General features: G+C 44.9%; 4 protein-coding genes, 1 long non-coding RNA gene and 1 pseudogene across 6 annotated transcripts in view; 3 read left to right on the plus strand and 3 right to left on the minus strand.

Moving 5' to 3' along the window:
- Positions 1–1,199: 1,199 nt before the first annotated feature.
- On the plus strand, positions 1,200–2,480 carry LOC118377781 (NADH dehydrogenase [ubiquinone] 1 beta subcomplex subunit 2, mitochondrial-like). Its single transcript, XM_035764738.2, has 4 exons — positions 1,200–1,368; positions 1,669–1,813; positions 1,937–2,037; positions 2,369–2,480. Exons 1-3 carry the CDS (start codon positions 1,283–1,285, stop codon positions 2,009–2,011), a joined length of 306 nt encoding a protein of 101 aa, XP_035620631.1. The 5' UTR covers positions 1,200–1,282; the 3' UTR covers positions 2,012–2,037; positions 2,369–2,480.
- Positions 2,481–2,547: 67 nt separating this feature from the next.
- Positions 2,548–27,042, minus strand: LOC118377780 (lysine-specific demethylase 7B-like). Its single transcript, XM_035764737.2, has 16 exons — positions 26,853–27,042; positions 15,300–15,385; positions 14,566–14,683; positions 13,924–14,084; positions 12,040–12,181; positions 11,522–11,708; positions 10,697–10,859; positions 8,411–8,605; positions 8,213–8,304; positions 7,836–7,922; positions 7,335–7,577; positions 6,663–6,948; positions 6,288–6,382; positions 6,036–6,181; positions 5,341–5,720; positions 2,548–5,202 (listed from the first exon to the last, which is right to left on the minus strand). The coding sequence occupies exons 1-16, from the start codon at positions 26,948–26,950 to the stop codon at positions 5,114–5,116; spliced, it is 2,568 nt and encodes an 855-aa protein (XP_035620630.1). The 5' UTR covers positions 26,951–27,042; the 3' UTR covers positions 2,548–5,113.
- Positions 27,043–28,569: 1,527 nt separating this feature from the next.
- Positions 28,570–30,840, plus strand: LOC118377782 (uncharacterized). Of its 2 annotated transcripts, XR_004824319.2 has the most exons (6): positions 28,588–28,719; positions 29,300–29,427; positions 29,970–30,096; positions 30,199–30,305; positions 30,421–30,467; positions 30,612–30,840. It is a non-coding gene; the product is annotated as an uncharacterized LOC118377782 (long non-coding RNA). The 2 variants fall into 2 exon arrangements; XR_008089190.1 differs by lacking the exon at positions 29,300–29,427 and having other exon boundaries at positions 28,570–28,719.
- Positions 30,841–31,116: 276 nt separating this feature from the next.
- On the plus strand, positions 31,117–40,122 carry LOC118377778 (endoplasmic reticulum-Golgi intermediate compartment protein 2-like; annotated as a pseudogene).
- Positions 36,310–106,043, minus strand: LOC118377784 (fatty acyl-CoA reductase 1-like). The gene is made up of 12 exons (XM_052492438.1): positions 105,441–106,043; positions 84,316–84,586; positions 52,732–52,907; positions 49,372–49,551; positions 47,859–48,036; positions 44,449–44,493; positions 44,204–44,322; positions 43,854–43,921; positions 40,365–40,536; positions 39,969–40,098; positions 39,404–39,531; positions 36,310–39,305 (listed from the first exon to the last, which is right to left on the minus strand). Exons 1-12 carry the CDS (start codon positions 105,491–105,493, stop codon positions 39,143–39,145), a joined length of 1,683 nt encoding a protein of 560 aa, XP_052348398.1. The 5' UTR covers positions 105,494–106,043; the 3' UTR covers positions 36,310–39,142.
- Positions 106,044–111,694: 5,651 nt separating this feature from the next.
- The window catches only part of LOC118366373 (membrane-associated guanylate kinase, WW and PDZ domain-containing protein 2-like), a 237,559-nt gene continuing 205,074 nt past the window's right edge, over positions 111,695–144,179 (minus strand). Inside the window, 12 exon segments of the mRNA XM_052491622.1 lie at positions 111,695–115,683; positions 120,194–120,332; positions 122,927–123,070; positions 125,194–125,440; positions 128,146–128,380; positions 128,865–129,050; positions 129,765–130,034; positions 130,847–131,039; positions 131,411–131,526; positions 132,193–132,234; positions 139,606–139,828; positions 143,306–143,337. Of these exon segments, the coding sequence (XP_052347582.1) occupies positions 114,866–115,683; positions 120,194–120,332; positions 122,927–123,070; positions 125,194–125,440; positions 128,146–128,380; positions 128,865–129,050; positions 129,765–130,034; positions 130,847–131,039; positions 131,411–131,526; positions 132,193–132,234; positions 139,606–139,828; positions 143,306–143,337 (2,645 nt within the window). The 3' untranslated portion in view covers positions 111,695–114,865.

Consider the following 144,179-nt stretch of genomic DNA (forward strand, 5'->3'; position numbering starts at 1 on the left):
GAAAGCTATAGATCACTTTCCGTATTTTTGTTAAATTGCAACAACGTAGCTGGTAGCAAATAAGATGGCGCCTGCTGTTAGCGATCATGCACGTGCATAAAGCGCACTGACTAGGCGGCGGCACCGCGCGCACTCTCGAGAGGAGCGCGGAACCATACTATAATGTCTTGGCGTAAGTCTTATTATAGTTTGTACTGTATTTATGCATTTCCTATTTTGCTATTTAAACCGAGATGCAGACTGATGAGCCAACTTATCTTTAACTACATAAGTCGAAACATGGATGGATGGATTTACGGTCATTGTCTATGAAAATGTAAAAGTATCCAACAAAAGCTGAACTGAACACTGGCATGAAAGGGAAGAAACTTCACATTTTTGCAGGACTTTAAAGTAACAATTCGATTACAGCTGGATACATTACAACTGATGGAACGCGAAGTTAATTGCAAATTTGATATTTTAGTAATATTTTCCCCAAGGACAAAAGCAACTGTCAAACCGCTTAGCTGTTGATAGGGAGCATATAGCGCTTTCCGCCATGTTGTCCCACTCGGTACTCAGATTCATTAATCAGTAAATGGCGAATAGACTCTTCACAATTATCCCAGAGAGGAATTGCTCTCGTAATTTAAATGCTCATTAACCATGTGTATCTGTCTTTTGCCACTTGATTTTTCATTTAACCTGACTGCCGTCTTATAATTTCCCTCCACCTGAATTTACTGTACTGGATACAAAACAAATGGACTGCATTTTCTGCTACTGCGCACCATTCACCCATGTCCTTGGAAGACATGTAAACAAAGGAAGGAGGTGTATGACGTTCCAACATAAAACCTGTAATGAAGAGGAAGGGAATTGGAGGGACTGCCATGGCCACCAACCGTCCTTGCTCAGTTGTCAGTTTCTGAACGTTTTGCACAGAAGCACGCATGCATTAATTCACCATGTCACAACACAATCTTCCAGCATTACATTTTCATATGAAAAATTAAATACACGTTTCCCCCAATATTTCCTATACGATTCCCTTTTAAAGTTTCATACATGCATAAAAAAATACTCTTCTGTAACTACCTAATATACATATACACGTATACGTATATAAAGGGCTTTGTCTCCATCTAGTGTGCAAAAGTGGAAACGGCAGGAGTCGATCCATTTTCTGAACAACCCTCCATCTCGACCAATCATAGCGCTCGTTGTTTCTCGGTCGCCTTCTGTGTCAAGGTGGAACGACATTTTGAGAAAACAACACCGGGGGAAGAGATAAACAACTATGTCTTCTTTAGGAAGGGCTATGGGTGTCCTTAGGGCCGGGATGCAGCTTCTTACACGTGGACCTCAGAAAATAGTAACCCGAAAGTAAGTAGCTTAACGTGTTATAATGTAAACGTTAGATAACAGCTAACTAGCGACGAAAGGTCAATATCGTCCTTTATAATTAAAGAAACTATCAAGCACACGTCAGCTGTACACATACATCACTGTCTTACAACTAGCTAGCAGTCTGACAGTAGGCATACCAAACAAGTCTCCAGAGGTAGGCGCCATGATCAGATGTTAACCGATTGGGTTGTTGGGTTTCATCAAATGTGTAGAGCGTAGCTACATTATACTGGTATACGGTGATACCCCCAGTGCTCTGGTTTTGTTTCCTTTCAGAGCTGGTGGTGGACCACACATAGAGGCCCAGTACAGGCAATTCCCACAACTCACCAAGAGCCAGACGTTCCAAGCTGAGCTCCTTAGCAGTGCCATGTGGTTCTGGATCCTGTGGCACTGCTGGCATGACCCAGATGCAGTGATGGTGAATTAAATGTAGATTAGGCTCCAGTTATAGTTATGCCCTGTGCAATCTAGTTTTGCCAGTTCATAGAGGAAAATATGGAGAGAAAGCCGGTGTCCAACCCCATGATGCCTCTTCTCTCAGGGTCACTTCCCATGGCCTGATGCATCCGCATGGACAGACGAGGAACTGGGGATCCCAGCTGACGATGAGGAATGAGGTGCCCTCTACCCCACTGACCCCAGGTGTGCCTTTTGTCCTGACCAGTACTGTACTGCTGCATCCGTTTTCTTCACAGGATCTGTGACACATCCCCAAGGGATGTTTGTCAATGAGAATGTCTTGTCCTCTGATGACAGATTGTGTCCATCACACCAGATAAGTCATAAGTTGTTGGTTTTATACATATTTGCATTAGGATGGGAAATGGAATGCCTATTCTGTAAGTACAGTAATGATTGTTCATGCACTATAGCCCTTCTGTGTTAATATGCCCATTTCAATTAGGTTCTTTACTGTGGCATTGTTTGAAACCATAGGTGTAATTATATTCTAATCGTATTTTTCTATTTCTAGACCTTGTGTGTGTGCCCGGTCGCTACCCGAGTACCTGGTGGTCACAACGGTGTCCCGAGAGGCTTTGTTGTACATAGACCAATAAATAAAATTCAATTTATTCTGAAACATCTTTGGGGTGTGTCCATAAGGAAATCATTGACTGTATAATAACTCAGTTTCCTGTAAAAAAACAACAATTTAACAGAATCAGTTCATTTTTATATTTACAGGTCATTTTTTAAATGCTGAAACATATTCAATGCATCAAGTCACAGTAAGCCAGTGTTTGTATGGTTCAAATCATGATAAATCAAACCATCTGAAGGACTAATGCACAGAGAAGAAACATGACCATTGATAGAAAAAACACAAATGCAAATAAGAGTTTACGGTAAATACTATACAATGAAAGAGAACTGCTGCTAATAACAAACCCTGCCTGCAGGCTAGTTCTTGTGCTTATTACTACACAGACGAGTGGTGAGGACTTCAACATGCAATAAGAGTTAAAAAGTGAACGTGCAGAGTTCATGGAAATGTCTGGCAATAGGATCAAACACTGTATTCCATGGAGGGGAAGACAAAAGTGTGATATGTGTCATTAGGTAAAATCTCATTAAGGGCTAAGCGATAGACCACAATTATGCCAAGGTCAGGTGCACTGCAAGTTGAACTCATAGCACAGCTTTCAAGTCAGATACTGTTCAAAGGGTGCTATTAAAGTTACTTGGTGACTGAGTAAGTCTGGATGTCATTCAGTGAAATACTCTAGACGAGAGCGAGGGTGTTTAAGGATATTGGGACAAGTAGTGTTTTTTTGGGGGGTTGTCAGTCTGCTCTGTCAGAAGGTAGATGCTGGAAGATTGGATTTCTTGGATATTGAGTTACATATTGAAATTGATACAATGGAGTTAAACATTTTTAGTAGCTAGGCAGAGCTCGAGTATCATCTCTAAATAGAGATGACCATGTTGATTTCTTCAACTTGGTCAATTCCAATGCACAACTGCTTAGTTAAAGAAGGAAGTAGAACAAGAGTCTGGTTGGAAGAACTTGCCTTACAGTGTACATGATGTAGTTGGTGATTAAGGTAATCACCAGCTACATATCTGTGGTCATAGCTGTGGTCATATCTGTGGCATCATTCCCTGAGAGTGAAGAACTACAAATACAAATCACACACCTCACTTCAGCACCATATCATAGGACCCCCCCTTAAAAAAACACCCTATTTAAATTGTTCAAAATGTATTTTTCGTTAGACAACGTCAAGTGGGCTATAGGTGTAGCAACCTTTTGGAGTCACAATATGACCCATTCTCTTAACACAGAACCCCACTAACCCCTGGAAACAGAGGAAACCAGAAGAGACCGTTTCAAATCAAGTTAAGAAAGTCCACTTGGACAGAAGTGGAGAAAAAAAAGATTGAAATTCTTACTGACCTGCACAATATCATAACCACATGAAGTCTAAAATGTCCACATATACAATAAGCATAAGAGAGGAAAAAAACAAACTCTTGAGGAGAGAATTCCCAGAATAGCCGAGGTTTAGGGCCAAAATATAATAAAATCAATATTCACCTCTTTCAATTAATAAATACATAACTCAGAATCCATAAAGAAATGACATTAAAATCAAGTAACAACTTGAAATAAATTAAGCAAGATATTATACAAGTTGTTTTTCAACCAAGAAAACAACTGACACTATAAAACATTTCTTATTGAGGCAGCACTCTCTGTGTTAGTCTCCTTTGACCATCAGAGGGCAGCAAAATCATAAATTCTATATCGAGGAGTATGGCTTTCATATGATCGATCAAAGTATTAAAACGTGAAATTCAAATAGAGAGACTTATAATGAACTAATGCAGACAGGTTAAAATGTAATTGTTTTAGACCTGATGGGGTTTTACCTTCCCAAAAAACAGTGCAATGATAAATTAGGCAATTTTCTTTAAATAGATGAATGACACAGTGTGTCAGGGAAGACTAACCAAGAGTGCTGCCTCTCAAAACTTCTCTCTTCTCTACTTCAACGTCATTATTGCTGGTGTGATTGAGATAAGGGGAGTTGGGAGCATGGAGGACGTACAAACATTAAGCACCATTTAGAAAAATTAGATTAGCACCTTTTTTTCTCAGGGACAAAAAGGACCCTGCTAGAGAGCCCAGACACAGAGCCAGGTGGGTCAATGCCAGTCTGTATATCCAAACTTCCATCTTGTCCTGGGTCTCATCCAGTTCATAGTGCTGCAGATATTCAAGGAAGGCAGCACTGGGAGATGCAGATGGTGGGACATCAAGCAGCCTTCATTGGCTTACGTGCGTCATTAACATTGGCTGAAGAATTGTCTTCAATGTTGCGATGTACTGTAGACCTCATTCCTACCTCATCCGGACATCAAACATTTCCCCATGGCTCGTTGATGCCCACTGGAACAATTAAGTTTCCCTGAAGTTGAGTAATCAACATGCTTTTTTCCCCTTCTTCTCCATTACGTTTTAGAGTGCTTGCAGTGAAGCTGTGCGCTTGATTGGTAGCTTGCTCATGTGAATCCAATACCCTGTGGTCCTAAGCATGCACAGTAAGCCTGTTCGTTTGTGTGTCTGACAACAACAAGTCTCTCAGATGGGCCCTTTCCCCAGGCAGTGGATTTCTCCAGGACAAAAAGGTGTCGACTAAATGTACAGAATAAACTGGATGTGAGGACAGGGGTCTGTTCCCCTCCTTTAGCTTTGCCTGTGGCCCTCAGAGCTCTATACAAAGACGCCATTGTGTCGGTTCATCTTCAGGATCTTCCCCAGTCTCTGCTTGGCCGTGGCCATTCCTTTCTTGGGCCGCTTGCCTGAAAAACAAAACCCAAACCCCACATGAATGGCTGACGTGCTGAATAAAGAGAGAGTTGTGTCACAGTAGCATCCAATCCCTGAGAACATCATATAATTACTAGACAAATGGAGAGAATCAATAGTTGGTTGCATACCTTTCGTGGCCTGGTTGCTGATGGGAGGGGAGTTGGAGGCGTGTCTTTTGGAGGGGTGGAGAGGGGGAGACATTGAGGGATCACAGTACTGGTAGTTGTCGGCCTCTGGGCTGGCATCGTGGCTCAGGGCCCCAAGGGAGAGGGGCCCCTGATTGTCCCAGGCCTCGCTGCTGCTGTTGCCCTGGCTGTCCATGGGGCTCTTGTCCCCCGCCACACGACGCTGGTGCTGCTCTCGGCGCTCCGGCAAGCCTCGGCTCGGGCTGGACCACCACAGCTCCTGGGAAGTGGTGACCTCGTCTGGCTTGGAGGGGCACAGCAGGCCAGCCATGGACAGCATGCCTTGAATGGCCTCCTCTGTGCTGGGTGAAGTAGGACGTTCTCTGCAGGGACACAGAAGAGACACACTCAGTCATTTACAGCCCACCGCAAGACTCCACAAAAGCCAACTGTGCTCATCTTTACCAGTCAAAAGGGAAGTTATGAATATAATCATTGTATGCATAATATTGGCACATGCTTCTGTTTCAAATCCAATTCCATCGTCATGAGATTACTAAACCGATGGCGTGAACTTATAGACACTTCTACAAGAAATTATCCCTTAATAAATAACTCAATTGCTAAAATATGTTTGTGATTCCAATAACAGGAGCTGTGTTTTAGCTCACCCACGCACAACAGGTCAGACCACCCACCTTTTGAGTGGCTTGTGTTTGTGCCGGAGGTTCAGGTCTGTCTGGTCTAGTTCTATGGTGTGCCCCGCGGCCCTCTGGGATGAGCCCCTCTCCTCATCATCATCACTCTGGGAGCTTCCTGAATCTTCCTCAGAAGAGGTGTTTTGCTGCAGAGTGAGAGAGACAAGAAACTAGTTCAGGGTTGATACACAACAGAGTTAAGTTCTCACTGACAAAACCACAGTGGGGGTAGACCATGTTAATATCAGGTACCTGTGTGTTGGAATCACTGTCCGAGTCCATGTCCGACACGTCGGAGTGTCCTGAGGCTTCTTCCCTGAGTTCAGTCTTAACCCTCTCAATACCCCCTGAGAAGGCAAACAGACATCATTAACCACAGATAATGGTAGGAACCATTCCCTCTCCGTGTCCAAGTCAACAGGTTACTAGACCTAGTCTGTGTCAACAATATGACCCTTTAGAAAGCATGGTGTGTCTGGTACAATGAGGTCAATAAACTGACAAAGTTGAGTCAGATTATAAATCATACAATGTACTATATATATATATATATATATATATATATATATATATATATATCTCTCTCTCTCTCTCTCTCTCGTGAAATGCTTCAGCATCATGACTTACTGAGGTGGCCTGGTTTCTCCTCTCCTCCCATAGTGCTGTGCTGCTGTTCCTGGTCTGACTCAGTCGTCATCTCCTCTCTGCTCTTCAGTTGGCCCACGGACGGCCTCTCACTCTCCGCCTTCACCGGGCTGCTAGCCGTGCTACTACCTGGTCTCCTCGCGTCTCGGATGATCTGTCCGTTGTGCAGCGTGAGACGCAGGTGTGTGTCTGGGTTCTCAGCAGCAGCGGCAGAGGCGGTGGACACCATGTTGAACTTCCCATGCACCGGGGGACAGAAGGTAGGGTCCTGTGGTAGAGACAGAGTTATAGGACTCATTCAACACAGGTATCATACGTATCTATTGAATTGTATGACTCTTTATTTACATTTACATTTAAGTAATTTAGCAGACGCTCTTATCCAGAGCGACTTACAAATTGGTGCATTCACCTTATGACATCCAGTGGAACAGCCACTTTACAATAGTGCATCTAAATCTTTTAAGGGGGGTTCTTTATAACATGGGAACAGTATTGCTTTCAGTAGGAGTAATGCACAGAAAATACTAATGTGGTTTATTGATTGATCTAATGATTATTTCCAATAATAACAAGGCATTTAAATATGACGTATGCCAGAGAGCGTGTGACATTCTAGTTTAACGTTGTGGGAGTTTCACATGTTCCTCTCACCTCCTCCAGAGGGCCCACTTCCAGCCTCCTGAGCACCTCTCTGGTGTGCAGCTCCAGGATCTCCAGGTTAGAGGGAACCTTAGGGCCCTGCTCCTGCTGCTCCCGGAGCCTCCGGGCTGCCCGCCGTGCCTGACGGGCCGGGCACACCCTCTCCAGCGTGGAGCGCGTGGCCGGACACTGGCCTCCACCGCTTCCCTGAGATTTCACTGGCTTGTTGGTGCCACCACTGCTGGTCTGGTCTTCCTGTTGGAACACACATATAACACCATTAGAGGAGGGAGGGGTTTGAACACAACCTCAATATTTAAATCTAATCTACGTCTATAAACAAGGAAGTCGCAAGGGAATGATTGCCAGTTACAAATAAGGCGCAACAAATCCATCACATCAGTAACAGATTAATTAGAAGCACTTCTCATACAGCCCCTCAGATCGAGTGCTCTTCCACCTACACAAAGGTGATGCTCCTCAGGCCCTTCCCCCTGTGACCCCAGCCCTTACCTCCAGGTATCGGATTTCCTTGGTCAGCTCTTTAATGAGACGGTTGGGCCTGATATGGTCCGGGACCTCGCTGGTGGGCTCCGTAACCTGCAGTCACAATTTTCCACACACACACACACACACACACACACACACAATTAGGGTGGAGTTGAACAAAGAGGCTCTGTTTCCACCACTGGCACAGTGTCATCAGATCCAGGGGAAACCACTATGACCCCCACCCCCTTTCCATCAGAGCTCAGCTGGGAGATAAACCAATCAGTCTAGATATTCATCAGCCAACATTGTAGAGTCAGGTGCAGTACAGAGAAGGTGAAGCCAGGACCTTCACCCATAGATACAATGGAAAAATAACACAAATATTCAGTGCCCCTCACCTCTCTCTTCAGCCAGGTTTTCAGTGGACTGATTAAAGATTTCACTCCCTCCACTAGGTAGGTCTGGGGTGGGCAGTTGTCTTCTCGCAGCTCTGAGAAAGAGAACAAAGGCATTATATTTGTGATGATGCTTGTGAAATAAAATAAAAATACTACAATAAATGTATTGGGTTAGGTGGATTTTACAGCTTCACTCACCTTTCAGGGTCTCCAGCAGGTTCTTGGCCACATACCAGCAGATAGCCTCAAAGTAGGGAAACTTGAAGAGGTCTGGAGTCTTCAGACGACGCTCCATCTCATAACACCTGAGCTGCATGCCAATGTTGAGGTTGTGGAGGAAGTTGCCTCCGAACGCCATGCAATCCTGAGAGGTGAGGACGGCATGGATCCATCCTGCAGAGGGCAGCACACACAAACACAGTCAATGTTTGACTCACTGACTGTGGGAATACCAAGGACACTGGCCAGGTGTTGTATTTGTCAAATCGGTAGCAAAGCATCGATCATCATGTCACCAGAATAAGACCCTCGATATTCATTGGAAAAATGCATCAAGTTCATTACCTTGCACTTTCACCACCCTGGGAAGTTCATCGCAACTTATTTAATCTGTAGCCTAATAAACTGCATGCTTTCATAAGAGTAGTGGGAGGACCACACACCACATCATCGCGTGACTCCAAGTTTACTTCGATATGATGGTTATTATATCAATATTAAAAAGGCAGTTCTATTACATTATTCATTTTATCGACACAAAAAGATCCCACCTTGTCCAGCGTATTTTGTTTTGACAACAATTGGAAGGTTTACAGGCAAATGTTTCCATCGGTTCTGTCATCACATTCCCTCTCAGACATCTACTTTACTGGCATAAAAGGGTTGGATGTAAACCTGGTATGTGGCACACAAACTGACCTGACAACACAAACATACAGGGTCATATCAGGTCTGCCTGACCTGGTCAAGATAAAGCAGTGCTCTTTATACCTCCGGAGAGAACAGAAAGCAGAGACGGCGGTGACGCAGCACTGATACTGCAGGCACTGACGCGGTTACGGGGTTACTGCGGTTGAGCGGCCAAGTATGTTGTGCTCTACCCCCTCCTCAAATCTCTATCCCACCTCTCCACACCCCCTGAACCCCCTGGAGAAAACACAGCTGCAGTCCTTAACCTTTACTCAAGGTATACAACTTTGGGGGCATTTTAAAACGTGTGAGTTTTCTTGTTCCTATGGGAGTATTGACACAGAAATGTATGGATACTCTGAACTTGTGAAAAGTCTGTTGAGTTGCACCCGATTGCTCTTCTGAACCGATTGCATATCCTGTATAGTTTTACATCGTCCTCAGGTGATCTCCATGGGCAAAAAAACATGAAACCCTGTGATCTACAAATGAAATACGACCCCCCCATCAGGTAAGCTTATGGAAGGATCCTTGTGGTGATAACAGAGATGGTGAGATGGGGTTAAATCACTAAAGGACATGAGTGAAACCCCTCTAAAAGCCATCTGGAGTTAATGAGGAGAACAAGGAGCATGTGTTAACCATGAGGTTCTGCTTACTGCGGTCGCCCGTTCACAGCTCTCTAGACGTGTTACGTCATCAAGACATGGGGTGGAATGTGAGAGGTGAATTACAAGTCACATGCTATAGCAGAGGCTTGGCTGAGGATAAAGTAGGCCCAAGAGCTGCTAATATGGGCTTTCATAACATTACTGGTGCTGTTGTTCCATTAGGGAACTTCCATTACTGGTGTCTGTTGTGCATTAGTTGGGAACTTCCTATTGTGATTCCCGGGACCACAATAGAATAGACATGACTGTAAGTCGGATAAAAGCGTGCTAAATGGCTAGTGTCTAGGCTGTTGCTGAGCAAAGATTTATTTTCCAAATTCTCTTGGCAATGACATGTCAGTGTTTTAAAAAAAAAGGGAGTCAGTTTCCAGGCAGGCACCCTGGGAAACAAGACTTTTGTTTCTGTCTACTTTGAGGATATAGACATGTTTCTCTACGGAGGGGCAGACAAGACTACCAGATAGTCTATTTATACATCACCAAAAGCAGGCGTGTGAGGTATTTAAGGACACCGTGGAAAAGGTATTTTAAGGACACTGTCTAATTCCAGAGGGGTTTCTGTGTCACACTCACAGGGCCAGTCTCCATCGTCAGTAGTAACCCCTCTTCATCTACACTATGGTTCCATTAACACAAGCCTAATGGAAGCGGTTTAGCTCTTTTCAGGAAAACTAAATACATGGCATGTTACAAGAGAAAGCAAATAAAGACCAAATGCTTACACACACACTCTGCAGTGGAGGCTGCTGAGGGGAGGACTGCTAATAATAATGGCTGGAAATAGGATGGTATCAAACACAGTTTCCATGTATTTGATACCATTCCACCTATTCCGCTCCAGCCATTACCACGAGCCCGGACTCCCCAATTAAAAGGTACCACCTTCCGCCTGTGACACACACACCTGTGGGGATGAGCAGCGTGGTTCCTTGCTGCACGACACACTTGTAGCACTTGTCCACCTTGTCCCCGAAGAACACCTCACTCTGGTTGGGGGAGGAGCTCCACGCCTCATATAGTGCAAGGTTGGCCTGGGTCGGCTTGATCATGTAGAATATCTTTTCACCCTGGAAACACAGAGAGAGTAGAGGGAGTTAACGAGAGTTCATAAAAAAATAAAGCATTTTAACCCAAGAGACATCACAATGTGACTAGAAAATGAGGAGCACTCAGATGCCTGCAAAGATGTTTCCTTTCAGAGACACACAGATGTGTTTGACTTTCACACCAGGGGATTTTTTTCTTCCATTTATGGTGCATTTCCCAGCCCTGTTTTTCACAAGCTGAGCTGCACATTGCTTCTATAGCGAAGGAGAGTGCTTGCCTGCCAGCCTGGTGATGTCACCATGAACACAAAGCACAGTTTGTGATTAGCAGCGGTTGGTTACTTTGTTGCCGTTGAAGGGATCATTTATTACCACGGCGGGGACACAATTCCCCCTGGAGCTTGCCAACAACGAAATGTACTGCTGAGGTGAACTTCCGCCAGGGTACCAATCAGCCTAGATTGCTCTAAATAGCTCCCCCATGTACAAACATACTTGATTAAATGTCAGCGCGCATTACAAGTGGTGAGAGGAATGCCAAAGAGCGAGCCAGGCCAGCGATTTATCACCAAATAATGTTGTGGACACAGTTGATTTTATTGACTTGCCAAACTGCACTCAGCTCACTGCTATGATTTGATAGCCTAGTGTCCATGTAGGACATGTAACTAACACCCACTCACCCAGAGAACGTGGTACCACACAGAGGTGCCGCCGAAGTCGATGTGGAAGTCAGTGTAGCTGTTCTTAACCCCCATGAGGCAGTACTTCTGGACAAAGGGCTTGGGGAAGAAGGAGTCATCTGGCCAGTAGTTCTCCACCCAGGACATGTTCTGAGCTATGTCAGGTACCACCACCTGATCTGCCATTCTGGGGGGGAGAGAGTGAGCGGTAAGAGGGGTATGGCTACTTAAGAGGGTCAAAAATCACAGTAAAAAGTGCTGAAATTGACTAAATAATGAGATCATTGATAATACGTAGTTTGATCACTTTTGTCATGAGCTGAACATCATGTATTGTTGAATGTTTGTGTTCATTCTTGTTTTTCTCTTGTGAATCATGAAGAACTTGACAGCAGTCTGTGGATGCTCTTGTTTTCTGTTTGCATGTCTTGTAAATAGCATTCATTTAAAATGTATCCATTTGAATGGAGAGAGAGTCTGCAATGGATTATTAGAAGTAGGACCAAATTACAGCATACCTGGTATCAGAGAACTCCAGGCTGATAACGTTGAGCACCTTGGGCCGATGAGGCTTGTAGTAATACTTAATAAACTCTTTCAGCTTCATCTTGCTGTCGGCTTGCCTGGCCACGTCGATGACGTCAATGACTTTGTCACCGCCTGTGGACGACAAGAGAATGATGGCCAAGCCGTCATATAGTGGAGCAGACAGCAAAACGTGGTATCAGTCTGCCCATGGAATCATCATCATTTTGTGTCTACAGTCTAACAGTTGCACCATTCAGCCAGATATATAATACATCTGGTTAAGAGAAAGGATCATTCCTACTGAAGTGACAGACAACAGGGATAGACATTTTAAATGGGAGTCAGTGGGCGAGGGGATCTGAACTCTGAAGCTCTCTGGCATTTCCATGTCTCTGTACAACTCCTAAGGGAGAGACTGGCACAGCCAATACACCATAGGAGTGGATGGAGTGGGGGGCAGGTGGTGAGGGCCAGACAATCTGTCCAGTCCATATGAGTCCCAGAGGTGGAGACTGGGGAAGGGGCCACTGTCTTTAATGGGTGTGAGGGTAAAAACCCACCAGCACTCACACAGCTGGGAGGCAGTGAATCAAACAACACAGTGAACGCCGGGGAGAGAGAGGGCCGGAAACGGGGGCCTGTCGGCAGTGTGGGGACAGGACAGCTGGTGCTTGTGTGATCCTCCCACCACCAACCCACACACCCCTAATGTTCCCCAACCCCCTACACACCACACACAGCGGGTCCAGCTGGACAGCGTCTGATGACAGTGAACAGCTGGAGTTAGGGTAGCTAGCCAAACAGAGAGAGCAGAACAGAGAGTGTTCAGTCTACCAGCCAACAAGCCCAAAACAGACCATAGTAAATACTCCACACTACACCTTTATATTGGCTGGTAGCACATGGTCAAACTATTCCTGTGTTTTAAGCAATGCACCGACACCTGGCATTCACTCCAGCTAGACCCTGTAGGGTCCTTCCAGACACCAACCTTTCACATGATATTTAGACTGAAAACTTAATCTACCTCCAACGAGGAACAACAACATTAAGTACTGGGAGGTGACAAATGCCAGGAGGTTTATCCTAAGCTGTCCGACCATAGTCTAGGCTTGGGTAACCCCAGGAGACAGCAGGTTCCAGGCCTGTCCCCCATTGTGTCCCAACTGTAAGGAGGTAGGTAACCTGATCCTGCTTGTGTTCTGTCTCCACCCAGTCACAACACCTGTGCTGCTTCCTATCAGAGCAGCTTAATGCTCAACGGAGCATGGCAGAGGGTGGAATATGAACTCCCATGATAAAACACAAGCAGCTTTGGGTTGCGTTGGGCATCCAGTCGGTCCAGATAGCTGTGGGTTAGTAATGGGCTTGTAATAGGAGCCTTGTGGTACCAGGCCTTTCTATTCTATAGAGAGCAGAGGTGGTCCTGTTGGGGGCTGAGGAAGACCTGCCCTCCCCTCCTGTAGGGCTTATTCAGCCATTGGGAGATGATTGATAAAGGGGCTAAATACCCTCTGAACCTGGCAACGCTCTGAACCTGGCACCTGTTTGTTTGACGGACAGATGGCGTCCGCTCAATGTTAGGTGCTCATTATCTGACAGGGAATGCATTCATTAGCTTTTAATTATATTCTATTTCAAAGCAATAGGTGTAGGTAACATATGTCCTATCAAATGGGCATCCCGTGCAGTAGACAGGCAGTGGATGGGTTGGTGATCAGTCTTAGCTGTGCTACATGCTAAATGTAGCACAGACACATTTACTACCCCACTTATTTACTTTGAGGATGTTTGAAAATAGACAGATAAAATCTAGCCCAGGGTGCTTGAGCATGCCCCGCCACACACACAGGACACTCTCTCTATGTCCTTACCGACAACTTGCTCCACATCTTTGACAGAGAAGGATGGTTGAGGCAGCCTGAGTCCTAGTCCCTCTATGTTGGACACAGCGATGGGGTACTGCCAGCCGTGGCTTTCCAGGTACCTCTGGGTCACCTGCTCCCCAGCCATCCACTGCAGGATCTCATCCCCACTGCGAGACAGACAGACAGACAGACAGACAGACGGACGGACGGACGGACAGACGGACGGACGGACAGACGGACAGACGGACAGACGGACAGACGGACAGACGGACAGACGGACAGACAAGACAGACAGGACAGACAAGACAGACAAGACAGACAAGACAGACAAGACAGACAAGACAGACAAGACAGACAAGACAGACAAGACAGACAGGACAGACAAGACAGACAGGACAGGACAGGACAGGACAGGACAGGACAGACAATGGTTAATGGCTAATTCCTGTTGATATGTTCAACTCTATGTAAATACCCAATGAGAGAAATTAAGAACATAATACATGTTAAGTATTGTGACTAAAACAAAGATCACAGTCTTGTTCATAGAAACACGACTGCTGAGGAAACGTGCGTTTTCTGTGCAGGTGTGAGAGTGGGTCTAGCTTGGCATTAGAGTCCTCGGTGGTAGGTGTTCTGGGCTCCTACCTGGCAAAGGTCCTGTTCTGGAGCTCCTTGACAAACACAGAGGTGCCAGCCTGCACTGGCTTGGTGCCATCGTCCTGCTCGGTGTAGTCATGCCTGTGCCAGTTGTTGCGCTTTTTCACTGCAAGAAGAGAAACGCAGAACATCAGACTCACAAAACGCCACAGCCTTCACTGGCCATGAAAACGATCACTATAGCCAGTGACAGACCTGAGACAAATTATTACTGTATTCAATTTTCTTCCCTTAAACCAACGGAGGCTTGTGAATTATGGATAATAGTCATTAGTCTTGATAATATATTTTCCCTGTTCCTCCCCTAGCAGAGGCCAAGGTGAGGGCTAGGACCAATTTAAGTCGAAGGATTACAGCCCCATTCAATTAGCTTGTTAATGTCTGGCCCCGGGCTCTGAGGTCAGGCTCCTAAATCAGACTGGAGACTGACGCTCTCCTGGGGACAGTCCATCAACCATGGAGGGGGAGAAAGTGGGAGGGATGGAGAAAGGGAGGGAGAGTGAACAGGCACGGGGGATGGAACAAATAGACAGAGAAAAGAGATGGAGAGAGAGACCGACTGAGCAAGAGAAGACAGAGAAAAGAGATGGAGAGAGAGACCGACTGAGCAAGAGAAGACAGACAAAAGAGATGGAGAGAGAGACCGACTGAGCAAGAGAAGACAGAGAAAAGACAGAACGGACAGACAAAGAGAGACACAAAAAACAGACTGGAATACTGACTCAAGGAGGGTCCGTGTTGGGGTTCACAGTTAGGACAGTGGTAAACGTCAATGTCCACTGCATGGTGCTCCTCCACCTGGACACAGCTGTGGGGAGACAGGAGACATCACTGTCAGTATAAAGAGACAGACAGGACCATGATAGCCTGGTCCCAATATGTGGTATCAAATTGACCATAGCGGTTGGCAAGTCAGTACAAACAAATCTGGGACCAGGCTTGCGCCATGGTGTTTCCAATAAATCAACAGGAGGACAGGAGACTGTTCTCTCCGGGATCATAACACCAGAGAAGATGTTGTGGAAACAGGCTCTCTCTCACTGATATCCCCATCCATGGTTCCAGGGCCCATGCTCTGGACAGCTTGAGGGATTGTGAGAGGGTGTTGTACACAAGGGAGTCAGTCCTACTTACATGATTTAAAGCCTTTGGGAAAAGGGGTCACATACAAGTTTCTCTCACTGGGTCATCCTTTGGGCCATACTTGAGACTTACGAGAGACAGAAAAGATATCATGGTTTTTCTAAACTGACAGCCTGTTCTGACAGTCTGTGTGGCTATGGATAGTGATTTATAGGAGGAGCAGAGAGAGGCAATAGAGAGGTTGAGGGTAAACACAGATCCAGAAACACTACAGAGTGGTGATGTATAGGAGGAGCAGGGAGAGGTTGAGGTAAACACAGATCCAGAAACACTACAGAGTGGTGATGTATAGGAGGAGCAGAGAGAGGCAATAGAGAGGTTGAGGGTAAACACAGAGCCAGACTACAGAGTGGTGATGTATAGGAGGAGCAGAGAGAGATTGAGGTAAACACAGAGCCAGACTACAGAGTGGTTATGTATAGGAGGAGCAGAGAGAGGTTGAGGTAAACACAGAGCCAGACTACAGAGTGGTGATGTATAGGAGGAGCAGAGAGAGGTTGAGGTAAACACAGATCCAGAAACACTACAGAGTGGTGATGTATAGGAGGAGCAGAGAGAGGCAATAGAGAGGTTGAGGGTAAACACAGAGCCAGACTACAGAGTGGTAATGTATAGGAGGAGCAGAGAGAGGTTGAGGTAAACACAGAGCCAGACTACAGAGTGGTGATGTATAGGAGGAGCAGAGAGAGGTTGAGGTAAACACAGAGCCAGACTACAGAGTGGTGATGTATAGGAGGAGCAGAGAGAGGTTGAGGTAAACACAGAGCCAGACTACAGAGTGGTGATGTATAGGAGGAGCAGGGAGAGGTTGAGGTAAACACAGAGCCAGACGACAGAGTGGTGATGTATAGGAGGAGCAGGGAGAGGTTGAGGTAAACACAGAGCCAGACTACAGAGTGGTGATGTATAGGAGGAGCAGAGAGAGGTTGAGGTAAACACAGATCCAGAAACACTACAGAGTGGTGATGTATAGGAGGAGCAGAGAGAGGTTGAGGTAAACACAGATCCAGAAACACTACAGAGTGGTGATGTATAGGAGGAGCAGGGAGAGGTTGAGGTAAACACAGAGCCAGACTACAGAGTGGTGATGTATAGGAGGAGCAGAGAGAGGTTGAGGTAAACACAGATCCAGAAACACTACAGAGTGGTGATGTATAGGAGGAGCAGAGAGAGGTTGAGGTAAACACAGATCCAGAAACACTACAGAGTGGTGATGTATAGGAGGAGCAGGGAGAGGTTGAGGTAAACACAGATCCAGACTACAGAGTGGTGATGTATAGGAGGAGCAGAGAGAGGTTGAGGTAAACACAGATCCAGAAACACTACAGAGTGGTGATGTATAGGAGGAGCAGGGAGAGGTTGAGGTAAACACAGATCCAGACTACAGAGTGGTGATGTATAGGAGGAGCAGAGAGAGGTTGAGGTAAACACAGAGCCAGACTACAGAGTGGTGATGTATAGGAGGAGCAGAGAGAGGTTGAGGTAAACACAGAGCCAGACTACAGAGTGGTGATGTATAGGAGGAGCAGGGAGAGGTTGAGGTAAACACAGAGCCAGACTACAGAGTAGTGATGTATAGGAGGTGCAGGGAGAGGTTGAGGTAAACACAGAGCCAGAAACACTACAGAGTGGTGATGTATAGGAGGAGCAGAGAGAGGTTGAGGTAAACACAGAGCCAGACTACAGAGTGGTTTTAGTGGTGATGTATAGGAGGAGCAGAGAGAGGTTGAGGTAAACACAGAGCCAGACTACAGAGTGGTGATGTATAGGAGGAGCAGGGAGAGGTTGAGGTAAACACAGATCCAGAAACACTACAGAGTGGTGATGTATTGGAGGAGCAGAGAGAGGTTGAGGTAAACACAGATCCAGACTACAGAGTGGTGATGTATGGTTGATAAACACAGAGCCAGACTACAGAGTGGTGATGTATAGGAGGAGCAGAGAGAGGTTGAGGTAAACACAGAGCCAGACTACAGAGTGGTGATGTATAGGAGGAGCAGAGAGAGGTTCAGGTAAACACAGATCCAGAAACACTACAGAGTGGTGATGTATAGGAGGAGCAGGGAGAGGTTGAGGTAAACACAGATCCAGAAACACTACAGAGTGGTGATGTATAGGAGGAGCAGAGAGAGGCAATAGAGAGGTTGAGGGTAAACACAGAGCCAGACTACAGAGTGGTGATGTATAGGAGGAGCAGAGAGAGGTTGAGGTAAACACAGAGCCAGACTACAGAGTGGTGATGTATAGGAGGAGCAGAGAGAGGTTGAGGTAAACACAGAGCCAGACTACAGAGTGGTGATGTATAGGAGGAGCAGAGAGAGGTTGAGGTAAACACAGATCCAGAAACACTACAGAGTGGTGATGTATAGGAGGTGCAGGGAGAGGTTGAGGTAAACACAGAGCCAGACTACAGAGTGGTGATGTATAGGAGGAGCAGAGAGAGGTTGAGGTAAACACAGAGCCAGACTACAGAGTGGTGATGTATAGGAGGAGCAGAGAGAGGTTGAGGTAAACACAGATCCAGAAACACTACAGAGTGGTGATGTATAGGAGGTGCAGGGAGAGGTTGAGGTAAACACAGAGCCAGACTACAGAGTGGTGATGTATAGGAGGAGCAGAGAGAGGTTGAGGTAAACACAGAGCCAGACTACAGAGTGGTGATGTATAGGAGGAGCAGAGAGAGGTTGAGGTAAACACAGATCCATAAACACTACAGAGTGGTGATGTATAGGAGGAGCAGGGAGAGGTTGAGGTAAAACAGAGCCAGACTACAGAGTGGTGATGTATTGGAGGAGCAGGTTGAGGTAAACACAGATCCAGAAACACTACAGAGTGGTGATGTATAGGAGGAGCAGGGAGAGGTTGAGGTAAACACAGATCCAGAAACACTACAGAGTGGTGATGTATTGGAGGAGCAGAGAGAGGTTGAGGTAAACACAGATCCAGACTACAGAGTGGTGATGTATAGGAGGAGCAGAGAGAGGTTGAGGTAAACACAGAGCCAGACTACAGAGTGGTGATGTATAGGAGGTGCAGGGAGAGGTTGAGGTAAACACAGAGCCAGACTACAGAGTGGTGATGTATAGGAGGAGCAGAGAGAGGTTGAGGTAAACACAGAGCCAGACTACAGAGTGGTGATGTATAGGAGGAGCAGAGAGAGGTTGAGGTAAACACAGATCCAGAAACACTACAGAGTGGTGATGTATAGGAGGAGCAGGGAGAGGTTGAGGTAAACACAGAGCCAGACTACAGAGTGGTGATGTATAGGAGGAGCAGGGAGAGGTTGAGGTAAACACAGATCCAGAAACACTACAGAGTGGTGATGTATTGGAGGAGCAGAGAGAGGTTGAGGTAAACACAGATCCAGACTACAGAGTGGTGATGTATAGGAGGAGCAGGGAGAGGTTGAGGTAAACACAGAGCCAGACCACAGAGTGGTGATGTATAGGAGGAGCAGAGAGAGGTTGAGGTAAACACAGAGCCAGACTACAGAGTAGTGTATGTGGGAGACGACCTTTTGGTCCCTCATTTTTTAAAGGAGGTACGAAGTCAAGCAACCTTGAAGTTGGGAGGCGATCGGTTTCATTTGTCTGGAAGACAGGGGTGTTAGGGCAAGGAATTAGTTAGTTAGGGCAAGAAGTTGTACCCTAGGCCCTAACAACCTCTAGACCATTCTGGGCCAGATCTTTCCTATTGGCTATTTACAGACTGGGAATCACAACCATGCGTTTGTCTCAGTATCTCACTGAACTGCGACAGTGTTGACGTCACTCAAACCCCTACACCAGCAAACCTCTGACCGCCCCACAACAGCCAGACCACAGGCAGCAACACACACATTCCTCTGGTGCATACCAACGCTTTGTTCCATAAGAGAACGCTGAATAACACACAGAATCCTGTGAATAGGCTCTGAGTGTTGCCATTATGGCTGGATGCCCACCGATGCATGGAGAAGGGGAGAAAAACAGCAGGCAACATTTGTGTCACTAGGGTATGGGAGGAATCTAAGACAGCACTTTAAAGAGCTTCTTCTCAAGTAAACAGAAAGATAGCCGATTTAAGCTCAACTTTAGTTTCAGCTGACAAGAGCATAAAGAGAAATGTGGACTAATATATTTTGCTGCTCTGACATGGAAGACTACGTAGCAGAAAACACAAAGTTCCTATTTCTTCATAGCGACAATCTGTTTCATTGTTAAAATACAAACAAACGGAGTTTCCCTAGTAGCTCGTTTCAGAGGCTTGAGAGTTCATAATGATGGCAACAACTTAGCGAATCTCAAGCAATTCCACCTTCTTCCTGCTCTGCAGTCTTCCTCTCATTCAAATCTCCCTGCTCTGTGACTGGTCTTCAGTGGGTACATTTAAATGAGTTCCTGCTCCCTGAAGTTGGGAGTGAACAAGTGGAATTCCTTTCAGTGTGAAAGCAGAAAACACTGGGGGACTTGCTCAGGGCGGTAAATTACAGCCATTAAAGTTCCAGCTCCCTCCCTCAGGGTCCTATAGTTAGCCTGGGGGCTATGAGCTGTGTGAAGATGTAGTAAAGGTTTCAATAGCAGGAAATACAACTATTTTCACAGAGGGCCTGTCTAGGAGTGGACACAGTTCTCACCAGCCACTATCAGCGTTGATCAGAGTGGAAATTGTAAAGGGAATCAAAGGCCAGCAGGAAGCGGCATCACACCTGAACTTTCTCTGGTGGTGCATTGCTGCTGGTTAAGTCTCCTTAGCAATGGTGTTGTTGTTCAGCAGCTCACACTCTCACTAACTGCAGAGCCAGGCTGAAGCCGTAACAGGTTGGGACTGGGAGTAATAAGAGGTAAGCAAGAGAACCTTGCCTGATTTTAGGTAGGAATAAGACTTTTAAATGTATTATACATTTTGTATTATACATTTTTTGGGGTACTTTATACCCCTTTTTCTCCCTAATTTTGTGGTATCCAATTGGTAGTTACAGTCTTGTCCCATCGCTGCAACTCCCGTACGGACTCGGGAGAGGTGAAGGTCGAGAGCCAAACACAACCCCGCCAAGCCGCACTGCTTCCAGACACACTGCTCGCTTAACCCGGAAGCCAGTCGCACCAATGTGTCGGAGGAAACACCGTCCAACTGGCGACAGTGTCAGCGTGCATGTTCCCAGCCAGCCACAGGAGTCGCGAGAGCGCGATGGGACAAGGACTAGCTGGCCCGGCCAAACCCTCCCCTAACCTGGACAATTGTGTGCCGTCTCACGGGTCTCAGTACGGGGCCGGCTGCAACACAGCCCGGGATTGAACCCGGATCTAGCACTGCGATGCAGTGCCTTAGACCGCTGCAACACTCGGTAGGCCGCTAAGAGTTTTTCCTGGTCAAGTAAAGTCATCGGAAAAAACACAGGGCCCCATTTATAGAAGATCCAATGCTATAAACACCTTCAGTGTCCCAACCCTACAGAGTGACCTCAACAGTCCACCTCCACTCACTTCCTACGTCAGCAGCCAAGACAGAGTACAATGCAGCAGTGGGCTGGAATCTGGTCTCCTGAGGTTGCTCAGTGGCCTTGCTTGGGAGACTAGAATGAGTCACAGTGCCAATTATGTCACCCCGGGCCTGACATGAATTCTCCTGCCTCTCTGTCAGGGTGGGACATGCGAGAACGAGCGCGACAGAGTGAGCGTGTGGCTGAGGGATTGAGGTGAGCCAAGTTGACCTCCCAACACCTCCTCCTCTGCCTGGTCATCATGTGTAACACCAGCGCAGCGCGGGCCGGCACGGGGGGAAGCAGGGCACTGTGCCACCAGACTGATGCGGTTTCTTCCCTTGCGCAGTTATGACGGGTTGGGTGAGTCACTTGGAAACTGGAGGGCTGGGGAGTGTTGATGATGATGATGCAACTTGTGAAGCTACTTATCCTTGACTCCTCGAACTCAAATCAATCTCACTCTTTAAAAACTACTGAGGCTGCCCCATCGAAGACAACAAAACTATACATCTGGCTTATTTAAGAGCTGTGTGGAAGACAAAACATTGGTATTTAGTGTATAGTAATAAATCAAGTGACATCAGCCCTGGGGGAAATAAAGCCCAATATGGGCATGTGTTGGTCTGTCACTGTCTCACCACTCTCCCAGAAACAATGCCAGCCCCCTGCCAATGGTGAGCAGACACCAGCATAGCAGCATGAGGTCAAACCAAAGAGAAAGATTGAGGACTCAACTTTCTATCTGTGCCATTAAAGCATCTGTAACAGCGTGGGCATCACCAGAGGCTATTTTCTTCTTCATTGGCTGATTGCTCCCAACTCATAGGAATTCATACCCAGTTGACTGCTTTATTATTTATTATTATTATTTATTAAATTGTGGAAGCCCTCAATGGCAAAGTCCATGCTAAAATGGGTTATATCTCCATCCATCTCTATGGGTCAAACATCCTGTCCTGAATCAGGAGAGCTGTCAACTCTCCTACCGCCATCAGCTCCTATCCCTCTATATCCTCTGTTGTGGAGCTGCCTGCCTTCCTGTGTGACTGGGGTTATTCATTAGTCTATGTACTGTGAGGGGTTCATTGTGTCTCAATGATCAACCGAGACACACAAAGGGTTGTAGGCGGGCTCAGCCATTACGTTAAGCACTTAATAACCCCCCTGCATAGGGCTCCAACCCGCCTACATTAGAGAACTGGCAGATAGCTAATGGGGGAGAGGATGGGAGATGGAGAGGGCAGTTAAACACACCTGCTTGGGTTCATTTAGACCCAAAGGGCACCTGACTCCTGCCTTTCCAAAGACTAAATGGGCATAAAAATTTGAACCCTCACAGAGAAAGGGAAAGGATACCCATCATATCAATAGGGTACAATGCATTGATGAAGGGCCTTCGTACACAACAACCTCTCTCCACCATTAACTCACATCACTAAGCTTCTACAGACAGCTTAGGGTAGAAGGACTTCTCTGTTGGCAGCTGGAAAACAAAAGAGGATTGCTGCTTTGTTGTTTATGGGGCATAGCAGTCCCCCGGGGAGGGAGTGGAACAACTTCATTGTTCATGGTGCAGGTTGCATTGCCTTGAGGTTCTCATGTTGAACTGAGTAGTTTCTTCTAAGGTGGTGGGGGACTGGGTTTGTGTCTTCTCACACATGCTCTCAACATAGGCCTATGTCTTTTAGTGAGCCTCATACACATGGGCCATACACAGTCTTTGCCTCTCCCACTAGATCTGTCAACACATGATTACACTGCCTGACAAACTGGATTGGTCCTTAGTGCAGCAGAGCTTACTCTAACATTCAAGCATGATACAGTTGAAGTCGGAAGTTTACATACACCGTAGCCAACTACATTTAAACTCTGTTTTTCACAATTCCTGACATTTAATCCTAGTAACAATTCCCTGTCTTAGGTCAATTAGGATCACCACTTTATTTTAAGAATGTGAAATGTCAGAATAATAGTACAGAGAATGATTTATTTCAGCTTTTATTTCTTTCATCACATTCCCAGAAGTTAACATACACTCAATTAGTATTTGGTAGCATTGCCTTCAAATTGTTTAACTTGTGCCAAGGGAGGGTTTGGCCGGTAGGGATATCCTTGTCTCATCTCGCACTAGCGACTCCTGTGGCGTGCCGACTCCTGTGGCGCATTGCACGCTAACCAGGTCGCCAGGTGCACGGGGTTTCCTCCAACACATTGGTGCGGCTGGCTTCCGGGTTGGATGCGCGCTGTGTTAAGAAGCAGTGCGGCTTGGTTGGGTTGTGTATCGGAGGACGCATGACTTTCAACCTTCGTCTCTCCCGAGCCCGTACGGGAGTTGTTGCGATGAGACAAGATAGTAACTACTAACAATTGGATAACACGAAATTGGGGAGAAAAAGGGGTCAAATTCAACAAAAAGAAATAAAAAGAAAATGGGTCTTCCAAATGGACAATGACCCCAATCAGACTTCCAAAGTTGTGGCAAAATGGCTTAAGGACCACAAAGTCACGGTATTGGAGTGGCCATCACAAAGCCCTGACCTCAATCCCGTAGAAAATGTGTGAACAGAACTGAAAAATCAGGTGCGAGCAAGGAGGCCTACAAACCTGACTCAGTTACACCAGCTCTGTCAGGAGGAATGGGCCAAAATTCACCCACCTTATTGTGGGAAGCTTGTGGAAAGCTACCCAAAACATTTGACCCAAGTTAAACAAGCAATGCTACCAAATACTAACTAAAGTGTAATGTAAACTTCTGACCCACTTGGAATGTGATAAAATAATAAAAGCTGAAATAAATAATTCTCTCTACTATTTTTCTGACATTTCACATTCTTAAAATAAAGTGGTGATCCTAACTGACCTAAAACAGGGATGTTTTACTTGGATTATATGTCAGGAATTGTGAAAAACGAGTTTAAATGTATTTGGCTAAGGTGTATGTAAACTTCCGACTTCAACTGTTCATCCACAGCTACACCTCCAATAGGCTAATTTACATAATTTGAGTCAATCAGAAGCTTCTAAAACCATGACACCATTTTCTGGAATTTTCAAAGCTGTTTAAAAACACAGTCAACTTAGTGTATGTAAACTTCTGACCCACTGGAATTGTGATACAGTGAATTATAAGTGAAATAATCTGTCTAAACAATTGTTGGAAAAATGACTTGCACAAAGTAGATGTCCTAACCGACTTTCCAAAACTATAGTTTGTTAACAGGACATTTGTGGAGTGGTTGAAAAACAAGTTAAATGACTCCAACCTAAGTGTATGTAAACTTCCGACTTCAACTGTATGTAGGCAAAGTAGGTGTCATCATCATTAGCAGACCGACTAATATCCTGTGACTCTAAACGACTGGAAATCAATACATGATGCTGTTGACCTCCTAATCAGCATTGATCAATCTGAGAGTAATGTCATTAGCATACCCCAGAGACAAGACCCCACAGAGTCCCACTAATGAATGTAAACATGACACTAACCATCATCTGAGGTCTGAGTCACACACACTAAAAACACAAGCTCTCCCACAAATTCAAATTCTCTCACAACATTGAGGAGGAGGACAGGGGGAGAGCATCCATCTCTCTTCAGTCTTTTCCCCTGGCTGAGAGTGTAGGGCATAATGATGGATGATACATTGAAGTTGCCTCTGTGGAGCTACCATCAATCATTCCCCTGTGTCCCATCCGGTCTATGCTGTCTCACCACTACCACACACTCTACCAGAACCAGACATGAACTGGGAGTCACACCCACGCAGCCTGGAGAGAGACACAGGTCTGTGGGCTGCAACGTGAGCCACTGACGTCATACGGGGTTTGTTGTCGTAATGCAATGTCTCAGCAGAGTGCCATCTCCATAGTCTCAGCAGAGTGCCATCTCCATAGTCTCAGCAGAGTGCCATCTCCATAGTCTCAGCAGAGTGCCATCTCCATAGTCTCAGCAGAGTGCCATCTCCATAGTCTCAGCAGAAGCATCCGCAGCACACGCCTGCTCAGTGGATGTCAGGCTCTTTTACTGCACAGGCCCTATGCACATGCCTGTAGTGTAGTGTGTTAGGCCATTAGGAAACTAGCAGGGCACTATTTCTGTCTTATCCCCCTTACCTGGTCCATAGTCTACAACTTATAAACAACACAGAGCACTCTGGTTGGCTCCTCTGCCTAGTTCCATTTGGGAGCCGTAAACCATACTTGTGTATACGAGTATCCAGGGTTCAGTCACTGGTGAGAGAAAGCAGATTCCTTCCCGGCCAGGCAGCTAGTCACAACCCCGGCTCACACTTGTGGAAGTATGGTGGTGTGCCGACAAGCGGGCACCAGGATTCTGGTGCAGGCATGGCAGCTTCTCTGCTTTCCACTACGTTTGCATACCATCCACAGCCAGAGGCATGCCACTTCCTTCTGGCGAGCCTGATGGGAAAGATTGGTAGAGAACCCCCTGGTTTTGGAGCAGAGCAGTGTGTACATGTGTTATTAGTCAATGTGGAAGCTCCAAAGTTTGTTCCTCTTCTTTTGGCACATGACAGACTGAGTTCCCTGGCTCAGGCATCCCATTATTCTGGGCGTTGAGTTCTTGGCAGTCTACAGAGTGTAGTTACGCAATAGCTTTGTAATATCCACACAAGCCAAACTGTTATTGTATTCATATTAGTTGTCTTTAATTTTCTCCTCAAAACTCCTTTCTTCCACTAGGGGTATAACACATGTGCCTATTTTCGGTGAGAGGGGGGATTTAAATACCCAACCTCGAGCTGTCAATCAAAAGCTCAAAAACAATCATATTTTCTCATCTTAGGTTTTTGGCCACTAAATAGTTAGGGATAAAAATAAACAAGGTCAAATGAGGACACTCACTCAAATAGTAGGATTTGTGTAGTTTACCCCTAAAAATGTTGATCATGCAAGAGGTCACTTGGCTAGTGGAGGTCACTTGGCTAGTGAAGTGATGTCACCAAGAATGTGCCAGAGATTGATGTTACATTTCAATCGAATTCACAAAAGCGCGTGGCCTAAATTCTCAACTAGGAAAGTCTATTAGGGTCAGGTCAGGTTGTCACATGCACCAACATAGACTGATTAATCAGGCTGTAATACACAATTATTGTATATTAGAGGCCGATTAAGCAGACTAGCATTAACCCAACTCAATAGTAAAGGATGACAAGCTGGATTAAAATCAGAACCCACGCCTTTAATCGATAACTAGGCAACTTTGTTCTCAACTCAATTGGATAGGCTAAGCCTATAGGCTTCTTTCAACAGACCAAATGTTTAAAGGGCTGGCTTTGATCACCGTGATTGACAGCTCGTCACACACAAGCTTAGCTGGCAAGCTAACCGTAGCAAACTGGTAACGTTAGGCTAATTTATTTTCACAAACTGCTTTCGGCTATTTAAACCTCCAACACGCACGATTAATAGCCCAATAAGTAGAGTAAAATACTAACTCACAATATGTATAATAGAAATAAAAACACACTGACTCGGTTTACTATTTTGTAAAGTTTAGCGAGCTCGAGGTGCCAATAGTGTGAGAGACCCGGTTACACACAAATAGCAGTCACAACTGCAAGACAATCCTCGCTTACTCCCAAGCACCTGCTGTTCGTTTATTCGGTTAAATCGATTGCATGTGTCAAGGAAGGTGTAATCTCCATACCTGCCATGAAACCAGTCGTTACAGAGGTCGCATTCGATCATGAACCGGCTCACATCATAAGACTGCCGGCAGACACAGTACAGCGGGGCCGCCGCCATCTTCCTACTGTCCCCAAACAACGCAGGAATAAAGTGGGGCGGGGATTTGGTTGGGTACGCGGAAAGAGTCGAGGGGAAACCCGATCATATGCGAAAGAAAGCATGGGAAAGCCATTGGGGCAAGCCTATCTCTGACGTCAATTTCCAAATGATTTATTTTCATCAAGTTACTCAGTGTAATAGCAAATACCTATACTTATAACATTGTGAATGGTGTAAATAGTTGTTTTTTGTTTAACTCGACAGTGATCGTTGACCTATAAACAACACTGATATGATGCAAACTGACAACTTGGTCAAAGTGCCCAAGGCTGCACTCAGCAGGAAAAGCACTGCCATTGGTTTGGACTCATTATGGCCTGGTTCAGAATACAGGAAGCGTGATCAACACAACAAAATGCTCTCCCTGCCTGGTATTTCTCACTGAGCGTTTGTGACGTGCTTTACGTGCTTTGTGCGTAGGGAACAGCAATAGGACTGCCGACCCGTTTGATCTGTGTGAGCTGACAGTGCCCATCCCCCCCATAAACCCATCTGTGCAGCTCTGCATAGTCAAGTAGGCTTAATGCATGCAGGGCATGTGGAACTGTGACTGCACCTATGGAAACATGCAGTTATTTGCTGACTTTGGCATGTGCCTGATACTGTATTTATACTAGAAAACCATTTATGAAGCCATCCTAAGGAGAGACAATGATGCTATTTAGAAGTGGATATTTAATAAACATGCCAATAATTGTCGAATGTTAACGTGTAAGTGTAACTGAGGTTGAATGTTTAAATAGTCTTGCTACAGCTTGGTTTGAGGGTGTTGCAGGGTGCTTAGGTCAAAGCCCATCAGTCATAATGGTGTGGATATGGCCTGGGGCATTCCCTAAGGTTTCATGACAGCTCCCTGTGGGGAGCCACGCTGCTTTAATGAGCTGTTGTCACCATAGTCGGCATGTCTGAATAAGCATCAGCCAGGCAGGATACTTCGCCTGCATTGGTCTGTTTAAGCGGAATCGCATTAGTGGAAACCAAGACTGTTCTCAGGGCAGGGCTGGTTGTGATTAGATATGTTCTACTTGCGCCAGGGAGAATTTTAGCTAGCCCTAATTCTCATAACCTACTGATGTGAACTGTGCATGAGCCCAACAATGCCTCTTAATTAATTATAAAGTCTAAACAGCTGGGGTTACTTCAGTTGAAGAAGCAGTGTGTGTGCCAACATGCAGTCAGAGCAGGCCAATTATAAGGGATGAAAATATGTTCAAATGGAAAACGGAATTGCAATGTATACTTAATGTGTATGTTTAAAGTAAAAGGTATGTTGTAAAAACATTATCACACTAATATACTGTGCAATGATATAGCTAGGTCTAAAATAGTGAAGCTAATACAAACAGTTATCATCCTGTAAACATAAAATAGTTTTGAACTTGATAAATTGATGCAAAATTTGGACTAATGTCCTACACTTTAGGGAACAAGCTATGAAAGAAGACAAAGAATGCGACGTGAGAGTATTTTCACGGACTCAAGCGCCATCTGGTGCAAAATGCGTAAAATTACAACATATTTAGAGCCATTCGCGAGCTCGTCGACAGGTGGCGCTAATGGAAAATAACCATTGACAGTTCCTATCGCCTAACGGGTGGTCGTGTTGCTAAGACAAGACAGCACCCCGTAAAGGACGCTAGAAGCCAACAAACGTCTTATTTCATTAGTTATAATGTTATGAATAGATATCTGCTTTGCAATCAATTTACTGGAGTATAGAAACCTAGGTAAGAAGAGACAATGATGAATGAATGGTTCTCACAGACAGCCATGAGCATCTTTGCTCATTTGTAGCTTTTGTTGGTGATGCTGGTGTTGTTATGTGGCTCTATGATGTTTACTATCACTAGCCATTGAAGGAAACACTATATAGCCTATTGACGTTGGTGGGCTATTTCAGTTGTTTTGCATAGATAACTTTATTGGCGGTAGTGCTGAGCGATTGTTTTTTGAGATCGGTTCGATTTTGGTTCATTATTAAAAAATAATCACGGTTTTCGATTTCGATTTTGGATTAAATGCAGTAATAACACAGAATAAAACAATTAATACATGTACTGTGATGATGGTAGTGACTGCTCATTACTGCTATCACCTATTAACCATCATATTCACATTCATGTATATCCGTTGTTTAAAATTAGTTTTTTTTAAATTTGATGACTATTATTTAATTCCAAAGACATCATCTCATCGTTATAGAGCTGTCTGACAAAATCACTATTTTGTAGTTCTTCAAAGTAAATAAGGCATACTTTTATGACTACTGAATACCAACTATCAATCACTTTGATCATGTATTTTTAGCTAGAGATACCTGGCCAAGCAACAGCTGCTCTCAATAGAGGTGTCATAATACCCATAAAACCTAGCCATCAAAAGTGACCTTGTCCTAGAGAGATTTACACGGTTAACAAAACGTCACGCCAGGCACGGTAAGCCTACACGAAACAGCCATTATTTTAAGTGTTTCTAAAGTCCCCTATGGGAAAAATGAATGCTGGAAAAATGAATGGAACCATTTCTTTGTTTGACCACTAGGTTTTATGACTCACACGGTGGTACTCTATATCCATCCCCTCATGGTCATGCATTCTTGTATCTTCCGTAGCAGGTGTAAAAAAAAAAAAAGAAACGGACCTGACAGGTAGATGCGAAATGGATTATGGTCATTGTAGTTAATTACCATGCTTTATGCACTAAACTATGTAGAATATTGGCCCGTTGGAAACTACAACACCCTACTACATTGCACAGTTCAGGCTGGATCTCATTTCTCTTTAGAGAAACTGTGCAATGTGCACATTGAACTCACAGAAAAACATTTATAATTAGTTGTTTAAAAACCGAAAAGGCCTTGCCAGGTATGACCAATGTGTGCAGTGATGATGGTGGCAACCTGCATATTGTTTTATTCCTATATTACACAGATTAGAATAAAAAATATATAATGGACTGTATGATTTCACTTTCCCAGGATAGGTGTATGAAGGGAGGATGTGGAGAGTGGTCCTGAAGAAAGCCCTGAGTCTGGTTAAGGAGCTGGATGCCTTCCCCAAGGTCCCAGAGAGCTATGTCGAGACCACAGCCACAGGGGGGGACAGGTGAGTTTTCACTCTCAATACAGCTTACATATGTCTGAATGCTGATTCAATAGCTCCAACTTTGAATGACGTCACTAATGATCTTCTCTCGCCCATCCATAGTGTCCCTGATAGCATTTACTGGCATGGCACTGGTGGCCTTCTTTGAGTTCTTTGTATCGGGACACCTGGATGAAGTATGAATACGAAGTGGATAAAGATTTTTCAAGGTACATAGAACTGTTGATTTTGTTTCATCATGATAAGCTCTTATATAAGACTGAACTGTGTTTTACTGCCAATACATTATCTTGGAATCTGACAATACTTTTTCTTCATTTACAGTAAATTCAGAATAAACATAGATATTACAGTTGCCACGAAATGTCAATGTAAGCATTCAACCTTATCACACATTATTTATTGTAATCATTCATGAAATGTAGGTCTTCATATTTTGGGTTAGGTTTAGATGTACTGTATAATTTTCCCCACAACCTCCTGGAGCTAAAGATTGAGTTGGTGTGCTGTTTCAGATGTGGGTGCAGACATTCTGGACCTGGCAGAGACTATATGATAACATCAAATGGCATTCAGTATGAGCCTGTGAGTAGATAACCGAGCCTTCTATTACATACAAATAGACTTTGGTGATCCCAAACCCTGGGACTTTTTCTTCCCTGTGTATTTTCTTCCATCTGTATAAATGTTCAGGGGATTTTTGAGCTGACTCTGCAGCAAAGACTGTGGCACAGGTAAGCAGTTTAGAATTTCAAATTCATAGACAGAGCTATGGATCCAAGGACTGACCATCCATGATATCAAAATGATAATTGTTATTTTTTTGTTGTTGAGCCTATACAGTGTTTGTTTACAAGTAAATTGTTTATAAACAAAAGAGTAAAACAAGTTTCTATTTTGGGTTAGACAGTTCTGATTGGGTTAGACAGTGAAACTAAGCTCATGAGACATTTATGTTTTATTCTTAAATAATCAATGGCTACATATCATGAATTTAAAAGTTTTAAAAATGAGGCAGTAATGGTAGATTGGCCCTTTAAGCACTTTGTTAATAGTCAGAAAATCTCACTCAATCACATTCCAAAAGAAAAAAACAGTTTTGTCGTCCTTCCTGTATGAAATGAGTAGTTAACCTGTTTCTCCCTCTCCCAACTCTCCTTAGGACCCTGTTTCTGATACAGAACAGGTTGAGGGAGGAGCTTTCTCTACAGGGGTCTTGTACAAGAGTGTTCTAAAGGGAGCTCCTACGGCCTTGCCCCCAAGGTTAGTAGGCCTGCCTTGCCCCCAAGGTTAGTAGGCCTGCCTTGCCTCCAAGGTTAGTAGGCCTGCCTTGCCTCCAAGGTTAGTAGGCCTGCCTTGCCTCCAAGGTTAGTAGAACTGCCTTGCCCCCTAGGTTAGTAGACCTAGGGGGCATACCACGGCTAATGACTGTTCTTAGTCACGACGCAACACAGAGTGCCTGGATACAGCCCTTAGCCGTGGTGCATTGGCCATATACCACAAACCTCTGGAGTGCCTTATTGCTATTATAAATTGGTTACCAACGTAATTAGACCAGTAAATAGTAATGTTTTGTCATACCCATGGTATACAGTCTGATATACCACGGCTTTCAACTAGAGGTTGACTGATTAAGATTTGAGTGCCGATGCCTATACCGATTATTGGAGGACCAGAAAAGGCCGATACCGGTTTATCGGCCGATTTAAAAATATATTTTATAATGACAATTACAACGATACTGAATGAACACTTATTTTAACTTAATATAATATGTCAATAAAATCAATTTAGCCTCAAATAAATAATGAAACATGTTCAATTTGGTTTAAATAATGCAAAAACAAAGTGTTGGAGAAGAAAGTAAAAGTGCAATATGTGCCATGTAAAAAAGCTAACGTTTCAGTTCCTTGCTCAGAACATGAGAACATATGAAAGCTGGTGGTTCCTTTTAACATGAGTCTGTCACGAATATTACCGAAGGTGGTGGCGGTCGTCGTCGCCGGTCTACTAGCTGCCACCGATCCTTTGTTCTGTGTTCGTTTGGTTTTGTCTAATTGGTTTCACTTGTTCCTTGTTTGGTTGTTAGGGTGGGGTTATTTAAGTTTGTTTAGCCCGCTTCTGTTTGTGTGGGCTTGTTCATCTGTGTTTGTGAGAGTGGTTAGTGTTTTGTTTTCTCGCTGTCCTAGTATTTCACAGTAGGGTACTATTTTGTTTTATAGTTACACCTGTGTTGGGTATACTATTTTGTTCCTGTGATATTGTGGACATTAAAGTGTGTTTTCCCCGCATCCTTTGCTCTCTGCGCCTGACTCCACACCCATTCACCCATTGAGCGTTACAGAGTCTTCAATATTCCCAGGTAAGAAGTTTTAGGTTGTAGTTATTATAGGACTATTTCTCTCTATACCATTTGTATTTCATATACCTTTGACTATTGGATGTTCTTATAGGCACTTTAGTATTGCCAGTGTAACAGTATAGCTTCCGTCCCTCTCCTCGCTCCTACCTGGGCTCGAACCAGGAACACATCGACAACAGCCACCCTCGAAGCAGCGTTACCCATGCAGAGCAAGGGGAACAACCACTCCAAGTCTCAGAGCGAGTGACATTTGAAAGGCTGTTAGCGCGCACCCCGCTAACTAGCTAGCCATTTCACATCGGTTCACACCAGCCTCATCTCGGGAGTTGATAGGCTTGAAGTCATAAACAGCTCAATGCTTGAAGCACAACGAAGAGCTGCTGGCAAAACGCACGAAAGTTTGTTTGAATGAATGCTTACGAGCCTGCTGGTGCCTACCACCGCTCAGTCAGACTGCTCTATTAAATCAGACTTAGTTATAACATAATAACAGACAGAAATACGAGCCGTAGGTCATTAATATGGTCGAATCCGGAAACTATCATCTGGAAAACAAGATGTTTATTCTTTCAGTGAAATACAGAACCGTTACGTATTTTATCTAACGGGTGGCATCCATCAGTCTAAATATTCCTGTTACATTGCACAACCTTCAATGTTATGTCATAATTACGTAAATTAGGCGGCCCAAACTGTTGCATATACACTGACTGAGTGCAATGAACCCAAGAGAAGTGACACAATTTCACCTGGTTAATATTGCCTGCTAACCTGGATTTATTTTAGCAAAATATGCAGGTTTATAAATATACTTCTGTGTATTGATTTTAAGAAAGGTATTGATGTTTATAGTTAGGTACACATTGGAGCAACGATACACACCGCATCGATTATATGCAACGCAGGACACACTAGATAAACTAGTAATATCATCAACCATTTAACTAGCTAGCAACTTACCTTGGCTTCTTACTGCATTTGCGTAACAGGCAGTCTCCTCGTGGAGTGCAATGTAATCAGGTGGTTAGAGCGTTGGACTAGTTAACTGTAAAGTTGCAATATTGAATCCCCTGAGTTGTCAAGGTAAAAATCTGTAATTCTGCCCCTGAACGAGGCAGTTAACCCACCGTTCTTAGGCCATCATTACAAATAAGAATGTGTTCTTAACTGACTTGCCTTGTAAAGATAAAGATTAAATAAAGGTGTAAAAAAAAACCTGCCAAATCGGTGTCAAAATACAGATTTCTGATTGTTATGAACTTGAAATCGCCCATAATTAATTGGCCATTCCGATTAATCAGTCGACCTCCACTTTCAACCAATCAGCATTCAGGGCCTGAACAACAGGGTTATATTTAAGTGCATGTTGTATGTAAATCATTATTTATGGGGAAAGGTATGTAATACTACCACAGACTCAGAAGTTCATTGAGTTTTTCTCAATGAGGTTTTCACTGTCCTATTTCACCTGACTGAATGTGAGCTGGGTTTCATCAATGCATTGCAGCGTACAACTTCTCCCATCGGATAGACCATTTGTCTTTCGGAGAAGAGATCCCCGGCATCATCAATCCTCTGGACGGGACAGAGAAAATCACCAGCAACCGTAAGTTACTGATCCTCCTCACTGAGACCAGGAAGTAAACACAATATGTTCTTATCAAACCTAATTCAGCTGTTACTTAATGTGTAGCTTCCAGCCTATTCTGCTCAGCATGGCGTCATGAGTTTGCAGGGAGAAAATGTAGCTATTTGTATCCATTTGAAGTGGATTCACTGCAGTCTTGCTTTCATTCACTTGCCATTCAAAGCAGCCTAGTTTCTCCAGGGGAAAGAACTGAAGCCACCTATTTCACCTTTTCTATGCGTATTCTGTGTAGTCTGTCACTAGATGGATGGGGTAAAGGGCTTTGCTCTTTGTCTTGTTGTTGCAGATAATGAGATGTTCCAGTATTTCATTATGGTGGTTCCTACCAAACTGCAGACACACACCAGTTATCTGTGACTGAGAGGGTAAGTCCTGATTTAGGCACAGATCTAGTATCAGCCTGTCTTCCCCAAATCCTAATATTAACCATCAGGGGAGAGGAATTCTATTTGATGTTGACCATGATGGAGGATGCTGCAGTGGGTTCAGATAATGGATCAGTCTCCTCATCCATCCATCCAGTCCATTCAGCTCCCTCTGCTGGCTGCCAAAAGTTACTTCAAGCTCTGCTGTATAACACCACCACCTGAGACAGTCATATATTTATCTCTTACACACATATTCACATACACAAAGGCTAGATGTTAGAAAGGTGTGTGTGTATAAAGGAGAGATTAACCCCCACCCCACTCTACCTAACCACTGTCTGGTCTAGGAGCGGGTGATCAACCATGCGACGGGCAGCCACGGTGTGTCTGGGATCTTTATGAAGTACGACACCAGCTCTCTGATGGTGACGGTCAGTGAGCAGCACATGCCCCTCTGGCAGTTCCTGGTACGACTCTGTGTCATCATCCGTGGCATCTTCTCCACCACAGGTCCAGACAACACTCACTCTTACCACCCAGTGTCATGGGCAGACCTCATACTGTTCATGTCTCACAAATCATTCCACGGTTGCTTTGCCAGCCTGATACTGTGCCACGTTAGAGAAATGCACCCTGAACATCTTCATTGATCTTCTCTCTCCCACAGGCATGATCTATGGGTTTGTTGTCTTCTGTTTTGACAGTCTGCTGTCACTTCAAACTAGGCCCATGTAAACCCAGAGAGGTGAGCCCAGTCTTCTTTATTGCCACTGAAACTGTCACAAAATGATGGTAAACCCTTACATGTACCAGGTTTCCTGTGTCTCACTGGTAGTAGTGTATTTACACTGTACCTCTGCATGTTCTCTATTTCCAGGTGGTTCTCCCAGATGCCCATGTGAACAACCGTGCTGCTCCACTCCTGACATGTACAGGAGTAGCCCTCTGACCTGCGCCCATATCCACAAAGCTCTCTGAGTAGGAGTGCTGAGCTTGGATCAGTTTCACCCTTTTGGATCACAAGCTAAGATTATATGGACAGATCCTAGATCAGCATTCCTACTGTGAGACGCTTTGTGGATATGGGACCTGGAGCCTGCTGCTGATCGTGCACCTACTGTCCCTTCACCTGTGGGGGAATCCAGGAAGAGAAGTCTCCAATCACAAGTATGTGGTTTGCTGGGAGTTTGGTTTGAACCAAATAAGAGTAAACTGATTAGGATCCGACAATCATAATTGTTCTATTTGTTTTGGACAGTATCCTCATGACTACCATTATAATATATTTATATCCTGTAAATATGTATTTTGCACTGGAAAATGGAAAGCAGCTCCCCAGTTTTATCAGGCTTAGTGTGTAAAGGTATTGGGACGTTGTCATCTGTAAGTTAGGCTGAATGAAATGTGATCATTCATGTCATGTTTGTTCTATTTCTATCTATTTGCAGTGTTGTTCAGTATCTGTTTCACATCTGTCAATGGGAGATGTCCTATTACATGTGTTTTAGTGCACTTCATCACTTCATGTTGTACACTTTACATTAATTTAAATCTCTCGTTTGGTATCCCACTATCTTCTGGTGATGGTGCGTGCTCTTAGCCTGCGCTTACACAAGCAGTCCATTTTGGATCTTTTATTCCACTAATTGGTCTTTTGACCAATCACATCACATCTTTTCACATCCAATCTTTTCAGATCTGATTGGTCAAAATACCAATTAGTTTTTAAAAAGATCAGAATTGGGCTGGCTGTATAAATGCAGCCATGGAAGTAGGCTAAATCTATTTTCTACATGAGGCAGCAGTGTATGAAGCAGAATGATTAGCACACTGACCAATTTGTCTTTTGGTTTATTCATGTTTTGCCAAACCAACTTTAAGTGTTTTCAGAGCAGGAATAGAGGGTCATTTGCCAATTACATTTCAAACAAAATAAAGTTGTAAGTGTTGCAGTTCACAGAACACTGCCCAGTTAGCCTGATCTACCCACAGTGCTCTGCTTCCACTATGTATCATAACAAAGACACTGCTTTGTTCTCAACATGACAGATGCCAAGATCCATAAAAAGCAGGACATTTTGTTCAACTTCATTGTAGAGGAAAAGCCATTTGTGTTGGGCATGCATTTGGTTCATAGTCCCTCACTGAATTTAGGAAAGGATGGTCATTATTGTTGCACAGCATTACTGGCTCACATAGAAACATGTTTTTCCAGAGGGAGGATTTGAGGTACATTTAGTCAAGACTTCTACCATTGATACTGTATATAGATGTATCATCTCGTTAAAAAATGGACTGCTGCTGTCTGCCACAAGTAACACTTCAGATCTAGTCTGGGATCTCTGTGGTAGTCAGACTCCTGCAGAATCAACCCTCAAATACTACTCGTTTAAGTCATCTAGAAAAATAATAGAACTATTTACACATCTTCTAAACTTGTTTATATATGATACTGTCACCATCTACAGTGCATTCGGAAAGTATTCAGACCCCTTGACTTTTTCCACACTTTGTTACATTACAGCCTTGTTCTTAAATTGATTAAACTACACACAATACCCCATGACAAAGCAAAAACAGGTCTTTATAAATTTGAGCAAATTTACTTAGTACTTTGTTGAAGCACCTTTGGCAGCGATTACAACCTTGAGTCTTCTTGGGTATGACGCTACAAGCTTGGCACACCTGTATTTGTGAAGTTTATCCCATTCTTCTCTGCAGATCCTATCAAGCTCTGTCAGGTTGGCTGGGGAGCGTTGCTGCACAGCTATTTTCAGGTCTCTCCAGAGATGTTTGATCGGGTTCAAGTCCGGGCTCTGGCTGGGCCACAGACATTTCATTGACTTGTCCCGAAGCCACTTCTGCATTGTCTGTGTGCTTAGGGTCGTTGTCTTGTTGGAAGGTGAACCTTGGCCCCAGTCTGATGTTCTGAGCGCTCTGGAGCAGGTTTTTCATAAAGGATCTCTGTACTTCTCCATTCCTCTTTCCTTCTATCCTTACTAGTCTCCCAGTCCCTGCCACTAAAAAACATCCCCACAGCATAATGCTGCCACCACCATGCTTCACCGTAGGGATAGTGCCAAGTTTCCTCCAGACGTGACGATTACTGGGCAGCCAGCTCTAGGAAGAGTTTTGGTGGTTCCAAACTTCTTCCATTTAAGAATTATGGAGGCCACTGTGTTCTTGGGGACCTTCAATGCTTGGGGACCTTCAATTGGTACCCTTCCCCAGATCTGTGCCTCAACACAATCCCGTCTCAGAGCTCTACGGACAATTCCTTCGACCTCATGGCTTGGTTTTTGCTCTGACATGCACTGTCAACTGTGGGACCTTAGCCAGTTGTATGCCTTTCCAAATCATGTCCAATCAATTGAATTTACCGCAGGTGGACTCCAAGTTGAACAAACAGCTCAAGGATGATCAATGGAAACAGGATGCACCTGAGCTCAATTGAGTCTCATAGCAAATGTCTGAATACTTATGTAAATAGGGTATTTCTGTTTTTTATTTAATACATTTTCAAAAATGTCTAAACCTCGCTTTGGTATTGTGTGTAGATTGAGGAAAAACATTTAACCAATTTTAGAACAAGGCTGTAATTTAACAAAATTTGGAAAAAGTCAAGGGGTCTGAATACTTTCCGAATGCGCCGTACCACTTAAGACAAGCCTTAGTTTGACGCAATTATTTATAAAGATGAAAAACTAGTAAACTTAGTTTCAATATAAACTGCTGTACAAAACAGGCAAAAAGTGGACAAACAGTAAAACAAAAAATGTGTCTTATGCGTTGTGTCAATCATACCGATGTCAATATTCAGTAGTCGTCAACCAGGTCGGATGTTAGTACTACAGGAGCAGTCTTCAGTGGTCAAGATTTAGGGCTCCATTCAATCCGCATCACAGAAGTTCAGCTTTACAGCATGATTGAAACAAGGGGAATGTTCCTGCTTTTGCATTTTTTCAATTTATAGTGCTTCAACTTCACAGATTGAATAGAGCCCTTAATGTGATCAACACTGAAGTTACTCTCGGATATCCTTAGCTGGCCTCGCTACAGAGTACAGGTTCCCAAATATTCTGTCAGTACAAACCAATACAAGGTAAAAACACATCGCCCATGGAAGAAGAGAGGCCATGGATATCTCAGCATTCACACATTAAGAGTCAATGTACAGAAATTGTCTTTCAGTGGAGGCCTGACATACAGTATTTTAAGTATGCAAAAACAAATCCTCTATTCCAAGACATTGTATCTGGGTTGGGGAGGACGTAAACTATGAGCAAAAACGTGGGGAGAGTATACAATGGGTTTGTTGCATATGTAATCTGTCGCTTTAAGAAAAGCCGTAGTTCGAAAAGAAATAACACTTACATAGTGGTTTTACTGTATGACGTACAACAGGGTCAGAAGGAACAGTGTCTGGTTGAGGAGTGGGGTTGTGTGCCGCTGCTGGTCTGAGGGGTGGGGTCTGGTTGAGGAGTGGGGTTGGATGCTGCTGGAAGTCTGAGGGGTCTGGTTGGGTGCTGCTGGAGGTCTGAGGGGTCTGGTTGGGTGCTGCTGGAGGTCTGGTTGAGGAGTGGGGTTGTGTGCTGCTGGAGGTCTGAGGGGTGTGGTCTGGTTGAGGAGGCGAGCAGGGCGTTCAGCTGGTCAACGGTCAGTTGGTCATCAGTTGGTGAGTGTGCTGGAGGCCCTGAAGTAGGAGAGGAACTTGAAGCAGAGGCTGACCACAAAGTACCAGATGTTCCTAGCCATCTGAGAGCGGGCGATGAACACCCTCCAGATGAAGACCAGCAGTAGAGTGTTGAATGTGTAGCGGATGTTCCTCAGCCTGAGGGAGGGAGGGAGTTGGAAGTACACACTCATTTACATCCTTCTTCAAAATAAGACAGGAGCAAACACAGTCAGCCCTGTAAGTAGTCTACTCACTTCCTGAGGTGTTGCCTGGCTGCAGGGATGTCGGACATGTCTTCATTCAGAACGTACTTCTTGGTGCCGATGCAGTAGTTCTCTATGTATTCTGGCCAGTTCAGCTGACGCACGTCAAAGTTGAATGTCTGGGAGAGAGTGTGCAGTAAGACATGGCTATTATGGTCACATTCTGTCAATTATGAAAACCTTTGGGATATCTATAATTTAACCTTCTGAAATTGAATGATGTAATGAGGCAAGTCAGTTAAGAACAAATTCTTATTTTCAATGACGGCCAAGGAACAGTGGGTTAACTGCCTTGTTCAGGGGCAGAACAACAGATGTTTACCTTGTCAGCTCGGGGATTTGATCTTGCAACCTTTCCGTTCCTAGTCCAACGCTCTAACCAGTAGGCTATGCTGCCTTATTAGTGACCTGTTGTCTTGAAATCAATAAAGCTGTTTGTTTTAGCTGAAATGATGGCTTGGTGGCATTACTAGGTGAAATACATACCATATTGACTATATACATCAACATGCAGAGATGGTGTGTGCATAGAGGATGGATGCTGAGTCTACTGTACCTTCCTGTCCTCAGGGCTGAGGTGGCTCATCAGCATGTTCATGTTCTCGGAGTTCCACTCCCAGTCCTGACTGCTGAAGTACTCCAGCAGGCCGATGGCCTTGTGCAGCCGGTTGAAGATATGCATCATCCTACACAGAGAGAGAGGAATGGAGGATCTCAGTCCAAATGTACTGCATGCATATTGTACACAATTGTAATGTTTGTTTCATTGAAGACTTCATTAAAGATCACTTGTATGCAGCAAACACTGATTTCTTTATGATTACAGACCGTTTGATCTATTTTTTACATCACAATGTGTTGATTGGGTTGAAAACAAGTAGGTAGTTCAATTTTCATAGACCGAACAATGGTCTAGTGATAATGCTGATTGTCAGGACATTAGTAATCTTACTGGGGCTTCTGTCCAGACAGTCTCAGGTAGAGGTCATAGATGAGGGCAGGGAACTTGTGGCTGACCAGGATCCAATACTGGTTCATCAGGTAGTTGGAGGTGATGTTGGCGTTGGGCCTTCTGAAAGCCTGCTCCAGAGGGTTCCTCTTGAAACTGGACATCACATGGTGCTCTGAGAGAGAATACAAAGGAGTTAAAAATGTGAAGGAATCTTTGGCTTGGAGCTGACATCCCTATCTTACAGCTCTATTCTGTTGTGGCATTTTAAGGGGTGTAACGTTACGGAGGTACCTCTCACATTTTCCTCAGCCACTATATTAGATAATTGGGATGTATCCAAGGGTGTGGTTTTCTGTTGCACTAATGACTACATTCACAGCAGCTGCACACCTTCCCCACCTGGCTGCAATCACGGCAGCTCAGACCAAGGTAAAACTGCTGGGGGAACAGCTAGTGAAAGAACCAGTGGGTGGTACTGGTGTGAATTTGTTCTTCGTGACCCACCAGCCTCTATTAAGATGTGAACAGCCTTACGAGGGTAGCTCTCTCCTGTGTAGAAGACTATCTGGGGTAAGCCCAGGGTAGCTCTCTCCTGTGTAGAAGACTATCTGGGGTAAGCCCAGGGTAGCTCTCTCCTGTTGAGCTGTAGTTTTGTCATTTTGAAGCTTTCCCATTTAATTTATTCCCTATAACTGTTTTAGTGCTTTTGTTTTCAAATTGATCTCATCACTTTTGAGAGCCAAGTGGAGGAAGAAGCGTACGCGCAGACTGAAGTGGTGGAAAATGAGGCTGAGGTCCAAGTAGACTGGGCCCATCCCCTACAGCTGTGATACCCCTCCAAGACCACTGTGGTGATTGAAGCCTGCAGTCCATGATGTGCAAAGAGCTGAACCAAAGTTGTCTGATGCCAACCTCATTGGAGTAAAGGACAGATCCTGGCTACCCAGCCCTCTACTATGCTAAATGGGCTAGCCAGCAACGACTACTGGAGAATGGCGAGGAAGACATCTCATACTAAATGGAGTGTTTTGGATTTACGTACAGTATAATACAAAATGCTCTGAGACCACATGCCACACTACATATGACCCTTCGAGGAATCAAAGCCACACCCCTGATGTTGCACCGTGCTCCAGCACATTTCTGTGGATCAACTCTGTCATTAATTGTATATTTTTTTATTAACTCTAAGTAGAACAATAGGATTAAATCTGATTGTGATTTGTTGGCTATGTGCCATTTAAAGGGAGAACATGCTGTGTTTACCGTGAACACTGCATTTACAGGGTGCATAGCTGACAAAGGGCGACGTTATTGAATCCCGGCCAGAGGGACTATTCTCCAGCCCCACTAACAAGAGTTGAAAGATGGTTTTGGTGTTGAGGGTGAGTGTTCCCTGCTAGGGAAAGGTAACACAAATATACATTTTTTGTAAAAAGGCATCCGCAAGATTAGAACCTGTGACCTTCTGGTCCCTACCCAGCAGCACCCTTGTTTTTTCAAGTATTTAATGCTGTTCAGTCAAAGTAAACAAAGTAGATTAGAAATGTAATTTGTTAAAATGTTTGGTAAGGAAAACAAGTCACAGCCAGGATTCGAACTGGCAACGCCCTCCACCCACCTCCAACCTACCTCCCTGAAAGCATTTATTTTATTTGACTCATCTGTAAACTCCACACACTGACATGTTAGTCTAACTCAGAGCTTTTCATCCAACCAATCACATTTGTTCTGCCCTAGAAAGTGGAGCTTCCCTCAGTACAAGATTGAGGCCGGGGATCAATTCGCAGTGCTGTTAAATGGTACATTGTCTAGTGCCCTGTTCTATAACAAGCCTTGGATTGATTGAGAAAGTCCTGAGCACTATTCCAGGGCTCCTTCTTTGATTCCTTGGGAGATTCTCTATTGCACAAAATTCCGGCCTTTCCTCGACGCCTCTGTCCTCCTCTCAGTGATAAGTGGTCATGGAGAGTGTCAATTCGTTAGTAAGCTATCAGAGGAGTGTCATTCACTCCTCAATAGCCTCCTCCTCGCCAAGGATAATCATGTGCTTCCTCATGGCTGCTAGCGCCGAAGTGTTTTCAAATTTTCCACACCCCCTTTGAATCAGCTGTTTTCTCAAAGGAGACAACCATGCACACATTTAAAACGATACTCTACTTATCCTTTTATCTATAGAATGTATTGCACAAGTAGCTATATTAGTTTTTATCACTTTGTATTTTGTGATTCCTCCTCTGTAAACATCATTTGCCTGATGACGAGCGAGTGAATTACCGTCACATTTCCCTCCACGTTCCCTCTCCTTACTGCCGCTCCTCAATTCTATTGACCTTTTTCAAAAGGGGGTGAGAAGCGGACAGAAGGCGACCAAAACCAATTAAGATACCAGAATGTTGATAACATATCCAGCCAGCAAACCTCAAACTTCCCTAAACAGCCCCATGGGTCCCCTAGACCCAGTTTGATTAGCTTAATTCTTAGCTCTTATGTGGTCTGGTAGATTAGTGCCCGCTATCCCAGGTTTATAACAGCAAGGCAGAGTGATGAGCCCTAATCCCTCTGCCAGCCATCTGATGGCAATTTCCCAGAGTGAAAGGAGCAGATTCACTAATCTGAGAGCATGGGGACCCTGGCTGTCGCCCGCTACCACGCTAATCTGAGCCTGACAGATACCCGGCCCGCATGGACCTTTTCCTCTGTGGTCCACTGGGATGTACGGTAGATGATGGGCCGGGAGGTGAGCTGCCACCACAACCAAAATGCTGGTTGGGTGATGATGACATGATGCCTCTACTTGTTATTGTTTGGGCAACTGTGCTTTATTGCTGATGGGAGTTGTCATCTGGGCAGATCCACAGTGGTGAGGTCAAACAGATGTACACAGTATGTGGTGGGTTCAGTAATGTTCTACTAGCTGCCAGAAGGTGGCAGTAAACCCTCGCCACTGTCAAATCCCTGGGCATCTAATTATGACACAGATCATTTATCCACCTGCTTCTCACTGCTACACCATTCAAAGTGATTTAGGAGAACCAGGACTGACAGACAACCCACCGTTTCATATCCCCGGTGGGAATGTATGATGTATAGTGACAACACCATCAACCAAATGGATCACTAGTCACTTTAATAATGTTTACATATCTCATCTCATACCATCTATTGCATCTTGCCTATGCCACTCGGCCATCGCTCATCCATATATTTATTTTCCTATTCCATTCCTTACTTAGATTTGTGTGTATTAGGTAGTTGCTGTGGAATTGTTAGATATTGCTGCACTGTTGGAACTAGAAGCACAAGCAATTCGCAACACTCGCAATAACATCCGTTGACCATGTGTATGTGACCAATAAAATGTGATATCAAGATTTCAACTGCTGAAGTATATTGATTTATGACGACGGAAGACATAGTGGCAGATGAGCAAGCACTGATTATGTCACTGTAACAGGCATACAGACAGACTGACTGACAGATACCTACCGATCTCTCCCCAGTGGAAAGGGTTGATGCCGCCTGTAGTGCAGTTGTAAACCAGCGCTGCTTTGGGTCTGCAAGGGAGCAGAGAGATGAGGTCAGAGTGGTTAAAGGGATCAAAGGGGAGGGTCCATTAGGAAACATCTATAAAATGAGCCCACAAACACAAAATCACATCAATTGAAAACACTGGGCTTCCTCATCAGTCAATGGTGTAGAGCTGGGGAGATGTGTTCGAACAAACTGGGTAGGTTTACAGGAGGTCTTTCTGCAGGTCAATATGGGGGTGTCTGTTTGTGTGGGTTAAACCATACAGTCATTGGTCAAACCATATTCCACCTGGGGGGAAAGTTAACCTGTGCACTGCCGTGTACCAGCCAGCGGCCAGGGTCAGGTTGATGACCACGTCCACAGGGATGAGGTCCGCCACCGCATCATTGTTGGCTCTCATGGTGCGCAGGATGCCCTTCCCCGCCTGATCAGACAGGACACAGGGTTACCACATCTCATCATCACCTGATCATCGTTTAAACTAGTAGCATCAAAATGAGCAAACTTACTATCTGAAAAATACAACCAATAAGTAGATGTTGGTACTTACAGCGATGAAGACTCCGCTTGGTCCATTGAAGTTGTCGATCCAACCCTGAGACAGAAGAACAGGGAGGGAATAAATGAGTGTAATGAGAGATTAGGGGTTCTATTCAATCCGTACGGATTTTTTTAATCCATTATTTAAATTGAAAGGCAATGTTCCACCGTAAGCGGACACGGTAGATGCTGCATATGTCTGCTCAATCAGAAATTACCTAAAAATGTATATCTCGCAATCTGGAATGCTTTAGCGATGCAGACTGAATAGAGATGTAGGTGGAAGAGAACCCTAAGTACCCCCCTTAAAACTAAGTACCCCCCTTAAAACTCCTTAGTTGCTACATCTATTTTTGGACTTGTAAATTAATGATATATACCCATTGATTGTTGAAGAATATAACTTATAAATGCCTCGTGAGCTTAGTTCAGCTGTCATACCCCATCAGAACCCAAAATACAAGCTTGTTGTACTTTAATGGTTGTAAATATAAACAAACACTGTATAGCCTAACAACATGGTTAAAACTATACATGTTATATCGTGGATGGTTAGTCCTTGCATCCATAGCTCTGTCTATGAATTTGAGAGTGGTTACATTTCTCCAGGCCAATTTTTTTTATTTAACCAGGCAAGTCAGTTTAAGAACAAATTCGTATTTGCAATGATGGCCTAGGAACAGTGAGATAACTGCCTTGTTCAGGGGCAGAACGACAGATGTTTACCTTGTCAGCTCAGGGATTCGCTCTAACCACTAGGCTACCTGCCTCAGCTTTTTAACAAAACACAGGCGGTGTTTCCGCTTTGTTACCGTTTCAATGAGGAATTCTAGCTTCAAGCAGCACTATAACATTGCTGCAACATCATCAAGTTACAAATAGCCTCCTAACAGTAACATCAATTAGATTGGTGTGTATCTGCTGAGTTAGCATTCCAGTGGTGTGCTAGGCTAGCTAGCTACCTATGGAGAGTGAGACTGAGATAGGGAGAGTAACAGTGTCCACATCAATTAGATTGTTGTGTATCTGCTGAGTTAGCATTCCAGTGGTGTGCTAGGCTAGCTAGCTACCTATGGAGAGTGAGACAGATAGGGAGAGTAACAGTGTCCACATCAATTAGATTGTTGTGTATCTGCTGAGTTAGCATTCCAGTGGTGTGCTAGGCTAGCTAGCTAGCTACCTATGGAGAGTGAGACTGAGATAGGGAGAGTAACAGTGTCTACATCAATTAGCCCTCCGGTAATACATTGGTAATAGACTGGGCTTATTTGTGTGGGTCTGGCTGTGGCTTGTCCCTACAGGGTAAGTGTAACGGCGTTCTTCGTTTGTAGAAAGAGAGTCGGACCGAAATGCAGAGTGGTGGTTACTCATGTCTTTAATGAAGAGATCGCGATACATGAAAAATACAAATACAAAAACAACATGAAACGGAACGTGAAACCTAATTACAGCCTATCTGGTGAAACTACACAGAGACAGGAACAATCACCCACGAAATACAAAGCGAAACCCAGGCTACCTAAATACGGTTCCCAATCAGAGACAACGAGAATCACCTGACTCTGATTGAGAACCGCCTCAGGCAGCCAAGCCCATACAACACCCCTACTCAGCCGCAATCCCAATAACCACAAAACCCCAATACGAAATACAACAAAACAAACCCATGTCACACCCTGGCCTGACCAAACAATCAACGAAAACACAAAACACTAAGACCAAGGCGTGACAGTAAGGCTACATGGTCTGGTGCAGACAGACAGTCAGACAAATAGGAGTCCTTATCACACCGCCCCAGACACAATTTCTGCAGGTATACATCTTTGACCTCATTAAGGGATCGCCTGTGACATTTTAACACTTAACGGAGTTCTGAGGACATGGAGATTGAAGTTCATCACACACACACACACACACACACACACACACACACACACACACACACACACACACACACACACACACACACACACACACACACACACACACACACACACACACACACACACACACACACTCCTCCCGTCGCTCCCACTGTCTCGAGCTGCCTGCGCAATAAACTTGTAAAGCGTGATCTTTTGGCTGTTTTGCTGCCAGGCCTGGATCCTGCTCTGTTGAAACGTTACAGCCCCAGAAAGCTAAATGCAGCCCTGGGGCTGTAACGTCGTTTTCTGTGGATATACTTTGTGCTGTTTAAAAGTGTATTATACTCTATTAAACTCTGAAAGTGTGAATTTTTTCGTCTTCTAGATTTTTGATCTCTTTCTGTGTGAATTCATGGAGCCTCAGACGTTCAAATAATATTCCTGTAGGAAAATAAAGTAAGCATGTCATCTGAATTTGCGGGAAAGAACTTATATTATAATCACAAAAATGATGAAATGTTGAACACCATCCTCCCATTGCTCCTCCAAAATTTTAAGCAGCAATAAAGTCTGCATTTATATTTTAAACGCTTTAATACGTCCATCTGCCGCTATGTTAAGTGAGATTAAAATGCTAAACTCTGGAATCCTTACGCTAAGATGTTATCCTACACTACAACAGCCGGACAGAATCGAAAATAAAAAGCAGCTTACTCATGAAAGTACCATCACCCTGCACATCCAGAAGAGGACTGGCCACCCCTCGGAAGCTGGTTATTATCTAGCTTTCTCCTTAGGTTCCTGCCTTTCTAGGGACAACTGCTGATGTCAAAATACCTTTATAAAATACATTATATTGATTGATTGATTGATTGATTACTGCACCCACTGAACTTTCAGAGTGGCCTTTCCATGAACCTACCGTTGCTTTTCAGTGACCTACTATCTAGTAGGAGACACTCATAGGCTCTCCGGTTTCAGCACTGGCAGTACCCCTCCCTTTCCCCTTCCTTGCACCCCTCACAATGCCTACCCAGCTGTTGGGGTCAGGGACACTCCTCTTCGAGTCCTGGAATCCAGCCCAGCCAGACTTTCTGAACCATTAGACCTGTCCTGGTCCAACCCTAATACAACCTTTACTCAGCACTACACACCCAATCCCCCTTAAAGTCTGACTGTACACAGGGGAGATATATTGACCAGTGTACTATTACAGCGATCGATCGCTAATTCCCATCCTTTTGGCACCACAGCAGGACATGATGGTGTGAGAATTGACAGAATTCTGACTGAGCATTTTACCATCACAGTGAAAGTGCTACATAGATTTTTATAAATTGTGATATATTTCTCAACAGTCAGGTGGCTGAGCCAATCACACTTCTTCTGATACACTTATCTTGCTGACCAATCAGTACACTGTTTAACGTCCATAGACTACATACAGAATGTGATCCATGTATCTATTGATCATCTATTGACTTTATTGCTGTAATCTAGTCCCACAGAATGATGTATGTATATGATACTGTATCTCTATGGTAACGGTACTCACAGGGAAAGGCTCCTGCCAGCTGGCTCCCACTATGGAGGGTCTGATGATGCCGATGCTGAGCTTGCTGCTCTCCTTCTGAACCACGCACTCTGCCAGGGCTTTGGTGTAGGTGTAGGTGTTGGGGTGCTCCCCGATGAGGCGCGGTGTGATGTCACGGACAATGCTGTCCTCCATCCACCTGCAGTCGCAGACACAAGAGGACACTCACAATTAGACTTGCATCACAATGGTACAGGACACATGCCAGGATTGAAGTAAAGTTGGCATTTTGAGGGCCTCCCGGGTGGCGCAGTGGTCAAGGGCGCTGTACTGCAGCGCCAGCTGTGCCACCAGAGACTCTGGGTTCGCGCCCAGGCTCTGTCGTAAACTGGCCGCGACCGGGAGGTCCGTGGGGCGATGCACAATTGGCCTAGCGTTGTCCGGGTTAGGGAGGGTTTGGCCGGTAGGGAAATCCTTGTCTCATCGCGCACCAGCGACTCCTGTGGCGGGCCGGGCGCAGTGCGCGCTAACCAAAGTTGCCAGGTGCACAGTGTTTCCTCCGACACATTGGTGCGGCTGGCTTCCGGGTTGGATGGCGCTGTGTTAAGAAGCAGTGCGGCTTGGTTGGGTTGTGTATCGGAGGACGCATTACTTTCAACCTTCGGAGTTGTAGCGATGAGACAAGATAGTAGCTACTAAAACAATTGGATACCACGAAATTGGGGAGAAAAAGGAGTAAAATTCACAAAAAACAAACAAACAAAAAAAGTTGGCATTTTGTGTAGATAGATGAAACGTTGTTCACTCAGATAGCCGTCTGTGATGGTATTTATAATCAATCATTAGTTGAAAATGGCACAAGGTGGTGTGGACTTCACAGCACCCTTGGTTCGGTTCAATTCCATTTCAATCAGTTCCTTCAGGAGATTAATTGAAATTCAATGAATATACTGTCATTTATCTAACTAAGGAGATAAGGAGTAAGATTCTATCAGATAGTCGACACCAGCATAGAGGTTGTTTAGAGGTTTAGAGGCATAGAGGCTGTTTAGAGGTTTAGAGGCATAGAGGTTGTTTAGAGGTTGTTTAGAGGTTTAGAGGCATAGAGGTTGTTTAGAGGTTGTTTAGAGGTTTAGAGGCATAGAAGTTGTTTTGGTGGTGTTGGAGGTGGAACGGAGTTAGAGCTGTCAAATCCACAAGCGGCTCCCGGAATTATACCTAAAGAGGACATCTTCTCATTCTGACCTTCCAACGTGAGTGGAACGTGTGTGGCTTCGTGACAATGATCACAAGAGCAGCTGCTCACCGATGTGACAGGTACAACGTAGTTCCACCTCCGACTGCGCCAAATCATCAGCTATGCCAGTTAATGCTTGATCTGATCAAATCCAGGCCTAAGTGCCATTTATCTTTACTGAACATATTTTCAATGCATGACATTTGCAAATTAATTCACTTCCTGAATAGATTAAATCGTAATAGCAGCAACCCCACCCGCAACTCAGATGCAGAAAGTTGACATCACACTACTCACTCCAGGGAGTCGATGAGCTTCTTGGGTTCTACAGGCGGTGGGTAGATGATCTCGTCGATGTGCCTGCGGTTGCAGTTGGCGTAGGCTGTGGAGATGTGGATGAAGGCCTGGAGGTTGTGCATCTGCTGGGCCAGATTCAGGAGCTGCTGCGTGGCCATCACATTCAGCTGCAGGGCGTGTCTGGGAAGAGAGGACACACACACAGCAGGACTAGGTAAGAGATCACTGTGCATAAGTACACATAAGAAGCATAAGCACACTATGCATTCCCATAACATCCTCACAATGAGAGAAGTGAGACAGTGAGAGAGAGAGAGAGAGAGAGAGAGAGAGAGAGAGAGAGACCCAGAAAGAGAGACCGAGAGAGAGACAGAGGGAGAAAGAGAGAAACAGAAAAAGAGAGAGAGAGAAGGGTGAGAAAGAGAGAGAGACAGAGGAAGAAGAGAAACAGAAAAAGAGAGAGAAGGGTGAGAGAGAGAGAGACAGAGGAAGAAGAGAAACAGAAAAAGAGAGAGAGAAGGGTGAGAAAGAGAGAGAGACAGAGGAAGAAGAGAAACAGAAAAAGAGAGAGAGAAGGGTGAGAAAGAGAGAGAGACAGACCGAGAGAAAGAGAGAAACAGAAAAAGAGAGAGAGAAGGGTGAGAAAGAGAGAGAGACAGACCTAGAGAGAAAGAGAGAAACAGAAAAAGAGAGAGAAGGGTGAGAAAGAGAGAGACAGAGGGAGAAGAAGAGAAACATAAAAAGATAGAGAGAAGGGTGAGAAAGAGAGAGAGAGCACGTTGGAGAGTTGGCATTATAATAATCCTCCCTCACACCCTTTTATCCTCACACTTGATTCCAGCAATGTGCTTCCATTCCAGGAAAACAGACAGAAATCTATCTCACCTCTCAGCCAGTCTACAGAGAAAGATAGTGCTTCTCAGCCACAGCCATGCAGTGTGGAAGGTGTGTGTGTGTATGTAAGTGCAGATGTCAGATGTGGTTTTGGGAACTTTTATAGAACACTAGGGTAGTTTGAGAACTATTATGGAGCACTAGTCCAGTTTGAGAACTATTATAGAGCACTAGGCCAGTTTGAGAACTATTATAGAGCATTAGGCCAGTTTGAGAACTATTACAGAGCACTAGGCCAGTTTGAGAACTATTACAGAGCACTAGGCCAGTTTGAGAACTATTACAGAGCACTAGGCCAGTTTGAGAACTATTACAGAGCACTAGGCCAGTTTGAGAACTATTATAGAGCACTAGGCCAGTTTGAGAACTATTACAGAGCACTAGGCCAGTTTGAGAACTATTATAGAGCACTAGGCATGTTTGATAACTATTATAGAGCACTAGGCATGTTTGATAACTATTACAGAGCACAAGGCCAGTTTGAGAACTATTATAGAGCACTAGGCCAGTTTGAGAACTATTACAGAGCACTAGGCCAGTTTGAGAACTATTATAGAGCACTAGGCCAGTTTGAGAACTATTACAGAGCACTAGGCCAGTTTGAGAACTATTATAGAGCACTAGGCCAGTTTGAGAACTATTACAGAGCACTAGGTCAGTTTAAGAGAGAACACCACTGTGTCTGTGGACTGCTCCAAACTGTGTTCCTCACTGTTCCAAGCCGCTGAGTCATTAATGAATTCCGCTGTTGTATTTTCATTAGGGTGCCAGATATACTGTATCCTAGCAGCTATAGTGGCTATGGTGCTTATCACTGCTTCAGTGCTAGGCTTGACTAGCCTTGTACATTTGCACAGCACAGATGTTGTGTCTAGGGCGCTATCTGAAATGCTGTGGTCTGGGTCCCAGTGATTAAACTGTTGTCTGATTATGGTCCAACTCCCCCTGGCAACTTTGTTTCCCTGGAGACAGGGTAACATCATTGTGTGTCAGACGAGAGAACGTGAGAGAGAACAGGGGAGAAAGAGAGAGAAATACAGAGGAAGGGATGGAGAGGTAGGGATGAAAAGAGAAAATAAAGTGAAAGAGGGAGGAGAAGAGAGCTATGATGCTGTTCAAAGAACACTCTCACAGCTTTTCCCTAACTGAGCTGTCAGTCATGGCTAATGTCCCGCCTCCCCACACCTCCTTTCACCTCTCTGACTGAATCTCATCCCTTAAGGCTGTCCTGTCTCTCCTACTCAACGGGATCTGTTCCCAGCAGTCACACAGGCACCCAGACAGGCGTATTTAACAGTATGATGAAGACTTGTGAGAATACACAGAGACAGATAGACACAGAGCTCTTTAATGTTTTAATTATCCCTCTGAAGACCTCATTCCTGCTTCCTCACTGAGTAGGAGACATCTAAAGACATCTCTCTACCCCCTACAGCTACCTGTAGACTCCCTGGATACATCTCTCTACCCCCTACAGCTACCTACCTGCAGACTCCCTGGATACATCTCTCTACCCCCTACAGCTAGCTACCTGTAGACTCCCTGGATACATCTCTCTACCCCCTACAGCTACCTACCTGTAGACTCCCTGGATACATCTCTCTACCCCCTACAGCTACCTACCTGTAGACTCCCTGGATACATCTCTCTACCCCCTACAGCTACCTACCTGTAGACTCCCTGGATACATCTCTCTACCCCCTACAGCTACCTACCTGTAGACTCCCTGGATACATCTCTCTCTCTATCTGTATTTCACCACATGGAACATCGGTGCACTGTCTACTTCGTGAAATGATGAACCCACGTGGAATATTGAAAACTTAAGCAGTTTACATTTTTTAATTCAATATGACTGTATTCTATAAGACTTTATTTGCTCAACATTGCATTGGATTTTGATGTAATATGTTTAATTACTATTTATGTAAGTGTTTGCCTGTCAACCATTTTAGGTGAGCAATGTTGCTTGACAGATGCTACACAGACACTATATTATCTTGGGATCTCTATTGTGTTTCTCAACATCGTCATCATACTCTAGATGTATCAACTTCCCCATTGGTCAACACCAGAACACAAACAGTCCACACTATCAACCAAACATCACTTCCTGTAGGAAGTCCCTGGACAATGGGCACTTTCTGGTACTCGGGACAATGACAAAGCAAAACCCTCCGACCCCATAAACCAGACCAGAGTAAAATATCAAAATAAAACGTGACCAAGATAAAGACGACCCTGGCCCCTATACGGGCTGACCTCATCTCAACTAGAGACTGTCTACTGTGTTGACGTCAGTTAATAGGATCTCTATGTCTTTGTACCTCTCTCTGTGTCAGACACAAGCTATGTCCATGCATTTATACACAATCAAACAGATTTGTTGAGTTGATAAAGTGGTGAGTTAGCATGATAGCTAGGTGATAGAGGAAGAGTCAGTGTGTAGGGGGTTGTGGTCCTCACTTGAGGGGTTCGTAGAAGCGGATAGTGGCAGCACAGTGGAAGATGATGTTGACGCAGGAGGTCAGTCTCTCTACGTCCTCAGGACTGATGGCCAGGGCAGGCTGTGTCAACTCACTGCTGATAGGAACTATCTTCTGGTGGAAGTCTGGGTTGTCCTCCCTCACGCAGTCAAACAGCTGCAGGAAATGCACACATAGATGCATCAGATCATGTCAAGCCATTGATTTAGCCAGGTCCATATGTAAAGGACACTATATGTATTGATGTCTGTCACAATTCTGTCTATATGGATGTTTGGCTGTAGGCTATTCCTCTGCACAACTGCTACTGTGTAAAGCCATGGCAGCTTTTACCTAACAATAGCACCATAGTAGTATTTGCAAGCCTCAGTATTAACAATATGGTTCATGTTGACCGATGTAATTGATGAATGACTCTAGTATTTAAACACAGATCAAGCGGGTGGCAATATTTGCATTTTCCCACAATGCTCTAGTAGCAGCGGTGTCGCCCATGGGAGACCACATTCTGCAGTACTAGAGCACTCTGTGTGTGTGTGTGTGTGTGTGTGTGTGTGTGTGTGTGTGTGTGTGTGTGTGTGTGTGTGTGTGTGTGTGTGTGTGTGTGTGTGTGTGTGTGTAACATGTTCCCTGTTCTTATGACTCAGATGAGGCAGGGAGTGCACCTTATGAAACATGACACAGGAAATGAAACCTCATCACCAAGGAGGGAGATAATATCACTCCTTATCCTCCAAGCAAAAACCATTATCAACAAATTGTAGGTTTTAGTCTTGAATGCAGGGAACTGTGTTTTAGGGCTGAATATAAGAACACAACAAACAGAAGGGAAGATAAATTATATTGTGACAGACGAGACATAAATCAAGTAGCTGGCCAGTGTGCACCTCAGATTTGGCTCTGGGTGTCGATAATTAAGGAAGACACAAAACACAGAAATTTGTACTGGACATTTCAGATTGCTAGTGATTAAGATTAGCATGTGTGAGTTATGAAATTGGATGTCTCTCCCTGTGTGTGTGTGTGTGTGTGTGTGTGTGTGTGTGTGTGTGTGTGTGTGTGTGTGTGTGTGTGTGTGTGTGTGTGTGTGTGTGTGTGTGTGTGTGTGTGTGTGTGTGTGTGTGTGTGTGTGTGTGTGTGTGTGTGTGTGTGTGTGTGTGTGTGTGTGTGTGTGTGTGTGTGTGTGTGTGTGTGTGTGTGTGTGTGTGTGTGTGTGTGTGTGTGTGTGTGTGTGTGTGTGTGTGTGTGTGTGTGTGTGTGTGTGTGTGTGTGTGTGTGTGTGTGTGTGTGTGTGTGTGTGTGTGTGTGTGTGTGTGTGTGTGTGTGTGTGTGTGTGTGTGTGTGTGTGTGTGTGTTCCGGCTGCCCTGGTAAGCAGACCACTCTAAGTGAAGAGCAGGACAGATGTTGAGTAATGCCTCCAACAGCTGTTCATATCCATGTTCTCTCCATCCCTCCCTACATCTATCTCTCTCCATCTCCATCCATCCCTCCCTACATCTATCTCTCTCTCCATTTCTCCCTACATATATCTCTCTCTCTCCCCATCTCCATCCATCCCTCCATCTCTCCCTACATATATCTCTCTCTCTCTCCATCTCCATCCATCCCTCCATCTCTCCCTACATATATCTCTCTCTCTCTCCATCTCCATCCATCCCTCCATCTCTCCCTACATCTATCTCTCTCTCCATTTCTCCCTACATATATCTCTCTCTCTCCCCATCTCCATCCATCCCTCCATCTCTCCCTACATATGTCTCTCTCTCCATCTCCATCCATCCCTCCATCTCTCCCTACATATGTCTCTCTCTCCATCTCCATACATCTATCTCTCTCTCCATCCATCCCTCCCTACATCTATCTCTCTCTCCATCTCCATCCATCCCTCCCTACATCTATCTCTCTCCATCTCCATCCATCCCTCCCTACATCTATCTCTCTCTCCATTTCTCCCTACATATCTCTCTCTCTCTCTCCATCCCTCCATTTCTCCCTACATATCTCTCTCTCTCTCTCCATCCCTCCATTTCTCCCTACATATATCTCTCTCTCCATCTCCATACATCTATCTCTCTCTCCATCTCCATCCATCCCTCCCTACATCTATCTCTCTCTCCATCTCCATCCATCCCTCCCTACATCTATCTCTCTCCATCTCCATCCATCCCTCCCTACATCTATCTCTCTCTCCATTTCTCCCTACATATCTCTCTCTCTCTCTCCATCCCTCCATTTCTCCCTACATATCTCTCTCTCTCTCTCCATCCCTCCATTTCTCCCTACATATCTCTCTCTCTCTCTCCATCCCTCCATTTCTCCCTACATATATCTCTCTCTCCATCTCCATCCATCCCTCCATCTCTCCCTACATATATCTCTCTCTCCATCTCCATACATCTATCTCTCTCTCCATCCATCCCTCCCTACATCTATCTCTCTCCATTTCTCCCTACATACATCTCTCTCTCTCTCTCCATCTCCATCCATCCCTCCATCTCTCCCTACATACATCTCTCTCTCTCTCTCCATCTCCATCCATCCCTCCATCTCTCCCTACATATATCTCTCTCTCCATCTCCATACATCTATCTCTCTCTCCATCCATCCCTCCCTACATCTATCTCTCTCTCTCTCCATCTCCATCCATCCCTCCATTTCTCCCTACATATATCTCTCTCTCTCTCCATCTCCATCCATCCCTCCATCTCTCCCTACATATATCTCTCTCTCCATCTCCATACATCTATCTCTCTCTCCATCCATCCCTCCCTACATCTATCTCTCTCTCTCTCTCCATCTCCACCCATCCCTCCATTTCTCCCTACATATATCTCTCTCTCTCTCTCTCTCTCTCTCCATCTTTCTATTGCTGTCTCTTTTCTGGCTCTCTAATGAGTCCATGTTGACTGCACTTTTCCTCACATCGTGACAAACTGAAGAACTCTGTTGACCCCATTCACCCTGGTGGAAAAAGTCCCTGAGGTCACAATGTGTGTTCTGCTTTCTACTCCAGCTCAACCCATAACAGAGACAGAGACATATTTCACAGATCCACAAAGAATTAGAAAACAAAACCTGATGTTGATTAAACTCCCATATCTACTGAGTGAAATACCACAGTGTGCCATCACAGCAGCAATATTTGGGACCTGTTGCCACAGGAAAAGGTCAACCAGTGAAGAACAAACACCATTTTAAATACAACCCATATTTAAGTTGATTTATTTTCCCTTTTGTACATTAACCATTTGTACATCGTGACAACACTATATATGCACAATACGACATTTGTAATGTCTTTATTCTTTTGAAACTTCTGTATGTGTAATGTTTACTGTTAATTTTTATTGTTTATTTAACTTTTGCATATTATCAACCTCACTTGCTTTGGCAATGTTAACACGTTTGCCATGCCAATAAAGCCCCTTGAATTGAAATGAATTGAAAGATGGAGGGGGAGAGAACGGATCAGTTTCACTGTCTGCAGCCGGCTGTTCCCTTCACTATTATCTGAATGGTACCAGCCATACAGAAAACCACTGCTGCTGATCCTACAAAACGCTACTACACTGTACATCATGTATAGTACCAACACTACTACTACACTGTACATCATGTATAGTACCAACACTACTACTACACTGTACATCATGTATAGTACCAACACTACTACTCAACTGTACATCATGTATAGTACCAACACTACTACTACACTGTACATCATGTATAGTACCAACACTACTACTACACTGTACATCATGTATAGTACCAACACTACTACTACACTGTACATCATGTATAGTACCAACACTACTACTACACTGTACATCATGTATAGTACCAACACTACTACTACACTGTACATCATGTATAGTACCAACACTACTACTCAACTGTACATCATGTATAGTACCAACACTACTACTACACTGTACATCATGTATAGTACCAACACTACTACTACACTGTACATCATGTATAGTACCAACACTACTACTACTGTACATCATGTATAGTACCAACACTACTACTACACATCATGTATAGTACCAACACTACTACTACACTGTACATCATGTATAGTACCAACACTACTACTACACTGTACATCATGTATAGTACCAACACTACTACTACACTGTACATCATGTATAGTACCAACACTACTACTACACTGTACATCATGTATAGTACCAACACTACTACTACACTGTACATCATGTATAGTACCAACACTACTACTACACTGTACATCATGTATAGTACCAACACTACTAATACACTGTACATCATGTCAGAATCAACAACTACTAGAACACTGTACATCCTGTCAGACCAACACTACTAATACACTGTCACATCATGTAAGTACCAACACTACTACTACACTGTACATCATGTAAGTCAGAATCTAATAACCTGTCACATCAATGTACCAACACTACTAGAATCAATGTAATCCTGTACCAGACACTACTAATACACTGTCACATCAATGTAACACTACTACAGAATCAATGTATCCTGTCAGAATCAATGCAACCTGTCAGAATCAATGCAACCTGTCAGAATCAATGCAACCTGTCAGAATCAATGCAACCTGTCAGAATCAATGTAACCTGTCAGAATCAATGTAACCTGTCAGAATCAATGTAACCTGTCAGAATCAATGTAACCTGTCAGAATCAATGCAACCTGTCAGAATCAATGTAACCTGTCAGAATCAATGTAACCTGTCAGAATCAATGTAACCTGTCAGAATCAATGTAACCTGTCAGAATCAATGTAACCTGTCAGAATCAATGCAACCTGTCAGAATCAATGCAACCTGTCAGAATCAATGTAACCTGTCAGAATCAATGTAACCTGTCAGAATCAATGTAACCTGTCAGAATCAATGTAACCTGTCAGAATCAATGTAACCTGTCAGAATCAATGTAACCTGTCAGAATCAATGTAACCTGTCAGAATCAATGCAACCTGTCAGAATCAATGCAACCTGTCAGAATCAATGCAACCTGTCAGAATCAATGTAACCTGTCAGAATCAATGTAACCTGTCAGAATCAATGTAACCTGTCAGAATCAATGTAACCTGTCAGAATCAATGCAACCTGTCAGAATCAATGCAACCTGTCAGAATCAATGTAACCTGTCAGAATCAATGTAACCTGTCAGAATCAATGCAACCTGTCAGAATCAATGCAACCTGTCAGAATCAATGCAACCTGTCAGAATCAATGCAACCTGTCAGAATCAATGCAACCTGTCAGAATCAATGTAACCTGTCAGAATCAATGCAACCTGTCAGAATCAATGTAACCTGTCAGAATCAATGTAACCTGTCAGAATCAAGGTAACCTGTCAGAATCAATGTAACCTGTCAGAATCAACGTAACCTGTCAGCCTTATAGTAAACAAGTATCATGCATGTCAAGAGAGAGGGATAGGAAGGAAGAGAGGAAGGGAGGGAGAGGAAGAGAGAGGAAGAGAAAGGGAGAGAGCGAGAGGATGAGAGGAAGAGAGAGGGAGGGAGAGGAAGAGAGAGGAAGAGAAAGGGAGAGAGCGAGATGAGAGGAAGAGAGAGGGAGGGAGAGGAAGAGAGAGGAAGAGAAAGGGAGAGAGCGAGATGAGAGGAAGAGAGAGGAAGAGGGGATGAGAGGAAGAGAGAGGGAGGGATAGGAAGAGAGAGGGAGGGAGAGGAAGAGAGAGGGAGGGAAAGGAAGAGAGAGGGAGGGAGAGGAAGAGAGAGAGAAGAAGAGAGAGAGAAGAAGAGAGAAGAGGGGGGAGAGGAAGAGAGAGGGAGGGAGAGGAAGAGAGAAGGAGAGCGGGAGGGAGAGGAAGAGAGACGAAGAGAAAGGGAGAGAGCGAGAGGGAGGGATAGGAAGAGAAAGGGAGGGAGAGGAAGAGAGAGGGAGGGAGGAAGAGAGAGGGAGGGAGAGAAAGAGAGAGGGAGAGAGAAAAAGAGAGAGAGAAAGGCGGGGGAGAGGAAGAGAGAGGGAGGGAGAGGAAGAGAGAGGGAGAGAGAGAGGGAGAGGAAGAGAGAGGAGGGGGATGAAATAGTGAGTGCATTAAGGTCAGAGAGGTAATTGAGGTCAGAGATTGTGGGCCTGTGCATGGCCTTTGTTCAGAGACGAGGAGAGAAGGGCATTGTGGGATATGGGTGTTATTTTGTGAGAGACTGAGGCAGTCTCCCAGTGCCAGCCTACCACTGATCTCCCCTCTGGCACAAATCATCTGATTGTGTGTGACTGTGTGTGTTGCTCTCTCTCTCTCTCTGTGTGTACATGAGTTTCAATGTGTGTGAGAGACAGAGTGTGGATGTGTGCCCGCACCTTCCCACAGTAACAGTGCAGCATGGCCGTCAGGACTGAGACAGAGGAGCTAATCTCTCTGATTTTCTGTAGCCTCAGACACAGAGCCAAGAGGGATGTGTCACTACTGGGATGACTGGGCTCGAACACAGAGCTATCTATTAGATATCTGTTATGCTGACTGACTATGTAGAACCAAGAACAGATACAGCCCTTGGTTCACTCCAGACCTGACTGCCCTCGACCAGCACAAAAACATCCTGTGGCGGGAGCAGAATAGCCCCCGTGATATGCAACTGTTCAGGAAGTCAGGAACCAATACACGCAGTCAGTCAGGAAAGCTAAGGCCAGCTTCTTCAGGCAGAAGTTTGCATCCTGTAGCTCCAACTCCAAAAAGTTCTGGGACACTGTGAAGTCCATGGAGAACAAGAGCACCTCCTCCCAGCTGCCCACTGCACTGAGGCTAGGAAACACGGTCTCCACCGATAAATCCATGATTATCGAAAACTTCAATAAGCACTTCTCAACGGCTGGCCATGCCTTCCGCCTGGCTACTCCAACCTCGGCCAACAGCTCCGGTAGTTCCTCACCCAAGCCTCTCCAGGTTCTCCTTTACCCAAATCCAGATAGCAGATGTTCTGAAAGAGCTGCAAAACCTGGGTACAAATCAGCTGGGCTTGACAATCTGGACCCGCTATTTCTGAAACTATCTGCCGCCATTGTCGCAACCCCTATTACCAGCCTGTTCAACCTCTCTTTCATATCGTCTGAGATCCCCATGTCTCCCCCTCTTCAAAGGGGGAGACACCCTGGACCCAAACTGCTATAGACCTATATCCATCCTGCCCTGCCTATCTAAGGTCTTCGAAAGCCAAGTCAACAAACAGGTCACTGACCATCTCGAATCCCACCGTACCTTCTCCGCTGTGCAATCTGGTTTCCGAGCCGGTCACGGGTGCACCTCAGCCACACTCAAGGTACTAAATGATATCATAACCGCCATCGATAAAAGACAGTACTGTGCAGCCGTCTTCATCGACCTCGCCAAGGCTTTGACTCTGTCAATCACCAAATTCTTATCGGCAGACTCAACAGCCTCAGTTTTTCGGATGACTGCCTTGCCTGGTTCACCAATTACTTTGCAGACAGAGTTCAGTGTGTCAAATCAGAGGGCATGCTGTCCGGTCCTCTGGCAGTCTCTATGGGGGTGCCACAGGGTTCAATTCTCGGGCCGACTCTTTTCTCTGTATATATCAATGATGTTGCTCTTGCTGCGGGCGATTCCCTGATCCACCTCTACGCAGAGACACCATTCTATATACTTTCGGCCCGTCATTGGACACTGTGCTATCCAACCTCCAAACGAGCTTCAATGCCATACAGCACTCCTTCCGTGGCCTCCAACTGCTCTTGTAAAACCAAATGCATGCTTTTCAACCGATCGCTGCCTGCACCCGCATGCCCGAGCATCACCACCCTGGATGGTTCCAACCTTGAATATGTGGACATCTATAAGTACCTAGGTGTCTGGCTAGACTGCAAACTCTCCTTCCAGACTCACATCAAACATCTCCAATCAAAAATCAAATCCAGAGTCGGCTTTCTATTCCGCAACAAAGCCTCCTTCACAGCCAAGCTTCCCTAGTAAAACTGACTATCCTACCGATCCTCGAGATGTCATCTACAAAATGGCTTCCAACACTCTACTCAGCAAACTGGATGCAGTCTATCACAGTGCCATCCGTTTTGTCACTAAAGCACCTTATACCACCCACCAGACTTGTATGCTCTAGTCGGCTGGCCCTCACTACATATTCGTCGCCAGACCCACTGGCTCCAGGTCATCTACAAGTCCATGCTAGGTAAAGCTCCGCCTTATCTCAGTTCACTGGTCACAATGGCAACACCCTGCGCTCCAGCAGGTGTATCTCACTGATCATCCCTAAAGCCAACACCTCATTTGGCCGCCTTTCGTTCCAGTACTCTGCTGCCTGTGAATTGTAAAATCGCTGAAGTTGGAGACTTTTATCTCCCTCTCCAACTTCAAACATAGCTATCCGAGCAGATGCAGCTGTACATAGTCTATAGGTAAATAGCTCACCCTTTTTCACCTACCTCATTCCCATACTGTTTTTATACTGTTTTTATTTATTTACTTTTCTGCTCTTTTGCACACCAATATCTCAGTACATGCCCATCTGATCATTTATCACTCAGTGTTAATCTGCAAAATTGTATTATTCGCCTACCTCCTCATGCCTTTTGCACACATTGTATATAGACTGCCCATTTTTTCTACTGTGTTATTGACTTGCTAATTGTTTACTCCATGTGTAACTCTGTGTTGTCCGTTCACACTGCTATGCTTTATCTTGGCCAGGTCGCAGTTGCAAATGAGAACTTGTTCTCAACTAGCCTACCTGGTTAAATAAAGGTGAAATAAAAAAAAAAATGTAGGGCTGCCAGTGGTCGGTCGGTCGGTCGGTGTCTCTCTCTCTCTCTCTCTCTCTCTCTCTAACAGTTGCCAAAGCAGGTGAGGTAGATAATATACAAAAGTGAAATAAACAATATAAATTAACAGTAAACATTACACTCACAGAAGTTTCAAAAGAATAAAGACATTACAAATGTCATATTACGTATATATACAGTGTTGTAACAGTGTGCAAATGGTTAAAGTACAAAAGGGAAAATAAATAAGCATAAATATGGCTTTTATTTACAATGGTGTTTGTTTTCACTGGTTGACCTTTTCTTGTTGCAACATGTCACAAACCTTGCTGCAACATGTCACAAACCTTGCTGCAACATGTCACAAACCTTGCTGCAGTGATGACACTGTGGTATTTCACTCAGTAGATATGGGAGTTTAATCAACATTGGGTTTGTTTTTTAATTCTTTGTGGATCTGTGTAATCTGAATACATTGGGCAGGAGGTTAGGAAGTGCAGCTCAATATCCACCCCATTTTGTGGGCAGTGTGCACATAGTCTGTCTTCTCTTGAGAGCCTTTCTCAATAGCAAGGCTATGCTCACTGAGTCTGTACATAGTCAAAGCTTTCTTTAAGTTTGGGTCCGTCACAGTGGTCAGGTATTCTGCCACTGTGTACTCTCTGTTTAGGGCCAAATAGCATTCTAGTTTGCTCTGTTTTTTTGTTAATTCTTTCCAATGTGTCAAGTAATTATCTTTTTGTTTTCTCATGATTTGGTTGGGTCTAATTGTGTTGCTGTCCTGGGGCTCTGTGGGGTGTGTTTGTGTTTGTGAGCAGAGTCCCAGCACCACCTTCCTTAGGGGGCTCTTCTCCAGGTCTCCATCTCTCTGTAGGTGAGGGCTTTGTTATGGAAGGATTGGGAATCGCTTCCTTTTAGGTGGTTGTAGAATTTAATGGCTCTTTTCTGGATTTTTATCATTAGCGGGTATCGGCCTAATTCTGCTCTGCATGCATTATTTGGTGTTCTACGTTGTACACAGAGGATATTTTTGCAGAATACTGCATGCAGTCTCAATTTGGTGTTTGTCCCATTTTGTGAATTATTGGTTGGTGAGCAGACCCCAGACCTCACAACCATAAAGGGCAATGGGTTCGATAACTGATTCAAGTATTTTTTTTTATCTAGATCCTAATTGGTATGTTGAATTTTATGTTTCTTTTGATGGCATAGAATGCCCTTCTTGCCTGGTCTCTCAGATCGTACAAGGTATGTATTATTTTTTGTGTGCTCTAGGGCAACGGTGTCTAGATGGAATTTGTATTTGTGGTCCTGGCGACTGGACCTTTTTTGGAATACCATTATTTTGGTCTTACTAAGATTTACTGTCAGGGCCCAGGTCTGGCAGAATATATGCAGAATATGCCACTTTATGTTTGTATACCCTGCATTACTCATCTCATATGTATATACTGTACTCTATACCATCTACTGCATCTTGCCAATGCCGTTCTGTACCATCACTCCTTCATATATCTTTATGTACATATTCTTTATCCCTTTACACTTGTGTGTATAAGGTAGTAGTTGTGGAATTGTTAGGTTAGATTACTCATTGGTTATTACTGCATTGTCGGAACTAGAAGCACAAGCATTTCGCTACACTCACATTAACATCTGCTAACCATGTGTATGTGACAAATAAAATTTGATATCTAGGTGCTGCTGTAGGCCCTCCTTGGTTGGTGACAGAAGCACCAGATCATCAGCAACCATTAGACATTTGACTTCAGATTCTAGTAGGGTGAGGCCGGGTTCTGCAGACTTTTCTAGTGCCCTCGCCAATTCGTAATAATAATATATATGTTGAAGAGGGTGGGGCTTAAGCTGCATCCCTGTCTCACCCCACAGCCCTGTGGGAAGACATTTGTGTGTTTTCTGCCTATTTTAACCACACTTGTTGTTTATGTACATGCATTTTATAATGTTGTATGTTTTTCCCCTAACATCACTTTCCATCAATTTGTATAGCAAACCCTCATGCCAAATTAAGCCGAAGGCTTTTTTGAAATCAACAAAGCATGAGACGACTTTGCCTTTGCCTTTGTTTTGGTTGGTTTGTTTGTCAATTAGGGTGTGCAGGGTGAATACCTGGTCTGTTGTACGGTAATTTGGTAAAAACCAATTTGACATTTGCTCAGTGCATTGTTTTCACTGAGGAAATGTACGAGGCTGCTGTTAATGATAATTCATTTTGTCCTGTAGTTCATTCAAGGTAATTGGAGAATCCAGCGGGTTCTGGTAGTCTTTAATAGTTGATTCTAAGACTTGTATTTGAACATGTATATGTTTTTGCTGTTTGTTCTTTGTTATAGAGCCAAAAAGATTGGAGAAGTGGTTTACCCATACATCTCCATTTTGGATAGATAATTCTTCGTGATGTTGTTTGTTTAGTGTTTTCCAATTTTCCCAGAAGTGGTTAGAGTCTATGGATTCTTCAATTAGTTTGAGCTGATTTCTGACGTGCTGTTCCTTCTTTTTCCGTAGTGTATTTCTGTATTGTTTTAGTGATTCACCATAGTGAAGGCGTAGACTCAGGTTTTCCGGGTCTCTATGTTTTTGGTTGGACATGTTTCTCAATTTCTTTCTTAGATTTTTGCATTCTTCATCAAACCATTTGTCATTGTTGTTAATTTTCTTCGGTTTTCCATTTGAGATTTTTTAGATTTGATAAGGAAGCTGAGAGGTCAAATATACGGTTAAGATTTTCTACTGCCAAGTTTACACCTTCACTATTACAGTGGAACGTTTTACCCAGGAAGTTGTCTAAAAGGGATTGAATTTGTTATTGCCTAATTGTTTTGGGTGGCCGGACACAATGCATATAGCCTGGTCAGCCAATGTGCGGGAGCACAGGTTGGTCGGCCCAATTGAGGTAGTATGTACATAAATGTATTGTTAAAGTGACTATGCATATATGATAAACAGAGAGTAGTAGCAGCATAAAAGAGGGGTTGGGGGAGGCACACAATGCAAATATTCCAGGTAGAGAAAAACTGTTGAGAAACTTTTTTGTCCTAGACTTGGCACTCCGGTACCGCTTGCCATGTGGTAGTAGAGAACAGTCTGTGTCACAGGTGTAGTCAGAAGTGGACCAAAGTGCAGTGAGAATACATTTTATTTTAAAATGTCGCCAACAAAACAACAAACGAAAGACACAACCATGAAGCTTACAGGGCTAAGTGCCACAAACAAATTTAACTACCCACACTGAAAGGAGGGAAAAAGGGCTACCTAAGTATGATTCCCAATCAGAGACAATGGTAGACAGCTGTCCCTGATTGAGAACCATACCTGGCCAAAACATAGAAATAAAGAAACATAGAAAACAAAGCATAGAATGCCCACCCAAATCACACCCTGACCAAACCAAAATAGGGACATAAAAAAGGCTATCTAAGGTCAGGGCGTGACACTATGACTGCGGTGGCTGGGGTCTTTGACAATTTTTAGGGCCTTCCTCTGACACCGCCTGGTGTAGAGGTCCTGGATGGCAGACAGCTTAGCCCCAGTGATGTACTGGGCCGTACGCACTACCCTCTGTAGTGCCTTGCGGTCAGAGGCCCAAGCAATTGCCGTACTAGGCAGTGATGCAACTCAATGTTGCAGCAGTATAATCCTTTTGAGGATCTCAGGACCCATGCCAAATCTTTTTAGTTTCCTGAGGGGGAATAGGCTTTGTCGTGCCTTCTTCATGACTGTCTTGGTGTGTTTGGACCATTCTAGTTTGTTATTGATGTGGACACCAAGGAACTTGAAGCTCTCAACCTGCTCCACTACAGCCCCGTCGATGAGAATGAGGGCGTGCTCGGTCCTCCTTTTCCTGTAGTCCACAATCATCTCCTTAGTCTTGGTTACGTTGAGGGAGAGGTTGTTATTCTGGCACCACCCGGCCATGTCTCTGACCTCCTCCTTATAGGCAATCACGTCGTTGTCTGTGATCAGGCCTACCACTGTTGTGTCGTAGGCAAACTTAATGATGGTGTTGGAGTCGTGCCTGGCCATGCAGTCGTGTGTGAACAGGGAGTACAGGAGGGGACTGAGCATGCACCCCTGGGGAGCTCCAGTGTTGAGGATCAGCATAGCAGATGTGATGCTACCTACCCTCACCACATTGTGGTCGGCCCGTCAGGAAGTCCAGGATCCAGTTGCAGAGGGAGGTGTTTAGTCCCAGGATCCTTAGCTTAGTGATGAGCTTTGAGGGTACTATGGTGTTGAATTCTGAGCTGTAGTCAATGAATAGCATTCTCACATAAGTATTCCTTTTGTCCAGGTGGGAAAGGGCAGTGTGGAGTGCAATAGAGATTGCATCACCTGTAGATCTGTTTGGGCGTTTCTTGCAGGATGACAATATCTGTTTTACCGATTTCTTTGGTGAAGTCCAGGTTCCTGCTCTTTAGGCCAAAGGCAAATGACCTCAGGCCTTGGATATTCCAGGATGAGACAGTGAAGGCTTTGTGTTCCATAAAGTGTCCAATGTTGTTGTTCGTGTGGTTTGGCCTCAGGTTAGTAAGTGTGAGCAGAGCCTGCTGTGCATCTGGTACATGCCATTGGCTTGGGCTAGGGGGGTTGGGGCTGTTTGCCTGCTCACGGCCTGGGCATATGTGTGACTTCTATGTTGAGGACCTCTTTGCGGGGGTGGGGTGCATGGGGTGGGCAGGAGGGGTATAGGTCTGATCTAAGGGGGCCTAAATGAGTTGTGGGCATGGTTGACTTGGGGGGTGGGGGGGGTTGATTAGTTGGGGGGGGTATGTGGCTGATGGTGCTGTGGTCTGGATGTAAGTCCTCTTGGCGTGGGTCCTCTATGTATAGATTCTGGGGGGTCCTGCAGGTCTGGGAGAGTGTCTCGCTAGTCTGGGTGGGCTGTCTATTGATCTGTTTCTCCTGTGTGAAGTGTTGGGGCTACGTTTGAGAGCGATGTCCTTTAGAGTCCGGGCGAAGGTGGGTACTGCTGCCTTGTATAGGTGGACCTGGTCATAGAGGCTGTTCAAGTCCAGGATGGAGTGGTGGGCCAGGAAAACATTTGGTTTTGAGCCACAGTCAGGGGAAATACTTGCGTTTACCCACTGTATGGTAGCAGGGTGGAAGTATTTTCATGGTAGCAGGGTAGAGATAACCACTTGTGATTTGGGGAAAGTAGAAGAAGCTTTTTCAATCACTCCCTTCAGTGCTGTGGCCACCCTTTCCTGCTGTGTTCTCAGGTTGTTTGTGCCTGTGTGTATTATTATGTGGCTGGGTGACTCTAGTTGGTCCTCCTACAGAAGGTCTAGGGCGCGCTGGGTGTTTGGACACCAGAGTTTAGACACACTGTGTTTGGGAAAAAGTTGTTTTTCTTGTATATATTACCCATTTGAGTCCATAAGGAGAACAATCTGTGTCTTGTGTTTGTCCTCAGTGGGTCTGGGGGGGGGTTGTCAGGAGGGCGACCAGGGTGGCTGACAGGGGGGGGGGGGTGCTTAGAGGGGGTGGACTTGGAGTTCTTCATTTGTCTGTTCTGCTATGATGTCGGCACTATGGTCAGGGTCTGGTGTGGACTGTTCTGCTGTGGTGTCGAGACTTTTGTTGGGAGCTGAGGTGGGCTGTTCTGCTGGCTTCTCTGCAGGGGTGGCTACCTCTCTAGTAGGTTGTTCTCTGTCACACGCCATCCCCCTCACCCTCTCCTCCAGCAGTCTGATGCTCTCCACTAGTGCTCTGTTCTTCTCCTGCTCTTGCTTTTTATATTGTTGAAGTTGTCTCACCACAGTCCATAGTGCAGATACAGTGGGGCAAAAAAGTATTTAGCCAACCACCAATTGTGCAAGTTCTCCCACTTAAAAAGATGAGAGAGGCCTGTAATTTTCATCACAGGTACACTTCAACTATGACAGACAAAATGAGAAAAAAAATCCAGAAAATCACATTGTAGGATTTTTTATGAATTTATTTACAAATTATGGTGGAAAGTAAGTATTTGGTCACCTACAAACAAGCAAGATTTCTGGCTCTCACAGACCTGTAACTTCTTCTTTAACCTGTTAAGTCGACCCTCTACTTTTTCGAACATTCTGTTAAAAATCGCGCAACATTTCAGCGCCCTGCTACTCAGGCCAGGAATATAGTATATGCATATGATTAGTATGTGTGGATAGAAAACACTCAGACGTTTATAAAACTGGTTAAATCACGGCTGTGACTATAACAGAACGTGCGTTTCATCGAAAAGTGCAGGAAAACCTGATCACTGAAAATGGAAATAAATATCCTTGCTCTACTTCCAGGAATTGTTCAAAGTGAACCAAATTAAATGAGGCCGAGGTTGCAGTGCCTACAGCTTCCACACGATGTCTAGAGTCTTGTCATTTGATTCAGCTTTGATTCTTGGTCAAACCGAATCAAGGGAACCGATTCCCTCCGGTCTCCGACCGGATGTTTTGGTCGAGCTCTCTCCAGACATTTTTTCGAGACGGACAACCTATAGAATTTACATCGCCTTCTGATGAATTTTATCGCTTATTAACGTGTACTAATACCTAAAGTTGCATTACAAAAGTATTTCGAAGTGTTTTGTGAAAGTTTATCATCGACTTTTTGAATTTTAAAAAATTGCGTTACGTTATATGAAATGCTATTTTTTTCGTTTATCACACAGTCTTCATAGATCGATATCTAGGCTATATATGGACCGATTTAATAAAAAAAAACACCCAATAGTTATTATGGGACATCTAGGAGTGCCAACAAAGAAGATGGTCAAAGGTAATGAATGTTTTATATTTTATTGTGCGGTTTGTGTAGCGCCGAATATGCTAATTATTTTGTTTACGTCCCCTGCGGGTCTTTTGGGGTGTTACATGCTATCAGATAATAGCTTCTCATGCTTTCGCCGAAAAGCATTTTAAAAATCTGACTTGTTGCCTGGATTCACAACGAGTGTAGCTTTAATTCAATACCCTGCATGTGTATTTTAATGAACGTTTGAGTTTTAACTAATTTAACTTCCAGAGCTCTAGATGGGACGCCTGCGTGCCAGGTAGGAGCAAGAGGTTAAGAGGCTCCTCTGTCCTCCACTCGTTACCTGTATTAATGGCACCTGTTTGAACTTGTTATCAGTATAAAAGACACCTGTCCACAACCTCAAACAGTCACACTCCAAACTCCACTATGGCCAAGACCAAAGAGCTGTCAAAGGACACCAGAAACAAAATTGTAGACCTGCACCAGGCTGGGAAGACTGAATCTGCAATAGGTAAGCAGCTTGGTTTGAAGAAATTATTATTTTAATTTTATTTAGAAATCAACTGTGGGAGCAATTATTATGAAATGGAAAACATACAAGACCACTGATAATCTCCCTCGATCTGGGGCTCCACGCAAGATCTCACCCCGTGGGGTCAAAAATGATCACAAGAACGGTGAGCAAAAATCCCAGAACCACACGGGGGGACCTAGTGAATGACCTGCAGAGAGCTGGGACCAAAGTAACAAAGCCTACCATCAGTAACACACTACGCCGCCAGGGACTCAAATCCTGCAGTGCCAGACGTGCCTGCTTAAGCCAGTAATTTTTCTTCTCATTTTGTCTGTCATAGTTGAAGTGTACTCATGATGAAAATTACAGGCCTCTCTTATCGTTTTAAGTGGGAGAACTTGCACAATTGTTGGCTTACCAAGATGGCGTAGCAGTCGGACGTGTGTTTTGTCTTGTCCCGTCCTGTCTAGTGTAAATAAAGTTCTTCGTTTTTTTTTTTCTGTATATATTTCGTACATATTTTAATCTCACTTTCCAACTAGAGCTGAATATACTCTCCTGCAACCCGCATCACCCAATGTGGTACGGATCTGCTTTTTCTATACTTTACTTTAGAACCGGAACCACCATCAGAAGCTAGCCAGCTAACTAGCTACTAGCTAGTACTCAGTTAGCCATTGCTAGCGGTCTTCAAAGCTAACTAGGACACCAGCGTGACATCAACCCAGAGCATATCAGACTGCTCTTTCTCTACCACATCTCCGGATTCCTACCGCAAGCTCTGAACCTTTACACCGGATCATCGCAACTAGCTAGCTGCAATCCGAGTGGCTACTCCTGGCTAACGTCTCTGTCCCAAAACAAGCACCAGTTAGCCTTGAGCTAAGCCCATCTCCCGACTAGCCGAAGAGGCCCAACAATACCTCTTTTGCCAATTGGCCTGGACCCTTTACTGCCGACACGGAGCCCCGCCGATCCATCACGACTGGTCCGCCGACATAATCGTCCGAGGTGGTTTCAACAGGCTTTTTCGTTGCGACATCGCCAAAGATCCATCTGCTGGCCAAGGCCCGCAAGCTTTCTGAAACCCTGTGTCTCCAGCTCACCTAGCGTACTAGAGCACCTGTAGCATACTCCTGGGCTACAATTACCCGGGCCCACGACCGGTCTGTCGATGTCACCGCATGAAGAGGAATAAACAGACTCACCCCATCCCGACGTCCCCCAAAGGTTAGCTCTCTAGCCCTCGCTATCTCCCTGCTTGCTAATTCGGCCTGCTAACGGCTAGCTTGTCTAGCCCGGGCCTACGAACTGTTAGCTTGTTAGCACAGGCCTGCTAACCATCTGAATCACCGCATCCCAAACACTCTGAACCCATTTACTTTCTATCTCTCTTTGATTTTTATTTTGTTTATACCTTCCGGAAACCTGCCTCACCCACTGTGATACGGAATCGCTATTACTTTTAATTTTTATTTTATTTTTATGACACACTCAAGAACCTCCAGACGCTAACCAGCTAACTAGCTACAAGCTATTTAGTCATTGTTAGTTTTTTTTAAAAACCTGGATAACACTCGCCAGCCCAGCTTCCCTGCCCATCCACCGCTGCCCCCTGGACACTGATCTCTTGGCTACATAGCTGACGCACGCTGGACTGTCCATTAATCACGGTACCCCATTCTGCTTGTTTGTTTATCTGTCGGCCCAGTTGCCTAGTCAACGCCATTTTACCTGCTGTTTGTTGTGCTAGCTGATTAGCCTCGCCTACTGTTTTTAGCTAGCTTTCCCAATTCAACACCTGTGATTACTGTATGCCTCGCTGTATGTCTCTCTCAAATGTCAATATGCCTTGTATACTGTTGTTCAGGTTAGTTATCATTGTTTTAGATCACAATGGAGCCCCTAGATCCACTCTGCATACCCCTGTTACCTCCTTTGTCCCACCCCCACACATGCGGTGACCTCACCCATTACAACCAGCATGTCCAGAGATACAACCTCTCTCATCATCACCCAGTGCCTGGGCTTACCTCCGCTGTACCCGCACCCCGCAAATACCCCTGTCTGCGCATTATGCCCTGAATATATTCTACCATGCCCAGAAACCTGCTCCTCTTATCCTCTGCCCCCAACGCTCTAGGCGACCAGTTTTGATAGCCTTTAGCCGCACCCTCATACTACTCCTTCTCTGTTCCGCGGGTGATGTGGAGGTAAACCCAGGCCCTGCATGTCCCCAGGTACCCTAATTTGTTGACTTCTGTGATCGAAAAAGTCTTGGTTTTATGCATGTCAACATCAGAAGCCTCCTCCCTAAGTTTGTTTTACTCACTGCTTTAGCACACTCTGCTAACCCTGATGTCCTTGCCGTGTCTGAATCCTGGCTCAGGAAGGCCACCAAAAATTCAGAGATTTCCATACCCAACTATAACATCTTCCGTCAAGATAGAACTGCCAAAGGGGGCGGAGTCGCAGTCTACTGCAGAGATAGCCTGCAAAGTAATGTCATACTTTCCAGGTCCATACCCAAACAGTTTGAACTACTAATTTTGAAAATTACTCTCTCCAGAAACAAGTCTCTCACTGTTGCCGCCTGCTACCGACCCCCGTCAGCTCCCAGCTGCGCCCTGGACACCATTTGTGAATTGATCGCCCCCCATCTAGCTTCAGAGTTTGTTCTGTTAGGTGACCTAAACTGGGATATGCTTAACACCCCGGCAGTCCTACAATCTAAGCTAGATGCCCTCAATCTCACTCAAATCATCAAGGAACCCACCAGGTACAACCCTAACTCTGTAAACAAGGGCACCCTCATAGACGTCATCCTGACCAACTGGCCCTCCAAATATACCTCCGCTGTCTTCAACCAGGATCTCAGCGATCACTGCCTCATCACCTGTATCCGCCACGGAGCCGCAGTCAAACGACCACCCCTCATCACTGTCAAACGCTCCCTAAAACACTTCTGTGAGCAAGCAGGCCTTTCTAATCGACCTGGCCCGGGTATCCTGGAAGGACATTGACCTCATCCCGTCAGTTGAGGATGCATGGTCATTCTTTAAAAGTAACTTCCTCACCATTTTAGATAAGCATGCTCCGTTCAAAAAATGCAGAACCAAGAACAGATACAGCCCTTGGTTCACTCCAGAGCTGACTGCCCTCGACCAGCACAAAAACATCCTGTGGCGGACTGCAATAGCATCGAATAGCCCCGTGATATGCAACTGTTCAGGGAAGTCAGGAACCAATACACGCAGTCAGTCAGGAAAGCTAAGGCCAGCTTCTTCAGGCAGAAGTTTGCATCCTGTAGCTCCAACTCCAAAAAGTTCTGGGACACTGTGAAGTCCATGGAGAACAAGAGCACCTCCTCCCAGCTGCCCACTGCACTGAGGCTAGGAAACACTGTCTCCACCGATAAATCCATGATTATCGAAAACTTCAATAAGCACTTCTCAACGGCTGGCCATGCCTTCCGCCTGGCTACTCCAACCTCGGCCAACAGCTCCGCCCCCGTAGTTCCTCACCCAAGCCTCTCCAGGTTCTCCTTTACCCAAATCCAGATAGCAGATGTTCTGAAAGAGCTGCAAAACCTGGACCCGTACAAATCAGCTGGGCTTGACAATCTGGACCCGCTATTTCTGAAACTATCTGCCGCCATTGTCGCAACCCCTATTACCAGCCTGTTCAACCTCTCTTTCATATCGTCTGAGATCCCCAAGGATTGAAAGCTGCCGCAGTCATCCCCCTCTTCAAAGGGGGAGACACCCTGGACCCAAACTGCTATAGACCTATATCCATCCTGCCCTGCCTATCTAAGGTCTTCGAAAGCCAAGTCAACAAACAGGTCACTGACCATCTCGAATCCCACCGTACCTTCTCCGCTGTGCAATCTGGTTTCCGAGCCGGTCACGGGTGCACCTCAGCCACACTCAAGGTACTAAACGATATCATAACCGCCATCGATAAAAGACAGTACTGTGCAGCCGTCTTCATCGACCTCGCCAAGGCTTTCGACTCTGTCAATCACCATATTCTTATCGGCAGACTCAACAGCCTCGGTTTTTCGGATGACTGCCTTGCCTGGTTCACCAATTACTTTGCAGACAGAGTTCAGTGTGTCAAATCGGAGGGCATGCTGTCCGGTCCTCTGGCAGTCTCTATGGGGGTGCCACAGGGTTCAATTCTCGGGCCGACTCTTTTCTCTGTATATATCAATGATGTTGCTCTTGCTGCGGGCGATTCCCTGATCCACCTCTACGCAGACGACACCATTCTATATACTTTCGGCCCGTCATTGGACACTGTGCTATCAAACCTCCAAACGAGCTTCAATGCCATACAGCACTCCTTCCGTGGCCTCCAACTGCTCTTAAACGCGAGTAAAACCAAATGCATGCTTTTCAACCGATCGCTGCCTGCACCCGCATGCCCGACTAGCATCACCACCCTGGATGGTTCCGACCTTGAATATGTGGACATCTATAAGTACCTAGGTGTCTGGCTAGACTGCAAACTCTCCTTCCAGACTCACATCAAACATCTCCAATCAAAAATCAAATCAAGAGTCGGCTTTCTATTCCGCAACAAAGCCTCCTTCACTCACGCTGCCAAGCTTACCCTAGTAAAACTGACTATCCTACCGATCCTCGACTTCGGCGATGTCATCTACAAAATGGCTTCCAACACTCTACTCAGCAAACTGGATGCAGTCTATCACAGTGCCATCCGTTTTGTCACTAAAGCACCTTATACCACCCACCACTGCGACTTGTATGCTCTAGTCGGCTGGCCCTCACTACATATTCGTCGCCAGACCCACTGGCTCCAGGTCATCTACAAGTCCATGCTAGGTAAAGCTCCGCCTTATCTCAGTTCACTGGTCACGATGGCAACACCCATCCGTAGCACGCGCTCCAGCAGGTGTATCTCACTGATCATCCCTAAAGCCAACACCTCATTTGCCGCCTTTCGTTCCAGTACTCTGCTGCCTGTGACTGGAACGAATTGCAAAAATCGCTGAAGTTGGAGACTTTTATCTCCCTCACCAACTTCAAACATCAGCTATCCGAGCAGCTAACCGATCGCTGCAGCTGTACATAGTCTATAGGTAAATAGCTCACCCATTTTCACCTACCTCATTCCCATACTGTTTTTATACTGTTTTTATTTATTTACTTTTCTGCTCTTTTGCACACCAATATCTCTACCTGTACATGACCATCTGATCATTTATCACTCCAGTGTTAATCTGCAAAATTGTATTATTCGCCTACCTCCTCATGCCTTTTGCACACATTGTATATAGACTGCCCATTTTTTCTACTGTGTTATTGACTTGCTAATTGTTTACTCCATGTGTAACTCTGTTGTCTGTTCACACTGCTATGCTTTATCTTGGCCAGGTCGCAGTTGCAAATGAGAACTTGTTCTCAACTAGCCTACCTGGTTAAATAAAGGTGAAAATAAATAAAATCACTAAGAACTTTTTTGCCCCACTGTATGTCTCTTTCCACCTCCAGCTCTCCGGGTCTGGTTAAGGGGGTGTTGTTGTGCTGGATTGTTGTCTGTGTCTGTGGTGACTGGAGTGTAATCACCTGCTGTTCCAACTCCACCTGCCTTACCTCCCAGCTGGGTAAATGTGTCCTTCATTTCAATGAGGGAGTAGTAATTTGTGCTGGGACGTTGACTTTCCGCTGGGGGTGGTTCATCTGTGGGGTTATATAATGAAGAGTTCTGGTCTGACCTGCTTGGGGTGGGGGTATCTTTATCAAGGGAGAGCTTCTCCTGCTGGGCTAATTCTTTGATTAGGTGAAAGTCCAGCTGAAACTGTTTGGGGTTGCCCTGTACCATTACTGTTCCAGACTTATTGAGATTTATATTAGCTGACTCAGAGTCCTCGTTGTCTAGTATCCTGAGTTTCCACCCCTCGTTAACACCACCTCTCTTAACAGAGGGGTAGTGTGCTAATGTAGCACTGTGCCATGCCAGGGGACGGTTTGTGTGGAAGATGAGGTTGCTGATGTTCCCATTTTTATAATAGTCAGCAAAAAGTCTCTCTTGATTTTCCATAAGGAGCTTCATTTTGTGATCTTTTCTTGCCTTATCATTCTTTACATACACAAAGTACTGTATTTTAATTACCTCTGAACAGCGGGAGGGAGCTTCTAAGGCCTCTCCATTTGGTTGGAGCAGACCTTTCAACTCTCCTGCCATTGTTGGGCTAAAGGGCTTTGACACCTCTCACTTGACACGTCAGTGCAAAATTGAAATTGTATCAGGCTTGGCAGCCTTAATTTAGCATTAAGTCCTTATAAAGTAATGTAATGTATTTTTCTTCTTGGCTTTAAGAAATAAAATATAGCTCTCTCTCTCCCTCTGAAGGGAGTCGTGGGTGTGTGGAGTGCCTGCCGCCAGCCTCGCTGCCTCTCGTGCCACATGTCAACCAGACACAGATGAGGAGCGGCATGAAATGACTGGCACCGTGCCAAGCTGGCAGCCTAGGCCTCTCTGTCAAACTCCCTGTCTCTGGGCGGGTGTCAGGGCGGGTGTCTGGGCGGGTCTCTGGGCGGGTCCTGTGTGTAATGGTATAGCCATGTATCGGTGAGTGCTCTCTGATCATGCCAACCTGCCCCAGATGAGTCTATATGTGAAGAACTAGCTTACCTGGTTAAATAAAGGTGAAAAAGAAAAGCCTATGGGTCGTAAATCTCCAGACTCTCCTCCCGCTTCAACAGTGGCGCTTTGTGGACTTTCACAGAAACCCAACACTAATGGCCCCTTCCTTTCAGATAGCAACCCGAGCTGCCATGTTAAAACAGCTTCACTGACCATCCTGTAAATATAGCCATTCATTCACAGCCCCTTTAGAGATGTCAGGCAAAGCGAGAGAGAGAGATGTCCCTTGGAGCAAAGATATGGCAGGGAAAGAGAGAGTAGCAAGAGCGAGAAAAAGAGAGGGAAGGGAATAAAAGTTACAATGTGAATAACAGAAAGGAAGGTGTGTTTTGTGTGTGCTGTTGTCCCTAGGGAGGCTTGTATACAGCAGCATGATGAGATTGTATTGCTCATGCATGGTGGGAAGTGGTTGGATGTGATGGGGAGTGGAGTGTAGCTGACTGGGTGTCTCTATGCCAGGTGAGCCACAACTTCACAGGCGTGAAATAGAATCATGACAGAGCTGCAGCCTGGGACTCTTATTCATAGTCTGTCCTGCTTCATATACAGGCCCCCTGGTGGCTGAAGCAATCACATGTATGGCTCAGGATTGGCACAGAAATACACACACACACACACACACACACACACACACACACACACACACACACACACACACACACACACAGGCCAAAGAGGCTGTCTCTGCAGGTAGCCGGCTGGTAAGTGGTCAGATTGAACACAGTACACACCAAAGATATCCCTGGTCTCTTCTCCCGCTCCTGGTCGAACAGCTGTTAGTGTTTCAGCCAGGCTGGGTGGATGGATGGATGGAGGCTGGATAATTGGGTCTGCTCTGCGTTTGGCCCCCTCTCTGCTGATCACAAAGCCGGAAATATACAGTAGCTAGATGTCCCTATAAGTCTACAGTACAAAGGTAGAGCACTATAATATAGGGAATGGAGCTGTTTAAAGACATATCATGGCTTTAAGCCATTTTTATGTGTCTGTCTCAGTTTATTATCTCTGTTTAGTCTTTATATTCTCTGTAGTTGGCTCTTGGGGAGAGACATTGGAGTTGACTTCCAGGAACGATTCCCCTGGGAGAGAGCGACAGCATCCAGTTCCCGTACATACAACGGCTCCTCAAAGACCCGGGGGATTCTTCAGCGGTGCAGACCAGGGCATAGGTCACAAAAGCAAACAGAGGCGGAAGACAGAGCATTGCTGATCATCCAGTCCCAGCTGGAGGCTATCTAACGCTGTGCTCAACTCAATACAAGAGGATCAATACCAACAGGACAGTACAGTTTACTTTACGGTGACAGACAGCAATATTAGAATTTGCGCTCGGCAGTCAGCATACCGATGGCATGACATTCCACTTCTGAGACAGTGACCTCATGGCGAGCCATGGCAAATTCCATTATCCCTCTAGAACAAACCAAATGGAACTCAGGACTACTTTGTAATGAGTGATACGAATCCATGTGGTCACTGGAAACCACCGACAGGGACAGACCTAACTCCATGCTTTAATGATCAAGCAAATGTAAAGCTCATGCTAACTGCATCTTCTCCTCAGTGGCTGTACCGTTGTAACCCCTAGGGGTTAGGGAAGGTGACAGAGGGATGTGGAGAGGGTTGTGGCCCCCGACAGCCGGCCCTGGTCCAGAGGGGTGTTCGGCCGAGCGGAATCCCGGAACTCGGGTCGGAGCGCTACTGTCGTCAATCCATCGATTACAGAGGAAACCAAGCTGACAGCACCCCCACGCTCCAACGAGCACAGAGACACACACTGCATCATGGCAAGAAAAACACACACACTTCAACAAAAAGTGTCCACTCACAGTTCATCAAAGGGAGGAACACGGTGAGGCTGGGTAATCTTGATGAACACGATATCCTCTGTGATATAGAGAAGACTTATCTTATCGATCCTGACATCAAAACCTGGAGCCTCTCAGAACCTCTGACTCCTTTAGAGGAAATGAAAATGGACCTTTCTCATCCCAGGCAAATCAATAGCATGCACGTAATGTACACCCACCCAAACCCACTCACACACACACATACCAAGGGCTAAGTCATTACACATGAACAAGTCAACTCTGACCCCCAAGCATACCATACTTTCATATTTCACAGCGACACTCTCTCTCTCTTTTCCTCTCGCTGTTTAAGCTCCATCCATCAACCACAAGTCCAAGACTGGAGAGCAGTAGGTGATCAATGGCTGTGCAGGTCTGAAGAGATGTCCTTAGGGCTCTGTCTACTGCCTCCTCCAGGTCATTCATGTAGGGCGTCTATTAGAGTTGGAGACGTTGTGATTTGGTGTGCACCAAGGCACCGTTCTAGCATCGCTACTTTTTGACCTCAACATGCGGTCACACAAAAAGGTCATCAATCATGCAGAAAGACCATCACATTGGATCAGCTAAATGCCTTGTCTAATACACAAACAACTATCTAGATGTGGAAAGGGCAAGGCGCTTGGCAGACTCTTTATCCCTATGGGGACACCAGTGTGGGTTGCTATGGTCCCCATTAGGATAAGAGCCACCACTGAGCATTTGCTACATGCATGTCTGCCCTACCCTGAGGGCCCTCCTGGCACTGTTCAATGTGCTAATTTGTTTCACAAACCAAGTTAATGTGTGGCCTAATTATATGCAAAACATTATCTCTCTCTCTCTCTCCCCCAAGGGAGTCGTGGGTGTGTGGAGTGCCTGCCGCCAGCCTCGCTGCCCCTCGTGCCACATATCAACCAGACAAAGATGAGGAGCGGTGAAATGACTGTCACCGTGCCAAGCTGGCAGCCTAGGCCTCTCTGTCAAACTCCCTGTCTCTGGGCGGGTCTCTGGGCGGGACCTGTGTGTAATGGTATAGCCCTGTGTGGGTGAGGGCTGTCTGAACTGTTAAATCCACCATTTCAACAGAGCTCTACAGGGCCTTGTAATATACCTTGACGTATTTAAATGTAATTCCACTCAGTAAACAACACACCATATGTCATTGGACCTAGTTCAATAACACCAGCAGCAGTGCTAGCCATGGACCCGTTTTACAGCCATAACCCTCCAACAGTTATGTCGTGTCTGTGTTAAAGGTTTTACCCACAGTGAGAGCTGCCATTTATCAATGCAGGGAGACCGGTACAAGGCTATAAGAAACACCAAGCTCCCTCTTAGGGAAGAAAGCAATCAGGCATGAATATTAGTCGCAAAAAAAGAGGAAATTGATAATGCAATGTATCCGTGGGGGACCCATGAATATCCACGACCACGAGCAGGTACCACTGCAGTGTGTAGATACCGTGTGTAGTGTGTAGTGTGCAATACCAGAGAGGATTATAGTACCAGCCACTGTCACCACTGGTTTACCACAGAGCACTGAAACAGAGGAATCCACAAAGGCAGACATTTCTAAATACATTATGGACGTAGTTGCAGCCGTAATCTAAACTGAGGTTTTGTTTCTACTGGAAAACATGTGACCTCGTCCCAAAGCTCAATTGCAACCGCATATAGAAAGCCAGCTGGGGATAAAATGACTGACATTGAATTCAGTGAGGCAGGAAAGCTTTAGGCTATTTCAGTTATAGAGTGCCCTAAAATACTAATTGTCATCGTCAGTTTCTGTAAAAGTGTGTAAAACATCTAGGTGGAGTAGTTGCCTAATATGGAAATCTTAATATAGGCTGAGTGCCAAGTTTGTAAGCTTTGTGGATTTTATATTGCCTGGCCAACATGCCTTGCTTACAATTTTACAACTCAGTTTTTCATCATATCATAGAAATGATTCATATGTGTAAATGGCTGGTGCATCTTAAAGGAGCCGAGGGATTATTAACACATCATTGGTCAGCTTTCCTCCACCTCTAGTTTCCCCTGACCACAGAACCTGACCTGGACAACTCCTGGTCCTAATGGGGACTGGATGTGGTTGTACAATAAACTTTAGATGACTAGCTAGTCTGGTAGTCCACATGGCATTATTTTATAGTACGAAGAATACAATTGAACAAAGCTGAATAAAATAGAAAGGATATTTTCTCCAAAGGATTTTGAGCGGTTAACAAAGAAATAGGTACTTTATACCTATAGACAGACGCATCCGGGACATAACTGCACACATCCTTATCCAATTCCCAGGTGCATATTAAAGATATAAGAAGAACTGTCCACATGTACTTTTCGTCAGCCAACATGAGTAGGCCTAACGAACAGCATAAACACTAATCAATCTACTATCCCCCATAGTACAAAAGTTGACCTATTCTATTCTGTGCGAGAAATAAACATTCCAAACATAGTCTGGGACAGATGCGATAGAACCCAAATTAATACAACCACTAGCATCAAAAAAAATATTTTTTTTACGCAATGAGGCTGACGCAACAGATCAGAACGTTTAGCTTAAAATGTTAATAAACCATTAGGCAATTTCTTCACTTCATAAGCACAGCAATGCGCACACGGCAGTAGGCTTTAAGCGAGAATGTTCCATTAGCGGGAAAACACCATTATCAAAAGTTGCCACAAATGAGATTATGCAGGTAATGCTTTTATTATAAAGGTGAATTTTTATGGAGAAAATGATCTTCCCCAAACTAGAAACTCACGTGCTGCATACATGATGTATGCCAGTTAAGCTCCACACCCGTTGTAAAGCAGGTGTAATGTGCTTCATTTGAAGAAGTTATTTGGCCACTTTAATTGTGATTACAAACCTTATCAAAACATTTAGACCTATGGGCTAAACATTTACATTTACATTTAAGTCATTTAGCAGACGCTCTTATCCAGAGCGACTTACAAATTGGACTACATGAGGTGTGCGACTATGATTCTAAAAAGTAATTTCAAAAAAGGCATGGTTTCTTATGCTGGCCATCATTCACATGTGATAATATATAATTCACAAGTGATAGGCTAATATTGTCACCCAGCAGACTATTCTTGATCTAATCTTGCCTTTATATATACACTAAATAATATATGTGTGAAATGAGTTTTGATTTAGAATGGACCATTATCATGCACCCTGTCTCAAAACAGTGGTAGGGGGAAAAAGACATGTCATCTCTGCACTTAAATAACGAATGAAGGAGGCTTTTCCCATGGTTCCTTTTCATGCCAGCCAGGTGGGCTCTACCCCTGTTGTAAAGAGAAGCAATGTGCTTAATATTAGGAACGTTGAGAAATAAATCCAGGAGGCCTAGCCTATAGAAAGGGACAAAAGAAGAATCTATTGTCCCTCGAATCTCTCTGTTTTCTCGCATAATTGTATAGACTCTAGAAATGTTGCAGCAACAGGAGCTCGTGGGCTCTCATGAAGTGCTTGATTAGATTTTTTAAAATCACATTTGCATTGATGTCAGAGTGATTAGAGAGACAAAAGAGTGCAGAGTACCAGGCAGTTAACAAGTTTACTATGACCAGCAGCAGCATCAGAGCCTAATTAGCGTGACTAAACGGCTGTCACGTGGAATTTGACTGACTTCATGACACGTGACGGTGACTGCAACATCAGTGTTGTATTTTGAGACAGGCTTGAATAAGCCAAGTAGCCAATAGGCAGAGGGTTGCATCATTTGTCTGATTCTCTGTAATAATGGTATGGGGAAAATAATGCATTTGATTTTGTAAAATGGGTTCTTGCATCAAACAACACACCAACATTTTCAGTCACCTCCTTGTCTGAAGGACAAGTGGATAAACAGTTTAACATTTTTTTAAGAACAAGTTCGTATTTACAATAACGCCTACCCTGGACAACGCTGGGTCAATTATACACGGACCTATTGGAATCTCAATCACAATTGATGTGATACAGCCTGGATTCATACCAGGTACTGCAGTGACACCTCTTGTACTGAGATGCAGTGTCGTAGACCACTGCACCACTCGGGAGCCCGGTTTAACTTCAGGCCCTGCATGTTTTTATCAAAAGTCACATGGAATGTAGGCCTACATTGAACACCATACATTGGCTGCTACTCTAGGCTGAATGACAGAACAGCTATTTCCATGTTAAAATGTTATGGGATGCATTTTCTCCATTGTTTTTGATGGTAGGCCACTCTGGTAGTCCTACATTATGATCAAATAGCCACAGTAGTCTACCTGGCTACTGTTAAAACAAACTTAAAGTGGGTACAGCCTCAGTGTTCACAGTAAACACGAGCTGGAAGTTACACAGAATTTTCACAGTGTTCAAGTTTGCTCTCAGCTGAACTGAAATTTGCTCAGTGCCGAAAACAATTAGATGGAACATTGCTCCAGGCATGTCCCAACAGACAGACCTGGCTGGCACTGTGGGATGAGATTAAAACAGGAAAAGCACATAGCCTACACTACAACCACAGGCTTTTTCTAAGAAATATACATCCATCTGGCTGTGGTCAGGTGTGGTGAGAGAGAGTGAGAGAGAGAAAGAGACAGAGAGTGAGAGAGAGAAAGAGAGAGAGAGAAAGAGACAGAGAGAGAGACAGAGAGAGAGAGACAGAGAGAGAGAGAGCAAGAGAGTCAGAGTCAGAGATATGCTATACAGCTATAGCTGCCCTAAATGTGTGTGTAATACAGTGATCTCACCACAGTGATCAGGGTCGGTCAGGGAGACAAAATGAAAGGCCAAATGTAATTAATCTCTCTTTTTCTCACACACACACACACACACACACACACACACACACACACACACACACACACACACACACACACACACACACACACACACACACACACACACACACACACACACACACACACACACACAAAGGGGGAAGCGGATACCTAGTCAGTTGCACAACTTGATGCATTCAACCGAAATGTGTCTTCCACATTTAACCCAACCCTTCTGAATCAGAGAGGGGCTGCTTTAATCCACATCATCAGTGCCCGGGGAACAGTTGTTGTGGGGCTTAACTGTCTTGCTCAAGGGCAGAAGACACAGTATATCACCACACCCTTGCTTCCCCACTGCCCCGTCAGTCACACAATGTACCCTTCATTCAGAGCAAGACAAGAGGAGGACAAAGAGAGAGATGACTGTTCTTTACCAAAACAAGAACAACACAACAGTTGTTCAGTAGAGGCCTGGTTCAACACCCTCCATGCCCTCCTCCTCCCCTCTGATAACTGAGTACAAGTTTGAACAAATATGGAGAACCAACAATCAGTTACATTTCCACATCCACTAGACTGTTTGATAAGAGAGGTGTGGTAATAGCGGAGGTATGGTGTTAAACAGGAGAACAGAAGGTGGGCAGTGGGGGACAGTTCTGGGATGCAGTACACCAGGGCAGCTGTTCTGTTCTAGCCCTCCCCTTGGTGAGATCCAGATGACTGCTGGAGTCAGCAACTAATAAGGGACGGACGGACAGGTGTACCATTCAGCATCCCTCCACAGATTACATGAAGCCATCTAGGTTCCACCAACCACATCCCACCAAACTAAAGACCACTCCTCTTCCACTGACCAATTCTCAATACTGTCATTCAGAACATATTGGCCAGGTCATCACCCACTCAGACCCAAGACCAGTCAGCAGAATTCCAGCAGATTCCCCTTCTTTCCTTTCTAGCGTTCCAGCATACCCCACACAGATCTGCACCCTGACTCTAGAACACGCTGGGCTAAAGCTCTTATTCAGCTCTAAATAAAGTTATTCTATGTGTTTCAGCTCTAAATAAGGTTATTCTATGTTTAGAATATAAGAGAATAGCAGCCTATTAGTGGGAGAAGGCATGCAAAAAAGCCTCAACTAAGGCACCCTTACCCCTTATGCATATCTATCACACGCTACAGTACATCCAATGCCCTGCAATTCATAGAACTCAACTAACCAGACAACAGATAATTTCTAGGCCTATTCTTTAATTGTCAAGACATATCAGGAGTGAGTCAATTCAATCAGATGTCTATCTGGATGTCCTTTTCCAGGCCACAGCAGCTCTGCCTGATAACACGCTTTTAACGAAGCCCACAGAGACGCTCGGTTTGGCTGTTACCTAGCAACAAGTGTTCTGAGTGACATTCAATATCCATACAGCAAGAAAGGCGGCTGGAACAGGCAGAGAGCATTCATCCTATAGAATCCTTGTTTGTAAAGAAAAACCTCTGTCTTAGACGGATAATACAGAGACTGTAAACACGGCACCCAGAATCTCAAGTGCGCGCTGTTGTTAAGACTGTCACGAGAGACGACGCAGACTGCAACATGAATAACAATCGGAGGGAAATGCTTTATACAGCCGGAGTTAAACACATTCCTTTGAATGGTCTGATTTCATAAGGATAGATATGGCAGCCAGTTGGTTTCTTTATTATCTCCTTCCTCACTGTCTTGTTTGGCTGACTAGTGTTGTCAACTGCGTTTGATGAACACCAAGTTGTTATCCTATCTCTGGTGTGTTTGAATCCTCACTCACTCACTCACTCACTCACTCACTCACTCACTCACTCACTCACTCACTCACTCACTCAACTGGTGCCTCTATTGTTGACAGAGTTAATTATGTGTGTGTTTTCAGTTAGAGTGCAATAACAACACCAGTAGCAGCAGAGTAAAACAGAGCTGGTGCTTCAGCATGCATTTGTGAACACGTCAATACTCTCCCTTTCTCACTCACAACATCACGTAATGTTTCAATAAACACAAAGCTGCAAGAATACAAAACACCTAAGCCAATCAACCTGCATGTGGCACAAAGCCAACAGGAAATAGATTAATTATACAATTTGCCTTCACTTCTGATCAGTGCAGCTCAATAGGATGACATCATGAGAAGGAACTTCTTTAGACTAGATTCACCCCCTGGTATAGTGTACTATAGCCTAGTAGTGTATTAATCCATCGAGTAGTGCCCCTCACCTTGCACTTCATCATGTCGCTGACCCGTTCCTGCATGGACTGTCCAGCCTTGGGTCTGACCAGGAGGTAGAGGGTTTGGACCTCTGGACAGGACCGCAGCAGTTTCTCCACCAGCACCTTGCCCATGAAGCCCGTGGCGCCAGTGATCAGCACATTCTTGCCTGCGTAGTAGTCAGCGATTGACACCATGCTACCATCAGCCCCTGTCTCTTCTCCTGTCTTTCCCATCTGTGTAGCTCGTCCCGTACCCCCAGCCTTCACAAGGCAGCTCCTAGAGAGAAAGGGAGAGGGAATGAGAGAGAGAAGAAACGATAGGAGACAATTAGCTGAGGCTGAGAGAAAATTAGAACCACACTACACTCTGTTCAGACTCAGAGTCTTTTTACATGAGCCAACACTCATTACACTTGACATAACCTACAGTATGTATTGTGTATGTATTAATGCTGAGTATTAGGTGACAGACCTGAAGAGAGAAGTATAAAGCTGGGACTCACTGGGTGCTGGGAGTCACTTTGTCAATGACACGGTAAGTGGGGAGGACAGGAAGGTCACAGACACACACAAGCATGTCTGTGATGTTATTGCGGATATAGCGAAATTGTCACACCCTGATCTGTTTCACCTGTCTTTGTGCTTGTCTCCACCCTCCTCCAGACATCGCGCATCTTCCCCATTAAGAATGAGGTTTTGGGATAAACGCCCGAAAAATAAGGTCTGAGGTTAAAACAGGTTAAGTGTCACGCCCTGGCCTTAGTATTTTGTGTTTTCTTTATTATTTTGGTCAGGCCAGGCTGTGACATGGGTGATTTATGTGTCTTGTCTTGTCTAGGGGTTTATTAGATTTATGGGGTTGTGTTTAGTAGAGTTGTCTAGGAAAGTCTATGGTTGCCTGGAGTGGTTCTGAATCAGAGTCAGGTGTTTATCGTTGTCTCTGATTGGGAACCATATTTAGGCAGCCATATTCTTTGGGTATTTTGTGGGTGATTGTTCCTGTCTGTGTTTTGCACCAGTTAGGACTGTTTCGGGTTTTCATGTTTCTTGTTTTGTAGTTTATTCATGTATAGTTTCTTTATTAAAGAACCATGAATTATAACCACGCTGCATTTTGGTCCTCCTCTCTTTCACCAGAAGAAAACTGTAACATTAAGGAGATTTAGTCATTTTAGTTTCATACCTTAATGAACTATGAAGCTTTGTGATTGTTTTGATTACATAAATGCTTCAAAATTCACAAAAACGGTCTTTAGCTGATTATGTCATAGAACAAAAAGAATAAGATCATTTAAGTCTGTGTTTACCACAGACCTTAATTTGGGAGTTTATCCAAAACCCCCATTCATTTCCACATAGGCTTTGGCCATCAAGCCAAGTTAATCTCTATAACTATTGCTCTCAATGCCTTCACTCCTACTGTACTTAACACCTTTACCAGCATGAGATATGAGATGAACAACATCGCAGCATGAGACACACATCTGTGACTGCTGCAGGCTAGGGTGGGGTGTGTGTACACGGGTGGCTTGGTCTGTTATAGAGCATGATGTGTTTGAAGAGTCTCATCCCACATTCTATGCCAAGCATAGCACATACCCACACACACACTGCTGTGCTCGGGTGGATGAAATTATGTTGAATTTCATATTTGACTTGGCATATTATATTTGACCTTATTTCAATGCTGATGGTAAAATGCTATGGTTTAAATGTGTATTATTGATATCGTGAATTTGGCATCCTATTTTTAGGGTTAATGGTTGTTACTTCTAAAGATCCAATCAACCATGGGCCAATGATAGTATACCTAGCTTCCCGTTGAAATGATGGTGTCCTTTGGGCAAATCAGATATCAATGTAGCCTACATAAACCCAACCGCACACCAAATGTACTTTCAAATCCAGCCTGCGTTAGATAAGTTAGAGGAGTTACTTTCAACTATTCAATGTGATTCTATTCAACACATCACATGCCTCTCCAAAGCGGATGACAACTTCCTGTCTTCCTGGCCTGGCCTCAGTCAACCAGCCTGCAAAACTGGTGTCCTATCAGCCTTGTAAACGATGACCGTCAAATACTGGCACAAAGATTGGTCAGTGTTTAGTGGGGCCAGCCAACCAAACATGATAAGTGTTCAAGCTAGAGAAGCCATATGTGGGTTCTCTGTATCCTTCTCCATCTTTTGTCCTGGTCTTTGGGCCACAGGTTTCCAACAGTGTTACTGAAGTACCAGAACCACATCCCCAAAGCAATGATCAAGATAACAGAGAAAACATATAGAAAAACCTTCCTCCCTCCGTCAAACACACAACTCTGACCATAACCTCTCTCCCCCACAGTGGCCTCTTTAAACGCCCTTCCAAACGGGGGTCATGGTAAAGATCCCTCCACTGATGTCATTCCGGCTCTACGCTCCAGTAAATCGCAGAGATTCTTCGGGAGACTAAAGGACCAGGGGGGAGGAGCTGGAGGTCGCTATGGATTTGCTCCTCACAATGAATGCACACACACACACACACACACACACACACACACCCACCAGCGGTCCAGCCAGGGCATTCCATCCAGGTCACAGCCTTCAGCCGCTCGCTCCTCTTCTCCCCATCAAGAAGTAGATTGGAGTGGGAGAGTGAAGGAGCTGATAGGAATAGCCTCACTAACACTCACACAGTATGGAACTATGGTTTATCTATGATCTGTAGACCACTATACTCTCTGTGACTGCTTACAGTAGTTTGGGTCTATAGGGAGAGACTGGTTCTCCTGCCTTCACTAAACGTCAGCTATGGTATGTCCTTCACCAAGAGGATGGACACTGACACCTGCTGCAGTAGAGTCCCAGTCTTAACACATGGGGCTGGGGGCAGAGGGGAGCTGTCAATCACAGACATGCAGCTTGGAGCGAGGGAAGGTGAGGTTGATCCTGGCTCAGGATAAATCCCCAAACCATTTATCTGGTCGATAATGTGTATGATCGAGACTTAGAGGACTCAGCCAAAGTAAGGCTCTGGAGATGTCAATCTCTATTAACTTGATCCTAACTGCTCTGTCACTAAATGACAATATCATCACATTCCCTGTTTTGTAACCATGAAAGATAGGTCAACTACTTGTTTGCTGATAAGTGCAGAGTCTTCTTGACAAAGAACCATGTAGCCTCAGAAAGTCATTTAAAGACAGTTCCATAATGATGTTGAGAGACTTTTCTGCTACCAAAGTTACAGCACAAATCCTCCTCCACTGCAGGATTTTCTAGTCAGGCATCCAGCTACTTGCTGTTTCAGCTAATTCCAGACGTTTCCTTCGAGCGAGTGCTTTTCTGTGTTTTATCTTGGCAGCTCCTCTCACCAGGAGGTCTGTGCTTGTTTTTGGAAGACAGCTGTTGGACTCACGGCGTTGCTCAGCGGTACTCTGCCACAGAGGGCCTTACAGCCTTTAAGCACATCAATCTGCCATTGGTCGGTCAGTAGAGTGGAGTCTTGGAAACCCAAACACACACTACAGCCTCACTTGCTGCCTGTCGTCTGTGAAATGAACACAGACAGAAGCCAGCTCAACAGAGAACAGAGAAAGCATCAGAAAGAGGAACACTGTGACTGACAATAATTAAGGCGACTTTAGTCTACTAAGAACGGGCAGTGCCCAACATCACAAAAGAGAAGTCAGCAGCCTTTTTCACAAAACAGCCACTCTGCCCTGAGAACCCAGGCCTTGGAGGCTGCTCAACCAAAGAGCACCACCCACAACAGTAAACACAGCCACTCTGCCCTGAGAACCCGGGCCTTGGAGGCTGCTCAACCAAAGAGCACCACCCACAACAGTAAACACAGCCACTCTGCCCTGAGAACCCGGGCCTTGGAGGCTGCTCAAACAAAGAGCACCACCCACAACAGTAAACACAGCCGCGACAACCACTTAGGTTTCAGGCAGCAGCAGGCACCGGCTGCCAACAGCCCTAGCTCATCCAACAACCTGGCATTGTGCACTCCCTGGAACCCGGGCAGTACATAGGAGCCGTGCCCTACTTAGGAGCCCAACTATTCCACAGTCGCAGACTGTCAGTCTGCCTGTCTGTTGTTGGAGATTAAGATGGATGACATTGATGATGAACGAGGATTACTGTTTTCATGAGGCACAACGTTTACTGGGAAGGATGAGTAGGGTACAGCCTTGTGAATGAGGGCTGGCATTTACAATGCTGCTTTCCTTCGTTTTGCAGGCCTACTGGTTTGGCCAAAAGAGGAAATGAGTTCTCCCTTTCTCTGTGTTGCTATACGGTGCTCTTTGGCCTGAGGGGGTGGATGATGGAGAAATATACTGATCATTAGATTAAAGCAGTGATTAACGTTTCAACAAATTACACCTTAAAGAAAAAAAGATGGATGAACATAATATCCCTGTGGTTTAGCCTGTGTATGACTAGAGGGAATAGAAGGTACATGGGAACGCTAACAAGCAAACTAAGAAGCACAATAATTGGTTTTCAGCCCAGGACCCACATCAACTTCAAGATGGTGGAAATTCAGTGGACCGCCAACAGGTTAGACTGACATTCCCTGACAATCCACTGCTGGTCATTCACTATTCCCAGGAGACACAACAGTGTCAGTAAACCAGACACAACCCTCCACTGTTACTGAAGCATCCATGTCAAGGGCCTTTCTCAATGATGCATCATCCTTACATGTAACCGCAGCCTCTACTTCCTGCTATCTAGGTCATAATACAGTAAACAAACCTCACTTTAAGGTGTGTGCTTCCACAAAGCCTTTCAACAATAAGTGACAGTCAAGGGCTCTCGTTGGAAATGGCATTATATTATTTACCCCACAAAAACATTCTGTCAGGACTTTTACCTGCTTTGTTTTTCGCTGCCTTGCATGTGTGGGCATTTAATTGCCAAAATAGTTCGATTTAATTGCATTAGCTGTGCAAAATGCATAAGATCTTTCTTTTATAAGCCTATAAGTGATTAATGTAATGTAATAATGCATTTCATTTAGTAATTTCCTTTCTAGTTTTCCATAAACTCTAGATACACAGTAAACCTGGGCAATGGAGACGGTTGTTACTTTATGACGTCACATTTCCAGTATGGTGCTTGGCCCATAGACTCTCACTTTGCTGTTTCCACAAGCCCACTGTCAGATTCAGGTGTCCTCTATGGAACTCATGCACTGGTAGATTGAATGTGTGTATATCGTTACGTTATCTGTGATCTAAAGGATTCTGTAATTACACTACCCCTGACAGTGAGTGACAGAGGCTGGGTACATGGTGTCTATTTGCCTTTGGTCCAGACCCAGACCTGGCCTCTGCTCACTGTACTGCATCACCCTGGTCTGGGTCAGACAGGCCAGGCACAGGATATCATGGCACCTTGGCATCAGTCCAAAGCTCCTATATGGTGAGTGACAGCTACCACAGCTTCCTTGCTCAATAGCCAATAAGATCCAGGATATCTGTGTCCATTCTAAAGACTACCCACCTAACATGTGTGGGCATAACGTTTAGGGTTTAATCATGTTAAAATATTGAATATAACAGTAATAATACAGAATAAATACAGTGAAATAAAAGTCTATATGTTCACGTATTTCAGTAATGGACACATCCACTCAAATCACATGACATTTTAAAAGCCACACAGACCAAAGTATGTGATCCCATGAAAACACACACACACACACACACACACACACTGGTAGTCCTGTTCACACACACATACACAAAATGTCTATGACATAAAAAAAAACACAAAACCCCCACATGTATTTTACAGGCATTACATAGTTAAACCATGCTGCAGCAAACACAGGAATAGTCTCGGTCCTACATCACATCAGGAAGAGGGGAGTCAGCAGTAGAACATCTTGCTGTGTGTAATAACTAGTTTGAGCAGTCATTACCAAGGTGTTGGCGGCCCAGTCCCACCTGTCCCTAGGCTGCCACACAGAGACAAGGTGCTGATGGGAACAGGCCCTAATTCACACCAAAGACTCATTACGAAGATGGTGAACAGTTAGCATGTCACACGAGGAGGCCAGGCTAACAGGGGGCTGCTTAGTTAGAACCCATTCATCACAGGCTGGGACTGTTTTTTAAAATGTTTTCCTTTATTTAACGAGGTGAAGTCAGTTAAGAACAAATTCTTATTTTCAATGACGGCCTAGGAACAGTGGGTTAACTGCCTGTTCAGGGGCAGAACGACAGATTTGTCTGTAGGCCAGTGACTCAATCCCCTAATGTGGACTAGGATTGTGGTCAGGAAAAACTCCCGCTTTCTACTTTCAACCCTCTATTTCCATTTGACCTCTTGCCTAGTTAAATAAATCAAAATCAAAAAAAAGATTTGGTACCTGGTAACTTGACCAGGAAAAACTCCTGGTCTTATCATGCTATAGTCACAATGTAAGACCAAAAGTTGGAGTACATCCAGACAACTTGCCAATGACACCCAATGTTCATTAATTATAGACCGTGCTGGCTGCAAACAAGGCCCCTTCATCATTTAGTGTGTAGTTGTACATTGATGCGTAGCTGTGTGCATGTCCATTTCCCTCCATCTCCTGTTCACTGTAATGTGACTCTCCACTCAATGCTTGATTAAACTAATCAATCTGCCTGGGCCACGACTCCTCACTTCAGGCTGGTCTCATCATTACTCAGGACCTGTCACTCAAGTCAAGGCTGGAAATAGACTTCACTTTCATGCATCCTTCGTGTCAATAGTAGAAATCTATCAGGTAGGTTTGTTTACAGTATTATAACCTTGATAGCAGGAAGTAGAGGCTGCAGTTACATGTAAGGATGATGCATCATTGAGAAAGGCCCTTGACATGGATGCTTCAGTAACAGCGGAGGTTTGTGTCTGGTTTACTGACACTCTTGTGTCTCCTGGGAATAGTGAATGACCAGCAGTGGATTGTCAGGGAATGTCAGTCTAACCTGTTGGCGGTCCACTGAATTTCCACCATCTTGAAGTTGATGTGGGTCCTGGGCTGAAAACCAACCCTATATTACAGGCATCAGTTGACAGGGAGAAATGGAATAAGTGCATCAGTCACCCCAGATCTAAAAGGACTTGATTTGAAGCTCCTGCAGTGATGCAGGCAACATTGAGAAGTCGGTGGTTATGGCTGCAACGATATGCCCTTTTCCACAAGAAAACTCTTAGCTCTAGTTGGGAGGCTTCAGGTGGTAAAAAGCAGGAAGGAGGGTAGGTTAGATCAGGAACAGGCAACTCCAGTCCGAGGGGACCGGAGAGGTTTCACTCTATTACCTCATCCATAGCAAACACAGCTCATTAAACACATTGCATTCTAAACTGAAGATCATGATTAGTTGATTATTGGAGTCAGGTGTGTTAGCTGAGGAAAGTGTGACACCAATTAGTCCCGGAGGACTGGAGTTTCCCAGGCCTGGGCTAGATTATTAAGACACAGAAAAATGATATACCACTCCCAGGCAGATTACAGTATTGCAAAAATATTTATTTCCTTCCATGAATTCGGCACACAAGAAGAAAATCTCCCTGAATGCCTCCAACAAACATAGACCAGATGTTCTAACATGTATCGTCCACACAACCATCAGTAAAGTAGAGGTACAACCTAGAAAAGCTCACAGATATCAAGGGAGATGTAGGTCTATTCTTCTTTCACAGGAGAACAATTCACAAAGTAACGTTTTTTATGTCTGTTTTTATCCTTTTAAATGCCAAGATGCCAGAGACAATTTTCCATTCTGTGGAAACCTATTGGACAATAAAGTTTTCTAACGAATCTAACTAACTAGATTTTGGGCCGGAAGTTTTTGTTGTTGGTAATTTGGTTGTTCGGGGAAAAGGGGATACAATCAGCTTTGTTCTTCTGCTGGGTACAAGGCTGGTCGGAGTGAGAAATTAAATCAATTCTGCTCTCTTACTGTGAGCTCCTAGCTGTCTCTAAGGTTATTCTCAGAGGCACCACTTTACTGCTATAAAGCAGTGTCCCGTTTCCCACATCTGTTAAAAGAACACTGTTACAATTCTGGTAGTTTCTGACAAGTCTATTTTCGGGAATGCAATCAACGTCACCCTCTGTCATACCTTGAAGGGAACAGCGACCTCAATAAGTGATCCCAAGAAACACTGGCATTTACCAAGTATTGTGGCAGAAGCCTATTGGAGAGACCAGCTGTGTTGTTTAATGGAGCAGACAGTTAGTTTTGTCTGTCACCTCTCTGTGTGTTGCAGCCAGGATGGCCCAGCCTGCCAGGCTCTATCTGGGCTTTGGACGGCTGCCCAGGAGGCTCCCATCTATCTATTGAGGAACTGAGGTGAGCAATCAGCAGGAAGAAGAGAAAAAAAAGAAAGATAGATAGATAGACAGACAGATAGATGCCTCCTGGGCAGACGTCTAAAGCCCAGATAGAGCCTGGCAGGCTGGGCCATCCTGGCTGCAACACACAGAGAGGTGACAGACAAAACTAACTGGCTGCTCCATTAAACAACACAGCTGGTCTCTCCAATGCGCTTCTGCCACAATACTAGATAGATATGTATCAAATGTAGTCACCAAGGTGTGGAGGAATATGGTACCATCTAGACTACCTGGCTATCAAGTGTCTCACTCCCTATGTGCTTGTCAGACAGGACCATGCTGAGAGTGGGAAAGTCCCACTCAGTCCATGTGACGACACACAAGGGTTTGACGTCCTTGTCAATGTCTCAAGTATGTCTCGCGTTCACCTGAATGTCTCAATAATGTCTCACTCTCACCTGAATGTCTCAATAATGTCTCACTCTCACCTGAATGTCTCAAGAATGTCTCACTCACACCTGAATGTCTCAAGAATGTCTCACTCTCACCTGAATGTCTCAAGAATGTCTTACTCTCACATGAATGTCTCAATAATGTCTCACTCTCACCTGAATGTCTCAAGAATGTCTCACTCTCACCTGCATGTGTCAAGAATGTCTCACTCTCACCTGAATGTCTCAAGAATGTCTCACTCTCACCTGAATGTCTCAAGAATGTCTCACTCTCACCTGAATGTGTCAAGAATGTCTCACTCTCACCTGAATGTCTCAAGAATGTCTCACTCTCACCTGAATGTCTCAAGAATGTCTCACTCTCACCTGAATGTCTCAAGAATGTCTCACTCTCACCTGAATGTCTCACTCTCACCTGAATGTCTCAAGAATTTCTCACTCTCACCTGAATGTCTCAAGAATGTCTCTCACCTGAATGTCTCAGTTAAGCTTCCTTCTTCCCTCCTTTCAAGACAGTCCGGGATTCAATCCGATTGCAGGTTATAGGCATTGCAGCTTTTAAAGGTTGTTCCCACGTTAGCTGAGACTGCATTCACTGCATATGTTGGCTCAATCTATTGTGGAATGTAAGGCTTCAGAGATAGCAGGCTGAATAGAGCTTGTGCTGTGATTTCTCCCTTATTAAACACTGCAGAACACTAAAAACATTTCAAACTTCCCTCTGGTTCCAGGAAAGGATTACTATTATACGATGAACAGAGAGTAGCAGTAGCGTAAAAGAGGGGTTGATGGGTGGTGGATGGTGGGACACAACGCAGATAGCCCGGGTAGCTAATGTGCGGGGGCACCGGTTGGTTGGGTTAATTGAGGTAGTATGTACATGAATGTATAGTTAAAGTGACTATGCATATATGATAAACAGAGAGTAGCAGTAGCGTAAAAGAGGAGTTGGGGGGGGGGCACACAATGCAAATAGTCAGAGTAGCCATTTGATTACCTGTTCAGGAGTCTTATGGCTTGGGGGTAAAAACTGTTGAGAAGCCTTTTGGTCCTTGATCCCTTGCCTCCACTGCTCATAAATACAGTGACTGTGTACAATGGCCTTTAGTGCTGACACAGAGGAATCTGGGTCTCCCATGAGGGATGTGCGTCAGGTGGAAGAACAGCGTTCCGTTTCCTTCCTATTTCTTCTGCCTCATTTGTTCTCCTCCTTTCTTCACGGTATATTCTTCTTCTTCTTTTCTCTTTTATTCTGTCTATTTCTCTTGCTCTATTTAATTTAATGATCCTTCCTTCATTCTTTTGAACTCAAGACGAAATGTTTCCTTATAAGAGGGTCTTCAGACATAGACTTTTCACAAAAATACCCTCGTCTTATATATTGCAATGTAAACTTCCGAACTTGTCACGTCTCGACTGCTACCTCCAGAGGTAGGGCACGACACTCGCCCGAAAGTTGCCCTCCTCTAAGCTTTGCACACTCTTGGCATTCTCTCAACCAGCTTCACCTGGAATGCTTTTCCAACAGTCTTGAATGAGTTCCCACATATGCTGAACACTTGTTGGCTGCTTTTCCTTCACTCTGCGGCCCAACTTATCCCAAACCATCTCAAGTTGGTTGAGGTGGGGGATTGTGGAGGCCAGGTCATTTGATGCCGCACTCCATCAGGTGTGTTTGGTCATTGTCCTGTTGAAAAACAAATGATAGTGGGACTAAGCCCAAACCAGATGGGATGGCGTATCGCTGCAGAATGCTGTGGTAGCCCTGCTGGTTAAGTGTGCCTTGAATTCTAAATAAATCACAGACAGTGTCACCAGCAAAGCACCTCCACACCATAACACCTCCTCTTCCATGTTTTGCAGTGGGAAATAAGCATGCGGAGATCATCCATTCACCCACACCACGTCTCACAAAGACAAGGCGGTTTAAATCAAAAATCTCCAATTTGGACTCCAGACCAAAGGACAAATTTCCACAGTCTAATGTCCATTGCTTGTGTTTCTTGGCCCAAACAAGTCTCTTCTTCTTATTGGTGTCCTTTAGTAGTGGTTTCTTTGCAGCAATTCAACCACAAAGGCCTGATTCACACAGTCTCCACTGAACAGTTTATGTTGGGATGTGTCTGTTACTTGAACTCTGAAGCATTTTTTTGTGCTGCATTTTCGGAGGCTGGTAACTCTAATGAACTTATCCTCTGCAGCAGAGGTAACTAAGGTATTTGAGGTAGATATGTACATGAAGGCAGGGTAAAGTGACTCGGCATCAGGATAGATAATAATAAGGTATTAGAGGTAGATATGCACATGAAGGCAGGGTAAAGTGACTAGGCATCAGGATAGATAATAATAAGTTATTTGTGGTAGATATGTACATGAAGGCAGGGTAAAGTGACTACTGTAGGCATCAGGATAGATAATAATAAGCTATTTGAGGTAGATATGTACATGGATGCAGGGTAAAGTGACTACTGTAGGCATCAGGATAGATAATAATAAGCTATTTGAGGTAGATATGTACATGAAGGCAGGGTAAAGTGACTACTGTAGGCATCAGGATAGATAATAATAAGCTATTTGAGGTAAATATGTACATGAAGGCAGGGTAAAGTGACTACTGTAGGCATCAGGATAGATAATAATAAGCTATTTGAGGTAGATATGTACATGGATGCAGGGTAAAGTGACTACTGTAGGCATCAGGATAGATGATAATAATAAGGTATTTTAGGTAGATATGTACATGAAGGCAGGGTAAAGTGACTAGGCATCAGGATAGATAATAATAAGGTATTTGAGGTAGATATGTACAGGGATGCAGGGTAAAGTGACGAGGCATCAGGATAGATAATAATAACGTATTTGAGGTAGATGTGTACACGAAGGCAGGGTAAAGTGACTAGGCATCAGGATAGATAATAATAAGGTATTTGAGGTAGATGTGTACACGAAGGCAGGGTAAAGTGACTAGGCATCAGGATAGATAATAATAAGGTATTTGAGGTAGATATGCACATGAAGGCAGGGTAAAGTGACTAGGCATCAGGATAGATAATAATAAGGTATTTGAGGTAGATATGTACATGAAGGCAGGGTAAAGTGACTACTGTAGGCATCAGGATAGATAATAATAAGCTATTTGAGGTAGATATGTACATGAAGGCAGGGTAAAGTGACTACTGTAGGCATCAGGATAGATAATAATAAGCTATTTGAGGTAGATATGTACATGAAGGCAGGGTAAAGTGACTACTGTAGGCATCAGGATAGATAATAATAAGCTATTTGAGGTAGATATGTACATGAAGGCAGGGTAAAGTGACTAGGCATCAGGATAGATAATAATAAGGTATTTGAGGTAGATATGTACATGAAGGCAGGGTAAAGTGACTAGGCATCAGGATAGATAATAATAAGGTATTTGAGGTAGATATGTACATGAAGGCAGGGTAAAGTGACTAGGCATCAGGATAGATAATAATAAGGTATTTGAGGTAGATATGTACATGAAGGCAGGGTAAAGTGACTAGGCATCAGGATAGATAATAATAAGGTATTTTAGGTAGATATGTACATGAAGGCAGGGTAAAGTGACTAGGCATCAGGATAGATAATACGAGTAAAATAAAGAACAGAGTAGCAGCAGTAAATTATGAGTGTAAAAGTTTATGAATGTGCGTGTGTGTAATGTGTATGTATGTGTGTTTGCGTTGTGTTGGTATGCGTGTTTGTGTTGTGTGTGTGTGTGTTTGTAGTTTATGTGAATGTGTGTGGGTTTTGTGTGGGAGTGTCAATGTAGAGTGAGTGAGTGAGTAAGTGAGTAAGTGAGTGAGTGAGTGAGTGAGTGAGTGAGTGAGTGAGTGAGTGAGTGAGTGAGTGTGTATATGGCGTGCATATATAGTCTAGTGAGTGTACATAGGGTCAGTGCAAGATAGAGAGTGCATATAGTTTGGGTACCATTAATTGAATATTTAGCAGTCTGGACATTTAGCAGTCTTATGGCTTAGGGATAGAAGCTGTCTCAAAGCCTGTTGGTCCCTGAGCCGATGCTCCAGTACCGTTTGCCAGACAGAAGGCAGAGTGAACAGTGTATGGCTTGGGTGGCTGGAGTCTTTGGCAATTTTTTAGGCCTTCCTCTGACACAACCTGATATAGAGGTCCTGGATGGCAAGGAGCTTGGACCTAGTGATGTACTGTGCTGTCTGCACCACCCTCTGTAGTGCTTTGCGGTCAAGAGCAGCGCATTTGTCATACCAAGCAGTGATGCAGCCAGTCAATATGCTCTCAATGGTGCAGCTGGATAACTTTTTGAGGATCCAAGGGACCATGCCAAATCTTTTCAGCTTCCCGACGGAGAAGAGGTGCTGCCATGCCCTCTTCACAACTGTGCGGTGTGTGGACCATGTCCTTAGTGATATGGACGCCAAGGAACCTGAAGCTCTCGACCCGTTCCACAACAGCCACGTCGATGTGGATGGGGGCGTGCTCTCCCCTCTTTCTCCTATAATCCAAGATCAGCTCCTTCGTCTCACTGACGTTGAGGGAGAGGTTATCGTTCTGGTACCACACTGCTAAGTCACTGGCCTCCTCCCCATAGGCTGACTCATCGGCGTCTGTGATCAGGCCTACCACTGTTGTGTCATCAGCCAACTTGATGATGGTGTTGGAGTCGTGCATGACCACGCAGTCGTGGGCGAAAAGGGAGCACAGGAGGGAACTAAGCACACACCCCTGAGGAGCCACTGTGTTGAGGGTAAGTGTGGCGGAGGTGTTGTTGCCTACCCTCGTCTCCTGGGGCCGGTCTGTCAGGACGTTTAGGATCTAGCTGCATAGGGAGGGGTTCAGTTCAAGGGTCCCTAGCATGGTGATGTGGTTGGAGGGGACTATGGTGTTGAACACTGAGCTGTAGTCTATGAGCAGAATTCTCACATGGTTATTTCTCCTTTTGTTCAGGTGGGAGAGGGCAGTGTGAAATGCAATTGAAATTGCGTCATCTGTAGATCTGTTGGGGTGGTATGCAAATTTAAAGACACTGTATAACATTACTGTACTTTTATATTTGTATGGGAGGGTAAACATCAATTAATGATATGCTAATGCTACTTGATCATGAAGCATGTTGTTAGTTAGCTAGCTAGCAGGAGTTAGCTGTGTATTGTCAGCTAATTTGTGTACGAGAAAATTAACCCTTTTAATTATAGAGCTGGAAATTGCCAGGGACCTCACGAGATAATATTATCAATTTTCACGATTCTATATGTATTGCGATTCAATACTGTGATTATTGTGACTACGTGTTTCAAACATATTGCTCACCATATGTCTGCTGCAGAGGGACAAGAGAGAGAGCAATGAGAAAACTAATTGGCTGTAAGGACAGACGCTGGGAGACGAGAAGCAAGTACAGGGAGTGAACATTTTATAAACAAAGGACATGGGAGTCGGATGAGCCGGCTGAGGCCTGGAAGCCCGACGAGCCGAGGAAGCCTGACGAGCCGGCTGAGGCGTGGAAGCCCGACGAGCCGAGGAAGCCTGACGAGCCGGCTGAGGTATGATGTGGGGTGGGAGCCTGCCAAGCCAACCGAGACAAGGAAACCTCTCGAGCAGGCTAAGGCGTGGAAGCCCAACGATTCAGCTGAGGCACCCCCGGTTCCTTCGGCAGTGGCACCCGACGTCCCCAACAAAACAAAAAACTCCTTGATGCTTCAAATGATCAGCATTCCGTAAGGACAGACGCTGGGAGACAAGAAGCAATTACAGGGAGTGAACATTAATAAACAACGGACATGAAACAGAACACAGACAGCATCTGGACAGGGGAAACAAAATGACATTAATGCTGACACAGGGAACAAACTGAGGAACAGACAGATATATAAGGGGCAATCAACAAAGTGAAGGAGTCCAGGTGAGTCCAATATTGCACTGTAATGATGGTGACAGGTGTGCGTAATGATGGACAGCCTGGCGGAGGGGAAGCGGGAGCAAGCGTGACATTGACTCCCTACAGTCAATCACGGACTACAAGAAGAAATCCAGCCCAGTCACGGACCAGGATGTCCTGCTCCCAGGCAGACTAAAAAACTTTTTTGCCCGCTTTGAGGACAATACAGTGCCACTGACACGGCCTGCAACGAAAACATGCGGACTCTCCTTCACTGCAGCCGAGGTGAGCAAGACATTTAAACGTGTTAATCCTCGCAAGGCTGCAGGCCCAGACGGCATCCCCAGCCGCGCCCTCAGAGCATGCGCAGACCAGCTGGCCGGTGTGTTTACGGACATATTCAATCAATCCCTATACCAGTTTGCTGTTCCCACATGCTTCAAGAGGGCCACCATTGTTCCTGTTCCCAAGAAAGCTAAGGTAACTGAGCTAAACGACTACCGCCCCGTAGCACTCACTTCCTTCATCATGAAGTGCTTTGAGAGACTAGTCAAGGACCATATCACCTCCACCCTACCTGACACCCTAGACCCACTCCAATTTGCTTAGCGCCCAAATAGGTCCACAGACGATGCAATCTCAACCACACTGCACACTGCCCTAACCCATCTGGACAAGAGGAATACCTATGTGAGAATGCTGTTCATCGACTACATATCGGCATTCAACACCATAGTACCCTCCAAGCTCGTCATCAAGCTCGAGACCCTGGGTCTCGACCCCGCCCTGTGCAACTGGGTACTGGACTTCCTGACGGGCCGCCCCCAGGTGGTGAGGGTAGGCAACAACATCTCCACCCCGCTGATCCTCAACACTGGGGCCCCACAAGGGTGCGTTCTGAGCTCTCTCCTGTACTCCCTGTTCACCCACGACTGCGTAGCCACGCACGCCTCCAACTCAATCATCAAGTTTGCGGACGACACAACAGTGGTAGGCTTGATTACCAACAACGACGAGACGGCCTACAGGGAGGAGGTGAGGGCCCTCGGAGTGTGGTGTCAGGAAAATAACCTCACACTCAACGTCAACAAAACTAAGGAGATGATTGTGGACTTCAGGAAACAGCAGAGGGAACACCCCCCTATCCACATCGATGGAACAGTAGTGGAGAGGAGGAGGCATACACTTTACAGACAAACTGAATTGGTCCACTCACACAGAGAGCATCATGAAGAAGGCGCAGCAGCGCCTCTTCAACCTCAGGAGGCTGAAGAAATTTGGCTTGTCACCAAAAGCACTCACAAACGTCTACAGATGCACAATCGAGAGCATCCTGGCGGGCTGTATCACCGCCTGGTACAGCAACTGCTCCGCCCACAACCGTAAGGCTCTCCAGAGGGTAGTGAGGTCTGCACAACGCATCACCGTGGGCAAACTACCTGCCCTCCTGGACACCTACACCACCCGATGTTACAGGAAGGCCATAAAGATCATCAAGGACATCAACCACCCGAGCCACTGCCTGTTCACCCCTCTATCATCCAGAAGGTGAGGTCAGTACAGGTGCATCAAAGCTGGGACCGAGAGACTGAAAAACAGCTTCTATCTCAAGGCCATCAGACTGTTAAACAGCCACCACTAACATTGAGTGGCTGCTGCCAACACACTGACACTGACACTGACTCAACTCCAGCCACTTTAATAATGGGAATTGATGGGAAATGATGTAAATATATCACTAGCCACTTTAAACAATGCTACCTTATATAATGTTACTTACCCTACATTATTAATCTCATATGCATACTTATATACTGTACTCTATATCATCGACTGCATCCTTATGTAATACATGTATCACTAGCCACTTTGACTATGCCACTTTGTTTACATACTCATCTCATATGTATATACTGTACTCGATACCATCTACTGTATCTTGCCTATGCTGCTCTGTATCATCACTCATTCATATATCCTTATGTACATATTCTTTATCCCCTTACACTGTGTATAAGACAGTAGTTTTGGAATTGTTAGTTAGATTACTTGTTGGTTATTACTGCATTGTCGGAACTAGAAGCACAAGCATTTCGCTACACTCGCATTAACATCTGCTAACCATGTGTATGTGACAAATAAAATTGGATTTGATTTGATTTATTTAAAAAGAAGATGTAGAGAAAGCTATGAAGGAAAAAATACTGGAGTTTTGATGCAGGTACAAATACGTTATATCGTAAAAAAATATTATATTCCTGTAACAGTATCGATTTTTTTCCCCCATCACTATTTAATTGTCTGCAAATGCTTGTGGATTGTTGCATTACTCAAGAGTGTGGTATGGTTTGGTTGCATTATTCAATACTGAAATATGTTTTAATAGAAAAGTTGTCTGGATTATTAAATAGTTTTTGCATAATTAGTGGCTACTTATTTACGATCAATTTGAGCTGCAGACCAAGAATGTAGGATTGCCAGACAATGAAAGGTAAGGCAAGGATGTAGTGTGAATTGAAAAGTAGAAATCTCTTTGGCCACCCTGCTCCTCAGTCTCTCCTTCAGCTCTCGTAGTGGGAATAGGGCCATATTTAACAGTGTGTGTTTAGTGTTACTCACATCCTGCTGTGCCAACTCCCTCATTGACAGGATTAGCATCTCCACTGGCACTGAGTGTAACCCATGTGAAATGGCTAGCTAGTTAGCGTTGGTGCGCGTTAATAGCGTTTCAATCGGTGACCTCACTAGCTTTGAGACCTTGAAGTAGTGGTTCCCCTTGCTCTGCAAGGGCCTTGGCTTTTGGGTAACAATGCTTCGTGGGTGTCAGTTGTTGATGTGTGCAGAGGTTCCTTGGTTCGTGCCCGGGTCGGGGCGAGGGGACGGACTAAAGTTATACTGTTACATTGATGCTGTTGACCCGGATCACTGGTTGCTGTGGAAAAGGAGGAGGTCAAAAGGGGGGTGAGTGTAACGTATGTGAAACGGCGAGCTTAGTTAGCGGTGGTGCGCGCTAAATAGTGTTTCAATCGGTGAAGTCACTCGCTTTGAGATCTTGAAGTAGTGGTTCCCCTTGCTCTGCAAGGCTTTTGTGGAGCGATGGGTAACGATGCTTCGAGGGTGACTGTTGATATGTGCAGAGGGTCCCTGGTTCGAGCCCAGGTTGGGGCGAGGAGAGGGATGGAACAATACTGCTACATGAGCACACAAATCACACAAAACCAAAAACACAGAACAAAATCAGCCAGTTAAATAGATTACATGGTCACACTAATTATGGAACAGTATTGGAACAGAAGCAAAGTTGAAGTAATGGTATCACAGATATGCCTCTAATAAGTTCACTAAAGCAGTAATAAACATTAAATCCTACAAAGCAAGTAGTCAAAGCAAAGTTTCCTTTCCCATTGTTTCAGTCTAATGTGTTTGTATTGTCTAGGGGTGAAGTGCATCATCAAGTCCCATTAACATGGCTCCTGTGCCTAACCTCTTCAACCCATCACCGGAAACACATCAGACTACACTTCTCCTTACCTATGCATTTCCCTACATTATTCATTCCCTTCATAGACAATCCCAACAGCAGGTCCTTGCATTCAACACATGAGACTGTTAAAGTTTGAGGTCTACCTTTTCTTCAGCACGTTTTTAGTGGAGTCCTTAAAAGTAGCAATCAGCAGTTAAAATAACAACAAAGCGTCTCCCCACCACTGTGTGGGTAAGAAGCCAGGGGGAATGGGGCTGGAGAAATGGGACCACTGTGTGGGTAAGAAGCCAGGGGGAATGGGGCTGGAGAAATGGGACCACTGTGTGGGTAAGAAGCCAGGGGGAATGGGGCTGGAGCAATGGGACCACTGTGTGGGTAAGAAGCCAGGGGGAATGGGGCTGGAGCAATGGGACCAGTCTGTGGGTAAGAAGCCAGGGGGATGGGGCTGGAGCAATGGGACCACTGTGTGGGTAAGAAGCCAGGGGGATGGGGCTGGAGCAATGGGACCACTGTGTGGGTAAGAAGCCAGGGGGATGGGGCTGGAGCAATGGGACCACTCTCAAATTCAAAGACAGAGCTATGGATGGAAGGACTGACCATGGTTTAATCAGGTTTTTTAAGATAAACAGTGTTTGTTTACATTTACTTTGTTCACAAACATTGGAGTAAACAAACCTCACATTTTGAATTCTGATGGGTTACGACAGTTGAACTAAGCGCAATGGATACATATCATTTAATGTATAACTCCAAAACTGCTAACTGCTCCTTTAAGCATCTGTATGAGGAGGTTATTTACGGTTACACAGTTGAGGAGTTCATGCAGTGGAATATCTCTGATTCTCAACTGGTGTGTTTTTTTTTTTAACCCTTAGGCCCAGAGCACCTGCAGCACACCCTACAGTTACAGCGCGCCTCATCACACGAGCTTTATGCCACAAAACATCCATCCACCCACAAGCATCCTGATGTGTTTGCATAACACAAAGCCTCTTTGATAAAAACCCCTGCAGGTCTCCTGACTGAACCTACTGGTCCTGACAGATTCAAACCTGCTCTACAAATAGATGTTTCTAGAAGTGCTTTTGGGGCTGTTGCAGAACTCATCCACCCCAAACTTCTACTTCTGGAAATTAACACGAGTTGAAAGGAGGACGGGACTTATCTAAGTGGGGAGGAAACACTCAACCAGGAACGGATGATGATGCCCACAGCCACTGAGTTCACCCATGATGCATCTGTGATGTGCATGCCACCCTGTTCTCTGTGGGAAATGGGCAAGAGCATGGTGCCAGGAGAATAAAACACACTTTGGCACCGAGAGAGAAAGCACAGGAGGGGGGAGTGAGAGAGCGAGAGAGAGGAAGTGAGTAAGAGAGAATAAGCTGTCTGATTCTGCCTATCCATACTAAGAAATAAGAAAGGGAGAGGCAGGAGGAGAGAGTGAAATGGAGAAGCATGGCTCAGAGACAGTAAAGAAGAGAGAAAAAGAGAGAGAGTGCAGTGAGCACAAAGGAATGGAGAGGGTATGCCCCTGGAAATTGAGGGTGTAATTTAGACTTCCTTAATGCTCAGTCAAGAGGGTCAACAGTCATCTCTAACGTAATGTTCTCAGTAAAATGCATGACTACGTACCTTACTGGAATGAGTGTACAAGAATGTAGCGCTGCTTTTACATGGACTTTTACGAGGGGAATGAAGTGTCAATGTGTACTCTGTCAGGTTGCTACACCATGCACATACACATAACTACCTGGCTGTGAACAAGAGCAGATCATCACTGAGGTCTCCTAACAGAACAAAAAGTAAATATAGGCCAGTGCCAGTCTGAGGATAATTCAACCTATCTGTGACATCTATGTTTATTAACCACCACTTTCTTTTTTAAACTGATGACAAGTGACATAACGTGACAAGCTATTTTCTCACACCACATACCTCTGGACCCCAACACCTGGCTCAAAGCGCACTGGCATATATGGTGACTGCAGAGGTCAGTTTGGCTCTCACTCTACTTCTCCTCACCTCTGCAGTGTTGTATAAGGTCAACGGGGATTCTCACACATTCAAAAGTTAGGAGCCCATCAAGGTGCACATATAGGCTTATGGTCTGGGGTCAGCCCCCTCAGATATGTTGTAAAGGACTATATGAACTCAAATTCAAATCTGACGACTGGAAGACCCACAAAAAACAGTGTTGGATACTAGCTAATTCTAATGGCCAATGATAGCAAAGGACACCTACCTACAACATGGTTTCCTGTTCATTTGAGGTATTTTAATTCGGAATCAATTCTAAGGCAGTTACACAACATAGATAACAATACTGTCAGAAAACATCTCTCTCCCCCCCACTCATTTATGAACCTTGTTGCGCGAGATAGAGAACGCGCGCTTCACTTTCAGCGCGCAGAGAGAGCACTCGCCGACCTCTGATTACTCAATGAGCGCCAGCGCTGATTCCACATGAGAAAGCGCTGCACAATAAACCATTATGACAGTTCTATCGGAGTCATTTTCCCTGGTTTGCCGCCTCCTTTTATTCTGAAGCATTTATCTAGCTGATTTGTTCAGTTATTTTGGGCTATTGTAAGCTCGTTTATGTGGGACTACAAGGAACAAAATTTACGCACGCAGAAATATTCTGAGGATTTACATTACAGAAAGCTATGCAAGGTACTGAATATACTGTAGAGACTGGACTGGACTGAGTGGCCGCTGGTAGAATCGGGCACTGTGGCTCGCGCGTACTCACTCAGTCATGTTAAGACATTAATGAAAGCGATCACAGTATGGCTAGGCCAAATTAAATGTTCACCATAGCAAGCTAGTGTGCATGTTTGTAAACAAACAGAAGGCGTCAAATGGACACGCTTTCTACATTCCCATCCCAGACAAATCTTACGGGGGAATGAGAGATGCTTCAGACCTTCACTCCAGCACCTTCTTATACATTTACACCAAAACGGGATTTGAACATTTTAAAAACGAGTAAAAGCAATCTTACCTTGGATAGGATATCCTTGTTGGCTGTAGGTTTGCGACCCAGAACCGAAACATGCGCTTTCAACTTGAGAATGCAGATTTTGCTGCCTGCCTGCTCCTTCGAAAAGTCTCGTTGTGGAATTTTCACTGTCCTAGACCGCACCAGCCGGCCACTCTCATGTCTCCCCAATGAATACAGAGGAGGAACGTGGTTGTTGATGATATGGGATGAGAGAAACCGGAGGGCGTGCTCCAGACAGACAGACATAGATGCACATTTTCTCAGCTACGGAAACCGTTGTGTTTTGTTATTTTGGTTCACCTGAGACGGCCCCTTTTCTGGTGCCATCCTTAGTTTTTTTGAGGATGTTTAGCAACAAAAGAAAGGCTTTAACACAGGCCACTGTATAACCAAACACATTGGTTGTGAACTGAATTGTATGGATATTGGACACAGGTAACAAACAACCAACCACAGGTAATAGGTTTTCTTCTGCAAGTACCAGCCCACATCTAAGGAAGCTCACACATCTCCATCATGTCAAGACATGTTCTCCAATTACTGAATGGACACTTCATGATAGAACATGATAAGTTGTCATTTAGTACTTAAAGGTGCTACACATAGGATTTATTTTTCCTTTTGCATTGTAATTTCACAAAACGTTCATAATATATCTGCAGTAATAGTGGAATGATTGTGTTTCACAGTGTTGTGATTGGCTGTGATATTCGCCTGCTGATTTCTCCTGCATCTGTCAAAATCCGAAAGCCAGAGCTTCCTGCTGTCAAAATGGGAAAGCCAGAGCTTCCTGCTGTCAAAATGGGAAAGCCAGAGCTTCCTGCTGTCAAAATGGGAAAGCCGTTCTGACTTTGGGGCTGTGTTATCTAGTGGAAATAGTTCTGTCACTTCTTGGTTGCTAAAATTCTACACTGTTTGTTCAATTTCAGTTTTGTGAGAAAACAAGCACTGAATAGTGTAAGGAAACTAAATTGCTGTGAAATATCTTGCAATTCGCCTAGCATTAGGCTGCATTCAAAACAAATGCAAAAATTCTAACAAATCCCATGTGTATCATCTTTAAGGTTGCCAAGGAGCAAGCCTCCATCCACCTGACTCCACCCATTCCAACAGGGACTTTCATTCGTTGTAGGGCAGTGATTTGAACCACCGTTCAGGGCAGGGCAGTGATTTGCTCTATGAAAATAAAGTTATGAACACATGAGTTGAGAGCTGTGTACAGTAGGCTATATCACTTTAACTATTCACAGGGAAAGTCTACCTAAGACCATTCCCTCTGCTTTTCAACACATGATTTTATCCCTAAAATAACAACAATGTAGGTCTCTCTCTCTCTCTCTCTCTCTCTCTCTAGTCAAACATCTAATTCCAATATCATGGGCATTAATATGGAGTTGGTCCCCCCTTTGCTGCTATAACAGCATCCACTCTTCTGGGAAGGTTTTACACTAGATGTTGGAACATTGCTGTGGGGACTTGCTTCCATTCAGCCATGAGGTCAGGCACTGATGTTGGGTGATTCCAATTCATCCCAAAGGTGTTCGATGGGGTTGAGGTTAGGGCTCTGTGCAGGCCAGTCAAGTTCTTCCACACCGATCTCGACAAACTATTTCTGTATGGACTTCGCTTTGTGCAAGGGGGCATTGTCGTGCTGAAACAGGAAAGAGCATTCCCCAAACTGTTTCCACAAAGTTGGAAGCACAGAATCGTCCAGAATGTCATTATATGCTGTAGTGTTAAGATTTCCCTTCACTGGAACAAAGGGTTCTTAGCCCAAACCATGAAAAACAGCCCCAGATCATTATTTCTACTCCACCAAACTATACACTTGGCACTATGCAACTGCTCAGCCTCCGACCGCAAGGCACTACAGAGGATAGTGCGTACGGCCCAGCACATCACAGGGTCTAAGCTTCCTGCCATCCAGGAGCTCTACACCAGGCGGTGTCAGAGGAAGGCCCTAAAAACTGCCAAAGACTCCAGCCACCCTAGTGATAGACTGTTCTCTCTGCTACCGCACGGCAAGTGGTACCGGAGCGCCAAGTCTAGGTCCAAAAGGCTTCTTAACAGCTTCTACCCCCAAGTCATAAGACTCCTGAACAGCTAACCAAATGGCTACCCAGACTATTTGCATTTTACTCTGCTGCTCCTCTCTGTTTATTATTTATGCATAGCCCCTTTACCTCTATGTGCATTTGACCTCAATTACCTTGACTAACCTGTGCCCCCTGCACAGTGACTCTGTACCTGTACCCCCTGTATATAGCCTCGTTACTGCTATTTTATTGTTGCTCTTAAATTATTCTATTTTTATTTTTTACATTTATTTTTTGCTTCAGTTTATTTAGTAAATACTTTCTTAACACTTATTTTTCTTAAAACTGCATTGTTGGTTAAGGGCTTGTAAGTAAGCATTTCACTGTAAGGTCTACAACTGTCATATTCGGCGCATGTGACAAATACAATTTGATTTGATTTGACGGATTGGGGCAGGTAGCATTCTCCTGGCGTCAGTCGGACTGCCAGATGGTGAAGCGTGATTCATCACTCCAGAGTGGTTCCACTGCTCCAGAGTCCAATGGCCCGCGAGCTTTACACCACTCTAGCCCATGCTTGGCATTGCACATGGTGATCTTAGGCTTGTATGCGGCTGCTCGGCTATGGAAACCAATTTCATGAGGCTCCTGACGAACAGTTCTTGTGCTGACGTTGCTTCCAGAGGCAGTTTGGAACTCGTGTAGTGAGTGTTGCAACCAAGGAAGACAATTTTTACACACTATCCGCTTCAGAACTTGGTGGTCCCGTTCTGTGAGCATGTGTGGCCTACCACTTCGCGGCTGAGCCGTTGTTGCTCCTAGACATTTCCATTTCAAAATAACAGCACTTACAGTTGACTGGGGCAGCTCTAGCAGGGCAGACATTTGACGAACTGACTTGTTGGAAAGGTGTCATCCTACAGTATGCCGGTGCCACGTTATAAGTCACTGAGCTCTTCAGTAAGGCCATTCTACTGGCAATGTTTGTCGATGGAGATTGCATGGCAACCGGCAGAAATAGCCAAATTCACTAATTTGAAGGGGTGCCCACCTACTGCTGGATATATAGTGTATTTATTTCAAATGTTTTTTCATTTTTGGATTTTAAATTAAAATCAATTCTTGAATTAACTTCTTTCAATTCTAATTGACCCCAGCCCTTAGGGTCACGGTGGCTGTAAGGAGGATGAGACACACAGTCCCAGTGTGTGTGTGTGTGTGTGTGTGTGTGTGTGTGTGTGTGTGTGTGTGTGAGTGAGTGAGTGAGTGAGTGAGTGAGTGAGTGAGTGAGTGAGTGATCCGGCTCCGCTCCTCGATAGCACAGGAGCCAGCAGAGAAAACAAGGTGACAGATGAAAGGATAAGGAAAGAATGGGAGTGTTTCACTGCTCTGATGCAAGCCTCACCTCAGATAACACATTTCGTTACACAGACTGGCAGCTGTGGCCTACGGAGAGAGAGAGAATAGATGTTTCCCTCTGGCCAGGAGAACAAGTAGGGAGACAGGTTTCCCTTGTATCAAAATTGAGGATCCATTGACAGGTCAATATTTCTCAGAGTAACATGTTAAAGACACATTTAATATTTGCGGTAAATGTTTGATGACCCTTGGTCGAGTGTGAGGGAGTGATTCTAACATTCCCTGAGAGAGGTAAGGCCATCCTTTCATTCACACCAGATAAATGCCCAGGTTTTCCTCGTACATTCAGTAGACTAGGGAGTAGAGCACTGGGATGGAATCTGGTACTGTTTTCTCATCCAGTAAAACCAGCCTAAGGTCACTACTGACTATCAACCAGCTCTTTATAAATGTTCTGTGTAAAGAACAGAATGTATTCTATGAAGGAAAATATACTCCATAAGAGCACCTTGTGACCGCACCCTTATAGTCATTTCCTATTTACCATGTTCACTCTCAAGCATGTCTGAACCCAGTAGGGTTAATGGAGGGGGGTTAAGATCACAGAAGAAAATCTGTTCTTTGTGTCTTGACATGTTATCCCAATCAATGTTCTTAAATCCAGCTCCTCCATCATAGCTAAGAGTTTGCCATCCAGGTGGAAGAACCAGTTCACGTGTCATGATGGGAGACATAGTTTGCACATAAAGTATATGAACGCATAGTTCGTATGGCACAGTAGTTCTCACAGTGGAACACACATTTTTATGGCCCACGGCTGATTTTTTACTGAGGACAATACATCAGCCCCATCTTGCTTCTAGTTCAGCCTCTGGCTCTGCATCAGCAGGAGGGTTTGTCTGGGTTTCTCCTGTGGTGCCTCTCTCTCTCGGGCATTGGTCAACAACCGGTCGATCGCGAAAGCCTTGCCGTACATTTTTTTGTATTCATTTTGAGCTGTTCCCGTTAGATGTACTTGATTCAGCTGCCCTAGGGCCGGGAAGGAAAAGTGTTCCCATTGTCAACCATTTCATGTGTCTGAAGGTAGTACTCCGTCTACCTGGCAGCCCAGAGATCAAATCAAGAGCACCTATAGGTCTAACGCTGGCCAATCAGATAGATCAGAACATCAGCACATTGTGTCTGCGCAGTTTCCTCGAGCCATAGACTGTAAAAAGAAGCCTCGAACGCACAACAAAAATGATAATGTGAGATTTCAAAAGTTTTAAAACTAGACAACGAATACAGCTGCTGTTTTTTTATGAGTAAGTTAATGTTTAAATTGGTATTCAGCACTGTCAATACTTTGTTAAACATTTTTATAAGTCATTAAATGCGCGTTTCGATAAGGTCTCATTATTTGGCTAGTGTCTTTTTTAATATCGAGGAATATTTCACCTTCTCTGGTCATAGGAGTAACAACATGGATTGGAAGTAATGCAGTGCGACTTATATTTCGCCATCAGCTGGGAGACTGTGCCCCCTTTTCTCAGCGGAGTAGGACCATCTGATGGTCTGTCTGAGGGGAGGGTGGGAGCAGGTGAGGCTGCCTCTCACCCGAATCACCGCTGCTCCCACCCCCTCAGACGGACCATCAGATGCAGGCCATCAGTCCAGTAAAAAAAGAAGCACATTAGATCTCGGCTTGCATTTTGACTTAGAAAACGTTGGTGACCACTGCTCTAGGGTGTCTATTATCTCATCTACCGCCACCCTTTCTGCATACAAATAGCTGTCAGTAAGCCTCGCTTTATGAAAGGAACGACAATGCTGGTTTAGATCGGTGGCGACTCACGGGTGAGGTGGGTTTTCATTACATAAATTCCGCATTCGCAGGTGCTGATTCTTAACTCTTCTTGAACTGCACTGTTAGTTAAGGGCTTGTAAGCATTTCACGGTAAGGTCTACTACACTTGTTGTATTCGGCGCATGTGACAAATAGTTTGATTTGATTTGGTAGCTGTGACGTTAAAAAGTGAAGATTACAGAACTCAATAATTCTAGTCAAAATGCGCTGATTGAAAGGTCAAGAAATATCTAATCAAAATGTAATTACTTTCTCAAGTAAAGTACATTTACAAGACTTTCGCTAGTAAAGTACATTTACAAGACTTTCGCTAGTAAAGTACATTTACAAGACTTTCTCAAAGTAAAGTACATTTACAAGACTTTCGCTAGTAAACTCAAGTATGAGATAGATTTGATAAAAGATCTCTTGTCATGTACTTTTGCCAAAAATAATGGCAGACAAAGGTAGTTTAAGGCCAAGTGAACATGTTTGTTGTTCCTTAGCCTAACCAGTCAGATTGTGCATATCTCAAATAAAGTAGACCAGATTCGAGTGCCTATTAAAATCGCAGGAGGAATATTTGGAACAGGTTAAATAGGTTAAATAACCTATGCATTTATATATAAGAAAATGTTACGAAACGATGCAGAAAACCAAAAACGAGCCAACAATGCTCTCTAGTGGAAACAACAAGAATGTACAATAGCCATTTTGAAATCAGTGATTTGCCTTCTTTCCTTACACAGCATTGCCCTCATGTGGTTATAAGGTTGGGGAGATCCTGCTGTAAGTACCTCTGGGCAAGTTGAGTTGTTTTCACTTGGAACAAAACAGAAGCAAACAAGCCAAAACACGGAGGAACTATCCTGAACTTGTCCTATAAGAAACCTTTGTTTTTGTTGCAAAACGTTTTACTACGGACTGCACTAATGAATACACCCCCGGGCAAGCTGTTCACCTGCCATAAGGCCATCCATCAACTCGGTCACTCATAAATCAGTGACAGCTCGATCTTAATTGAATACTTTACACAGAGTCAAAATTTTATTTGACAGCATTTCAGAATATCATTACGGTAAACAAGATTTCTGCAAAAGTTAATATATCCATAGTGTTGCATTTCATAAAAATAGGTTGTTCACTTATAGTCTGGGACTATCCATAATAATACATTGAGTCATATTTATAATAGCGACACACCTGTACAAGGTCAATAACACAGCTAATAATAACACTACACAGTGATACCCTGCTGCATTAGGTAGCCTCAGGGGGTTCATGATTTGTACATGCCGTCAGTCTTCAACACACTCGCCGTTTTAGATATACCTATCTCTTCTGATCTGTCCATAGAAAAGTACTGATATTTGCCTCAATGGGGGACTGCTCTGACGAGAAAAAGCGGCGAACTGTGCAACGAAGGAAGGACATTCTTCCTTGTCTCTAGTCTACACAGAAGTCATGATAGGCTTAGTGATGAAGGTGCAGTATACAGTCAGGACTGGCCAGACACTATAGGAATGGTTGTGTGTGGGGTGAACACAGTGGCACTGTTCAAATGAATCCTTTCTTGAAGTAACCAGTGACACTTAACATGAATGAACATGTACCTGTTTTACATTATTATATACGTCTTTATTGTCATTTAACAGATGCTCTTATCCGGAGCAATTATGGCGAAGTGCCTTGCTCAAGGGCACATGGGTAGATTTTCCACCTAGTCGGCTCAGGATTCAAACCAGCAACCTTTAAGTTACAGGCCCAACGTTCTGAACCTCTAGGCTACCCGCTGCTTACTTACTTGAAGTAACCACTGTTCTTACACAATGTTAGAAAAGAGAGAAGGAAGAGAGGAAGGATGCATTGTTAAAGTATTCAAACAGGCCCAGACAGCAGCTGAGCCACAGACTCCTCTCTACTCAGGGTCAGTTCCCCAGCACAATTTATATGGCAATTCTCTGAACCACTTTGTGCTTTAAATAAGTATTTTTTCTTCTCGTAAATAGAAATTCCAACGGCCCCGAGCAATCACTCACCTCTCTCGTATCATTCCTATTCTGAAAGACTGTCTGCATTTCTTCCACCCGGGGGGCAGCTTTGTTCTGCCAATGTCGTCCTCTCTTTGCTGGATTGTTAGCTCGACACGGCAAATTACCACTCAAAAATCAGATGTCTGCAGAAACTAAAGGGGACACATTCGGATTGCTCCTTAATGACTTTTCTTTTATCGCCAAGAATGATTCTTGTGTCTGTCAATGATCATAATGTCTAGATGATTGTAGTCTCTCCACATCTCCATGTACAGTATAATAGTCATCAGAGCGGCAGATGAATTAGCTTCTGTGAGTCCCAGGGCCAGAGAGAGGGTTTGAGAGAGTTTAAAAAAAAAAAAAGAAAACTCTGCCTTAGTCATCGGATGACAAGGCGGTTCTGAGGGACGTGTGTGTGTGTGTGTGTGTGTGTCTAACTGTGTATCTGTGTAAACTGGTGACAGTAAAGTTCAGACAGAGCCACTGACAGAGCCTCCACTGTCTAGAGTTCCGAAGTTAATTGGGACACAATCTGGTAGAGAGAGATGTGTGTATATATATACAGTATATTAACGTAGCTGGCTATGTAGACGGCATCACTTAGAGACTAAACAAATGTGGAAATGAATATTCAAGACAGTTGTCAATTGTAATGTATAAATATGTGTCTTTGGGAGATAAAAGTGTTTCATGTCTTGTGTAAATGAACAGAGTTAAGTGAAGCCACAGACCATTAGACACATTGTGATGAATGAGCTCGTGACAAATGGCAATGTTTCTCTCTCTCTCTGATCCCCACCAGAAATACTAGTGTAGTTTCCTGCTTTCATACACTTGCCATATTTTCACCCAAACACGATTACACCATCTGTTAGAGATGTTCTGCCTAGACGTTTCGATATCTGACGATGAGATACCAACAGAACCCCACAAAGTTGTGGAACTATCTTCAATCTGTAAGGAAATTGAAAGATTTGCTAATGTTTTCTGATCAAATAAATACTGTGGGGTCTGTAAATATAGTGAACAAATTTCAACAATCAGATATAAAAACATGAATGTCCGTCATGGCACAGATGTATATGAATATTGGGACATTGGTATTGACTGTACGGTAGCAGCCTGGATTGAACCACATTCGTCTAGAGAGTGTTCTAGGTTCTTTAAGTCCATAACAGACCTCTCTGTCCATCTGTCCCTGATCGTAAGGCACTCTGCCCCGATATCCCATGAGCCTTCACTCTCTCCACCGGACAAACCTCAGCAAATTGCTTTGTTCGCGAAGCACAGTGAGGGGGAAATGTATCTCCTGTGACCCAACCGTTGATGATTCAAGCACGAACAGCCCTTAGAGTCCACTGCAGTCTCATAGAATGGGTCCACACAGACTAGAAATGCAATATCATAGGCTGGGCTGTGGAGTCATAAGGGAGTGTTGAAAAACGGTGTTGTGTTCCTTCACTCGTTGAGCTTATGAGGCGTCTCAGAACTACCATTGGCCCGACTAGGTATGCATTAGAGATGATCACGTCCCACATATTAATACTCATCATATAATAGATTTATTTCTATACCGTTTGATAGATTCCTCGGGATAGCTTCTTCAGTCTCGTACAGTCTCTTATTTAAGGCAAAGTTCCATTAATGCGTATACTCTTTTTCTAGTTCTGGTTTTCATTCTCTCTTTTCAAAATACACAAAAACAGGCAACCCCTCTTCAACATTCCTTTTCATAAAATAGACTCCGTTGTATAAAATAACTGCAGTGTCACAGTCAACCAATCGGTGAGTGGTTCAATTTGCATGTACGTCCTGGACTGGAGTGCTGTGGGGATTTGAGCACTTCCAAATGAACTTCCTGTATTCGAACCCCTTAACACTGCTCAAGGATCCCGTCACGCTACACACATTCTGCTTGGTTTCTTCTTGTTTTGAATTTTTAAGTGGATGCTTTCCAGTTCTTAAGGTGGTCGGTGTAAAATATCTCTCAAAATAATTTAGAGTACAATATAAATAAAAATGGTTCTCTAAAAACACATGGAGGAACCCCCCTTTACATCTGAGGTCTAGAGGGTGGGCTAGGGGAGGCAGGGCGAGGGGAGACAATGAAGGGGCTCGCCAGGCTTAGTGTAGCCCGGCCTGGGGGTCTGGTAGTGGGTATACTCCAAGGTGTTATCTGCTCACAGTGGACGTGCCCGAGCGCAGGGTGCTGGGCAGCTTGTCAGAGCCGGGGATCTTCCAGGGCCCAGGGGACACGGTGGCCTTCCTACCTGCTGCTGCGCTGCCACTGCTGGTGCTCTTGGTGGGGCGGCAGGGCCGGGTCTCTCCAGGGCCCCTCTCTGCCTCTCTGGGCCTGGGCTTCTCCTGCCCCGGCTCCCCCTGATGCCCGACACTAACGTCTGGGTGACTGCTGCTGCCGCTCTGAGTACCAGCACCGCTGCCGCCGTTCCCGTTAGAGTTTGTGTATGAGGGCTGGGAGTTTTTCGTCGGGGACTGTGTGGGTTCTCTTTTCCCGTGGGACGTGCTGCTGCTCTCCCCAGCTATCCTCTCCTTAGACCTCCCCCTGGAGGAGCTTTTGGGCTCCCCTCCCCCAGGTAGCAGCTCATCCCTCCCCACCGGCCCTCCGTCTTTGGGGCCGCTTCCTCTGCAGGTGGACCTGCCACCTTCTTTCTGCTTGGCCCTCCCACTACTGCAACCACTCCCACTGGGCTGGTCGCGGTCCCTCCTCCCGTGGCCGGTCTGATCCGGATTATGCGGCTCGGTCGAGGCCTTCCGGGGGCTCTGGGAGCGCTCCACCCTCCTGCTCTCTTGCGCCGCCGGCTCCCACGGGACCTCCTGCGGTGGCAGGCGAGCCAGGTCGGGGCCTGGGGGCTGCTGGGGCGGGGTCAGATGAGATGAGGGCGATGGCATGGTCAGAGTGTCTGGGGGCAGGGCTACTTCCGACAGACTTGGGGAGGCTGAAGGGCGTGCATCCCAGGGGGAGGTACTGTCTGCTGGGGCACAAACACACAGTTAGACATGGGAAAGGATAGTCTTAACAGTCAGGGGCGAATCCTACCTTCCGTTTACTTAGTCATGCATGGATGTCAATGGGAGACTGAGTGAAACGTTGACTTAAGTGGAAGTTCGCCCCATAGAAATATATCTATGAATCTATAGCTTTAACCAAACAACACACACCAAGCCAAAAAACACACCTCTAGTCTACATGGATGACAGCAGCCATATTGTAGCAATCACAACAATCAAACCCAGTCTTTGTGGTATGGGCTGCAAGTGAAATATCACTTCACTCCTATAAGTCACACACTGCAAGTTCACTTTTAGGCAGCATACATCTCAGTTCCCTAGCTCCCTTTAAAGCCTCAGCACTTCTAAGAAGTGGACAGAAAAATCACAAAACAGGTTTAATGGAATGGATGATGTGCTGAATCAGGCAGTGCTTCAGCCTGGCTCGGGAGAGAAAACCTGGAGGTTCGAGACTCCCCACCAGTGCTCTGGGCTGAGTAACCACGGTAGAGGCTAAACCTAGAGAGCTCTACCTTCTCCTGAGAGGCTGCTGCAGCTCACAAGGCCTGTTAGCTTCTCTCTCTGCATCGCTAAGCTAGCAGTCCCAGGGTTATCATTCACAAACAGGCAGGCAGGGAAGCCTCCAAGGAGGCTAGCGCCAATCGTCTAACTAGCAGGGGGAAAGAGGGAGGCTAGGCTAGCTCCATGAGGCCTCATTACAGACTAGATGGACTCCCAGACCAGCTAGGGAGGTCTGGTGATTGGAGATAGCTCAGTGAGCAGGCTCACAGTCGATGCAGGTGCCTGATGCGCTCTGAAACCCTGGACATTTCACACCAGCTCATTCTCCTACCCATCAGACACTGCTTGGTGTATTGAAGTGATGAACCATCTCCTGTGGAGGCTGTGTGGCCCAATAGGATTGTGGGAGGGAGTATGTGTGCTGAGCTAATGACTGCTGTCACCTTGGATACGGCTCTGTTTGTTCTAAGGGGTGGGGGCCCTGCTGACTGGATACAATATTAAAACAACCTCCACACTCTAGTACTCTACTCTGTATAAGGGGACACATGTACACATGCACTAATACACCCACACAATACACAGCATGCACACTTCCACATACTCACAAACGTCATGCACGCGCGCACACACATAGTATCATATTGTGTGGTACTAAATGTGGCAACCGTTTTTTATTCCACTTCATTACTTCATCAGGATGCAGTTTTTATAAGCTTTGAATTCTGTTTCCTCCGCAAAGTACTGTATAAACTAGCTGAAAATACAGAGCCGCTTTGCAAAATGTAGTTAAATACTCCGAAGCAGCGCATCAATCTCCATAAATACTACATCCTCTCAGTATACAGATAAACCTAGGCCTGTGAAACATCTACGTATCCACACAATCCCCCACATCCATGTTACAAATGGCTATTCCACTTTTATGTGACTGCTTTGCCCAGAACACACAGGTTGATAGTTGATATGAAAAGTGACGCTGGTGATTTAATATGGCGTCCTCTGGCTGACAGTGTAATGGGCTCATGGTGCCTATTTCACAGCTTTATGTCACCCGCGGGCAGGTAATAGAAAAACCCTTTCTGATGGAGTAAATGGGGGAGAGAGAGAGGGAGAGAGAGAGAGAAAGAGGGGGGGGAGACAGAGAGGGAGGGAGGGAGAGAGAGAAATAGATAACAAAAAATCTCTGTCATAAATGGCCTGGGAGAGTCCCCGACTGGGAGAGGAAATCAGAAGTCTCCTAGCAGTGAAGATGGAGACAGACAATACTATTTCCTATGTCTAAAGACCCTGGTCACCTGCCAAAGCTAAGTGCTGATGACTGTATTTCACAGTGGAGGCCTTGGCTGGCTGTGGAAGAGTCATGTGCAGTGCTAGCCTCAGCGCTAACTCACTACCCACAGGCCGGGAGTGTGACTCTCCGTTACAGAGGCCAAGGGAGAGTCTGACACATCACGATTTATTACCAAGTGGGCCGCTAGGTGCTGTCATTCCCTGAGGTGCTGGGGACATAAATGTCTGTTAGGGGCCTCAGCGTGCACCACGGTGGGATTTTATCACAGGAAATAGTCTGCCTATATATTTCTGACTAATCTATCTAGACGATAGTGGCTGTCAGTTTGAATCGCTATTTTGTAAAAGTTGGTTCATGGATCTTTCTAAATGTGTAATATGTATTATTGTGTGTACATACAGTACAATATTTCCATTGGGCTGGCCTGATGACCATGTGGACATATGCCACGTTCAAGACCCTGGGAACCTGGGAAAAAAAACTAACCTTGACTGGGAAAATTAGTTTTGAACAGTCAAACTCTGGCATCTTTATAAAGCTCAGAATTTCCGACCTGAAGATCAGTGACGTCATGATTTGACCTCGTTTCCCCCCCAGTTGTCTTGAGAGCCCTAATAGCTGAGGAACTAGGTTGATGTCACTGTGATTGAAGTGGAGAGGAGGAGCCAGTGTGTTCTGACCAGGAAGTCACAGCTGCAACACACGGCATGGGTACACAAAAATACACCGCACCACAAACCACGACACCAAGTAGAATTAGACTGGAACATGCAGATCGTCACAAACCGTGTCTTTAGAGTGGCCCATTAGGAAGAAATAGGGGGAGCCATGCTTGTCACTTTTCATGCACATGGAGAGACTGGAAGGTACCATTCCTAAGGAAAGGGGAGTAACAACCTATACCAATCATTAGGGTTAAACCAGACGCCTTGAAAGGAAGAGTTACACTATTGTTAGTCAAGAGAAAGACAAGTTTATCAGTGTTAAAGTATTAAGTAGAGAGAAAGACATTGCTATGGGTGAAGAAAATATCTACATGAGAAGATAGGCATGCCAGACATAAGCAGAGTTATAGTTATAAAGTTAATGTTTTTTGTAATATTTAGCCCATTTTATACCCAATTTCGTGATTACGAAATTGTCTCATCGCTGCAACTCACCAACGGGCTCGGGAGACGCGAAGGTCGAGGCATGCGTTCTCCGAAACATGACCCGCCAAACCGAGCTTCTTAACACCCGCCCGCTTAACACGGAAGTCAGCCTCGCCAATGTGTTGGAGCAAACACAGTTCACCTGCAGGCGCCCGGTCTGCCACAAGGAGTCGCTAGAGCGCGAAGAGCCAAGTAAAGCCCCCCCGGCCAAACCCTAACCCAGACGACGTTGGGCCAAACCCTCCCCTAACCCGGACAACCCTGGGCCAAACCCTCCCCTAACCCAGACGACGTTGGGCCAAACCCTCCCCTAACCAGGACAACCCTGGGCCAAACCCTCCCCTAACCCAGACGACGCTGGGCCAAACCCTCCCCTAACCCGGACGACGCTGGGCCAAATTCTCCCCTATCCCGGACGACGCTGGGCCAAACCCTCCCCTAACCCGGACGACGCTGGGCCAAACCCTCCCTAACCCGGACGACGCTGGGCCAAACCTCCCCTAACCCGGACGACGCTGGGCCAAACCTCCCCTAACCCGGACGACGCTGGGCCAAACCCTCCCTAACCCGGACGACGCTGGGCCAAACCCTCCCCTAACCCGGACGACGCTGGGCCAAACCCTCCCCTAACCCGGACAACCCTGGGCCAAACCCTCCCCTAACCCAGACGACGCTGGGCCAAACCCTCCCCTAACCCAGACGACGTTGGGCCAAACCCTCCCCTAACCAGGACAACCCTGGGCCAAACCCTCCCCTAACCCAGACGACGCTGGGCCAAACCCTCCCCTAACCCGGATGACGCTGGGCCAAATTCTCCCCTAACCCGGACGACGCTGGGCCAAACCCTCCCCTAACCCGGACGACGCTGGGCCAAACCCTCCCCTAACCCGGACGACGCTGGGCCAAACCCTCCCCTAACCCGGACGACGCTGGGCCAAACCCTCCCCTAACCCGGACGACGCTGGGCCAAACCCTCCCCTAACCCGGACGACACTGGGCCAAACCCTCCCCTAACCCGGACGACGCTGGGCCAAACCCTCCCCTAACCCGGACGACGCTGGGCCAAACCCTCCCCTAACCCGGACGACGCTGGGCCAAACCCTCCCCTAACCCGGACGACGCTGGGCCAAACCCTCCCCTAACCCGGACGACGCTGGGCCAAACCCTCCCCTAACCTGGACGACGCTGGGCCCAACCCGGACGACACTGGGCCAAACCCTCCCCTAACCCGGACGACACTGGGCCAATTGTACGATTTCCGCACTGCATCTCAGGATCAATCCCAGGCAGTAGTGATTCCACAACACTGCGATGCAGTGCTTTAGACCACTGCGCCACTCGGGAGGCCCGAGTAAAGAATAATCTATAGACGTAATCATTTTAGAAGTGTGTGTGTGTGTGACTTTTAAAATGTGATTATAGTGTTAGAAGGTAAGCAGGTGTATTTGAGTGTGTTACAGCTGGATTAGCCTTGGCCTGGGGAGGGGTAAACAACAGGGTTCGAGGGACAGAATGGAAACCCACCATACTCTGGGACCTGCCCTGTGCCTCTCTTCAGGAGCAGACGTACCCGCCGGCCCCCTGACTTGATGAGCTCGATGGCCCGGGTGTGGGTCATGTCCCTGGTGGTGTCCCCATTGATCTCAATGATCTGGTCCCCTACCTGGAGAGGAGGAGAGACAACACAGTGAGAGAGAGAGCAATAAGATAGATAGATAGATAGATAGATAGATAGATAGATAGATAGATAGATAGATAGATAGATAGATAGATGTCCCCGCTGTTTGTGTGTGTATGTGCATGAAATCCTGTTGCCATGCAGAAACTGCACAGACAATAAATAGACAATTGACCACTGTGACAGTAACCTCTAAATCACCAACCCACTGAGCAACCTGTGTTACATAAACATGCGTTACATTGCGTGGCAAGTTCACACCAATTCCCTGATTAGATGAACAAATTATGGAAGAACGCTGGCACACACTGCCGCAACCACCAACGCAATTATTTATTGGCAGGCCTCTGAGATAAGCACACACACTACGTATTAAAGCACAAAATTAACGAGGCAAATTTGTTGTGGATCACAATTTATTAGGATCAATGTGTATCTATAAATCATAGTGGTGCAGAGGGATCAGAGCGGCCAGTGTAAAGCTCTAATCAGAATTAGCACTCATGAATGTGATGTCAGTTGTCATTAATTCCTGCAGCCCGTTTTATAATGTCATTTAGATTGAATTATGGCAGACAGACTCTTCCCTGCAGGGGGGCTGAGACTAAAGAGGATACCTGAATACCAATGTCCTGGGCTTTGTTCATTACGTACCAAACGGAAGAAAATGGACTGAAACAAGGAGGGTGTTCCTGAATCCGTCCAATAAGAAACAGTTGTTTACGATATCCGTTGCAAAACGTATTCCTAATGAATATGGCCCAGGACATTAGCAGCTGAAGATCTGGTAGTAACCTATTCATTTCACTAATTAGACTACACCTCCCTTCTAGCACTACAGTGAAAAGGTTGTGACCTCTCTATGTTTACAACATCATGGTCGGAGGCCAATTGTACAGGCATATCCCCTGAAAGATCTCACTAACACACTTCCTTCACTTGGGAATTGGGACCAGTGCCCTCTTGACTGATAGTGTAGGAGACCACGTGCTGCGGCGCCAAATGTATAAACCAATTACTGTAACAAATGGAAAAGTCCTCTGCTAATAGTGGAAGTAATTTGAAAGCTGAGGAGAGAGAATCCGCCCGGCAACAGAGAGAGAAGGGGAGTCATTAAGTGTTATTAGGATGATCTGAGCGGAGCTGGGCAGCCCGTCCATCTACACCTTCTGACAGTTTGTGAATGGCTGAGGCCGGTCTGAGTCATTCCCCTTTAAATGGATGGGAAGTGACTGGGTGTGGATGAGAGAATTGAACCCCAAGCCAACAGCAGTAGTATGACCTCCAGATGAAGCATGGTTATCCTTGGATTGTCTCTCCTCTAGATGCTATCTCGAGTCCAGCCAAGCTTACTAAGGCTGTGTCTGAAACAGCACCCTATTGCCTATATAGTGCACTTTAGACCAGAGCCTGAGCCTTAGTCGTGTAAAAAGTAGTATAGTATATAGCCAGCCGGCCGGCCCATCCCAGTTCATTTCAACAGCGGTGTTAGATGATCCTACCTTTCCCCCTCGACCATTCATCTCCCCATGATCAGAGTTCAAACTGGGCCTGTGTGTGGCGGACTGCAGAGTTTGAGTGGGCCTTTAAAACTGTGATTACTGAAGGATAAATCACAATACCGGCCCGGGCGTGGGAGAGACGAGGACCGCTAGCTATCCCTCATCCCCAGTCGATGGGTTTGGGCCTGGGCCCGCCGAGCTGCATTTACCTCGCCATGGCGGAGTGAGAGTAGTATCCCTACGGGCCGTTTTACACACATCTCTGACAGGTTCATTACAGATAATGAACGCTATTGGCCCACACTAGGGAGATTGGGCAGAGAGAAAAGTGTGACGGGTAGGAGACGATCAAGATACTTTAGGAGATATAGAACAACTGCTATGACAGACTTATAATGTACTCTTTGATATCGGAAAAGTAAAGTGAGATTTCTGTATCTTTTACGCCATAAAGTGGTCAGAGTCACCCTGGATGAACATAGCAGGCTACAAGAACATATACAGCTGTTGAGAGAGAGTGACTCATACTTTGACAGAGGTGATGGAAGGAAGGTGTGAACTTGGGGAAAAACTAAAAGCTTGGCACGCTCGGCATCTTTTTACAAAGAGTACTACATTTGAACGTCAATTTAGAAAATAATTGTCTTTTTGTTGTTGTTAAACAGATGGTGACCGGCAGATAGTACCCTCTATCCCTGAAGAGAACATTACGAAACGGACAAAAGTTGAAAACTATTCATGGTTAAAAGCAGCCATCCTTTAATTATTCATCTGAATGTTCATAGTACCTAATGTATTATTGACTAGAGAAACGTTTCTGCTGCCAGTAAACCCACTAACCCAGCAGGTGTCAAAACGTCCCAAATCCTTCACACACTCAGCCACACTGCATTAGCAGATTATTTTCTTACAGGGCTTAAAATGGAAATTTGCTGCCAAGATAATCATCAGACAATTAAGACTAGCAAATAATAATGATTAATATCCCACTAAACCAGCGTTGGGAGAGAAGCTACTGTAAGTATGTTGAGGGGAAGTGTTAGTTCAGCGCAGGATGTGACATCGTCATCAGCCTACCCTCATCCTCCCGTTGCGGATGGCGGGTCCGTCCTCGGCCAGTCGCAGGACAAACAGGTCCATTTTGTACTCCCTCCCTCCACGGATACTGAAGCCAAACCCCTTCACACTCTTCTCCAGCTCCACGGTGAAGAAGTCAAAGTCCTGGAGAAAGAGCAGGACACATTCAGACAACAGGCAGTAAGAACCAGGGAGGAGGGGAAGGAGCAGGACACATTCAGACAACAGGCAGTAAGAACCAGGGAGGAGAGGAAGGAACAGGACACATTCAGACAACAGGCAGTAAGAACCAGGGAGGAGGGGAAGGAACAGGACACATTCAGACAACAGGCAGTAAGAACCAGGGAGGAGGGGAAGGAACAGGACACATTCAGACAACAGGCAGTAAGAACCAGGGAGGAGGGGAAGGAACAGGACACATTCAGACAACAGGCAGTAAGAACCAGGGAGGAGGGGAAGGAGCAGGACACATTCAGACAACAGGCAGTAAGAACCAGGGAGGAGGGGAAGGAGCAGGACACATTCAGACAACGGGCAGTAAGAACCAGGGAGGAGGGGAAGGAGCAGGACACATTCAGACAACAGGCAGTAAGAACCAGGGAGGAGGGGAAGGAGCAGGACACATTCAGACAACAGGCAGTAAGAACCAGGGAGGAGGGGAAGGAGCAGGACACATTCAGACAACAGGCAGTAAGAACCAGCGAGGAGGGGAAGGAGCAGGACACATTCAGACAACAGGCAGTAAGAACCAGGGAGGAGGGGAAGGAACAGGACACATTCAGACAACAGGCAGTAAGAACCAGGGAGGAGGGGAAGGAGCAGGACACATTCAGACAACAGGCAGTAAGAACCAGGGAGGAGGGGAAGGAACAGGGCACATTCAGACAACAGGCAGTAAGAACCAGGGAGGAGGGGAAGGAGCAGGACACATTCAGACAACAGGCAGTAAGAACCAGGGAGGAGGGGAAGGAGCAGGACACATTCAGACAACAGGCAGTAAGAACCAGGGAGGAGGGGAAGGAGCAGGACACATTCAGACAACAGGCAGTAAGAACCAGGGAGGAGGGGAAGGAACAGGACACATTCAGACAACAGGCAGTAAGAACCAGGGAGGAGGGGAAGGAGCAGGACACATTCAGACAACAGGCAGTAAGAACCAGGGAGGAGGGGAAGGAACAGGGCACATTCAGACAACAGGCAGTAAGAACCAGGGAGGAGGGGAAGGAGCAGGACACATTCAGACAACAGGCAGTAAGAACCAGGGAGGAGGGGAAGGAGCAGGACACATTCAGACAACAGGCAGTAAGAACCAGGGAGGAGGGGAAGGAGCAGGACACATTCAGACAACAGGCAGTAAGAACCAGCGAGGAGGGGAAGGAGCAGGACACATTCAGACAACAGGCAGTAAGAACCAGGGAGGAGGGGAAGGAACAGGACACATTCAGACAACAGGCAGTAAGAACCAGGGAGGAGGGGAAGGAGCAGGACACATTCAGACAACAGGCAGTAAGAACCAGGGAGGAGGGGAAGGAACAGGGCACATTCAGACAACAGGCAGTAAGAACCAGGGAGGAGGGGAAGGAGCAGGACACATTCAGACAACAGGCAGTAAGAACCAGGGAGGAGGGGAAAGAGCAGGACACATTCAGACAACAGGCAGTAAGAACCAGGGAGGAGGGGAAGGAGTAGGACACATTCAGACAACAGGCGGTAAGATCCAGGGAGGATGGGAAGGGCATCAGTCATCATCACAAAAGCTAATGGCCATGTGTATTAATATAGCCTGGTTAAACCAGACTGAATGCTGCGCTCACCATTGTTTAACTCAGTGCAGCGTTCAGTCTGGTTTAACCAGGCTAGAATTACCACATCTTCCTCGTTAACCTCTCTGCCTGAACTACTGTTTCTTGCGTGTCAATGCCCATATATTTCAGTTGAATGTATTTATTTTATTGTTTATTTAACTAGGCAAGTCAGTTAAGAACAAATTCTAATTTACAATGACGGCCTACACCGGCCAAACTCGGACGACGCTGGGCCAAATGTGCACCGCCCTATGGGATTCCCAATCACGGCCGGTTGTGATACAGTCGGGATTCGAAACAGGTTGTCTGTAGTGACGCTTCCAGCACTGAGATGCAGTGTTTTAGACCGCTGCGCCACCTGGGAGACCCATTTTTGACGGCTTTACATGCTTATAATAAAAGCAAAATGTACATTTTCAGATATCACAGGTCAATATTGTATTGATGAGTAAAGTATCTAACCTGGTAGACTTGTGGCATCTGTGGCTGGATCTGTCTGTAGTCGTGGGGCACAGGCATAGGGAAGTGCCTGGGGTCAGTGGACAGCTGTCTGTAGTCCATCAGAGGAGGGTGTCTGTAGTCCAGGGTGGGTGGCTGGCGGTAGTCTGCTACAGGAGGGTGTCTGTAGTCCAACGGGGGCTGTCTGTAGTCTGTGAATGGAGGCTGTCGGATGTCCGGTTTTACATCCTGCCTCGCTTTCACCTCTGACCTGTAACTAACCAACCAATCAAGTTAAAGGAAAATTTCCCACTGGGCATAAACTGGTTGAATCAACGTTGTTACAACGTAATTTGTCAATTTATTGTCAAATACATTGGATTTGAAAAACGTAATCAATGTAAACTGCTGTTTTGAGGGTGAAATTTCAACCACGTAGATGATGGTGTCATGGTAACCACAATTCAACGTAGACATACCTATGTTGAATTAGTACCTTTAAAACAGTGTTCAGCTCTTCAAAACAACAGGCTGGGCAGCACCTCCTACTGGAGAATTTATATATCTACAGCTACCCTTTAGTCTCCCACCTAGGGTTTTAACCAAGCCCCACCCTGCTTAGATATGATATTTATCAGTGACTATTACCATGATGCTATCTTGAGAATGATTGTTTTGAGATCTCACTTAAAAACTAAATAGATTTGCTGTTGCTATCAAAGTCATTCCAAATGGAAGGTTTCACAGAGAAAATGACATGTGACCATACTTTATCACTCATATAACATCAATGAGACTATTTCGGCCTATATAGCATTTGCAAAGTCATCGACAGCCATTGTTTCAATTCAACCCAGAATTCATCTATAAATAGACAATACAATAGGGTTTCAGGGCCCAGGGTTTCAAGCACTGGTTGATTTTAAATGGAATGATATTTAGTGATATTGAATTGTGTTTAGTTGTCAACACAACCAAATGTCAACGTTTGAAGGAGATGTCTCTTTTTTTTCTGTGTGTGTTTTTTTTCTGTGGAATTTTACCCCTTTTTGCCCCCAATTTTGTGGTATCCAATTTTTCTTATTTTTAGTAGCTACTATCTTGTCTCATCGCTACAACTCCCGTACGGGCTCGGGAGAGACCAAGGTTGAAAGTCATGCATCCTCCGATACACAACCCAACCAAGCCGCACTGTTCCATATGTGCCACTGACTTAGTCTGGCTTTAATTACAGATTGTCTACAAATTAATCATTGATATGTTGGATTCGTGTCTCCATCTCAACGAAATATGTAAATGAACACAACAATCAAAGTTAAAGAATAGGACTAAATCAAATCCAACTTTATTTAAAGTGCATTTAAAGTTTGATTTGAATGAGTCCTATTCTAACTTTTATTGTTATGTTGAAAATCAAACACAAAAACAATAAACAATGAATAGCATATTAACTTGTTGACAAGTCTAACAAATGATATGTTGGATTCATGTCTCTAAATCAACCAAAAATATAAGTTAAAGAAGGGGATTAAGCCAGTGGCTCAGATGGAACTATGCAATCAGTAGATACATCTCAATTAAATGTTGGTATGTCAACCAAACAATTGAATATAGCCTAAATTAAGGCTATCGTACAAACTTGGCCACATTGAGATTGAGAAACTCTAAAATCCTTCTTATGAAACATGCATGTTCTAGATAGCATGAATAGGTCGTCGCAGGTCTCTGGAGATCTTTACTATTACTGAAATAATCTGTGCAGCACCTTGTGCAGCACCTTGAACAGCACCATGTATTTAACAGGTAATCTCAACTGCAATCCAGGTCATTTGGTTCTGCTATTAGATGAAACACAGTGATAACACATTAATCTGTTGTATAAATTAACTAAATATCTGGCATTGTATTTCCATTAGAACTTTGCTGTGCTTTTAAATGGTTGAAAGCGCAGTGAGGCATTTCAGTGAAAACTAAACCGAAAATCTGACATTGTTTTTCCATTGGAATTTGGTTGTGCTTTTTTCGATGGTTGAATGCCCAGTTGAACTAACTTTTGGATGTCATTTTGAGTGGGTGAATATTTCGTATGTTGTCATCTCATTGATCAAGTTCTCAACTAAATATGACCTAATTACCAACGTTGAAATGATGTAGTGTGCCCAGTGGGTTATCACTACAAGCATTTCATATGAATGTAATGAGTAATGGTAATGCTCTCTGAACCAATTCATGTCAAATTCTAAGTTATTTACAAATACCTTGTTTGTTACAATCAAACTACCTTTGAGACAAGACTCTAGTGGTGGTAAGTGAAATCCTTTTTTTGAACCACACGAAAAGACACTCAGTCTTTTACAGAGTTGGCAATAAATAAGAGTACTCAGAGAGTTTGGGAATTCTCCAGAGCAGGAGAGAAAGGACAATGACAGGGTACACTTTGGGCCCCCTGTAAGAGCTTGATGAAATATTCAGCGTAGGTCTATAAAGAAGCTATTTAGGTCAATAATTCAGGAGTCCGTAAGAGTTAAGTGATGTTATACAACAAACTGGAGACAGGGAGAGAATACCTCGCTCTCACCTGTAATTCCCTTAGGAATAGTGCTTTTACCCCAGAGATTAAAAAAAAAGATACTACCGTGCTGTATAAGATATCTGGGACTTCCACAGCATTGGGACCAGCAGACAGTACAATACTGAGGAAGCCCTAAAGATTACATGATCAACTATCTTAAACCATTTCACTACATAGGAAATGATAGAGCACTCAAATGCTGCACATCTTAAATCGAATCAAATGATATTGGTCACACACATATTTAGCAGATGTTATTGTGGGTTTAGCGAAATGCTTGTGTAAATTATGGCCCTATCCTGGCGGATCAATATTTAGAACTGGGCTGGGTGCTATGGATTGGCGGGTGTGTTTTTAAGCAGTGTGCGTCTGTCTGTGTGTGTGTGACCATCCGGTTGCCGTACCTGCTGTCGTGGGTGTAGATCTGGGGTGGGGGGGCTGGGGTCTGTGTGATGGGACTCTGGTGGGTCAGGGAGCTGGGCTGGGTGACTGCAGGGCTGGGCTGGGTGACAGCAGGGCTGGGCTGGGTGACAGCAGGGCTGGGCTGGCCCACGGTGGGACTGGGCTGGGCCTGAGGACTGTGCTGCTGGGTCACTGCTGGGCTCTGTTTCTGTGAGCTAGGGGCTGACGGGCTCAGCTCTGAAACACAGACAGACGTGTCAGACACAGTGACAGATAGATACACACCACAGTTTAGACTATGCTAACAGAGCCACATTAACATAATACACGGTGCATCTACTTCAAAGAACTGTCAGTACAATGCTGTAATCTACAGTAGATGCTCGCATTACCAAGAAACATCCATGAAGCATTAGAAGATGGTGACAGAAACCGACTCACTAGACAGTTCGTTCTCCCAAACAGACATATCACTCGCTGATCCACACAAATTATGCCTTAGCCAGAGATGGAACAACCTCCTTTAAAAAAGGGATGTAAAACGGTCTGTACAGTAAGACAACGTGCTGCATTTAAGATGACAAACAGTTTTAACAACAGTCCCTGAAAATCCCCCCACATCTACAGTATACAGTTCTCTGCTGACCCCTTGGTCCCCCCATTATCTCCATTCTAGTGACCGTTGTCGTCCGTCCCGTCCCCCGTCCCCCGTCTCACTCACCTTCCTGTGGTATGATCCGGAGGGTGACGCTGAGGCCGGCGTCCTTGATGAGCTTAACGATGTCGGCGTGGGGCATGTTGATGATGGACTGGCTGTTCACCGCCAGGATGCGGTCACCCACCTTCAGTTTGCCACAGCGGTCCGCCGGGCTGCCGTCGATGATACGCCCAATCTTATGGGGCACGCCTGGGATGGGAGGAGAGGCGGAGGACAATACACACAGAGTGAGAGACACACAGATATGGTTAGTTGAGGATGGGTCTGAGTTCAGGCTAATCTTACTGGTTGGATGCTTTCTTTCCATCTCTCCCTCTCTTCTTTCTATCTATGTTGCTCGCTCTTTTCACATTTCTCCCGCCCCCTCTCAGCTTATGTAAGACAGCTGGCTGTATGCATGGCGAGTGTGGGCAGGGTACTAAAAGGCGACGCGGCATACTGGAGCCTAGCTACCTCAGATCTGAGGGATTGATACAGTCAGGAAACCATTTGGAATTGAGACGGGATGGTTAGAGGAGGAGTACATGGTTCAAAAATAGAGGTGGTACATTTTTTTATATAGTTGTGACCTCTTCGCAGACCTCTTCCTCTCAGAAATTTTTGTCAAAATGGATTTGGTTTTCTCTGCTTGGAACGGCCGTATCTGCTGGACTAAAATGCATTAAAACTCAAGAGCATAATAATATGCGAAGCCTTCCCTTTTAAGGTGAAATTGCCATAAGGCAGTACATTTGTAATGTAAACAACCCATGGACAAGCAATGACTCACTCGCTCACTCACTCACTCACTCACTCACTCACTCACTCACTCACACACTCACTCACTCACTCACTCACTCACTCACTCACTCACTCACTCACACACTCACACACTCACACACTCACACACAGAGCAGCACTCACTGATGGTGGCGGCGGTCTCGGGCCGGTTGAGCGAGCTGATGATGACGAATCCAAACCCTTCACTCTCCTTGCGGTGGATAATGACATCACTCGGTGGCTGCTGCACGCTGGAGGTCGGCTCTCCGTCTGTGGTGCTACCTGTAACCATGGCGTCAGTGGGTGGGGCTGCGTTGTTGCCAGGATACGTGACATTGGTGAAGTCGCTGCGTGGGGAGCTGTGCTGGGTGGACACAGAGCCGGGGCTGCGGCCGTTCTCTGGACACGGCTCTCCTGTGGGGGGGTAACAGAGAGCTGAGTTAACCTGCTCTGCTCTGCTCTCCACCACACCACACTGCAGCCCAGCAAAGCAGCACAGCACTCATCAATGGACAAAGACAGGCCCTGTCTGGACTGGCTATCAGATCAGAGAAAGGTCATGGTTTCTCTCACACCACCAAAGATCTTTTTAATCCAAAAGAAAACCTCCATTGAAGATATCTGTAGATACAATCGCTAAGAACTAAGACTCCCTCAAAACCAAGATGTCATGTTAGAATTCATTACATCTCCTTCAATGATCAAAGTTGAACTGAAGACAGTGAGACCTCTAGGAGAGACAAGAGTCTTGACACCTCCAAAAGTGTTACTTTGAATCAAACGTTCGAGGGATGAAAGGCAAGACCACGGACGACACGGATGAGACAGACAGCCTTTCATGACTGGAGACGGAAGGAGAAGAGGGAGACAGAGGAGGGGAGACGGGATCTCACCAGGGTGGCTGTGCTCTCCTCCCCAGGCACCAAAGGCAGCCGGAGCGTAAGCTGACATAAGGGAATGGGGAGATCTGAGGGGGGAAGGTGTGTGTAGAGGGCTGCTACACTCATCACACAGCAGGCTCTTGCAGCTCTACAATTCAAGGTACAATACAACAGCCGGACTCCACATAAGGCCAGAGAAAGGAAGACTATCAGGCCTTCTTGGGGTAGGATGAATTTTTACCCTAGAGGATGATCTAAGGTCAGAGTTCCGTTTTCCTCCCTAATGATTAGGATTAGGAGTTTTCAGTAAACTGATCCTAGATCTGTCCCCTCCCATATTCTCACCTGGGCCCTGTAGCCTCCTCCTGATGGTGAGGTTGACCTGTCCATTGCGGGCGGCGCCGTGCATCAGGTCGATGACGTAGCGGTGGGGCTTCCCCGCCACCGGGATCCCGTCCACGAAGATGAGCTCATCGCCTGGCCGCAGGCGCCCGTCTCTGTCTGCAGGGCTCTTCTCTATGATGGCCCCAATCAGAATCTGTTTATGGGAACCAGACCAATCAGAACGCATGGAGAGCTAGGGGTTAAAAAGTCGGTTGACCGATCAGAGGGCTGGATTCAGAAAAGGACTACATTGAAACGATATGTAGCCATGGTCAAGTGGACAAGAAACATGCAGTGAGTAACTGTATGTGAAATGACATGTATAAGTGGTTGTTATGTCAGTGGTGCTTATGAATAAATACGTGGCTCCATGTTTGCGCTGAGTGTTACTCTACAGACAATTAACCAGTAACCATCCACAGCAGTATCACCAGTCTCTCAGTCAGTCAGGGTTCAGGGTTAGATATGCGTGTCGTGGGTTAGAGAGGAGAAAATGACAGGGTTCCACGCCCATCTCATACGAGCCTTCTCACGGGTGTCCGGACTCACAGGCTGACCCGCCTCGTCTCCCCCAAGGATGCGGAAGCCGAAGCCGGACTTCTGCCTCCTCAGGTGGACCTCCACCTCCTGGTACTCTGCCCCTGGGGTCAAGGAACAGACAACACCTGTGACACGTGTTGACCTTGGAGTGCCTCAGTCTAATGTCTAATTTATGTGAAGCCAGAGGATTGTTGATCACATATTGTGGAAGTTAACACATTAAATTAAAGGCACTGTTATTTCTGTGTTTTATATAATATTGTACAACACCTGATAGAACTAACACTGTTAAAGTGTGATTTAAAAAAAAAAAATCAGTGTTATTTCCTGGTAGTTGCTTGTTGAAAAGAATCGACACAGGACCCTAATCAGCAGGTTTGCATGGGCGGGAGTTTCGGCTTTCCATGGTGGCATCAATGCGGTTAATTGGTTAATAGACCAATAACAAAGAGAGTTCCAAACTTCTCTGCCAATAACAGCAAGTTATCAGTTTTCCCCTCTCCACTCAAATCAGACAGTTCTTGCTTAAGTCTTGCGTGAGATTGTTTTTTGGGCTAAAAAGCCAATTTTAATGGAAATCTATTACAGCAAGGCACTTATTTGTTACCCAGAAATGATTTGATATTGATATAAAACGGCTGTATTGGGCCTTTAATGCATTGCAAATTAAATTAAAGGTTTCATTAAAAAATACATTAAAAAAAGACCATTTAGAATAATCCCTATTCCTGCCTGTGGACAGTCTTCTTCAGGGCCAACGTACATACCTGAGTGGTCCACAGAAAAGATGGTCCGTGGCAGGCCTGGCTCTGTGTGGGAGAGGGAGATTGAGGGAGCACCCATAAACAATAATACAACACACATACTGTCTTACAACTGTCTCACTCAGAGCAGACTACTAAAAAGACTGAGACTAGAGCAAGACAGAAAACGACTTGCCTCAGCATATTGTCTGCACAGAGTTCCTACATCATCCATTACACTGTGGAAAAGAAGTGCTTTGGGCTTGTAATACAGCTATCTTTTTATTTACAGTATTTGTTACGGGAGCAGAAACTCATCTGCAATCAGGCCTTTATTGGAAAGCAGAATGATTTGTGGCATAGTGATATTCATTACCCTGAAAACCCTTTCCTATGAAATGAAGTAGAGCGGGTCAAAGTGACTGTGATGAGAAATGGGCTCTATTTACAGCATGTTTAATCATGGAGACCAGTGTCCGCTGGGATACCAGAGGAATTAATTGAGGAAATAAAGGTGGAGGATGACACATAAGGACTGAAAAGTCTTACCACGGAACCCATATACAGTGTTTTAAGTTTATATTAAATAAGATTGCTGGAAAAAATACTCATAAATGTTGGCAAAAGATAAGGACAGAATGACCTTGCTGGCCAGAGGATGATTTTGGTATATTCCAGACTGTGTTACAGTTTACATAAAGTACACAATTCATAAATCTCCATCCAACTCCAGCTCTCTCACATGCAATGGGGTCTCTTGGTTCCCTACTAGAATAAAGGCATCTAATTACAGATGTAGGATCTTAATTTGATCACTCTTTTGTTGCTGATAATTTTCCTACACAGCAGGAAATATAAACTTGTAGTGTATTCAAGCTTAAAAAGGCTTCTAAAGTTTGTAATATATATTGTTTTATCAACCCCTACATTCTTTTCCATGAATTATAACCTATTTCCTGTTGCTGCATGATTATCTTCCAGCTGTATCCTTATCAACATTCAGTGGAAGCTACACTGACTTGTCTATGGTTGTGAGGTATGGGTGCATTTTCTTCTCTAACAGCCTGCATTGGTCTCCCGGCTATATTGAGAACAGTCCTAGTTAGATAAGGTTACTGAAAAATACCAATGTTCATGACCTAGAACTCTCACACCACTGAAGGAAACAAGGAAAGTGTTCCTAAAAGTTGCCTTGTGCCTCAACCCTGTTAATCTGACTGACCAACAGTCTGCAAGTGTAGCCTAGCAGCGAACAGCACTTTGGGGGCTTGTTACACAAAGGGAAGCAACACTAAACTGAACACGGGACTAAAGGAGAGTAAAGGAGAGAAAGAAACAGAGAGAAGAGAGCAGAGAGAGAGAGAGGGAGAGAGAAAGAGAGAGAAATGCAGATAGAGAGAAGGAGAGGAAAGCTACAGAAAAAGAGAGAGAGAGAGAGAGAGAGAGAGGGAGAGAGAAAGAGACCGAGAGAGGGAGAGAGAAAGAGAGAGAAATGCAGATAGAGAGAGGGAGAGGAAAGCTACAGAAAAAGAGAGAGAGAGAGAGGGAGAGAGAGAGAAAGAGACCGAGAGGGGGAGAGAGAAAGAGAGAAATGCAGATAGAGCGGAGAGGAAAGCTACAGAAAAAGAGAGAGAGAGAGAGAGAGAGAGAGGGAGAGAGAAAGAGACCGAGAGAGGGAGAGAGAAAGAGAGAGAAAAGCAGATAGAGAGAGGGAGAGGAAAGCTACAGAAAAAGAGGGAGAGAAATGAAAGCTACAGAGAGAGAGAGAGAGAGAGAGAGAGAGAGAGAGAGAGAGAGAAAGAAAGGAAAGCTACAAAGAAAGAGTGAGAGTGAGAGAGAGGTCTATCGAGCTCAGCTAACCTGATCTAACGAGTACACGAGGGGACAGCTTTATTACAGGCCATACTGTTTCTAACTGTCTTCATCTCCCCCATAGAAACAACAGTGACAGCATCGTCAACAACAACGGAAGGGACCTGGGTCTGTACTTTGTCAATGGTAGGTTACGGGAGGACTCGTTGGGGAGATTCACCTACTGCTCACCTCTTGGCCACAGTACAGTAGACTATATGATCACAGACATTGACATTTTCTCTCTCAGCTCTGTCACCTCTGTCTGATCACAGCCAAATTATGTTGTTCCTCAAAAGAACAGACATGGAAACAACCACACATACACCGCCCAGTAAGCTGTACAACATCAGAAACTCATACAGATGGGCCCAAAACAGCACAGAAGAATACCAGAAAGCAACCTGTAACCAAAATATCCAAACACTCTTAGATAACTTTCTGGATACCACATTCACTCACTGTAAAGAAGGCATCAATCTAGCAGTAAAAAACAAACTATATATTCAGGCAAATGGCAAAAGAAGCACAATTGAAATTGATAACAAACAAACCAAATAAGACCACAGATGACAACTGGTTTGATGCAGATTGTAAAATTATAAGGAAAAAACTTAGAACACTATCCAACCATAAGCACAGAGACCCAAATAATGGTGAATTACGCCTTCATTACTGTGAGACTTTAAAACTATAAACGTACACTCAGAACCAAAAAAGCAGCAAGCAGCTGACACTAATTGAGGAGTCCATAAACACAAACAACTTCTGGCAATAAATCTAAACAAGAGGAATTAGCGATACAGAATGGTGACGTATGGACAACCCATTTTAAAACATTCTACAACACCGTTCAAATTGACACATACGCAGAAAAAGGCCAAATTCATGGGAAGTTGAATGGATTAGAAAAAGCTATAAAGGACAATCAAAACCCACTGGACTCCCCAATTACTGACCAGGAGCTCTAAGAAACTTCAGGCTCTCAAATATAAAAAAGCATGCAGACCTGATGGCATCCTAAACGAGATGATCAAACTCACTAGTGCAAAATTTCAATTGGCTATATTAAAACTGTTTAATTTGATAATATAATAATAATATATGCCATTTAGCAGACGCTTTTATCCAAAGCGACTTACAGTCATGTGTGCATACATTCTACGTATGGGTGGTCCCGGGAATCGAACCCACTACCCTGGCGTTACAAGCACCATGCTCTACCAACTGAGCTACAGAAGGACCTGAGTGTAGGTTATTTCCCTGACATCTGGAATCAAGGACTCATAACCCCAATCTTTAAAAATTGAGAAAAATTTGACCCTAACAATTACAGAGGCATTTGTGTGAACAGTAACCTGGGGAAGGTTTTCTGTAGTATTATAAATGTAAGTTCTAAACTTACTAAAGCACAATGTCTTGAGTAAAAGCCAAATTGGATTTATACCAAAACATCGCACAACTGATCATATTTACACCATACACACCCTGATAGATAAACATGTCCACCAAAATAAATAATTGGCATACAAGACTGTTCTACAAAGTTATTGAAAGTGGTGTAGGGTGTAAAACATATGACATAATTACATCAATGTATACTGGCAATACGTGCAGCATTAAAATTGACAAGAAAGTAACAGAATTCTTTAACCAGGCGCGGGGCCTTCGTCAGGGTTGTAATCTGAGCCCTGCACTCTTCAATATTTATATCAATGAATTGGCCACTATTCTAGATAAATCCTCAGCCCCTGGTGTTAGTCTCCACAATTCAGAAGTTAAATGCCTACTCTTCGCAGATGACCTATGCCTGCTGTCACCCACAGCACATGGCCTACAACAGAGCCTGGACCTGCTAGAGCAGTACTGCCAGACCTGGGCCCTGGCAGTAAACGCCAAAAAGACTAAAATAATGATTTTCCAGAGAAGATCCAGTTCTCAGGGAATTACACCAAAGTTCTCAATTGGTACAACATATATAGAGTACTGCACACACTACAATTACTTAGGTTTGTAAATAAGCTCAACTGGACACCTTAACGAGGCAGTGAATGAACTGAGAGAGAAAGCACGCAGGGCATTCTAACGCAATTAAAAAGCTAATTCATATTGAAATACCTATTAAAATTTGGCTAAAACTAATTGAATATGTCATTGAACCAATTGAACTTTATGGCAGTGAGGTGTGGGGTCCACTTGCAAAACAAGATTTCATCAAATGGGACAAACACCCCATTGAAACCCTGCATGCAGAGTTCTGTAAGAGTATCCTACATGTCCAGAGGAAAACTACAAACAATGCATGCAGGGCAGAATTAGGCCAATATACACTCATAATAAAAACTCAAAAAAGAACAATTAAGTTTCGGAAACATCTCAAATACGGTGAACCCCTCTCATATCACTACCAAGCCCTGCAATGCCAAGAGCTGAGCAAAGAAAAGAGTCCCCTCATCCAGCTGGTCCTGGAGTTCACAAACTTGTTCTACTAACACACTGAAGCCTCAGGACCAGAACATCCAATCAATCAGAATAAACCAAATTACAACATAGTCAAAACAAAACTATATTGCTTATTGGGAAACACAAGCACAAACACAAAGCAAAATGCAGTGCTATCTGGCCCTAAATCGACAGTACACCGTGGCTAAATATTTGACCATGGTTACTGATCAAAACCTTAGAAAAACCTTGACAAAGTACAGGCCCAGTGAGCACAGCCTTTCCATTGAGAAGGGTAGACACAGGAAAACCTGGCTCCCTGTAGAGGAAAGGCTGTGCAACCACTGCACAACAGCAGAACCTGAGACGGAGCTGCATTTCCTGACAAAATGTCCAAAATCTAAAACAATTAGAGTATCATTTCCCCAAATGTGAAACCCTTATTCAACCCTTCAAGGCTACCCGTCCTGTTGGGGGAGGATGCAGAGAGCTGTGGGTTGGCAGCGCACTACATTGCTGCTGCCATAAGTTGAGGAACAGTGTCTGACAAATAATAATAATATATGCCATTTAGCAGACGCTTTTATCCAAAGCGACTTACAGTCATGTGTGCATACATTCTACGTATGGGTGGTCCCGGGAATCGAACCCACTACCCTGGCGTTACAAGCGCCACGCTCTACCAACTGAGCTACAGAAGGACCCAAATCAATCAACCTGCACATGTCCTCTACTGTATGCTTATTGTTAGTGTTCAATGTGTTGGTTATTTTCACCCTTGGTTATTGTTGTCCCGTTGACAATTTTGATTCTCATTTTATGTTGTAAATATCCAAAATAAGCTTTGGCAATATTTATATTGTTACGTCATGCCAATAAAGCGAAGCGAATTGAGAGAGAGAGAGAGAGAGAGAGAGAGGGGGAGAGAGAGAGAGAGAGAAAAGCTACAGAGAAAGATTGACTGAGACGCTGAAAGGCTTTGACATGGAGTTCTTCCGACAGCCCTGTCCTCTTTAGTAAAGGTTGTGTTGCGTAAGCGCGCACACAGCTCGCCTCTCTCCTCACAGTGTGCATCTACTGTAGCCTACAGAGCAGAGCAATATCATGTCTACCGGCTCGAGCATCGCATGTCAATCATGAAGCCTCTATGGTACATCAAGCTGCACGGACTTAACAAAAACTAGCACCGTCACTAGCACTGGTCAAAAGGATGAGTTCACTTTATGTTCAGAATCATACAGTAGATATGACTACTGATGTCAAAAACCAATGGTATACTGTCATACAAATCTTTCTACAGGGCATATCTTGGCAACCCAGTTAAAAGCTTGGTCGTACACTCAATGAACTGAAAGGAAATCCCTATGCTTGTACCTCTGACAGGATCTTTAATGGCTAAAATATAATTGTTGGCTCCTAAAGTATACAGCGGTCTAAGAAGACAGGTTATTGGCTGAGATGTTCCTGAACAATAAAGCTAATTTGACTATACACTCTGGCAGAACATCGACTGGAGGCAGAGATAATCAGAGATGACCCTAACGAAGGAGTCTAGACCAAATACACATGTATCAACATCAAGTCATCTGTCAGCACTAAGACAAAAGTAGAAACTCTTAAACCGCTGTCATACTCATAATATTTACAGAAATACATCTACAGACAACAACATAATACATCTCATTCTGCAGAACCCAGACAACCCAGACCATGTCCCTATAGGAACAGAACCCAGACAACCCATACTATGTCCCTATAGGAACAGGACCCAGACTATGTCCCTATAGGAACAGGACCCAGACAACCCAGACTATGTCCCTATAGGAACAGAACCCAGACAACCCAGACTATGTCCCTATAGGAACAGAACCAAGACAACCCAGACCATGTCCCTTTAGGAACAGAACCCAGACAACCCAGACCATGTCCCTATAGGAACAGAACCCAGACAACCCAGACAATGTCCCTATAGGAACAGAACCCAGACAACCCAGACCATGTCCCTATAGGAACAGAACCCAGACAACCCAGACTATGTCCCTATAGGAACAGAACCCAGACAACCCAGATTATGTCCCTATAGGAACAGAACCCAGACAACCCAGACCATGTCCCTATAGGAACAGAACCCAGACAACCCAGACCATGTCCCTATAGGAACAGAACCCAGACAACCCAGACTATGTCCCTATAGTAACAGAACCCAGACTACCCAGACTATGTCCCTATAGGAACAGAACCCAGACTACCCAGACTATGTCCCTATAGGAACAGAAACCAGACTATGTCCCTATAGGAACATAACCCAGACAACCCAGATTATGTCCCTATAGGAACAGAACCCAGACAACCCAGACCATGGCCCTATAGGAACAGAACCCAGACTATGTCCCTATAGGAACAGGACCCAGATAACCCAGACTATGTCTCTATAGGAACAGAACCCAAACAACCCAGACTATGTCCCTATAGGAACAGAACCCAGACCATGTCCCTATAGGAACAGAACCCAGACCATGTCCCTATAGGAACAGAACCCAGACTATGTCCCTATAGGAACAGAACCCAAACAACCCAGACTATGTCCCTATAGGAACAGAACCCGAACAACCCAGACTATGTCCCTATAGGAACAGAACCCAAACAACCCAGACTATGTCCCTATAGGAACAGAACCCAGACTATGTCCCTATAGGAACAGAACCGAAACAACCCAGACTATGTCCCTATAGGAACAGAACCCAAACAACCCAGACTATGTCCCTATAGGAACAGAACCCAGACCATGTTCCTATAGGAACAGAACCCAGACTATGTCCCTATAGGAACAGAACCCAGACAACCCAGACTATGTCCCTATAGGAACAGAACCCAGACAACTCAGACTATGTCCCTATAGGAACAGAACAGGTGGAGCTGAGGCCATTGTTATATTGCACTATGGAGCCCTGACTCTGTTCACGAGGGCTACAATGATTCATTCAGGAGATGAGGTGTGTGTGTGTGTGTGTGTATGTGTATGAGTGTGTTTCTCTGCATCTTCATAGGTCCACCTGTTCAGAAGAACATTAACCCCTGGAACCCCAGACAGATATGATGGGGCGGTTGTTGTTGTTGTTGTACTAGTGTGTTTCCAGTACTTACGCCTACTATTCTCATAGATAGCCCTGGACTTCTCATAGAGATCATAGGGGTCGGGCCTGCTCAGATCAAAGCCCTCGGGGAGGGCAGAGTCTGGGACTGAGGCTCTGTGAAGGTGGCGGGTCAGGAAGGGGGCGTTGTGGGGGACAACGGGGGCAGACAGACTGGTCTGGGGGCTGCCCTGACCCCCTCCCTGGCCTTGGGCCGCGTCCCACTGCTCCAACACCTGTAAACACATCAGACATCAGGGCATTGGTTCAGTCTCCACCACCCCTACCCTGGTTCTCACCCGGTCCTTACGCACTGACATCCCTAAGGGATGCAAGGGGGCGCTGTCCTGGTACTCTAACAACTTCCTCTTAGACGAACCAAATGAGGTGAGAGCAGGTAGCAAAGCTATTCATAGTATACAGGTGGGGACAGAGGCCTTCAAGGACGTCATCGACTTCATTGACCTCTGTCATTCACTACAGCAGTCTAATATTAGTGGGAGTAGTAATGCAGCAAAGCAACATGAGCACCAGCCGGCGGAGACTAATTAAAAGCAACAACAAAGATGAAGAGAGGGGAGGTGAAGAAACGTTTTAAAGGAAATAAAAGATGCCAAGGCTTATTAAAGCAGGTCTGGAAAAGCAGTGTGTTAATTATGCAGAAGGAGAGAGAGCACAGGCACACCAGTTCAGGGCTGCTGGGAGGAAGAGGGAGGCAGGCAGAGAGCATATTAAACATGTCAGTGTGCCACTGTCGTCGTCGGAAGATGGCAAATGGTCAAAGTGGGCACACAGAGGGTACTGGCCCAGTGTAGAGTGGCTACGGCCCAAGACATTCTATGATAGACTGTAGTGGATGCTAGAGGGGCATGGTGATAGGAGGAGTGCAAACAAACAACATTCACCCCCCTCAGAGAATCTCTTTGATGAACCTGTGTGTGTGCGTGTGCGTGTGTGTGTGTGTGTGTGTGTGTGTGTGTGTGTGTGTGTGTCCTGCAACTACAGTAAAATGGAATGTAGATGTGGTAGATAATGTGTGGTGTCTCTATTGTGGAAAACACTATTGTGGTGTCTCTAATACAATGCAGAAAAGCCAGCAGTGCTAATGTCAAAACAGGTTTATTTGGACCCAAATACTCTCAGCAGTGTTGAATCCCAAACCACTCAGTGTGCGTCCAGGAGAAAAAAAGAGAGAAGTGGTAATTTATGCGGGTGTAAAACCAAACAATGCAGCTAAATGGTTAAGTGCAAAAAACATGATTTATCTTCCTATTTGAAATAAGCACCACACTTATTTGAAGTGATACACACTATGACCTATTTTGACAAGCTGAGCTGCTTTCTTGTGTTGTACAAATGTCAGTTGTCTTTAGAAAACAGAGTGGTGTTGATGAGATAGTGAAGATGACACATTGGTATGTTAGGATGACAGTGAGAATGATAGTTCTCTCTAGTACCACCCGATAAAATGACTTGTTTGATATCAGGAGCTGTATAAATCGATGCTGCCAAGGCATCTAGTTCCATCGAACCAAGGCAAAATCAAAGTGTTCCCACTGTGTGTGGTTCCACCCATCTCTGCTACTGATCTTCGGAATGTCTGAGTGTCTGGCCATGTAATGGCAGGGTGACAGTCAGGGGATCTTATTAAGTCTGGACCAGACTATAGCACTATCACTTCCCCTACTTCCTCCTCCTCCTCCGTCTCTCTCTCCCTCCATCTATTACGCTGTATGTACTAAGTGAAGTATGAAGTATGTCAGTCTTTCCTAACTGGCCCCGAGAGGGATAAATAAAGTTGTTTTGAATTGAATCTTTCCCCTTCATTTAGTCAAGGGCAGTCAGGCTCTTTAAGACTGTATGACCTGTGTGTGTGGCTAGAGACTGCTGTTTCCTACACACAACACTCTCAGGTCCGGCCATAAATTGATTCTGCATTCACACCAATCGTACTACATACTAATATATTCTGTATATTCTGTTTTTCACTCTCATGACTATATGAGAATATACTCATATCTGAACAGGCTCTGTTACAAACTGAATTCAGAAGGCAGGGCATCATTAGTATTTGTGCCAACTTTGAGTCACATTTACAGAACTCCCATAGTCTCTGTTTTTAAACTTTGTATCCATGTTGGAATATTTTGGCCGGGCTTCTTTGGGCTACAAGAATCGTCCTGAACTAATGATATCCAATTAAACCTGGGCTGAACTCTGAACTCTGTGTTGGGGGCGGTTGGCAGCTGCTGGTGCTCTGAAGCCTGTTCTGCATCATAGCTCAATGTGTGGGGAGGAACAAACACACGCTAGGGAAGAGAGAGAGAGAGAGAAAGAGCGGCTCTGGCTGGACCGCCCGCCCGACTGACTGACTGACTGACTGACTGACTGACTCCCAGGCACTTCTTCTCTGGGAGCTCAGATTCAGAATTACCATCAATCTGTTTGAAACTGAGAGATTCAACAAAGAGGAGAACATAAATGAGCTACAATGAGGAAAAATCTATGAGAGGGCTTGAGAGTAGAGCTGGACCGATTATGATTTTTCAATGCCGATACCGATACCGATTATTGGATGACCAAATAAAGCCGATGCCGATTAATCGGACAATTTTTAAACATGTATTTGTAATAATGACAATTACAACAATACTGAATGAACACTTATTTTTAACATAATACATCAATAAAATCAATTTAGCCTCAAATAAATAATGAAACATGTTCAATTTGGTTGAAATAATGCAAAAACAAAGTGTTGGAGAAGAAAGTAAAAGTGCAATATGTGCCATGTAAGAAAGCTAACGTTTCAGTTCCTTGCTCAGAACATGAGAACATATGAAAGCTGGTGGTTCCAGTACAGACGTACAGACGTACAGACGTACAGACGTACAGACGTACAGACAGACTAGGTTTGAACAGAGTGCTGTCTAAGAGGTCTCAGACATCTTTAAAGTTTCAACTTTCAACATGTTAGTACAATCTGTCTCGACAAAAACTAAAAATACAACATTTGTATATTTTGTCTGACATATATGACATCTGAGAAAACATAGTTATGACAAAAGATGATCAGAAAAGATAGCCAAGTTAGTAGCAGATCAATATCAGCCTGGAGATGAAGGAAGAAGGGAAGAATGGATGAGTGATCATTTCTCGGTATGACTGTTAGAAAAGGGTTCTCTCACTCTCTCTATCAGGGATACAGAGGAGCTGAGAGAAGGATGGAATGTTGAGGGGACCATGCCAACCCAGAATCTGGACCATAGATATAGCATTACTAGAAGAGCATCTGGTCTAGCAGTTTGCATAGACGTAGACTGTCATGTGCATAGACATACGCCACCACGAATGACCAAGATTTATTTAGATCATGGCCCATCTGGCTCACGGTATGACGCGTCTAGTAATTCTATATCTATGAGTGGCCACTTAACCCTTTCCTCTGCATGTGACGGCAAGAGGAAGGGTTCAACTCAAGGCCAGGATACAGCAGCAGCCGAGACACGACAACATCACTACAGTTAGTATAAGGGAAGGGAATAGAATAGAGTAGTCATTCTCAGCTAGTTCAGAAGATATAGATTTAAGGTTATGTAGTAAAGTCAATCAGAGCAGCTCCAACATATATGCACAGTGCAGCCATTTTGTTAACTAAATGAGTCAATTAGAATTAATGGGAGAGCTGAGGCTCGGAAGACAATGCATTTTACCTGTTTAGGGGTCTTCCAGGGTGAATAGTGACCTGCAATAGTGAGAAAACAACAATGTTTAGCCTAGAGAGTAGTGGCAGCCATTACATTAGGTCTGAGCTGGTCTGTCTGTGTCTGAGGGCTACTCCACGAACTAAAGAAAGATAACAAAACTTAAACGCAATAAAACATTAAGAAACCAATGGAAAAATTATAGATTTACACTAAAAGCAATGAGAGGGCTGCAAAATAATCCCACCCCAAGTGGTGCGATGCAATGTCCTTGAGAAGCAGATTCTTGAAGCACCAGAAAGACAATGGGTCAGAGAGGATCTTACAGTTGGTCTCCAAGCCAAGGGGATGTTGAAAACTGCCACCACCACAGTGCACAACACATGAAGAACACCTGCTCTTTCCATCACATAGACTGACCAGGTGAATCCAGGTGAAAGATAGGGATCCTATTTGACGTCACTTGTTAAATCCCCTTCAATCAGTGTAGATGATGGGGAGGAGACAGGTTAAATAAAAACTGAGACATGGATGGTGTATGTGTACCATTCAGAGGGTGAATGGGCAAGATGTAAGTACGTTTGAACAGGATATGGTAGTAGGTGCCAGGTGCACTGGTTTGTGTCAAGAACTGCAACACTGCTGGGTTTTTCACGCTCAACAGTTTCTCGTGTGTATCAAGAATGGTCCACCACCTAAAGGACTTCCAGACAACATGACACAACCGTGGGAAGCATTGGAGTCAACGTGGGCCAGTATCCGTGTGGAACGCTTTCGACACCTTGTAGAGTCCATGCCCCAACGAATTGAGTCTATTCTGAGGTCAAAAGGGGGGTGCAACTCAATGTTAGGAAGGTGTTCCTAATGTTTGGTATACTCAGTG

Source organism: Oncorhynchus keta, chromosome 33, assembly GCF_023373465.1.
Source record: "Oncorhynchus keta strain PuntledgeMale-10-30-2019 chromosome 33, Oket_V2, whole genome shotgun sequence".
In the NCBI taxonomy this organism is placed as follows: domain Eukaryota; kingdom Metazoa; phylum Chordata; class Actinopteri; order Salmoniformes; family Salmonidae; genus Oncorhynchus; species Oncorhynchus keta.

What these genes read in the sequence shown, in the direction of transcription:
- LOC118377780 (XM_035764737.2), bottom strand. Translation starts at nt 26,950, where the DNA reads ATGGCGGCGGCCCCGCTGTACTGTGTCTGCCGGCAGTCTTATGATGTG. An exon ending in CACGCTGCTCATCCCCACAG is followed by an intron (nt 8,606 to 10,696) that starts GTGTGTGTGTCA and finishes TGCCCTCTGCAG; the next exon opens with GATGGATCCATGCCGTCCTC. An exon ending in CAGCAACCAGGCCACGAAAG is followed by an intron (nt 5,203 to 5,340) that starts GTATGCAACCAA and finishes TTTGTTTTTCAG; the next exon opens with GCAAGCGGCCCAAGAAAGGA.
- LOC118377781 (XM_035764738.2), top strand. Translation starts at nt 1,283, where the DNA reads ATGTCTTCTTTAGGAAGGGCTATGGGTGTCCTTAGGGCCGGGATGCAG. An exon ending in CAGAAAATAGTAACCCGAAA is followed by an intron (nt 1,369 to 1,668) that starts GTAAGTAGCTTA and finishes GTTTCCTTTCAG; the next exon opens with AGCTGGTGGTGGACCACACA. An exon ending in ATGACCCAGATGCAGTGATG is followed by an intron (nt 1,814 to 1,936) that starts GTGAATTAAATG and finishes CTCTTCTCTCAG; the next exon opens with GGTCACTTCCCATGGCCTGA.
- LOC118377784 (XM_052492438.1), bottom strand. Translation starts at nt 105,493, where the DNA reads ATGTTTCGGTTCTGGGTCGCAAACCTACAGCCAACAAGGATATCCTAT. An exon ending in CGCTTCTACGAACCCCTCAA is followed by an intron (nt 49,552 to 52,731) that starts GTGAGGACCACA and finishes CTCTCTTCCCAG; the next exon opens with ACACGCCCTGCAGCTGAATG. An exon ending in GCCAGGCAACACCTCAGGAA is followed by an intron (nt 39,306 to 39,403) that starts GTGAGTAGACTA and finishes TCCCTCCCTCAG; the next exon opens with GCTGAGGAACATCCGCTACA.